Source organism: Phasianus colchicus, unplaced genomic scaffold, assembly GCF_987193195.1.
Source record: "Phasianus colchicus unplaced genomic scaffold, bPhaCol1.hap1.1 HAP1_SCAFFOLD_45, whole genome shotgun sequence".
Taxonomy (NCBI): Eukaryota; Metazoa; Chordata; class Aves; order Galliformes; family Phasianidae; genus Phasianus; species Phasianus colchicus.
Genome location: NW_028325225.1, coordinates 36,986 through 178,309, shown reverse-complemented (window position 1 = coordinate 178,309; position 141,324 = coordinate 36,986). Strand labels below are relative to the sequence as shown.

At 47.6% G+C, this 141,324-nt stretch overlaps 1 long non-coding RNA gene across 3 annotated transcripts in view; it reads left to right on the top strand.

The window, feature by feature from the left end:
* Positions 1 to 138,372: 138,372 nt before the first annotated feature.
* Positions 138,373 to 141,324, top strand: part of LOC149912011 (uncharacterized) — a 6,297-nt gene continuing 3,345 nt past the window's right edge. For all 3 annotated transcript variants that reach the window (XR_016462502.1, XR_016462500.1, XR_016462501.1), the window contains exons 1-2: positions 138,373 to 138,679; positions 139,052 to 139,171. This is a non-coding gene — a long non-coding RNA (uncharacterized LOC149912011). The remainder of the gene's footprint in view (positions 138,680 to 139,051; positions 139,172 to 141,324) is intronic.

The following is a 141,324-nucleotide window of genomic DNA, read 5'->3' as shown; positions in this document are numbered from 1 at the left end:
CCAGAAATACCACTTCTCTCCCAAAGGGATGGCCTTTTCCCTCTCTAGCATCTGTTTCCTCACCAATACCTGGCATTTTCTCCCAGAAACACCAGCTTTCTCACAGATACATCACCTTCCCCCCCCCACATCAGACCTCTTCTCCCAGAAATACCAGGACTCTGCTGAATATTTCCCATTTCCTCCGGAACATACAGCATTACACTCCGCAAGAGGACAGTTTCTTTCAGAAATGTGGCATTTTATCACAGATACACCATTTTTATGCCCAGTAGAGCTCCTTTTCTCCCAGAAATAGCACTGCTCTTAGGAAGAGCTCCCATTTTCTAACCAAAATGCTGCTTTACACTCCTCAAGATCACACTTACCCCCATCAAGATGGCAGTGTCACAGAAATACCAGCTTCTGCCCCCAAAATGGGACTTTGGCTCTCCAAAACAAGACATTTTCTCCCAGAAATACCAGGACTCTTAGAAATACCTCACGTTTCATCTCAAGAATACTGCTTTCCACTCCTCAAGATCACACTGACTCCCATCACAATGGCCTTTTCTCCCACATACACCAGCTTTCTCCCAAATACACGACATTTTCTCCCACATACACCCGTTTTCTCCCAAAGATGGGACATATTCTCCCAGAAATGCCAGCTTATTCTTTAAAAAACGGCCTTTTTTCCCCAAAATACCAGCTTTCTCACAAACACCTGTCATTTTCCAACCAAGTCTGCTACTATCTCCCAGAAACAGCCGGTTTCCGAGAAATACCTGACGTTTGCTCTCCCAAATACTACTTGACACTCCTCCAGAGGACATTGTCTCCCCTATTTACCACGTTGTCTCCCCAAGAGACCACTTGGCACACCAAAAAGACCACCGTTGCTCTCCAGTACAAGATCTTCTTTCCCACCGGTTCCCACTTTTCTCCCCCAGCTATGTCATTTCCTCCCAGAAATGCCACTTTTCCCTTGGAAATTTCACCTTCTCTTCCAAAAAGAGGAGATTTGCTCCCAGAAATACCCCTTCTCTTACAACTGCCACACGCTTTCTCCCCAAAAAGCCTCCATGACAATGCCAAATGGGACACTTGCAGCCAAGAAGAGGACACCTTCTCTCAGAAAGACCACTTTTCTCCCCAAGAGAGGAGATTTTCTCCCAATTGGATGACATTTGCTGTAAGAAAGACCCGTTTTCTTCCCTCAAGAGGACATTGTCTTTCCCACTGAGGACATTTTCTCCCAGAAGTGCCGCTACTCTGTGAAACACCTCCATTTCCTCCCAAATCTACTCCATGACACGCCTCAGGATGACACTTACTCCCCGATTTGGGGCATTTTCTCCCAGAAATACCACTTCTCTCCCAAAGGGATGGCCTTTTCCCTCTCTAGCATCTGTTTCCTCACCAATACCTGGCATTTTCTCCCAGAAACACCAGCTTTCTCACAGATACATCACCTTCCCCCCCCCACATCAGACCTCTTCTCCCAGAAATACCAGGACTCTGCTGAATATTTCCCATTTCCTCCGGAACATACAGCATTACACTCCGCAAGAGGACAGTTTCTTTCAGAAATGTGGCATTTTATCACAGATACACCATTTTTATGCCCAGTAGAGCTCCTTTTCTCCCAGAAATAGCACTGCTCTTAGGAAGAGCTCCCATTTTCTAACCAAAATGCTGCTTTACACTCCTCAAGATCACACTTACCCCCATCAAGATGGCAGTGTCACAGAAATACCAGCTTCTGCCCCCAAAATGGGACTTTGGCTCTCCAAAACAAGACATTTTCTCCCAGAAATACCAGGACTCTTAGAAATACCTCACGTTTCATCTCAAGAATACTGCTTTCCACTCCTCAAGATCACACTGACTCCCATCACAATGGCCTTTTCTCCCACATACACCAGCTTTCTCCCAAATACACGACATTTTCTCCCACATACACCCGTTTTCTCCCAAAGATGGGACATATTCTCCCAGAAATGCCAGCTTATTCTTTAAAAAACGGCCTTTTTTCCCCAAAATACCAGCTTTCTCACAAACACCTGTCATTTTCCAACCAAGTCTGCTACTATCTCCCAGAAACAGCCGGTTTCCGAGAAATACCTGACGTTTGCTCTCCCAAATACTACTTGACACTCCTCCAGAGGACATTGTCTCCCCTATTTACCACGTTGTCTCCCCAAGAGACCACTTGGCACACCAAAAAGACCACCGTTGCTCTCCAGTACAAGTTCTTCTTTCCCACCGGTTCCCACTTTTCTCCCCCAGCTATGTCATTTCCTCCCAGAAATGCCACTTTTCCCTTGGAAATTTCACCTTCTCTTCCAAAAAGAGGAGATTTGCTCCCAGAAATACCCCTTCTCTTACAACTGCCACACGCTTTCTCCCCAAAAAGCCTCCATGACAATGCCAAATGGGACACTTGCAGCCAAGAAGAGGACACCTTCTCTCAGAAAGACCACTTTTCTCCCCAAGAGAGGAGATTTTCTCCCAATTGGATGACATTTGCTGTAAGAAAGACCCGTTTTCTTCCCTCAAGAGGACATTGTCTTTCCCACTGAGGACATTTTCTCCCAGAAGTGCCGCTACTCTGTGAAACACCTCCATTTCCTCCCAAATCTACTCCATGACACGCCTCAGGATGACACTTACTCCCCGATTTGGGGCATTTTCTCCCAGAAATACCACTTCTCTCCCAAAGGGATGGCCTTTTCCCTCTCTAGCATCTGTTTCCTCACCAATACCTGGCATTTTCTCCCAGAAACACCAGCTTTCTCACAGATACATCACCTTCCCCCCCCCACATCAGACCTCTTCTCCCAGAAATACCAGGACTCTGCTGAATATTTCCCATTTCCTCCGGAACATACAGCATTACACTCCGCAAGAGGACAGTTTCTTTCAGAAATGTGGCATTTTATCACAGATACACCATTTTTATGCCCAGTAGAGCTCCTTTTCTCCCAGAAATAGCACTGCTCTTAGGAAGAGCTCCCATTTTCTAACCAAAATGCTGCTTTACACTCCTCAAGATCACACTTACCCCCATCAAGATGGCAGTGTCACAGAAATACCAGCTTCTGCCCCCAAAATGGGACTTTGGCTCTCCAAAACAAGACATTTTCTCCCAGAAATACCAGGACTCTTAGAAATACCTCACGTTTCATCTCAAGAATACTGCTTTCCACTCCTCAAGATCACACTGACTCCCATCACAATGGCCTTTTCTCCCACATACACCAGCTTTCTCCCAAATACACGACATTTTCTCCCACATACACCCGTTTTCTCCCAAAGATGGGACATATTCTCCCAGAAATGCCAGCTTATTCTTTAAAAAACGGCCTTTTTTCCCCAAAATACCAGCTTTCTCACAAACACCTGTCATTTTCCAACCAAGTCTGCTACTATCTCCCAGAAACAGCCGGTTTCCGAGAAATACCTGACGTTTGCTCTCCCAAATACTACTTGACACTCCTCCAGAGGACATTGTCTCCCCTATTTACCACGTTGTCTCCCCAAGAGACCACTTGGCACACCAAAAAGACCACCGTTGCTCTCCAGTACAAGATCTTCTTTCCCACCGGTTCCCACTTTTCTCCCCCAGCTATGTCATTTCCTCCCAGAAATGCCACTTTTCCCTTGGAAATTTCACCTTCTCTTCCAAAAAGAGGAGATTTGCTCCCAGAAATACCCCTTCTCTTACAACTGCCACACGCTTTCTCCCCAAAAAGCCTCCATGACAATGCCAAATGGGACACTTGCAGCCAAGAAGAGGACACCTTCTCTCAGAAAGACCACTTTTCTCCCCAAGAGAGGAGATTTTCTCCCAATTGGATGACATTTGCTGTAAGAAAGACCCGTTTTCTTCCCTCAAGAGGACATTGTCTTTCCCACTGAGGACATTTTCTCCCAGAAGTGCCGCTACTCTGTGAAACACCTCCATTTCCTCCCAAATCTACTCCATGACACACCTCAGGATGACACTTACTCCCCGATTTGGGGCATTTTCTCCCAGAAATACCACTTCTCTCCCAAAGGGATGGCCTTTTCCCTCTCTAGCATCTGTTTCCTCACCAATACCTGGCATTTTCTCCCAGAAACACCAGCTTTCTCACAGATACATCACCTTCCCCCCCCCACATCAGACCTCTTCTCCCAGAAATACCAGGACTCTGCTGAATATTTCCCATTTCCTCCGGAACATACAGCATTACACTCCGCAAGAGGACAGTTTCTTTCAGAAATGTGGCATTTTATCACAGATACACCATTTTTATGCCCAGTAGAGCTCCTTTTCTCCCAGAAATAGCACTGCTCTTAGGAAGAGCTCCCATTTTCTAACCAAAATGCTGCTTTACACTCCTCAAGATCACACTTACCCCCATCAAGATGGCAGTGTCACAGAAATACCAGCTTCTGCCCCCAAAATGGGACTTTGGCTCTCCAAAACAAGACATTTTCTCCCAGAAATACCAGGACTCTTAGAAATACCTCACGTTTCATCTCAAGAATACTGCTTTCCACTCCTCAAGATCACACTGACTCCCATCACAATGGCCTTTTCTCCCACATACACCAGCTTTCTCCCAAATACACGACATTTTCTCCCACATACACCCGTTTTCTCCCAAAGATGGGACATATTCTCCCAGAAATGCCAGCTTATTCTTTAAAAAACGGCCTTTTTTCCCCAAAATACCAGCTTTCTCACAAACACCTGTCATTTTCCAACCAAGTCTGCTACTATCTCCCAGAAACAGCCGGTTTCCGAGAAATACCTGACGTTTGCTCTCCCAAATACTACTTGACACTCCTCCAGAGGACATTGTCTCCCCTATTTACCACGTTGTCTCCCCAAGAGACCACTTGGCACACCAAAAAGACCACCGTTGCTCTCCAGTACAAGATCTTCTTTCCCACCGGTTCCCACTTTTCTCCCCCAGCTATGTCATTTCCTCCCAGAAATGCCACTTTTCCCTTGGAAATTTCACCTTCTCTTCCAAAAAGAGGAGATTTGCTCCCAGAAATACCCCTTCTCTTACAACTGCCACACGCTTTCTCCCCAAAAAGCCTCCATGACAATGCCAAATGGGACACTTGCAGCCAAGAAGAGGACACCTTCTCTCAGAAAGACCACTTTTCTCCCCAAGAGAGGAGATTTTCTCCCAATTGGATGACATTTGCTGTAAGAAAGACCCGTTTTCTTCCCTCAAGAGGACATTGTCTTTCCCACTGAGGACATTTTCTCCCAGAAGTGCCGCTACTCTGTGAAACACCTCCATTTCCTCCCAAATCTACTCCATGACACGCCTCAGGATGACACTTACTCCCCGATTTGGGGCATTTTCTCCCAGAAATACCACTTCTCTCCCAAAGGGATGGCCTTTTCCCTCTCTAGCATCTGTTTCCTCACCAATACCTGGCATTTTCTCCCAGAAACACCAGCTTTCTCACAGATACATCACCTTCCCCCCCCCACATCAGACCTCTTCTCCCAGAAATACCAGGACTCTGCTGAATATTTCCCATTTCCTCCGGAACATACAGCATTACACTCCGCAAGAGGACAGTTTCTTTCAGAAATGTGGCATTTTATCACAGATACACCATTTTTATGCCCAGTAGAGCTCCTTTTCTCCCAGAAATAGCACTGCTCTTAGGAAGAGCTCCCATTTTCTAACCAAAATGCTGCTTCACACTCCTCAAGATCACACTTACCCCCATCAAGATGGCAGTGTCACAGAAATACCAGCTTCTGCCCCCAAAATGGGACTTTGGCTCTCCAAAACAAGACATTTTCTCCCAGAAATACCAGGACTCTTAGAAATACCTCACGTTTCATCTCAAGAATACTGCTTTCCACTCCTCAAGATCACACTGACTCCCATCACAATGGCCTTTTCTCCCACATACACCAGCTTTCTCCCAAATACACGACATTTTCTCCCACATACACCCGTTTTCTCCCAAAGATGGGACATATTCTCCCAGAAATGCCAGCTTATTCTTTAAAAAACGGCCTTTTTTCCCCAAAATACCAGCTTTCTCACAAACACCTGTCATTTTCCAACCAAGTCTGCTACTATCTCCCAGAAACAGCCGGTTTCCGAGAAATACCTGACGTTTGCTCTCCCAAATACTACTTGACACTCCTCCAGAGGACATTGTCTCCCCTATTTACCACGTTGTCTCCCCAAGAGACCACTTGGCACACCAAAAAGACCACCGTTGCTCTCCAGTACAAGATCTTCTTTCCCACCGGTTCCCACTTTTCTCCCCCAGCTATGTCATTTCCTCCCAGAAATGCCACTTTTCCCTTGGAAATTTCACCTTCTCTTCCAAAAAGAGGAGATTTGCTCCCAGAAATACCCCTTCTCTTACAACTGCCACACGCTTTCTCCCCAAAAAGCCTCCATGACAATGCCAAATGGGACACTTGCAGCCAAGAAGAGGACACCTTCTCTCAGAAAGACCACTTTTCTCCCCAAGAGAGGAGATTTTCTCCCAATTGGATGACATTTGCTGTAAGAAAGACCCGTTTTCTTCCCTCAAGAGGACATTGTCTTTCCCACTGAGGACATTTTCTCCCAGAAGTGCCGCTACTCTGTGAAACACCTCCATTTCCTCCCAAATCTACTCCATGACACGCCTCAGGATGACACTTACTCCCCGATTTGGGGCATTTTCTCCCAGAAATACCACTTCTCTCCCAAAGGGATGGCCTTTTCCCTCTCTAGCATCTGTTTCCTCACCAATACCTGGCATTTTCTCCCAGAAACACCAGCTTTCTCACAGATACATCACCTTCCCCCCCCCACATCAGACCTCTTCTCCCAGAAATACCAGGACTCTGCTGAATATTTCCCATTTCCTCCGGAACATACAGCATTACACTCCGCAAGAGGACAGTTTCTTTCAGAAATGTGGCATTTTATCACAGATACACCATTTTTATGCCCAGTAGAGCTCCTTTTCTCCCAGAAATAGCACTGCTCTTAGGAAGAGCTCCCATTTTCTAACCAAAATGCTGCTTCACACTCCTCAAGATCACACTTACCCCCATCAAGATGGCAGTGTCACAGAAATACCAGCTTCTGCCCCCAAAATGGGACTTTGGCTCTCCAAAACAAGACATTTTCTCCCAGAAATACCAGGACTCTTAGAAATACCTCACGTTTCATCTCAAGAATACTGCTTTCCACTCCTCAAGATCACACTGACTCCCATCACAATGGCCTTGTCTCCCACATACACCAGCTTTCTCCCAAATACACGACATTTTCTCCCACATACACCCGTTTTCTCCCAAAGATGGGACATATTCTCCCAGAAATGCCAGCTTATTCTTTAAAAAACGGCCTTTTTTCCCCAAAATACCAGCTTTCTCACAAACACCTGTCATTTTCCAACCAAGTCTGCTACTATCTCCCAGAAACAGCCGGTTTCCGAGAAATACCTGACGTTTGCTCTCCCAAATACTACTTGACACTCCTCCAGAGGACATTGTCTCCCCTATTTACCACGTTGTCTCCCCAAGAGACCACTTGGCACACCAAAAAGACCACCGTTGCTCTCCAGTACAAGATCTTCTTTCCCACCGGTTCCCACTTTTCTCCCCCAGCTATGTCATTTCCTCCCAGAAATGCCACTTTTCCCTTGGAAATTTCACCTTCTCTTCCAAAAAGAGGAGATTTGCTCCCAGAAATACCCCTTCTCTTACAAGTGCCACACGCTTTCTCCCCAAAAAGCCTCCATGACAATGCCAAATGGGACACTTGCAGCCAAGAAGAGGACACCTTCTCTCAGAAAGACCACTTTTCTCCCCAAGAGAGGAGATTTTCTCCCAATTGGATGACATTTGCTGTAAGAAAGACCCGTTTTCTTCCCTCAAGAGGACATTGTCTTTCCCACTGAGGACATTTTCTCCCAGAAGTGCCGCTACTCTGTGAAACACCTCCATTTCCTCCCAAATCTACTCCATGACACGCCTCAGGATGACACTTACTCCCCGATTTGGGGCATTTTCTCCCAGAAATACCACTTCTCTCCCAAAGGGATGGCCTTTTCCCTCTCTAGCATCTGTTTCCTCACCAATACCTGGCATTTTCTCCCAGAAACACCAGCTTTCTCACAGATACATCACCTTCCCCCCCCCACATCAGACCTCTTCTCCCAGAAATACCAGGACTCTGCTGAATATTTCCCATTTCCTCCGGAACATACAGCATTACACTCCGCAAGAGGACAGTTTCTTTCAGAAATGTGGCATTTTATCACAGATACACCATTTTTATGCCCAGTAGAGCTCCTTTTCTCCCAGAAATAGCACTGCTCTTAGGAAGAGCTCCCATTTTCTAACCAAAATGCTGCTTCACACTCCTCAAGATCACACTTACCCCCATCAAGATGGCAGTGTCACAGAAATACCAGCTTCTGCCCCCAAAATGGGACTTTGGCTCTCCAAAACAAGACATTTTCTCCCAGAAATACCAGGACTCTTAGAAATACCTCACGTTTCATCTCAAGAATACTGCTTTCCACTCCTCAAGATCACACTGACTCCCATCACAATGGCCTTTTCTCCCACATACACCAGCTTTCTCCCAAATACACGACATTTTCTCCCACATACACCCGTTTTCTCCCAAAGATGGGACATATTCTCCCAGAAATGCCAGCTTATTCTTTAAAAAACGGCCTTTTTTCCCCAAAATACCAGCTTTCTCACAAACACCTGTCATTTTCCAACCAAGTCTGCTACTATCTCCCAGAAACAGCCGGTTTCCGAGAAATACCTGACGTTTGCTCTCCCAAATACTACTTGACACTCCTCCAGAGGACATTGTCTCCCCTATTTACCACGTTGTCTCCCCAAGAGACCACTTGGCACACCAAAAAGACCACCGTTGCTCTCCAGTACAAGTTCTTCTTTCCCACCGGTTCCCACTTTTCTCCCCCAGCTATGTCATTTCCTCCCAGAAATGCCACTTTTCCCTTGGAAATTTCACCTTCTCTTCCAAAAAGAGGAGATTTGCTCCCAGAAATACCCCTTCTCTTACAACTGCCACACGCTTTCTCCCCAAAAAGCCTCCATGACAATGCCAAATGGGACACTTGCAGCCAAGAAGAGGACACCTTCTCTCAGAAAGACCACTTTTCTCCCCAAGAGAGGAGATTTTCTCCCAATTGGATGACATTTGCTGTAAGAAAGACCTGTTTTCTTCCCTCAAGAGGACATTGTCTTTCCCACTGAGGACATTTTCTCCCAGAAGTGCCGCTACTCTGTGAAACACCTCCATTTCCTCCCAAATCTACTCCATGACACGCCTCAGGATGACACTTACTCCCCGATTTGGGGCATTTTCTCCCAGAAATACCACTTCTCTCCCAAAGGGATGGCCTTTTCCCTCTCTAGCATCTGTTTCCTCACCAATACCTGGCATTTTCTCCCAGAAACACCAGCTTTCTCACAGATACATCACCTTCCCCCCCCCACATCAGACCTCTTCTCCCAGAAATACCAGGACTCTGCTGAATATTTCCCATTTCCTCCGGAACATACAGCATTACACTCCGCAAGAGGACAGTTTCTTTCAGAAATGTGGCATTTTATCACAGATACACCATTTTTATGCCCAGTAGAGCTCCTTTTCTCCCAGAAATAGCACTGCTCTTAGGAAGAGCTCCCATTTTCTAACCAAAATGCTGCTTTACACTCCTCAAGATCACACTTACCCCCATCAAGATGGCAGTGTCACAGAAATACCAGCTTCTGCCCCCAAAATGGGACTTTGGCTCTCCAAAACAAGACATTTTCTCCCAGAAATACCAGGACTCTTAGAAATACCTCACGTTTCATCTCAAGAATACTGCTTTCCACTCCTCAAGATCACACTGACTCCCATCACAATGGCCTTTTCTCCCACATACACCAGCTTTCTCCCAAATACACGACATTTTCTCCCACATACACCCGTTTTCTCCCAAAGATGGGACATATTCTCCCAGAAATGCCAGCTTATTCTTTAAAAAACGGCCTTTTTTTCCCAAAATACCAGCTTTCTCACAAACACCTGTCATTTTCCAACCAAGTCTGCTACTATCTCCCAGAAACAGCCGGTTTCCGAGAAATACCTGACGTTTGCTCTCCCAAATACTACTTGACACTCCTCCCGAGGACATTGTCTCCCCTATTTACCACGTTGTCTCCCCAAGAGACCACTTGGCACACCAAAAAGACCACCGTTGCTCTCCAGTACAAGTTCTTCTTTCCCACCGGTTCCCACTTTTCTCCCCCAGCTATGTCATTTCCTCCCAGAAATGCCACTTTTCCCTTGGAAATTTCACCTTCTCTTCCAAAAAGAGGAGATTTGCTCCCAGAAATACCCCTTCTCTTACAACTGCCACACGCTTTCTCCCCAAAAAGCCTCCATGACAATGCCAAATGGGACACTTGCAGCCAAGAAGAGGACACCTTCTCTCAGAAAGACCACTTTTCTCCCCAAGAGAGGAGATTTTCTCCCAATTGGATGACATTTGCTGTAAGAAAGACCCGTTTTCTTCCCTCAAGAGGACATTGTCTTTCCCACTGAGGACATTTTCTCCCAGAAGTGCCGCTACTCTGTGAAACACCTCCATTTCCTCCCAAATCTACTCCATGACACGCCTCAGGATGACACTTACTCCCCGATTTGGGGCATTTTCTCCCAGAAATACCACTTCTCTCCCAAAGGGATGGCCTTTTCCCTCTCTAGCATCTGTTTCCTCACCAATACCTGGCATTTTCTCCCAGAAACACCAGCTTTCTCACAGATACATCACCTTCCCCCCCCCACATCAGACCTCTTCTCCCAGAAATACCAGGACTCTGCTGAATATTTCCCATTTCCTCCGGAACATACAGCATTACACTCCGCAAGAGGACAGTTTCTTTCAGAAATGTGGCATTTTATCACAGATACACCATTTTTATGCCCAGTAGAGCTCCTTTTCTCCCAGAAATAGCACTGCTCTTAGGAAGAGCTCCCATTTTCTAACCAAAATGCTGCTTTACACTCCTCAAGATCACACTTACCCCCATCAAGATGGCAGTGTCACAGAAATACCAGCTTCTGCCCCCAAAATGGGACTTTGGCTCTCCAAAACAAGACATTTTCTCCCAGAAATACCAGGACTCTTAGAAATACCTCACGTTTCATCTCAAGAATACTGCTTTCCACTCCTCAAGATCACACTGACTCCCATCACAATGGCCTTTTCTCCCACATACACCAGCTTTCTCCCAAATACACGACATTTTCTCCCACATACACCCGTTTTCTCCCAAAGATGGGACATATTCTCCCAGAAATGCCAGCTTATTCTTTAAAAAACGGCCTTTTTTCCCCAAAATACCAGCTTTCTCACAAACACCTGTCATTTTCCAACCAAGTCTGCTACTATCTCCCAGAAACAGCCGGTTTCCGAGAAATACCTGACGTTTGCTCTCCCAAATACTACTTGACACTCCTCCAGAGGACATTGTCTCCCCTATTTACCACGTTGTCTCCCCAAGAGACCACTTGGCACACCAAAAAGACCACCGTTGCTCTCCAGTACAAGATCTTCTTTCCCACCGGTTCCCACTTTTCTCCCCCAGCTATGTCATTTCCTCCCAGAAATGCCACTTTTCCCTTGGAAATTTCACCTTCTCTTCCAAAAAGAGGAGATTTGCTCCCAGAAATACCCCTTCTCTTACAACTGCCACACGCTTTCTCCCCAAAAAGCCTCCATGACAATGCCAAATGGGACACTTGCAGCCAAGAAGAGGACACCTTCTCTCAGAAAGACCACTTTTCTCCCCAAGAGAGGAGATTTTCTCCCAATTGGATGACATTTGCTGTAAGAAAGACCCGTTTTCTTCCCTCAAGAGGACATTGTCTTTCCCACTGAGGACATTTTCTCCCAGAAGTGCCGCTACTCTGTGAAACACCTCCATTTCCTCCCAAATCTACTCCATGACACACCTCAGGATGACACTTACTCCCCGATTTGGGGCATTTTCTCCCAGAAATACCACTTCTCTCCCAAAGGGATGGCCTTTTCCCTCTCTAGCATCTGTTTCCTCACCAATACCTGGCATTTTCTCCCAGAAACACCAGCTTTCTCACAGATACATCACCTTCCCCCCCCCACATCAGACCTCTTCTCCCAGAAATACCAGGACTCTGCTGAATATTTCCCATTTCCTCCGGAACATACAGCATTACACTCCGCAAGAGGACAGTTTCTTTCAGAAATGTGGCATTTTATCACAGATACACCATTTTTATGCCCAGTAGAGCTCCTTTTCTCCCAGAAATAGCACTGCTCTTAGGAAGAGCTCCCATTTTCTAACCAAAATGCTGCTTTACACTCCTCAAGATCACACTTACCCCCATCAAGATGGCAGTGTCACAGAAATACCAGCTTCTGCCCCCAAAATGGGACTTTGGCTCTCCAAAACAAGACATTTTCTCCCAGAAATACCAGGACTCTTAGAAATACCTCACGTTTCATCTCAAGAATACTGCTTTCCACTCCTCAAGATCACACTGACTCCCATCACAATGGCCTTTTCTCCCACATACACCAGCTTTCTCCCAAATACACGACATTTTCTCCCACATACACCCGTTTTCTCCCAAAGATGGGACATATTCTCCCAGAAATGCCAGCTTATTCTTTAAAAAACGGCCTTTTTTCCCCAAAATACCAGCTTTCTCACAAACACCTGTCATTTTCCAACCAAGTCTGCTACTATCTCCCAGAAACAGCCGGTTTCCGAGAAATACCTGACGTTTGCTCTCCCAAATACTACTTGACACTCCTCCAGAGGACATTGTCTCCCCTATTTACCACGTTGTCTCCCCAAGAGACCACTTGGCACACCAAAAAGACCACCGTTGCTCTCCAGTACAAGATCTTCTTTCCCACCGGTTCCCACTTTTCTCCCCCAGCTATGTCATTTCCTCCCAGAAATGCCACTTTTCCCTTGGAAATTTCACCTTCTCTTCCAAAAAGAGGAGATTTGCTCCCAGAAATACCCCTTCTCTTACAACTGCCACACGCTTTCTCCCCAAAAAGCCTCCATGACAATGCCAAATGGGACACTTGCAGCCAAGAAGAGGACACCTTCTCTCAGAAAGACCACTTTTCTCCCCAAGAGAGGAGATTTTCTCCCAATTGGATGACATTTGCTGTAAGAAAGACCCGTTTTCTTCCCTCAAGAGGACATTGTCTTTCCCACTGAGGACATTTTCTCCCAGAAGTGCCGCTACTCTGTGAAACACCTCCATTTCCTCCCAAATCTACTCCATGACACGCCTCAGGATGACACTTACTCCCCGATTTGGGGCATTTTCTCCCAGAAATACCACTTCTCTCCCAAAGGGATGGCCTTTTCCCTCTCTAGCATCTGTTTCCTCACCAATACCTGGCATTTTCTCCCAGAAACACCAGCTTTCTCACAGATACATCACCTTCCCCCCCCCACATCAGACCTCTTCTCCCAGAAATACCAGGACTCTGCTGAATATTTCCCATTTCCTCCGGAACATACAGCATTACACTCCGCAAGAGGACAGTTTCTTTCAGAAATGTGGCATTTTATCACAGATACACCATTTTTATGCCCAGTAGAGCTCCTTTTCTCCCAGAAATAGCACTGCTCTTAGGAAGAGCTCCCATTTTCTAACCAAAATGCTGCTTCACACTCCTCAAGATCACACTTACCCCCATCAAGATGGCAGTGTCACAGAAATACCAGCTTCTGCCCCCAAAATGGGACTTTGGCTCTCCAAAACAAGACATTTTCTCCCAGAAATACCAGGACTCTTAGAAATACCTCACGTTTCATCTCAAGAATACTGCTTTCCACTCCTCAAGATCACACTGACTCCCATCACAATGGCCTTTTCTCCCACATACACCAGCTTTCTCCCAAATACACGACATTTTCTCCCACATACACCCGTTTTCTCCCAAAGATGGGACATATTCTCCCAGAAATGCCAGCTTATTCTTTAAAAAACGGCCTTTTTTCCCCAAAATACCAGCTTTCTCACAAACACCTGTCATTTTCCAACCAAGTCTGCTACTATCTCCCAGAAACAGCCGGTTTCCGAGAAATACCTGACGTTTGCTCTCCCAAATACTACTTGACACTCCTCCAGAGGACATTGTCTCCCCTATTTACCACGTTGTCTCCCCAAGAGACCACTTGGCACACCAAAAAGACCACCGTTGCTCTCCAGTACAAGATCTTCTTTCCCACCGGTTCCCACTTTTCTCCCCCAGCTATGTCATTTCCTCCCAGAAATGCCACTTTTCCCTTGGAAATTTCACCTTCTCTTCCAAAAAGAGGAGATTTGCTCCCAGAAATACCCCTTCTCTTACAACTGCCACACGCTTTCTCCCCAAAAAGCCTCCATGACAATGCCAAATGGGACACTTGCAGCCAAGAAGAGGACACCTTCTCTCAGAAAGACCACTTTTCTCCCCAAGAGAGGAGATTTTCTCCCAATTGGATGACATTTGCTGTAAGAAAGACCCGTTTTCTTCCCTCAAGAGGACATTGTCTTTCCCACTGAGGACATTTTCTCCCAGAAGTGCCGCTACTCTGTGAAACACCTCCATTTCCTCCCAAATCTACTCCATGACACGCCTCAGGATGACACTTACTCCCCGATTTGGGGCATTTTCTCCCAGAAATACCACTTCTCTCCCAAAGGGATGGCCTTTTCCCTCTCTAGCATCTGTTTCCTCACCAATACCTGGCATTTTCTCCCAGAAACACCAGCTTTCTCACAGATACATCACCTTCCCCCCCCCACATCAGACCTCTTCTCCCAGAAATACCAGGACTCTGCTGAATATTTCCCATTTCCTCCGGAACATACAGCATTACACTCCGCAAGAGGACAGTTTCTTTCAGAAATGTGGCATTTTATCACAGATACACCATTTTTATGCCCAGTAGAGCTCCTTTTCTCCCAGAAATAGCACTGCTCTTAGGAAGAGCTCCCATTTTCTAACCAAAATGCTGCTTCACACTCCTCAAGATCACACTTACCCCCATCAAGATGGCAGTGTCACAGAAATACCAGCTTCTGCCCCCAAAATGGGACTTTGGCTCTCCAAAACAAGACATTTTCTCCCAGAAATACCAGGACTCTTAGAAATACCTCACGTTTCATCTCAAGAATACTGCTTTCCACTCCTCAAGATCACACTGACTCCCATCACAATGGCCTTGTCTCCCACATACACCAGCTTTCTCCCAAATACACGACATTTTCTCCCACATACACCCGTTTTCTCCCAAAGATGGGACATATTCTCCCAGAAATGCCAGCTTATTCTTTAAAAAACGGCCTTTTTTCCCCAAAATACCAGCTTTCTCACAAACACCTGTCATTTTCCAACCAAGTCTGCTACTATCTCCCAGAAACAGCCGGTTTCCGAGAAATACCTGACGTTTGCTCTCCCAAATACTACTTGACACTCCTCCAGAGGACATTGTCTCCCCTATTTACCACGTTGTCTCCCCAAGAGACCACTTGGCACACCAAAAAGACCACCGTTGCTCTCCAGTACAAGATCTTCTTTCCCACCGGTTCCCACTTTTCTCCCCCAGCTATGTCATTTCCTCCCAGAAATGCCACTTTTCCCTTGGAAATTTCACCTTCTCTTCCAAAAAGAGGAGATTTGCTCCCAGAAATACCCCTTCTCTTACAAGTGCCACACGCTTTCTCCCCAAAAAGCCTCCATGACAATGCCAAATGGGACACTTGCAGCCAAGAAGAGGACACCTTCTCTCAGAAAGACCACTTTTCTCCCCAAGAGAGGAGATTTTCTCCCAATTGGATGACATTTGCTGTAAGAAAGACCCGTTTTCTTCCCTCAAGAGGACATTGTCTTTCCCACTGAGGACATTTTCTCCCAGAAGTGCCGCTACTCTGTGAAACACCTCCATTTCCTCCCAAATCTACTCCATGACACGCCTCAGGATGACACTTACTCCCCGATTTGGGGCATTTTCTCCCAGAAATACCACTTCTCTCCCAAAGGGATGGCCTTTTCCCTCTCTAGCATCTGTTTCCTCACCAATACCTGGCATTTTCTCCCAGAAACACCAGCTTTCTCACAGATACATCACCTTCCCCCCCCCACATCAGACCTCTTCTCCCAGAAATACCAGGACTCTGCTGAATATTTCCCATTTCCTCCGGAACATACAGCATTACACTCCGCAAGAGGACAGTTTCTTTCAGAAATGTGGCATTTTATCACAGATACACCATTTTTATGCCCAGTAGAGCTCCTTTTCTCCCAGAAATAGCACTGCTCTTAGGAAGAGCTCCCATTTTCTAACCAAAATGCTGCTTCACACTCCTCAAGATCACACTTACCCCCATCAAGATGGCAGTGTCACAGAAATACCAGCTTCTGCCCCCAAAATGGGACTTTGGCTCTCCAAAACAAGACATTTTCTCCCAGAAATACCAGGACTCTTAGAAATACCTCACGTTTCATCTCAAGAATACTGCTTTCCACTCCTCAAGATCACACTGACTCCCATCACAATGGCCTTTTCTCCCACATACACCAGCTTTCTCCCAAATACACGACATTTTCTCCCACATACACCCGTTTTCTCCCAAAGATGGGACATATTCTCCCAGAAATGCCAGCTTATTCTTTAAAAAACGGCCTTTTTTTCCCAAAATACCAGCTTTCTCACAAACACCTGTCATTTTCCAACCAAGTCTGCTACTATCTCCCAGAAACAGCCGGTTTCCGAGAAATACCTGACGTTTGCTCTCCCAAATACTACTTGACACTCCTCCAGAGGACATTGTCTCCCCTATTTACCACGTTGTCTCCCCAAGAGACCACTTGGCACACCAAAAAGACCACCGTTGCTCTCCAGTACAAGTTCTTCTTTCCCACCGGTTCCCACTTTTCTCCCCCAGCTATGTCATTTCCTCCCAGAAATGCCACTTTTCCCTTGGAAATTTCACCTTCTCTTCCAAAAAGAGGAGATTTGCTCCCAGAAATACCCCTTCTCTTACAACTGCCACACGCTTTCTCCCCAAAAAGCCTCCATGACAATGCCAAATGGGACACTTGCAGCCAAGAAGAGGACACCTTCTCTCAGAAAGACCACTTTTCTCCCCAAGAGAGGAGATTTTCTCCCAATTGGATGACATTTGCTGTAAGAAAGACCCGTTTTCTTCCCTCAAGAGGACATTGTCTTTCCCACTGAGGACATTTTCTCCCAGAAGTGCCGCTACTCTGTGAAACACCTCCATTTCCTCCCAAATCTACTCCATGACACGCCTCAGGATGACACTTACTCCCCGATTTGGGGCATTTTCTCCCAGAAATACCACTTCTCTCCCAAAGGGATGGCCTTTTCCCTCTCTAGCATCTGTTTCCTCACCAATACCTGGCATTTTCTCCCAGAAACACCAGCTTTCTCACAGATACATCACCTTCCCCCCCCCACATCAGACCTCTTCTCCCAGAAATACCAGGACTCTGCTGAATATTTCCCATTTCCTCCGGAACATACAGCATTACACTCCGCAAGAGGACAGTTTCTTTCAGAAATGTGGCATTTTATCACAGATACACCATTTTTATGCCCAGTAGAGCTCCTTTTCTCCCAGAAATAGCACTGCTCTTAGGAAGAGCTCCCATTTTCTAACCAAAATGCTGCTTTACACTCCTCAAGATCACACTTACCCCCATCAAGATGGCAGTGTCACAGAAATACCAGCTTCTGCCCCCAAAATGGGACTTTGGCTCTCCAAAACAAGACATTTTCTCCCAGAAATACCAGGACTCTTAGAAATACCTCACGTTTCATCTCAAGAATACTGCTTTCCACTCCTCAAGATCACACTGACTCCCATCACAATGGCCTTTTCTCCCACATACACCAGCTTTCTCCCAAATACACGACATTTTCTCCCACATACACCCGTTTTCTCCCAAAGATGGGACATATTCTCCCAGAAATGCCAGCTTATTCTTTAAAAAACGGCCTTTTTTCCCCAAAATACCAGCTTTCTCACAAACACCTGTCATTTTCCAACCAAGTCTGCTACTATCTCCCAGAAACAGCCGGTTTCCGAGAAATACCTGACGTTTGCTCTCCCAAATACTACTTGACACTCCTCCAGAGGACATTGTCTCCCCTATTTACCACGTTGTCTCCCCAAGAGACCACTTGGCACACCAAAAAGACCACCGTTGCTCTCCAGTACAAGATCTTCTTTCCCACCGGTTCCCACTTTTCTCCCCCAGCTATGTCATTTCCTCCCAGAAATGCCACTTTTCCCTTGGAAATTTCACCTTCTCTTCCAAAAAGAGGAGATTTGCTCCCAGAAATACCCCTTCTCTTACAACTGCCACACGCTTTCTCCCCAAAAAGCCTCCATGACAATGCCAAATGGGACACTTGCAGCCAAGAAGAGGACACCTTCTCTCAGAAAGACCACTTTTCTCCCCAAGAGAGGAGATTTTCTCCCAATTGGATGACATTTGCTGTAAGAAAGACCCGTTTTCTTCCCTCAAGAGGACATTGTCTTTCCCACTGAGGACATTTTCTCCCAGAAGTGCCGCTACTCTGTGAAACACCTCCATTTCCTCCCAAATCTACTCCATGACACGCCTCAGGATGACACTTACTCCCCGATTTGGGGCATTTTCTCCCAGAAATACCACTTCTCTCCCAAAGGGATGGCCTTTTCCCTCTCTAGCATCTGTTTCCTCACCAATACCTGGCATTTTCTCCCAGAAACACCAGCTTTCTCACAGATACATCACCTTCCCCCCCCCACATCAGACCTCTTCTCCCAGAAATACCAGGACTCTGCTGAATATTTCCCATTTCCTCCGGAACATACAGCATTACACTCCGCAAGAGGACAGTTTCTTTCAGAAATGTGGCATTTTATCACAGATACACCATTTTTATGCCCAGTAGAGCTCCTTTTCTCCCAGAAATAGCACTGCTCTTAGGAAGAGCTCCCATTTTCTAACCAAAATGCTGCTTTACACTCCTCAAGATCACACTTACCCCCATCAAGATGGCAGTGTCACAGAAATACCAGCTTCTGCCCCCAAAATGGGACTTTGGCTCTCCAAAACAAGACATTTTCTCCCAGAAATACCAGGACTCTTAGAAATACCTCACGTTTCATCTCAAGAATACTGCTTTCCACTCCTCAAGATCACACTGACTCCCATCACAATGGCCTTTTCTCCCACATACACCAGCTTTCTCCCAAATACACGACATTTTCTCCCACATACACCCGTTTTCTCCCAAAGATGGGACATATTCTCCCAGAAATGCCAGCTTATTCTTTAAAAAACGGCCTTTTTTTCCCAAAATACCAGCTTTCTCACAAACACCTGTCATTTTCCAACCAAGTCTGCTACTATCTCCCAGAAACAGCCGGTTTCCGAGAAATACCTGACGTTTGCTCTCCCAAATACTACTTGACACTCCTCCAGAGGACATTGTCTCCCCTATTTACCACGTTGTCTCCCCAAGAGACCACTTGGCACACCAAAAAGACCACCGTTGCTCTCCAGTACAAGTTCTTCTTTCCCACCGGTTCCCACTTTTCTCCCCCAGCTATGTCATTTCCTCCCAGAAATGCCACTTTTCCCTTGGAAATTTCACCTTCTCTTCCAAAAAGAGGAGATTTGCTCCCAGAAATACCCCTTCTCTTACAACTGCCACACGCTTTCTCCCCAAAAAGCCTCCATGACAATGCCAAATGGGACACTTGCAGCCAAGAAGAGGACACCTTCTCTCAGAAAGACCACTTTTCTCCCCAAGAGAGGAGATTTTCTCCCAATTGGATGACATTTGCTGTAAGAAAGACCCGTTTTCTTCCCTCAAGAGGACATTGTCTTTCCCACTGAGGACATTTTCTCCCAGAAGTGCCGCTACTCTGTGAAACACCTCCATTTCCTCCCAAATCTACTCCATGACACGCCTCAGGATGACACTTACTCCCCGATTTGGGGCATTTTCTCCCAGAAATACCACTTCTCTCCCAAAGGGATGGCCTTTTCCCTCTCTAGCATCTGTTTCCTCACCAATACCTGGCATTTTCTCCCAGAAACACCAGCTTTCTCACAGATACATCACCTTCCCCCCCCCACATCAGACCTCTTCTCCCAGAAATACCAGGACTCTGCTGAATATTTCCCATTTCCTCCGGAACATACAGCATTACACTCCGCAAGAGGACAGTTTCTTTCAGAAATGTGGCATTTTATCACAGATACACCATTTTTATGCCCAGTAGAGCTCCTTTTCTCCCAGAAATAGCACTGCTCTTAGGAAGAGCTCCCATTTTCTAACCAAAATGCTGCTTTACACTCCTCAAGATCACACTTACCCCCATCAAGATGGCAGTGTCACAGAAATACCAGCTTCTGCCCCCAAAATGGGACTTTGGCTCTCCAAAACAAGACATTTTCTCCCAGAAATACCAGGACTCTTAGAAATACCTCACGTTTCATCTCAAGAATACTGCTTTCCACTCCTCAAGATCACACTGACTCCCATCACAATGGCCTTTTCTCCCACATACACCAGCTTTCTCCCAAATACACGACATTTTCTCCCACATACACCCGTTTTCTCCCAAAGATGGGACATATTCTCCCAGAAATGCCAGCTTATTCTTTAAAAAACGGCCTTTTTTCCCCAAAATACCAGCTTTCTCACAAACACCTGTCATTTTCCAACCAAGTCTGCTACTATCTCCCAGAAACAGCCGGTTTCCGAGAAATACCTGACGTTTGCTCTCCCAAATACTACTTGACACTCCTCCAGAGGACATTGTCTCCCCTATTTACCACGTTGTCTCCCCAAGAGACCACTTGGCACACCAAAAAGACCACCGTTGCTCTCCAGTACAAGATCTTCTTTCCCACCGGTTCCCACTTTTCTCCCCCAGCTATGTCATTTCCTCCCAGAAATGCCACTTTTCCCTTGGAAATTTCACCTTCTCTTCCAAAAAGAGGAGATTTGCTCCCAGAAATACCCCTTCTCTTACAACTGCCACACGCTTTCTCCCCAAAAAGCCTCCATGACAATGCCAAATGGGACACTTGCAGCCAAGAAGAGGACACCTTCTCTCAGAAAGACCACTTTTCTCCCCAAGAGAGGAGATTTTCTCCCAATTGGATGACATTTGCTGTAAGAAAGACCCGTTTTCTTCCCTCAAGAGGACATTGTCTTTCCCACTGAGGACATTTTCTCCCAGAAGTGCCGCTACTCTGTGAAACACCTCCATTTCCTCCCAAATCTACTCCATGACACGCCTCAGGATGACACTTACTCCCCGATTTGGGGCATTTTCTCCCAGAAATACCACTTCTCTCCCAAAGGGGAGAAACCACTTCTCTCCCTTTTCCCTCTCTAGCATCTGTTTCCTCACCAATACCTGGCATTTTCTCCCAGAAACACCAGCTTTCTCACACATACATCACCTTCTCCCCCCCACATCAGATGTTCCCTCCCAGAAATATGGCATTTGATCACAGACATACTCTTTCAAGGTAATACCAGGTTTCATAAAAATACCTCATAATTTCTCCATGAAGTTCGTTAGCAAGATGACACTTTCACCCTAAATAGGAGATTTTCTCTCAGAAATGCATGCTTCCCCCTCACAGAACGGCATCTTCTCCACAAATTAGGACATTATCTCCCCGAAATACCACATTTCTCCAATCCAATGACATTATCTCTACGGAGAGTTTGCAGTTGCTGCCCGTTAAATCGCTTTTCTCCCCGAATACCACTTTCAGACATCAACAGCGGTCTTGTCGGATGCCGAGAAAGGGCGACTTCAGCCGGATGCTTTTCTCGGACGAGCGGCTTCTTCTGCGCACATCCCAAAGGAGTGGTTCTGACTTCTCCTTGTGTCCATGCATTCTGCACTACGCTTCTCTCATTCTTATGCCTTTCCGTTTATTCCTAGGGACATTTCGTTTTTCTCTGTTTTTCCGATGCTACACTTCAGCATTCTGTGACGAACATAGTAGAAGGGAAAAGCCCCTCTAATAAGGCAGCTAGAAGTTCCAGGAGAGACACACGTTGTGCTTTCAGAGAGGACGTTACAGAAAGTCAAGAGATGTGGATTCTTTCCTGCGGAGAAAAAAACCCCTGTTTTCAGGAAATGCAGTATTCTGAAATCGCACGTTCTCGGCATAGCAATTTCGCTATTTCGCTCTCGTGGGTGGACAGCGCCACTCTCTGTTAACCGCTTCGGGGAGTTTGCAGTTGCTGGCCGTTAAATCGCTTTTCTCCCCGAATGCCGCTGTGTGCCTTCAGCAGCGGTCTCGTCTCTCTCGCATGCCGAGAAAGAGCGACTTCAGCCGGATGCTTTTCTCGGACGAGCGGCTTCTTCTGCGCACATCGCAAAGGAGCGGTTCTTGTCTTCTCCTTGTGTCCATGCATTCTGCACTACGCTTCTCTCTCATTCTTATGCCTTTCCGTTTATTCCTAGGGACATTTCGTTTTTCTCTGTTTTTCCGATGCTACACTTCAGCATTCTGTGACGAACAGAGTGGAAGGGAAAAGCCCCTCTAATAAGGCAGCTAGAAGTTCCAGGAGCGACACACGTTGTGCTTTCAGAGAGGACGTTACAGAAAGTCGAGAGATGTGGATTCTTTCCTGCGGAGAAAAAAAACCCTGTTTTCAGGAAATGCAGTATTCTGAAATCGCACGTTCTCGGCATAGCAATTTCGCTAGTTCGCTCTCGTGGGTGGACGGCGCCACTCTCTGTTAACCGCTTCGGAGAGTTTGCAGTTGCTGGCCGAGAAATCGCGGTTCTCCCCGAATGCCGCTGTGTGCCTTCAGCAGCGGTCTCGTCTCTCTCGCATGCCGAGAAAGAGCGACTTCAGCCGGATGCTTTTCTCGGACGAGCGGCTTCTTCTGCGCACATCGCAAAGGAGCGGTTCTTGTCTTCTCCTTGTGTCCATGCATTCTGCACTACGCTTCTCTCTCATTCTTATGCCTTTCCGTTTATTCCTAGGGACATTTCGTTTTTCTCTGTTTTTCCGATGCTACACTTCAGCATTCTGTGACGAACAGAGTGGAAGGGAAAAGCCCCTCTAATAAGGCAGCTAGAAGTTCCAGGAGCGACACACGTTGTGCTTTCAGAGAGGACGTTACAGAAAGTCGAGAGATGTGGATTCTTTCCTGCGGAGAAAAAACCCCCTGTTTTCAGGAAATGCAGTATTCTGAAATCGCACGTTCTCGGCATAGCAATTTCGCTAGTTCGCTCTCGTGGGTGGACGGCGCCACTCTCTGTTAACCGCTTCGGAGAGTTTGCAGTTGCTGGCCGAGAAATCGCGGTTCTCCCCGAATGCCGCTGTGTGCCTTCAGCAGCGGTCTCGTCTCTCTCGCATGCCGAGAAAGAGCGACTTCAGCCGGATGCTTTTCTCGGACGAGCGGCTTCTTCTGCGCACATCGCAAAGGAGCGGTTCTTGTCTTCTCCTTGTGTCCATGCATTCTGCACTACGCTTCTCTCTCATTCTTATGCCTTTCCGTTTATTCCTAGGGACATTTCGTTTTTCTCTGTTTTTCCGATGCTACACTTCAGCATTCTGTGACGAACAGAGTGGAAGGGAAAAGCCCCTCTAATAAGGCAGCTAGAAGTTCCAGGAGCGACACACGTTGTGCTTTCAGAGAGGACGTTACAGAAAGTCGAGAGATGTGGATTCTTTCCTGCGGAGAAAAAAACCCTGTTTTCAGGAAATGCAGTATTCTGAAATCGCACGTTCTCGGCATAGCAATTTCGCTAGTTCGCTCTCGTGGGTGGACGGCGCCACTCTCTGTTAACCGCTTCGGAGAGTTTGCAGTTGCTGGCCGAGAAATCGCGGTTCTCCCCGAATGCCGCTGTGTGCCTTCAGCAGCGGTCTCGTCTCTCTCGCATGCCGAGAAAGAGCGACTTCAGCCGGATGCTTTTCTCGGACGAGCGGCTTCTTCTGCGCACATCGCAAAGGAGCGGTTCTTGTCTTCTCCTTGTGTCCATGCATTCTGCACTACGCTTCTCTCTCATTCTTATGCCTTTCCGTTTATTCCTAGGGACATTTCGTTTTTCTCTGTTTTTCCGATGCTACACTTCAGCATTCTGTGACGAACAGAGTGGAAGGGAAAAGCCCCTCTAATAAGGCAGCTAGAAGTTCCAGGAGCGACACACGTTGTGCTTTCAGAGAGGACGTTACAGAAAGTCGAGAGATGTGGATTCTTTCCTGCGGAGAAAAAACCCCCTGTTTTCAGGAAATGCAGTATTCTGAAATCGCACGTTCTCGGCATAGCAATTTCGCTATTTCGCTCTCGTGGGTGGACAGCGCCACTCTCTGTTAACCGCTTCGGGGAGTTTGCAGTTGCTGGCCGTTAAATCGCTTTTCTCCCCGAATGCCGCTGTGTGCCTTCAGCAGCGGTCTCGTCTCTCTCGCATGCCGAGAAAGAGCGACTTCAGCCGGATGCTTTTCTCGGACGAGCGGCTTCTTCTGCGCACATCGCAAAGGAGCGGTTCTTGTCTTCTCCTTGTGTCCATGCATTCTGCACTACGCTTCTCTCTCATTCTTATGCCTTTCCGTTTATTCCTAGGGACATTTCGTTTTTCTCTGTTTTTCCGATGCTACACTTCAGCATTCTGTGACGAACAGAGTGGAAGGGAAAAGCCCCTCTAATAAGGCAGCTAGAAGTTCCAGGAGCGACACACGTTGTGCTTTCAGAGAGGACGTTACAGAAAGTCGAGAGATGTGGATTCTTTCCTGCGGAGAAAAAACCCCCTGTTTTCAGGAAATGCAGTATTCTGAAATCGCACGTTCTCGGCATAGCAATTTCGCTAGTTCGCTCTCGTGGGTGGACGGCGCCACTCTCTGTTAACCGCTTCGGAGAGTTTGCAGTTGCTGGCCGAGAAATCGCGGTTCTCCCCGAATGCCGCTGTGTGCCTTCAGCAGCGGTCTCGTCTCTCTCGCATGCCGAGAAAGAGCGACTTCAGCCGGATGCTTTTCTCGGACGAGCGGCTTCTTCTGCGCACATCGCAAAGGAGTGGTTCTGACTTCTCCTTGTGTCCATGCATTCTGCACTACGCTTCTCTCTCATTCTTATGCCTTTCCGTTTATTCCTAGGGACATTTCGTTTTTCTCTGTTTTTCCGATGCTACACTTCAGCATTCTGTGACGAACATAGTAGAAGGGAAAAGCCCCTCTAATAAGGCAGCTAGAAGTTCCAGGAGAGACACACGTTGTGCTTTCAGAGAGGACGTTACAGAAAGTCGAGAGATGTGGATTCTTTCCTGCGGAGAAAAAAAACCCTGTTTTCAGGAAATGCAGTATTCTGAAATCGCACGTTCTCGGCATAGCAATTTCGCTATTTCGCTCTCGTGGGTGGACAGCGCCACTCTCTGTTAACCGCTTCGGGGAGTTTGCAGTTGCTGGCCGTTAAATCGCTTTTCTCCCCGAATGCCGCTGTGTGCCTTCAGCAGCGGTCTCGTCTCTCTCGCATGCCGAGAAAGAGCGACTTCAGCCGGATGCTTTTCTCGGACGAGCGGCTTCTTCTGCGCACATCGCAAAGGAGCGGTTCTTGTCTTCTCCTTGTGTCCATGCATTCTGCACTACGCTTCTCTCTCATTCTTATGCCTTTCCGTTTATTCCTAGGGACATTTCGTTTTTCTCTGTTTTTCCGATGCTACACTTCAGCATTCTGTGACGAACAGAGTGGAAGGGAAAAGCCCCTCTAATAAGGCAGCTAGAAGTTCCAGGAGCGACACACGTTGTGCTTTCAGAGAGGACGTTACAGAAAGTCGAGAGATGTGGATTCTTTCCTGCGGAGAAAAAAAACCCTGTTTTCAGGAAATGCAGTATTCTGAAATCGCACGTTCTCGGCATAGCAATTTCGCTAGTTCGCTCTCGTGGGTGGACGGCGCCACTCTCTGTTAACCGCTTCGGAGAGTTTGCAGTTGCTGGCCGAGAAATCGCGGTTCTCCCCGAATGCCGCTGTGTGCCTTCAGCAGCGGTCTCGTCTCTCTCGCATGCCGAGAAAGAGCGACTTCAGCCGGATGCTTTTCTCGGACGAGCGGCTTCTTCTGCGCACATCGCAAAGGAGCGGTTCTTGTCTTCTCCTTGTGTCCATGCATTCTGCACTACGCTTCTCTCTCATTCTTATGCCTTTCCGTTTATTCCTAGGGACATTTCGTTTTTCTCTGTTTTTCCGATGCTACACTTCAGCATTCTGTGACGAACAGAGTGGAAGGGAAAAGCCCCTCTAATAAGGCAGCTAGAAGTTCCAGGAGCGACACACGTTGTGCTTTCAGAGAGGACGTTACAGAAAGTCGAGAGATGTGGATTCTTTCCTGCGGAGAAAAAACCCCCTGTTTTCAGGAAATGCAGTATTCTGAAATCGCACGTTCTCGGCATAGCAATTTCGCTAGTTCGCTCTCGTGGGTGGACGGCGCCACTCTCTGTTAACCGCTTCGGAGAGTTTGCAGTTGCTGGCCGAGAAATCGCGGTTCTCCCCGAATGCCGCTGTGTGCCTTCAGCAGCGGTCTCGTCTCTCTCGCATGCCGAGAAAGAGCGACTTCAGCCGGATGCTTTTCTCGGACGAGCGGCTTCTTCTGCGCACATCGCAAAGGAGCGGTTCTTGTCTTCTCCTTGTGTCCATGCATTCTGCACTACGCTTCTCTCTCATTCTTATGCCTTTCCGTTTATTCCTAGGGACATTTCGTTTTTCTCTGTTTTTCCGATGCTACACTTCAGCATTCTGTGACGAACAGAGTGGAAGGGAAAAGCCCCTCTAATAAGGCAGCTAGAAGTTCCAGGAGCGACACACGTTGTGCTTTCAGAGAGGACGTTACAGAAAGTCGAGAGATGTGGATTCTTTCCTGCGGAGAAAAAACCCCCTGTTTTCAGGAAATGCAGTATTCTGAAATCGCACGTTCTCGGCATAGCAATTTCGCTAGTTCGCTCTCGTGGGTGGACGGCGCCACTCTCTGTTAACCGCTTCGGAGAGTTTGCAGTTGCTGGCCGAGAAATCGCGGTTCTCCCCGAATGCCGCTGTGTGCCTTCAGCAGCGGTCTCGTCTCTCTCGCATGCCGAGAAAGAGCGACTTCAGCCGGATGCTTTTCTCGGACGAGTGGCTTCTTCTGCGCACATCGCAAAGGAGCGGTTCTTGTCTTCTCCTTGTGTCCATGCATTCTGCACTACGCTTCTCTCTCATTCTTATGCCTTTCCGTTTATTCCTAGGGACATTTCGTTTTTCTCTGTTTTTCCGATGCTACACTTCAGCATTCTGTGACGAACAGAGTGGAAGGGAAAAGCCCCTCTAATAAGGCAGCTAGAAGTTCCAGGAGCGACACACGTTGTGCTTTCAGAGAGGACGTTACAGAAAGTCGAGAGATGTGGATTCTTTCCTGCGGAGAAAAAAACCCTGTTTTCAGGAAATGCAGTATTCTGAAATCGCACGTTCTCGGCATAGCAATTTCGCTAGTTCGCTCTCGTGGGTGGACGGCGCCACTCTCTGTTAACCGCTTCGGAGAGTTTGCAGTTGCTGGCCGAGAAATCGCGGTTCTCCCCGAATGCCGCTGTGTGCCTTCAGCAGCGGTCTCGTCTCTCTCGCATGCCGAGAAAGAGCGACTTCAGCCGGATGCTTTTCTCGGACGAGCGGCTTCTTCTGCGCACATCGCAAAGGAGCGGTTCTTGTCTTCTCCTTGTGTCCATGCATTCTGCACTACGCTTCTCTCTCATTCTTATGCCTTTCCGTTTATTCCTAGGGACATTTCGTTTTTCTCTGTTTTTCCGATGCTACACTTCAGCATTCTGTGACGAACAGAGTGGAAGGGAAAAGCCCCTCTAATAAGGCAGCTAGAAGTTCCAGGAGCGACACACGTTGTGCTTTCAGAGAGGACGTTACAGAAAGTCGAGAGATGTGGATTCTTTCCTGCGGAGAAAAAACCCCCTGTTTTCAGGAAATGCAGTATTCTGAAATCGCACGTTCTCGGCATAGCAATTTCGCTATTTCGCTCTCGTGGGTGGACAGCGCCACTCTCTGTTAACCGCTTCGGGGAGTTTGCAGTTGCTGGCCGTTAAATCGCTTTTCTCCCCGAATGCCGCTGTGTGCCTTCAGCAGCGGTCTCGTCTCTCTCGCATGCCGAGAAAGAGCGACTTCAGCCGGATGCTTTTCTCGGACGAGCGGCTTCTTCTGCGCACATCGCAAAGGAGCGGTTCTTGTCTTCTCCTTGTGTCCATGCATTCTGCACTACGCTTCTCTCTCATTCTTATGCCTTTCCGTTTATTCCTAGGGACATTTCGTTTTTCTCTGTTTTTCCGATGCTACACTTCAGCATTCTGTGACGAACAGAGTGGAAGGGAAAAGCCCCTCTAATAAGGCAGCTAGAAGTTCCAGGAGCGACACACGTTGTGCTTTCAGAGAGGACGTTACAGAAAGTCGAGAGATGTGGATTCTTTCCTGCGGAGAAAAAACCCCCTGTTTTCAGGAAATGCAGTATTCTGAAATCGCACGTTCTCGGCATAGCAATTTCGCTAGTTCGCTCTCGTGGGTGGACGGCGCCACTCTCTGTTAACCGCTTCGGAGAGTTTGCAGTTGCTGGCCGAGAAATCGCGGTTCTCCCCGAATGCCGCTGTGTGCCTTCAGCAGCGGTCTCGTCTCTCTCGCATGCCGAGAAAGAGCGACTTCAGCCGGATGCTTTTCTCGGACGAGCGGCTTCTTCTGCGCACATCGCAAAGGAGTGGTTCTGACTTCTCCTTGTGTCCATGCATTCTGCACTACGCTTCTCTCTCATTCTTATGCCTTTCCGTTTATTCCTAGGGACATTTCGTTTTTCTCTGTTTTTCCGATGCTACACTTCAGCATTCTGTGACGAACATAGTAGAAGGGAAAAGCCCCTCTAATAAGGCAGCTAGAAGTTCCAGGAGAGACACACGTTGTGCTTTCAGAGAGGACGTTACAGAAAGTCGAGAGATGTGGATTCTTTCCTGCGGAGAAAAAAAACCCTGTTTTCAGGAAATGCAGTATTCTGAAATCGCACGTTCTCGGCATAGCAATTTCGCTAGTTCGCTCTCGTGGGTGGACAGCGCCACTCTCTGTTAACCGCTTCGGGGAGTTTGCAGTTGCTGGCCGTTAAATCGCTTTTCTCCCCGAATGCCGCTGTGTGCCTTCAGCAGCGGTCTCGTCTCTCTCGCATGCCGAGAAAGAGCGACTTCAGCCGGATGCTTTTCTCGGACGAGCGGCTTCTTCTGCGCACATCGCAAAGGAGCGGTTCTTGTCTTCTCCTTGTGTCCATGCATTCTGCACTACGCTTCTCTCTCATTCTTATGCCTTTCCGTTTATTCCTAGGGACATTTCGTTTTTCTCTGTTTTTCCGATGCTACACTTCAGCATTCTGTGACGAACAGAGTGGAAGGGAAAAGCCCCTCTAATAAGGCAGCTAGAAGTTCCAGGAGCGACACACGTTGTGCTTTCAGAGAGGACGTTACAGAAAGTCGAGAGATGTGGATTCTTTCCTGCGGAGAAAAAAAACCCTGTTTTCAGGAAATGCAGTATTCTGAAATCGCACGTTCTCGGCATAGCAATTTCGCTAGTTCGCTCTCGTGGGTGGACGGCGCCACTCTCTGTTAACCGCTTCGGAGAGTTTGCAGTTGCTGGCCGAGAAATCGCGGTTCTCCCCGAATGCCGCTGTGTGCCTTCAGCAGCGGTCTCGTCTCTCTCGCATGCCGAGAAAGAGCGACTTCAGCCGGATGCTTTTCTCGGACGAGCGGCTTCTTCTGCGCACATCGCAAAGGAGCGGTTCTTGTCTTCTCCTTGTGTCCATGCATTCTGCACTACGCTTCTCTCTCATTCTTATGCCTTTCCGTTTATTCCTAGGGACATTTCGTTTTTCTCTGTTTTTCCGATGCTACACTTCAGCATTCTGTGACGAACAGAGTGGAAGGGAAAAGCCCCTCTAATAAGGCAGCTAGAAGTTCCAGGAGCGACACACGTTGTGCTTTCAGAGAGGACGTTACAGAAAGTCGAGAGATGTGGATTCTTTCCTGCGGAGAAAAAACCCCCTGTTTTCAGGAAATGCAGTATTCTGAAATCGCACGTTCTCGGCATAGCAATTTCGCTAGTTCGCTCTCGTGGGTGGACGGCGCCACTCTCTGTTAACCGCTTCGGAGAGTTTGCAGTTGCTGGCCGAGAAATCGCGGTTCTCCCCGAATGCCGCTGTGTGCCTTCAGCAGCGGTCTCGTCTCTCTCGCATGCCGAGAAAGAGCGACTTCAGCCGGATGCTTTTCTCGGACGAGCGGCTTCTTCTGCGCACATCGCAAAGGAGCGGTTCTTGTCTTCTCCTTGTGTCCATGCATTCTGCACTACGCTTCTCTCTCATTCTTATGCCTTTCCGTTTATTCCTAGGGACATTTCGTTTTTCTCTGTTTTTCCGATGCTACACTTCAGCATTCTGTGACGAACAGAGTGGAAGGGAAAAGCCCCTCTAATAAGGCAGCTAGAAGTTCCAGGAGCGACACACGTTGTGCTTTCAGAGAGGACGTTACAGAAAGTCGAGAGATGTGGATTCTTTCCTGCGGAGAAAAAAACCCTGTTTTCAGGAAATGCAGTATTCTGAAATCGCACGTTCTCGGCATAGCAATTTCGCTAGTTCGCTCTCGTGGGTGGACGGCGCCACTCTCTGTTAACCGCTTCGGAGAGTTTGCAGTTGCTGGCCGAGAAATCGCGGTTCTCCCCGAATGCCGCTGTGTGCCTTCAGCAGCGGTCTCGTCTCTCTCGCATGCCGAGAAAGAGCGACTTCAGCCGGATGCTTTTCTCGGACGAGCGGCTTCTTCTGCGCACATCGCAAAGGAGCGGTTCTTGTCTTCTCCTTGTGTCCATGCATTCTGCACTACGCTTCTCTCTCATTCTTATGCCTTTCCGTTTATTCCTAGGGACATTTCGTTTTTCTCTGTTTTTCCGATGCTACACTTCAGCATTCTGTGACGAACAGAGTGGAAGGGAAAAGCCCCTCTAATAAGGCAGCTAGAAGTTCCAGGAGCGACACACGTTGTGCTTTCAGAGAGGACGTTACAGAAAGTCGAGAGATGTGGATTCTTTCCTGCGGAGAAAAAACCCCCTGTTTTCAGGAAATGCAGTATTCTGAAATCGCACGTTCTCGGCATAGCAATTTCGCTATTTCGCTCTCGTGGGTGGACAGCGCCACTCTCTGTTAACCGCTTCGGGGAGTTTGCAGTTGCTGGCCGTTAAATCGCTTTTCTCCCCGAATGCCGCTGTGTGCCTTCAGCAGCGGTCTCGTCTCTCTCGCATGCCGAGAAAGAGCGACTTCAGCCGGATGCTTTTCTCGGACGAGCGGCTTCTTCTGCGCACATCGCAAAGGAGCGGTTCTTGTCTTCTCCTTGTGTCCATGCATTCTGCACTACGCTTCTCTCTCATTCTTATGCCTTTCCGTTTATTCCTAGGGACATTTCGTTTTTCTCTGTTTTTCCGATGCTACACTTCAGCATTCTGTGACGAACAGAGTGGAAGGGAAAAGCCCCTCTAATAAGGCAGCTAGAAGTTCCAGGAGCGACACACGTTGTGCTTTCAGAGAGGACGTTACAGAAAGTCGAGAGATGTGGATTCTTTCCTGCGGAGAAAAAACCCCCTGTTTTCAGGAAATGCAGTATTCTGAAATCGCACGTTCTCGGCATAGCAATTTCGCTAGTTCGCTCTCGTGGGTGGACGGCGCCACTCTCTGTTAACCGCTTCGGAGAGTTTGCAGTTGCTGGCCGAGAAATCGCGGTTCTCCCCGAATGCCGCTGTGTGCCTTCAGCAGCGGTCTCGTCTCTCTCGCATGCCGAGAAAGAGCGACTTCAGCCGGATGCTTTTCTCGGACGAGCGGCTTCTTCTGCGCACATCGCAAAGGAGCGGTTCTTGTCTTCTCCTTGTGTCCATGCATTCTGCACTACGCTTCTCTCTCATTCTTATGCCTTTCCGTTTATTCCTAGGGACATTTCGTTTTTCTCTGTTTTTCCGATGCTACACTTCAGCATTCTGTGACGAACATAGTAGAAGGGAAAAGCCCCTCTAATAAGGCAGCTAGAAGTTCCAGGAGCGACACACGTTGTGCTTTCAGAGAGGACGTTACAGAAAGTCGAGAGATGTGGATTCTTTCCTGCGGAGAAAAAACCCCCTGTTTTCAGGAAATGCAGTATTCTGAAATCGCACGTTCTCGGCATAGCAATTTCGCTATTTCGCTCTCGTGGGTGGACAGCGCCACTCTCTGTTAACCGCTTCGGGGAGTTTGCAGTTGCTGGCCGTTAAATCGCTTTTCTCCCCGAATGCCGCTGTGTGCCTTCAGCAGCGGTCTCGTCTCTCTCGCATGCCGAGAAAGAGCGACTTCAGCCGGATGCTTTTCTCGGACGAGCGGCTTCTTCTGCGCACATCGCAAAGGAGCGGTTCTTGTCTTCTCCTTGTGTCCATGCATTCTGCACTACGCTTCTCTCTCATTCTTATGCCTTTCCGTTTATTCCTAGGGACATTTCGTTTTTCTCTGTTTTTCCGATGCTACACTTCAGCATTCTGTGACGAACAGAGTGGAAGGGAAAAGCCCCTCTAATAAGGCAGCTAGAAGTTCCAGGAGCGACACACGTTGTGCTTTCAGAGAGGACGTTACAGAAAGTCGAGAGATGTGGATTCTTTCCTGCGGAGAAAAAACCCCCTGTTTTCAGGAAATGCAGTATTCTGAAATCGCACGTTCTCGGCATAGCAATTTCGCTAGTTCGCTCTCGTGGGTGGACGGCGCCACTCTCTGTTAACCGCTTCGGAGAGTTTGCAGTTGCTGGCCGAGAAATCGCGGTTCTCCCCGAATGCCGCTGTGTGCCTTCAGCAGCGGTCTCGTCTCTCTCGCATGCCGAGAAAGAGCGACTTCAGCCGGATGCTTTTCTCGGACGAGCGGCTTCTTCTGCGCACATCGCAAAGGAGCGGTTCTTGTCTTCTCCTTGTGTCCATGCATTCTGCACTACGCTTCTCTCTCATTCTTATGCCTTTCCGTTTATTCCTAGGGACATTTCGTTTTTCTCTGTTTTTCCGATGCTACACTTCAGCATTCTGTGACGAACAGAGTGGAAGGGAAAAGCCCCTCTAATAAGGCAGCTAGAAGTTCCAGGAGCGACACACGTTGTGCTTTCAGAGAGGACGTTACAGAAAGTCGAGAGATGTGGATTCTTTCCTGCGGAGAAAAAACCCCCTGTTTTCAGGAAATGCAGTATTCTGAAATCGCACGTTCTCGGCATAGCAATTTCGCTAGTTCGCTCTCGTGGGTGGACGGCGCCACTCTCTGTTAACCGCTTCGGAGAGTTTGCAGTTGCTGGCCGAGAAATCGCTTTTCTCCCCGAATGCCGCTGTGTGCCTTCAGCAGCGGTCTCGTCTCTCTCGCATGCCGAGAAAGAGCGACTTCAGCCGGATGCTTTTCTCGGACGAGCGGCTTCTTCTGCGCACATCGCAAAGGAGCGGTTCTTGTCTTCTCCTTGTGTCCATGCATTCTGCACTACGCTTCTCTCTCATTCTTATGCCTTTCCGTTTATTCCTAGGGACATTTCGTTTTTCTCTGTTTTTCCGATGCTACACTTCAGCATTCTGTGACGAACAGAGTGGAAGGGAAAAGCCCCTCTAATAAGGCAGCTAGAAGTTCCAGGAGCGACACACGTTGTGCTTTCAGAGAGGACGTTACAGAAAGTCGAGAGATGTGGATTCTTTCCTGCGGAGAAAAAAACCCTGTTTTCAGGAAATGCAGTATTCTGAAATCGCACGTTCTCGGCATAGCAATTTCGCTAGTTCGCTCTCGTGGGTGGACGGCGCCACTCTCTGTTAACCGCTTCGGAGAGTTTGCAGTTGCTGGCCGAGAAATCGCGGTTCTCCCCGAATGCCGCTGTGTGCCTTCAGCAGCGGTCTCGTCTCTCTCGCATGCCGAGAAAGAGCGACTTCAGCCGGATGCTTTTCTCGGACGAGCGGCTTCTTCTGCGCACATTGCAAAGGAGCGGTTCTTGTCTTCTCCTTGTGTCCATGCATTCTGCACTACGCTTCTCTCTCATTCTTATGCCTTTCCGTTTATTCCTAGGGACATTTCGTTTTTCTCTGTTTTTCCGATGCTACACTTCAGCATTCTGTGACGAACAGAGTGGAAGGGAAAAGCCCCTCTAATAAGGCAGCTAGAAGTTCCAGGAGCGACACACGTTGTGCTTTCAGAGAGGACGTTACAGAAAGTCGAGAGATGTGGATTCTTTCCTGCGGAGAAAAAACCCCCTGTTTTCAGGAAATGCAGTATTCTGAAATCGCACGTTCTCGGCATAGCAATTTCGCTAGTTCGCTCTCGTGGGTGGACGGCGCCACTCTCTGTTAACCGCTTCGGAGAGTTTGCAGTTGCTGGCCGAGAAATCGCGGTTCTCCCCGAATGCCGCTGTGTGCCTTCAGCAGCGGTCTCGTCTCTCTCGCATGCCGAGAAAGAGCGACTTCAGCCGGATGCTTTTCTCGGACGAGCGGCTTCTTCTGCGCACATCGCAAAGGAGCGGTTCTTTTCTTCTCCTTGTGTCCATGCATTCTGCACTACGCTTCTCTCTCATTCTTATGCCTTTCCGTTTATTCCTAGGGACATTTCGTTTTTCTCTGTTTTTCCGATGCTACACTTCAGCATTCTGTGACGAACAGAGTGGAAGGGAAAAGCCCCTCTAATAAGGCAGCTAGAAGTTCCAGGAGCGACACACGTTGTGCTTTCAGAGAGGACGTTACAGAAAGTCGAGAGATGTGGATTCTTTCCTGCGGAGAAAAAACCCCCTGTTTTCAGGAAATGCAGTATTCTGAAATCGCACGTTCTCGGCATAGCAATTTCGCTAGTTCGCTCTCGTGGGTGGACGGCGCCACTCTCTGTTAACCGCTTCGGAGAGTTTGCAGTTGCTGGCCGAGAAATCGCGGTTCTCCCCGAATGCCGCTGTGTGCCTTCAGCAGCGGTCTCGTCTCTCTCGCATGCCGAGAAAGAGCGACTTCAGCCGGATGCTTTTCTCGGACGAGCGGCTTCTTCTGCGCACATCGCAAAGGAGCGGTTCTTGTCTTCTCCTTGTGTCCATGCATTCTGCACTACGCTTCTCTCTCATTCTTATGCCTTTCCGTTTATTCCTAGGGACATTTCGTTTTTCTCTGTTTTTCCGATGCTACACTTCAGCATTCTGTGACGAACAGAGTGGAAGGGAAAAGCCCCTCTAATAAGGCAGCTAGAAGTTCCAGGAGCGACACACGTTGTGCTTTCAGAGAGGACGTTACAGAAAGTCGAGAGATGTGGATTCTTTCCTGCGGAGAAAAAACCCCCTGTTTTCAGGAAATGCAGTATTCTGAAATCGCACGTTCTCGGCATAGCAATTTCGCTAGTTCGCTCTCGTGGGTGGACGGCGCCACTCTCTGTTAACCGCTTCGGAGAGTTTGCAGTTGCTGGCCGAGAAATCGCGGTTCTCCCCGAATGCCGCTGTGTGCCTTCAGCAGCGGTCTCGTCTCTCTCGCATGCCGAGAAAGAGCGACTTCAGCCGGATGCTTTTCTCGGACGAGCGGCTTCTTCTGCGCACATCGCAAAGGAGTGGTTCTGACTTCTCCTTGTGTCCATGCATTCTGCACTACGCTTCTCTCTCATTCTTATGCCTTTCCGTTTATTCCTAGGGACATTTCGTTTTTCTCTGTTTTTCCGATGCTACACTTCAGCATTCTGTGACGAACATAGTAGAAGGGAAAAGCCCCTCTAATAAGGCAGCTAGAAGTTCCAGGAGAGACACACGTTGTGCTTTCAGAGAGGACGTTACAGAAAGTCGAGAGATGTGGATTCTTTCCTGCGGAGAAAAAAAACCCTGTTTTCAGGAAATGCAGTATTCTGAAATCGCACGTTCTCGGCATAGCAATTTCGCTAGTTCGCTCTCGTGGGTGGACGGCGCCACTCTCTGTTAACCGCTTCGGAGAGTTTGCAGTTGCTGGCCGAGAAATCGCGGTTCTCCCCGAATGCCGCTGTGTGCCTTCAGCAGCGGTCTCGTCTCTCTCGCATGCCGAGAAAGAGCGACTTCAGCCGGATGCTTTTCTCGGACGAGCGGCTTCTTCTGCGCACATCGCAAAGGAGCGGTTCTTGTCTTCTCCTTGTGTCCATGCATTCTGCACTACGCTTCTCTCTCATTCTTATGCCTTTCCGTTTATTCCTAGGTACATTTCGTTTTTCTCTGTTTTTCCGATGCTACACTTCAGCATTCTGTGACGAACATAGTAGAAGGGAAAAGCCCCTCTAATAAGGCAGCTAGAAGTTCCAGGAGAGACACACGTTGTGCTTTCAGAGAGGACGTTACAGAAAGTCGAGAGATGTGGATTCTTTCCTGCGGAGAAAAAAAACCCTGTTTTCAGGAAATGCAGTGTTCTGAAATCGCACGTTCTCGGCATAGCAATTTCGCTATTTCGCTCTCGTGGGTGGACGGCGCCACTCTCTGTTAACCGCTTCGGAGAGTTTGCAGTTGCTGGCCGAGAAATCGCGGTTCTCCCCGAATGCCGCTGTGTGCCTTCAGCAGCGGTCTCGTCTCTCTCGCATGCCGAGAAAGAGCGACTTCAGCCGGATGCTTTTCTCGGACGAGCGGCTTCTTCTGCGCACATCCCAAAGGAGTGGTTCTGACTTCTCCTTGTGTCCATGCATTCTGCACTACGCTTCTCTCTCATTCTTATGCCTTTCCGTTTATTCCTAGGGACATTTCGTTTTTCTCTGTTTTTCCGATGCTACACTTCAGCATTCTGTGACGAACAGAGTGGAAGGGAAAAGCCCCTCTAATAAGGCAGCTAGAAGTTCCAGGAGAGACACACGTTGTGCTTTCAGAGAGGACGTTACAGAAAGTCGAGAGATGTGGATTCTTTCCTGCGGAGAAAAAACCCCCTGTTTTCAGGAAATGCAGTATTCTGAAATCGCACGTTCTCGGCATAGCAATTTCGCTATTTCGCTCTCGTGGGTGGACGGCGCCACTCTCTGTTAACCGCTTCGGGGAGTTTGCAGTTGCTGGCCGAGAAATCGCGGTTCTCCCCGAATGCCGCTGTGTGCCTTCAGCAGCGGTCTCGTCTCTCTCGCATGCCGAGAAAGAGCGACTTCAGCCCGATGCTTTTCTCGGACGAGCGGCTTCTTCTGCGCACATCGCAAAGGAGCGGTTCTTGTCTTCTCCTTGTGTCCATGCATTCTGCACTACGCTTCTCTCTCATTCTTATGCCTTTCCGTTTATTCCTAGGGACATTTCGTTTTTCTCTGTTTTTCCGATGCTACACTTCAGCATTCTGTGACGAACAGAGTGGAAGGGAAAAGCTCCTCTAATAAGGCAGCTAGAAGTTCCAGGAGCGACACACGTTGTGCTTTCAGAGAGGACGTTACAGAAAGTCGAGAGATGTGGATTCTTTCCTGCGGAGAAAAAAACCCTGTTTTCAGGAAATGCAGTATTCTGAAATCGCACGTTCTCGGCATAGCAATTTCGCTAGTTCGCTCTCGTGGGTGGACGGCGCCACTCTCTGTTAACCGCTTCGGAGAGTTTGCAGTTGCTGGCCGAGAAATCGCGGTTCTCCCCGAATGCCGCTGTGTGCCTTCAGCAGCGGTCTCGTCTCTCTCGCATGCCGAGAAAGAGCGACTTCAGCCGGATGCTTTTCTCGGACGAGCGGCTTCTTCTGCGCACATCGCAAAGGAGCGGTTCTTGTCTTCTCCTTGTGTCCATGCATTCTGCACTACGCTTCTCTCTCATTCTTATGCCTTTCCGTTTATTCCTAGGGACATTTCGTTTTTCTCTGTTTTTCCGATGCTACACTTCAGCATTCTGTGACGAACAGAGTGGAAGGGAAAAGCCCCTCTAATAAGGCAGCTAGAAGTTCCAGGAGCAACACACATTGTGCTTTCAGAGAGGACGTTACAGAAAGTCGAGAGATGTGGATTCTTTCCTGCGGAGAAAAAACCCCCTGTTTTCAGGAAATGCAGTATTCTGAAATCGCACGTTCTCGGCATAGCAATTTCGCTATTTCGCTCTCGTGGGTGGACGGCGCCACTCTCTGTTAACCGCTTCGGGGAGTTTGCAGTTGCTGGCCGTTAAATCGCTTTTCTCCCCGAATGCCGCTTTGTGCCTTCAGCAGCGGTCTCGTCTCTCTCGCATGCCGAGAAAGAGCGACTTCAGCCGGATGCTTTTCTCGGACGAGCGGCTTCTTCTGCGCACATCGCAAAGGAGCGGTTCTTGTCTTCTCCTTGTGTCCATGCATTCTGCACTACGCTTCTCTCTCATTCTTATGCCTTTCCGTTTATTCCTAGGGACATTTCGTTTTTCTCTGTTTTTCCGATGCTACACTTCAGCATTCTGTGACGAACAGAGTGGAAGGGAAAAGCCCCTCTAATAAGGCAGCTAGAAGTTCCAGGAGCGACACACGTTGTGCTTTCAGAGAGGACGTTACAGAAAGTCGAGAGATGTGGATTCTTTCCTGCGGAGAAAAAACCCCCTGTTTTCAGGAAATGCAGTATTCTGAAATCGCACGTTCTCGGCATAGCAATTTCGCTAGTTCGCTCTCGTGGGTGGACGGCGCCACTCTCTGTTAACCGCTTCGGAGAGTTTGCAGTTGCTGGCCGAGAAATCGCGGTTCTCCCCGAATGCCGCTGTGTGCCTTCAGCAGCGGTCTCGTCTCTCTCGCATGCCGAGAAAGAGCGACTTCAGCCGGATGCTTTTCTCGGACGAGCGGCTTCTTCTGCGCACATCGCAAAGGAGCGGTTCTTGTCTTCTCCTTGTGTCCATGCATTCTGCACTACGCTTCTCTCTCATTCTTATGCCTTTCCGTTTATTCCTAGGGACATTTCGTTTTTCTCTGTTTTTCCGATGCTACACTTCAGCATTCGGTGACGAACATAGTAGAAGGGAAAAGCCCCTCTAATAAGGCAGCTAGAAGTTCCAGGAGAGACACACGTTGTGCTTTCAGAGAGGACGTTACAGAAAGTCGAGAGATGTGGATTCTTTCCTGCGGAGAAAAAAAACCCTGTTTTCAGGAAATGCAGTATTCTGAAATCGCACGTTCTCGGCATAGCAATTTCGCTAGTTCGCTCTCGTGGGTGGACAGCGCCACTCTCTGTTAACCGCTTCGGGGAGTTTGCAGTTGCTGGCCGTTAAATCGCGGTTCTCCCCGAATGCCGCTGTGTGCCTTCAGCAGCGGTCTCGTCTCTCTCGCATGCCGAGAAAGAGCGACTTCAGCCGGATGCTTTTCTCGGACGAGCGGCTTCTTCTGCGCACATCGCAAAGGAGTGGTTCTGACTTCTCCTTGTGTCCATGCATTCTGCACTACGCTTCTCTCTCATTCTTATGCCTTTCCGTTTATTCCTAGGGACATTTCGTTTTTCTCTGTTTTTCCGATGCTACACTTCAGCATTCTGTGACGAACATAGTAGAAGGGAAAAGCCCCTCTAATAAGGCAGCTAGAAGTTCCAGGAGAGACACACGTTGTGCTTTCAGAGAGGACGTTACAGAAAGTCGAGAGATGTGGATTCTTTCCTGCGGAGAAAAAACCCCCTGTTTTCAGGAAATGCAGTATTCTGAAATCGCACGTTCTCGGCATAGCAATTTCGCTAGTTCGCTCTCGTGGGTGGACGGCGCCACTCTCTGTTAACCGCTTCGGAGAGTTTGCAGTTGCTGGCCGAGAAATCGCGGTTCTCCCCGAATGCCGCTTTGTGCCTTCAGCAGCGGTCTCGTCTCTCTCGCATGCCGAGAAAGAGCGACTTCAGCCGGATGCTTTTCTCGGACGAGCGGCTTCTTCTGCGCACATCGCAAAGGAGCGGTTCTGACTTCTCCTTGTGTCCATGCATTCTGCACTACGCTTCTCTCTCATTCTTATGCCTTTCCGTTTATTCCTAGGGACATTTCGTTTTTCTCTGTTTTTCCGATGCTACACTTCAGCATTCTGTGACGAACATAGTAGAAGGGAAAAGCCCCTCTAATAAGGCAGCTAGAAGTTCCAGGAGAGACACACGTTGTGCTTTCAGAGAGGACGTTACAGAAAGTCGAGAGATGTGGATTCTTTCCTGCGGAGAAAAAAAACCCTGTTTTCAGGAAATGCAGTGTTCTGAAATCGCACGTTCTCGGCATAGCAATTTCGCTAGTTCGCTCTCGTGGGTGGACGGCGCCACTCTCTGTTAACCGCATCGGAGAGTTTGCAGTTGCTGGCCGAGAAATCGCGGTTCTCCCCGAATGCCGCTGTGTGCCTTCAGCAGCGGTCTCGTCTCTCTCGCATGCCGAGAAAGAGCGACTTCAGCCGGATGCTTTTCTCGGACGAGCGGCTTCTTCTGCGCACATCCCAAAGGAGTGGTTCTGACTTCTCCTTGTGTCCATGCATTCTGCACTACGCTTCTCTCTCATTCTTATGCCTTTCCGTTTATTCCTAGGGACATTTCGTTTTTCTCTGTTTTTCCGATGCTACACTTCAGCATTCTGTGACGAACATAGTAGAAGGGAAAAGCCCCTCTAATAAGGCAGCTAGAAGTTCCAGGAGAGACACACGTTGTGCTTTCAGAGAGGACGTTACAGAAAGTCGAGAGATGTGGATTCTTTCCTGCGGAGAAAAAAAACCCTGTTTTCAGGAAATGCAGTGTTCTGAAATCGCACGTTCTCGGCATAGCAATTTCGCTAGTTCGCTCTCGTGGGTGGACGGCGCCACTCTCTGTTAACCGCATCGGAGAGTTTGCAGTTGCTGGCCGAGAAATCGCGGTTCTCCCCGAATGCCGCTGTGTGCCTTCAGCAGCGGTCTCGTCTCTCTCGAATGCCGAGAAAGAGCGACTTCAGCCGGATGCTTTTCTCGGACGAGCGGCTTCTTCTGCGCACATCGCAAAGGAGCGGTTCTTGTCTTCTCCTTGTGTCCATGCATTCTGCACTACGCTTCTCTCTCATTCTTATGCCTTTCCGTTTATTCCTAGGGACATTTCGTTTTTCTCTGTTTTTCCGATGCTACACTTCAGCATTCTGTGACGAACAGAGTGGAAGGGAAAAGCCCCTCTAATAAGGCAGCTAGAAGTTCCAGGAGCGACACACGTTGTGCTTTCAGAGAGGACGTTACAGAAAGTCGAGAGATGTGGATTCTTTCCTGCGGAGAAAAAAACCCCTGTTTTCAGGAAATGCAGTATTCTGAAATCGCACGTTCTCGGCATAGCAATTTCGCTAGTTCGCTCTCGTGGGTGGACGGCGCCACTCTCTGTTAACCGCTTCGGAGAGTTTGCAGTTGCTGGCCGAGAAATCGCGGTTCTCCCCGAATGCCGCTGTGTGCCTTCAGCAGCGGTCTCGTCTCTCTCGCATGCCGAGAAAGAGCGACTTCAGCCGGATGCTTTTCTCGGACGAGCGGCTTCTTCTGCGCACATCGCAAAGGAGCGGTTCTTGTCTTCTCCTTGTGTCCATGCATTCTGCACTACGCTTCTCTCTCATTCTTATGCCTTTCCGTTTATTCCTAGGGACATTTCGTTTTTCTCTGTTTTTCCGATGCTACACTTCAGCATTCTGTGACGAACAGAGTGGAAGGGAAAAGCCCCTCTAATAAGGCAGCTAGAAGTTCCAGGAGCGACACACGTTGTGCTTTCAGAGAGGACGTTACAGAAAGTCGAGAGATGTGGATTCTTTCCTGCGGAGAAAATACCCCCTGTTTTCAGGAAATGCAGTATTCTGAAATCGCACGTTCTCGGCATAGCAATTTCGCTAGTTCGCTCTCGTGGGTGGACAGCGCCACTCTCTGTTAACCGCTTCGGGGAGTTTGCAGTTGCTGGCCGTTAAATCGCTTTTCTCCCCGAATGCCGCTTTGTGCCTTCAGCAGCGGTCTCGTCTCTCTCGCATGCCGAGAAAGAGCGACTTCAGCCGGATGCTTTTCTCGGACGAGCGGCTTCTTCTGCGCACATCGCAAAGGAGCGGTTCTTGTCTTCTCCTTGTGTCCATGCATTCTGCACTACGCTTCTCTCTCATTCTTATGCCTTTCCGTTTATTCCTAGGGACAATTCGTTTTTCTCTGTTTTTCCGATGCTACACTTCAGCATTCTGTGACGAACAGAGTGGAAGGGAAAAGCCCCTCTAATAAGGCAGCTAGAAGTTCCAGGAGCGACACACGTTGTGCTTTCAGAGAGGACGTTACAGAAAGTCGAGAGATGTGGATTCTTTCCTGCGGAGAAAAAACCCCCTGTTTTCAGGAAATGCAGTATTCTGAAATCGCACGTTCTCGGCATAGCAATTTCGCTAGTTCGCTCTCGTGGGTGGACGGCGCCACTCTCTGTTAACCGCTTCGGAGAGTTTGCAGTTGCTGGCCGAGAAATCGCGGTTCTCCCCGAATGCCGCTGTGTGCCTTCAGCAGCGGTCTCGTCTCTCTCGCATGCCGAGAAAGAGCGACTTCAGCCGGATGCTTTTCTCGGACGAGCGGCTTCTTCTGCGCACATCGCAAAGGAGCGGTTCTTGTCTTCTCCTTGTGTCCATGCATTCTGCACTACGCTTCTCTCTCATTCTTATGCCTTTCCGTTTATTCCTAGGGACATTTCGTTTTTCTCTGTTTTTCCGATGCTACACTTCAGCATTCTGTGACGAACAGAGTGGAAGGGAAAAGCCCCTCTAATAAGGCAGCTAGAAGTTCCAGGAGCGACACACGTTGTGCTTTCAGAGAGGACGTTACAGAAAGTCGAGAGATGTGGATTCTTTCCTGCGGAGAAAAAACCCCCTGTTTTCAGGAAATGCAGTATTCTGAAATCGCACGTTCTCGGCATAGCAATTTCGCTAGTTCGCTCTCGTGGGTGGACGGCGCCACTCTCTGTTAACCGCTTCGGAGAGTTTGCAGTTGCTGGCCGAGAAATCGCGGTTCTCCCCGAATGCCGCTGTGTGCCTTCAGCAGCGGTCTCGTCTCTCTCGCATGCCGAGAAAGAGCGACTTCAGCCGGATGCTTTTCTCGGACGAGCGGCTTCTTCTGCGCACATCGCAAAGGAGTGGTTCTGACTTCTCCTTGTGTCCATGCATTCTGCACTACGCTTCTCTCTCATTCTTATGCCTTTCCGTTTATTCCTAGGGACATTTCGTTTTTCTCTGTTTTTCCGATGCTACACTTCAGCATTCTGTGACGAACATAGTAGAAGGGAAAAGCCCCTCTAATAAGGCAGCTAGAAGTTCCAGGAGAGACACACGTTGTGCTTTCAGAGAGGACGTTACAGAAAGTCGAGAGATGTGGATTCTTTCCTGCGGAGAAAAAAAACCCTGTTTTCAGGAAATGCAGTATTCTGAAATCGCACGTTCTCGGCATAGCAATTTCGCTAGTTCGCTCTCGTGGGTGGACGGCGCCACTCTCTGTTAACCGCTTCGGAGAGTTTGCAGTTGCTGGCCGAGAAATCGCGGTTCTCCCCGAATGCCGCTGTGTGCCTTCAGCAGCGGTCTCGTCTCTCTCGCATGCCGAGAAAGAGCGACTTCAGCCGGATGCTTTTCTCGGACGAGCGGCTTCTTCTGCGCACATCGCAAAGGAGTGGTTCTGACTTCTCCTTGTGTCCATGCATTCTGCACTACGCTTCTCTCTCATTCTTATGCCTTTCCGTTTATTCCTAGGGACATTTCGTTTTTCTCTGTTTTTCCGATGCTACACTTCAGCATTCTGTGACGAACAGAGTAGAAGGGAAAAGCCCCTCTAATAAGGCAGCTAGAAGTTCCAGGAGAGACACACGTTGTGCTTTCAGAGAGGACGTTACAGAAAGTCGAGAGATGTGGATTCTTTCCTGCGGAGAAAAAAAACCCTGTTTTCAGGAAATGCAGTGTTCTGAAATCGCACGTTCTCGGCATAGCAATTTCGCTAGTTCGCTCTCGTGGGTGGACGGCGCCACTCTCTGTTAACCGCTTCGGAGAGTTTGCAGTTGCTGGCCGAGAAATCGCGGTTCTCCCCGAATGCCGCTGTGTGCCTTCAGCAGCGGTCTCGTCTCTCTCGCATGCCGAGAAAGAGCGACTTCAGCCGGATGCTTTTCTCGGACGAGCGGCTTCTTCTGCGCACATCGCAAAGGAGCGGTTCTTGTCTTCTCCTTGTGTCCATGCATTCTGCACTACGCTTCTCTCTCATTCTTATGCCTTTCCGTTTATTCCTAGGGACATTTCGTTTTTCTCTGTTTTTCCGATGCTACACTTCAGCATTCTGTGACGAACAGAGTGGAAGGGAAAAGCTCCTCTAATAAGGCAGCTAGAAGTTCCAGGAGCGACACACGTTGTGCTTTCAGAGAGGACGTTACAGAAAGTCGAGAGATGTGGATTCTTTCCTGCGGAGAAAAAAACCCTGTTTTCAGGAAATGCAGTATTCTGAAATCGCACGTTCTCGGCATAGCAATTTCGCTAGTTCGCTCTCGTGGGTGGACGGCGCCACTCTCTGTTAACCGCTTCGGAGAGTTTGCAGTTGCTGGCCGAGAAATCGCGGTTCTCCCCGAATGCCGCTGTGTGCCTTCAGCAGCGGTCTCGTCTCTCTCGCATGCCGAGAAAGAGCGACTTCAGCCGGATGCTTTTCTCGGACGAGCGGCTTCTTCTGCGCACATCGCAAAGGAGCGGTTCTTGTCTTCTCCTTGTGTCCATGCATTCTGCACTACGCTTCTCTCTCATTCTTATGCCTTTCCGTTTATTCCTAGGGACATTTCGTTTTTCTCTGTTTTTCCGATGCTACACTTCAGCATTCTGTGACGAACAGAGTGGAAGGGAAAAGCTCCTCTAATAAGGCAGCTAGAAGTTCCAGGAGCGACACACGTTGTGCTTTCAGAGAGGACGTTACAGAAAGTCGAGAGATGTGGATTCTTTCCTGCGGAGAAAAAAACCCTGTTTTCAGGAAATGCAGTATTCTGAAATCGCACGTTCTCGGCATAGCAATTTCGCTAGTTCGCTCTCGTGGGTGGACGGCGCCACTCTCTGTTAACCGCTTCGGAGAGTTTGCAGTTGCTGGCCGAGAAATCGCGGTTCTCCCCGAATGCCGCTGTGTGCCTTCAGCAGCGGTCTCGTCTCTCTCGCATGCCGAGAAAGAGCGACTTCAGCCGGATGCTTTTCTCGGACGAGCGGCTTCTTCTGCGCACATCGCAAAGGAGCGGTTCTTGTCTTCTCCTTGTGTCCATGCATTCTGCACTACGCTTCTCTCTCATTCTTATGCCTTTCCGTTTATTCCTAGGGACATTTCGTTTTTCTCTGTTTTTCCGATGCTACACTTCAGCATTCTGTGACGAACAGAGTGGAAGGGAAAAGCCCCTCTAATAAGGCAGCTAGAAGTTCCAGGAGCGACACACGTTGTGCTTTCAGAGAGGACGTTACAGAAAGTCGAGAGATGTGGATTCTTTCCTGCGGAGAAAAAACCCCCTGTTTTCAGGAAATGCAGTATTCTGAAATCGCACGTTCTCGGCATAGCAATTTCGCTATTTCGCTCTCGTGGGTGGACAGCGCCACTCTCTGTTAACCGCTTCGGGGAGTTTGCAGTTGCTGGCCGTTAAATCGCTTTTCACCCCGAATGCCGCTTTGTGCCTTCAGCAGCGGTCTCGTCTCTCTCGCATGCCGAGAAAGAGCGACTTCAGCCGGATGCTTTTCTCGGACGAGCGGCTTCTTCTGCGCACATCGCAAAGGAGCGGTTCTTGTCTTCTCCTTGTGTCCATGCATTCTGCACTACGCTTCTCTCTCATTCTTATGCCTTTCCGTTTATTCCTAAGGACAATTCGTTTTTCTCTGTTTTTCCGATGCTACACTTCAGCATTCTGTGACGAACAGAGTGGAAGGGAAAAGCCCCTCTAATAAGGCAGCTAGAAGTTCCAGGAGCGACACACGTTGTGCTTTCAGAGAGGACGTTACAGAAAGTCGAGAGATGTGGATTCTTTCCTGCGGAGAAAAAACCCCCTGTTTTCAGGAAATGCAGTATTCTGAAATCGCACGTTCTCGGCATAGCAATTTCGCTAGTTCGCTCTCGTGGGTGGACGGCGCCACTCTCTGTTAACCGCTTCGGAGAGTTTGCAGTTGCTGGCCGAGAAATCGCGGTTCTCCCCGAATGCCGCTGTGTGCCTTCAGCAGCGGTCTCGTCTCTCTCGCATGCCGAGAAAGAGCGACTTCAGCCGGATGCTTTTCTCGGACGAGCGGCTTCTTCTGCGCACATCGCAAAGGAGCGGTTCTTGTCTTCTCCTTGTGTCCATGCATTCTGCACTACGCTTCTCTCTCATTCTTATGCCTTTCCGTTTATTCCTAGGGACATTTCGTTTTTCTCTGTTTTTCCGATGCTACACTTCAGCATTCTGTGACGAACAGAGTGGAAGGGAAAAGCCCCTCTAATAAGGCAGCTAGAAGTTCCAGGAGCGACACACGTTGTGCTTTCAGAGAGGACGTTACAGAAAGTCGAGAGATGTGGATTCTTTCCTGCGGAGAAAAAACCCCCTGTTTTCAGGAAATGCAGTATTCTGAAATCGCACGTTCTCGGCATAGCAATTTCGCTAGTTCGCTCTCGTGGGTGGACGGCGCCACTCTCTGTTAACCGCTTCGGAGAGTTTGCAGTTGCTGGCCGAGAAATCGCGGTTCTCCCCGAATGCCGCTGTGTGCCTTCAGCAGCGGTCTCGTCTCTCTCGCATGCCGAGAAAGAGCGACTTCAGCCGGATGCTTTTCTCGGACGAGCGGCTTCTTCTGCGCACATCGCAAAGGAGTGGTTCTGACTTCTCCTTGTGTCCATGCATTCTGCACTACGCTTCTCTCTCATTCTTATGCCTTTCCGTTTATTCCTAGGGACATTTCGTTTTTCTCTGTTTTTCCGATGCTACACTTCAGCATTCTGTGACGAACATAGTAGAAGGGAAAAGCCCCTCTAATAAGGCAGCTAGAAGTTCCAGGAGAGACACACGTTGTGCTTTCAGAGAGGACGTTACAGAAAGTCGAGAGATGTGGATTCTTTCCTGCGGAGAAAAAAAACCCTGTTTTCAGGAAATGCAGTATTCTGAAATCGCACGTTCTCGGCATAGCAATTTCGCTAGTTCGCTCTCGTGGGTGGACGGCGCCACTCTCTGTTAACCGCTTCGGAGAGTTTGCAGTTGCTGGCCGAGAAATCGCGGTTCTCCCCGAATGCCGCTGTGTGCCTTCAGCAGCGGTCTCGTCTCTCTCGCATGCCGAGAAAGAGCGACTTCAGCCGGATGCTTTTCTCGGACGAGCGGCTTCTTCTGCGCACATCGCAAAGGAGTGGTTCTGACTTCTCCTTGTGTCCATGCATTCTGCACTACGCTTCTCTCTCATTCTTATGCCTTTCCGTTTATTCCTAGGGACATTTCGTTTTTCTCTGTTTTTCCGATGCTACACTTCAGCATTCTGTGACGAACATAGTAGAAGGGAAAAGCCCCTCTAATAAGGCAGCTAGAAGTTCCAGGAGAGACACACGTTGTGCTTTCAGAGAGGACGTTACAGAAAGTCGAGAGATGTGGACTCTTTCCTGCGGAGAAAAAAAACCCTGTTTTCAGGAAATGCAGTATTCTGAAATCGCACGTTCTCGGCATAGCAATTTCGCTAGTTCGCTCTCGTGGGTGGACGGCGCCACTCTCTGTTAACCGCTTCGGAGAGTTTGCAGTTGCTGGCCGAGAAATCGCGGTTCTCCCCGAATGCCGCTGTGTGCCTTCAGCAGCGGTCTCGTCTCTCTCGCATGCCGAGAAAGAGCGACTTCAGCCGGATGCTTTTCTCGGACGAGCGGCTTCTTCTGCGCACATCGCAAAGGAGTGGTTCTGACTTCTCCTTGTGTCCATGCATTCTGCACTACGCTTCTCTCTCATTCTTATGCCTTTCCGTTTATTCCTAGGGACATTTCGTTTTTCTCTGTTTTTCCGATGCTACACTTCAGCATTCTGTGACGAACATAGTAGAAGGGAAAAGCCCCTCTAATAAGGCAGCTAGAAGTTCCAGGAGAGACACACGTTGTGCTTTCAGAGAGGACGTTACAGAAAGTCGAGAGATGTGGATTCTTTCCTGCGGAGAAAAAAAACCCTGTTTTCAGGAAATGCAGTGTTCTGAAATCGCACGTTCTCGGCATAGCAATTTCGCTAGTTCGCTCTCGTGGGTGGACGGCGCCACTCTCTGTTAACCGCATCGGAGAGTTTGCAGTTGCTGGCCGAGAAATCGCGGTTCTCCCCGAATGCCGCTGTGTGCCTTCAGCAGCGGTCTCGTCTCTCTCGCATGCCGAGAAAGAGCGACTTCAGCCGGATGCTTTTCTCGGACGAGCGGCTTCTTCTGCGCACATCCCAAAGGAGTGGTTCTGACTTCTCCTTGTGTCCATGCATTCTGCACTACGCTTCTCTCTCATTCTTATGCCTTTCCGTTTATTCCTAGGGACATTTCGTTTTTCTCTGTTTTTCCGATGCTACACGTCAGCATTCTGTGACGAACATAGTAGAAGGGAAAAGCCCCTCTAATAAGGCAGCTAGAAGTTCCAGGAGAGACACACGTTGTGCTTTCAGAGAGGACGTTACAGAAAGTCGAGAGATGTGGATTCTTTCCTGCGGAGAAAAAAAACCCTGTTTTCAGGAAATGCAGTGTTCTGAAATCGCACGTTCTCGGCATAGCAATTTCGCTAGTTCGCTCTCGTGGGTGGACGGCGCCACTCTCTGTTAACCGCATCGGAGAGTTTGCAGTTGCTGGCCGAGAAATCGCGGTTCTCCCCGAATGCCGCTGTGTGCCTTCAGCAGCGGTCTCGTCTCTCTCGCATGCCGAGAAAGAGCGACTTCAGCCGGATGCTTTTCTCGGACGAGCGGCTTCTTCTGCGCACATCGCAAAGGAGCGGTTCTTGTCTTCTCCTTGTGTCCATGCATTCTGCACTACGCTTCTCTCTCATTCTTATGCCTTTCCGTTTATTCCTAGGGACATTTCGTTTTTCTCTGTTTTTCCGATGCTACACTTCAGCATTCTGTGACGAACAGAGTGGAAGGGAAAAGCCCCTCTAATAAGGCAGCTAGAAGTTCCAGGAGCGACACACGTTGTGCTTTCAGAGAGGACGTTACAGAAAGTCGAGAGATGTGGATTCTTTCCTGCGGAGAAAAAAACCCCTGTTTTCAGGAAATGCAGTATTCTGAAATCGCACGTTCTCGGCATAGCAATTTCGCTAGTTCGCTCTCGTGGGTGGACGGCGCCACTCTCTGTTAACCGCTTCGGAGAGTTTGCAGTTGCTGGCCGAGAAATCGCGGTTCTCCCCGAATGCCGCTGTGTGCCTTCAGCAGCGGTCTCGTCTCTCTCGCATGCCGAGAAAGAGCGACTTCAGCCGGATGCTTTTCTCGGACGAGCGGCTTCTTCTGCGCACATCCCAAAGGAGTGGTTCTGACTTCTCCTTGTGTCCATGCATTCTGCACTACGCTTCTCTCTCATTCTTATGCCTTTCCGTTTATTCCTAGGGACATTTCGTTTTTCTCTGTTTTTCCGATGCTACACTTCAGCATTCTGTGACGAACATAGTAGAAGGGAAAAGCCCCTCTAATAAGGCAGCTAGAAGTTCCAGGAGAGACACACGTTGTGCTTTCAGAGAGGACGTTACAGAAAGTCGAGAGATGTGGATTCTTTCCTGCGGAGAAAAAAAACCCTGTTTTCAGGAAATGCAGTGTTCTGAAATCGCACGTTCTCGGCATAGCAATTTCGCTAGTTCGCTCTCGTGGGTGGACGGCGCCACTCTCTGTTAACCGCTTCGGAGAGTTTGCAGTTGCTGGCCGAGAAATCGCGGTTCTCCCCGAATGCCGCTGTGTGCCTTCAGCAGCGGTCTCGTCTCTCTCGCATGCCGAGAAAGAGCGACTTCAGCCGGATGCTTTTCTCGGACGAGCGGCTTCTTCTGCGCACATCGCAAAGGAGCGGTTCTTGTCTTCTCCTTGTGTCCATGCATTCTGCACTACGCTTCTCTCTCATTCTTATGCCTTTCCGTTTATTCCTAGGGACATTTCGTTTTTCTCTGTTTTTCCGATGCTACACTTCAGCATTCTGTGACGAACAGAGTGGAAGGGAAAAGCCCCTCTAATAAGGCAGCTAGAAGTTCCAGGAGCGACACACGTTGTGCTTTCAGAGAGGACGTTACAGAAAGTCGAGAGATGTGGATTCTTTCCTGCGGAGAAAAAACCCCCTGTTTTCAGGAAATGCAGTATTCTGAAATCGCACGTTCTCGGCATAGCAATTTCGCTAGTTCGCTCTCGTGGGTGGACGGCGCCACTCTCTGTTAACCGCTTCGGAGAGTTTGCAGTTGCTGGCCGAGAAATCGCGGTTCTCCCCGAATGCCGCTGTGTGCCTTCAGCAGCGGTCTCGTCTCTCTCGCATGCCGAGAAAGAGCGACTTCAGCCGGATGCTTTTCTCGGACGAGCGGCTTCTTCTGCGCACATCGCAAAGGAGCGGTTCTTGTCTTCTCCTTGTGTCCATGCATTCTGCACTACGCTTCTCTCTCATTCTTATGCCTTTCCGTTTATTCCTAGGGACATTTCGTTTTTCTCTGTTTTTCCGATGCTACACTTCAGCATTCTGTGACGAACAGAGTGGAAGGGAAAAGCCCCTCTAATAAGGCAGCTAGAAGTTCCAGGAGCGACACACGTTGTGCTTTCAGAGAGGACGTTACAGAAAGTCGAGAGATGTGGATTCTTTCCTGCGGTGAAAAAAACCCTGTTTTCAGGAAATGCAGTATTCTGAAATCGCACGTTCTCGGCATAGCAATTTCGCTAGTTCGCTCTCGTGGGTGGACGGCGCCACTCTCTGTTAACCGCTTCGGAGAGTTTGCAGTTGCTGGCCGAGAAATCGCGGTTCTCCCCGAATGCCGCTGTGTGCCTTCAGCAGCGGTCTCGTCTCTCTCGCATGCCGAGAAAGAGCGACTTCAGCCGGATGCTTTTCTCGGACGAGCGGCTTCTTCTGCGCACATCGCAAAGGAGCGGTTCTTGTCTTCTCCTTGTGTCCATGCATTCTGCACTACGCTTCTCTCTCATTCTTATGCCTTTCCGTTTATTCCTAGGGACATTTCGTTTTTCTCTGTTTTTCCGATGCTACACTTCAGCATTCTGTGACGAACAGAGTGGAAGGGAAAAGCCCCTCTAATAAGGCAGCTAGAAGTTCCAGGAGCGACACACGTTGTGCTTTCAGAGAGGACGTTACAGAAAGTCGAGAGATGTGGATTCTTTCCTGCGGAGAAAAAACCCCCTGTTTTCAGGCAATGCAGTATTCTGAAATCGCACGTTCTCGGCATAGCAATTTCGCTATTTCGCTCTCGTGGGTGGACGGCGCCACTCTCTGTTAACCGCTTCGGAGAGTTTGCAGTTGCTGGCCGAGAAATCGCGGTTCTCCCCGAATGCCGCTGTGTGCCTTCAGCAGCGGTCTCGTCTCTCTCGCATGCCGAGAAAGAGCGACTTCAGCCGGATGCTTTTCTCGGACGAGCGGCTTCTTCTGCGCACATCGCAAAGGAGTGGTTCTGACTTCTCCTTGTGTCCATGCATTCTGCACTACGCTTCTCTCTCATTCTTATGCCTTTCCGTTTATTCCTAGGGACATTTCGTTTTTCTCTGTTTTTCCGATGCTACACTTCAGCATTCTGTGACGAACATAGTAGAAGGGAAAAGCCCCTCTAATAAGGCAGCTAGAAGTTCCAGGAGAGACACACGTTGTGCTTTCAGAGAGGACGTTACAGAAAGTCGAGAGATGTGGATTCTTTCCTGCGGAGAAAAAAAACCCTGTTTTCAGGAAATGCAGTATTCTGAAATCGCACGTTCTCGGCATAGCAATTTCGCTAGTTCGCTCTCGTGGGTGGACGGCGCCACTCTCTGTTAACCGCTTCGGAGAGTTTGCAGTTGCTGGCCGAGAAATCGCGGTTCTCCCCGAATGCCGCTGTGTGCCTTCAGCAGCGGTCTCGTCTCTCTCGCATGCCGAGAAAGAGCGACTTCAGCCGGATGCTTTTCTCGGACGAGCGGCTTCTTCTGCGCACATCGCAAAGGAGTGGTTCTGACTTCTCCTTGTGTCCATGCATTCTGCACTACGCTTCTCTCTCATTCTTATGCCTTTCCGTTTATTCCTAGGGACATTTCGTTTTTCTCTGTTTTTCCGATGCTACACTTCAGCATTCTGTGACGAACATAGTAGAAGGGAAAAGCCCCTCTAATAAGGCAGCTAGAAGTTCCAGGAGAGACACACGTTGTGCTTTCAGAGAGGACGTTACAGAAAGTCGAGAGATGTGGATTCTTTCCTGCGGAGAAAAAAAACCCTGTTTTCAGGAAATGCAGTATTCTGAAATCGCACGTTCTCGGCATAGCAATTTCGCTAGTTCGCTCTCGTGGGTGGACGGCGCCACTCTCTGTTAACCGCTTCGGAGAGTTTGCAGTTGCTGGCCGAGAAATCGCGGTTCTCCCCGAATGCCGCTGTGTGCCTTCAGCAGCGGTCTCGTCTCTCTCGCATGCCGAGAAAGAGCGACTTCAGCCGGATGCTTTTCTCGGACGAGCGGCTTCTTCTGCGCACATCGCAAAGGAGTGGTTCTGACTTCTCCTTGTGTCCATGCATTCTGCACTACGCTTCTCTCTCATTCTTATGCCTTTCCGTTTATTCCTAGGGACATTTCGTTTTTCTCTGTTTTTCCGATGCTACACTTCAGCATTCTGTGACGAACAGAGTGGAAGGGAAAAGCCCCTCTAATAAGGCAGCTAGAAGTTCCAGGAGCGACACACGTTGTGCTTTCAGAGAGGACGTTACAGAAAGTCGAGAGATGTGGATTCTTTCCTGCGGAGAAAAAAACCCCTGTTTTCAGGAAATGCAGTATTCTGAAATCGCACGTTCTCGGCATAGCAATTTCGCTAGTTCGCTCTCGTGGGTGGACGGCGCCACTCTCTGTTAACCGCATCGGAGAGTTTGCAGTTGCTGGCCGAGAAATCGCGGTTCTCCCCGAATGCCGCTGTGTGCCTTCAGCAGCGGTCTCGTCTCTCTCGCATGCCGAGAAAGAGCGACTTCAGCCGGATGCTTTTCTCGGACGAGCGGCTTCTTCTGCGCACATCCCAAAGGAGTGGTTCTGACTTCTCCTTGTGTCCATGCATTCTGCACTACGCTTCTCTCTCATTCTTATGCCTTTCCGTTTATTCCTAGGGACATTTCGTTTTTCTCTGTTTTTCCGATGCTACACTTCAGCATTCTGTGACGAACAGAGTGGAAGGGAAAAGCCCCTCTAATAAGGCAGCTAGAAGTTCCAGGAGCGACACACGTTGTGCTTTCAGAGAGGACGTTACAGAAAGTCGAGAGATGTGGATTCTTTCCTGCGGAGAAAAAAACCCCTGTTTTCAGGAAATGCAGTATTCTGAAATCGCACGTTCTCGGCATAGCAATTTCGCTAGTTCGCTCTCGTGGGTGGACGGCGCCACTCTCTGTTAACCGCTTCGGAGAGTTTGCAGTTGCTGGCCGAGAAATCGCGGTTCTCCCCGAATGCCGCTGTGTGCCTTCAGCAGCGGTCTCGTCTCTCTCGCATGCCGAGAAAGAGCGACTTCAGCCGGATGCTTTTCTCGGACGAGCGGCTTCTTCTGCGCACATCGCAAAGGAGTGGTTCTGACTTCTCCTTGTGTCCATGCATTCTGCACTACGCTTCTCTCTCATTCTTATGCCTTTCCGTTTATTCCTAGGGACATTTCGTTTTTCTCTGTTTTTCCGATGCTACACTTCAGCATTCTGTGACGAACATAGTAGAAGGGAAAAGCCCCTCTAATAAGGCAGCTAGAAGTTCCAGGAGAGACACACGTTGTGCTTTCAGAGAGGACGTTACAGAAAGTCGAGAGATGTGGATTCTTTCCTGCGGAGAAAAAAAACCCTGTTTTCAGGAAATGCAGTATTCTGAAATCGCACGTTCTCGGCATAGCAATTTCGCTAGTTCGCTCTCGTGGGTGGACGGCGCCACTCTCTGTTAACCGCTTCGGAGAGTTTGCAGTTGCTGGCCGAGAAATCGCGGTTCTCCCCGAATGCCGCTGTGTGCCTTCAGCAGCGGTCTCGTCTCTCTCGCATGCCGAGAAAGAGCGACTTCAGCCGGATGCTTTTCTCGGACGAGCGGCTTCTTCTGCGCACATCGCAAAGGAGTGGTTCTGACTTCTCCTTGTGTCCATGCATTCTGCACTACGCTTCTCTCTCATTCTTATGCCTTTCCGTTTATTCCTAGGGACATTTCGTTTTTCTCTGTTTTTCCGATGCTACACTTCAGCATTCTGTGACGAACATAGTAGAAGGGAAAAGCCCCTCTAATAAGGCAGCTAGAAGTTCCAGGAGAGACACACGTTGTGCTTTCAGAGAGGACGTTACAGAAAGTCGAGAGATGTGGATTCTTTCCTGCGGAGAAAAAAAACCCTGTTTTCAGGAAATGCAGTATTCTGAAATCGCACGTTCTCGGCATAGCAATTTCGCTAGTTCGCTCTCGTGGGTGGACGGCGCCACTCTCTGTTAACCGCTTCGGAGAGTTTGCAGTTGCTGGCCGAGAAATCGCGGTTCTCCCCGAATGCCGCTGTGTGCCTTCAGCAGCGGTCTCGTCTCTCTCGCATGCCGAGAAAGAGCGACTTCAGCCGGATGCTTTTCTCGGACGAGCGGCTTCTTCTGCGCACATCGCAAAGGAGTGGTTCTGACTTCTCCTTGTGTCCATGCATTCTGCACTACGCTTCTCTCTCATTCTTATGCCTTTCCGTTTATTCCTAGGGACATTTCGTTTTTCTCTGTTTTTCCGATGCTACACTTCAGCATTCTGTGACGAACATAGTAGAAGGGAAAAGCCCCTCTAATAAGGCAGCTAGAAGTTCCAGGAGCGACACACGTTGTGCTTTCAGAGAGGACGTTACAGAAAGTCGAGAGATGTGGATTCTTTCCTGCGGAGAAAAAAAACCCTGTTTTCAGGAAATGCAGTGTTCTGAAATCGCACGTTCTCGGCATAGCAATTTCGCTAGTTCGCTCTCGTGGGTGGACGGCGCCACTCTCTGTTAACCGCATCGGAGAGTTTGCAGTTGCTGGCCGAGAAATCGCGGTTCTCCCCGAATGCCGCTGTGTGCCTTCAGCAGCGGTCTCGTCTCTCTCGCATGCCGAGAAAGAGCGACTTCAGCCGGATGCTTTTCTCGGACGAGCGGCTTCTTCTGCGCACATCCCAAAGGAGTGGTTCTGACTTCTCCTTGTGTCCATGCATTCTGCACTACGCTTCTCTCTCATTCTTATGCCTTTCCGTTTATTCCTAGGGACATTTCGTTTTTCTCTGTTTTTCCGATGCTACACGTCAGCATTCTGTGACGAACATAGTAGAAGGGAAAAGCCCCTCTAATAAGGCAGCTAGAAGTTCCAGGAGAGACACACGTTGTGCTTTCAGAGAGGACGTTACAGAAAGTCGAGAGATGTGGATTCTTTCCTGCGGAGAAAAAAAACCCTGTTTTCAGGAAATGCAGTGTTCTGAAATCGCACGTTCTCGGCATAGCAATTTCGCTAGTTCGCTCTCGTGGGTGGACGGCGCCACTCTCTGTTAACCGCATCGGAGAGTTTGCAGTTGCTGGCCGAGAAATCGCGGTTCTCCCCGAATGCCGCTGTGTGCCTTCAGCAGCGGTCTCGTCTCTCTCGCATGCCGAGAAAGAGCGACTTCAGCCGGATGCTTTTCTCGGACGAGCGGCTTCTTCTGCGCACATCGCAAAGGAGCGGTTCTTGTCTTCTCCTTGTGTCCATGCATTCTGCACTACGCTTCTCTCTCATTCTTATGCCTTTCCGTTTATTCCTAGGGACATTTCGTTTTTCTCTGTTTTTCCGATGCTACACTTCAGCATTCTGTGACGAACAGAGTGGAAGGGAAAAGCCCCTCTAATAAGGCAGCTAGAAGTTCCAGGAGCGACACACGTTGTGCTTTCAGAGAGGACGTTACAGAAAGTCGAGAGATGTGGATTCTTTCCTGCGGAGAAAAAACCCCCTGTTTTCAGGAAATGCAGTATTCTGAAATCGCACGTTCTCGGCATAGCAATTTCGCTAGTTCGCTCTCGTGGGTGGACGGCGCCACTCTCTGTTAACCGCTTCGGAGAGTTTGCAGTTGCTGGCCGAGAAATCGCGGTTCTCCCCGAATGCCGCTGTGTGCCTTCAGCAGCGGTCTCGTCTCTCTCGCATGCCGAGAAAGAGCGACTTCAGCCGGATGCTTTTCTCGGACGAGCGGCTTCTTCTGCGCACATCGCAAAGGAGTGGTTCTGACTTCTCCTTGTGTCCATGCATTCTGCACTACGCTTCTCTCTCATTCTTATGCCTTTCCGTTTATTCCTAGGGACATTTCGTTTTTCTCTGTTTTTCCGATGCTACACTTCAGCATTCTGTGACGAACATAGTAGAAGGGAAAAGCCCCTCTAATAAGGCAGCTAGAAGTTCCAGGAGAGACACACGTTGTGCTTTCAGAGAGGACGTTACAGAAAGTCGAGAGATGTGGATTCTTTCCTGCGGAGAAAAAAAACCCTGTTTTCAGGAAATGCAGTATTCTGAAATCGCACGTTCTCGGCATAGCAATTTCGCTAGTTCGCTCTCGTGGGTGGACGGCGCCACTCTCTGTTAACCGCTTCGGAGAGTTTGCAGTTGCTGGCCGAGAAATCGCGGTTCTCCCCGAATGCCGCTGTGTGCCTTCAGCAGCGGTCTCGTCTCTCTCGCATGCCGAGAAAGAGCGACTTCAGCCGGATGCTTTTCTCGGACGAGCGGCTTCTTCTGCGCACATCGCAAAGGAGTGGTTCTGACTTCTCCTTGTGTCCATGCATTCTGCACTACGCTTCTCTCTCATTCTTATGCCTTTCCGTTTATTCCTAGGGACATTTCGTTTTTCTCTGTTTTTCCGATGCTACACTTCAGCATTCTGTGACGAACATAGTAGAAGGGAAAAGCCCCTCTAATAAGGCAGCTAGAAGTTCCAGGAGAGACACACGTTGTGCTTTCAGAGAGGACGTTACAGAAAGTCGAGAGATGTGGATTCTTTCCTGCGGAGAAAAAAAACCCTGTTTTCAGGAAATGCAGTATTCTGAAATCGCACGTTCTCGGCATAGCAATTTCGCTAGTTCGCTCTCGTGGGTGGACGGCGCCACTCTCTGTTAACCGCTTCGGAGAGTTTGCAGTTGCTGGCCGAGAAATCGCGGTTCTCCCCGAATGCCGCTGTGTGCCTTCAGCAGCGGTCTCGTCTCTCTCGCATGCCGAGAAAGAGCGACTTCAGCCGGATGCTTTTCTCGGACGAGCGGCTTCTTCTGCGCACATCGCAAAGGAGTGGTTCTGACTTCTCCTTGTGTCCATGCATTCTGCACTACGCTTCTCTCTCATTCTTATGCCTTTCCGTTTATTCCTAGGGACATTTCGTTTTTCTCTGTTTTTCCGATGCTACACTTCAGCATTCTGTGACGAACATAGTAGAAGGGAAAAGCCCCTCTAATAAGGCAGCTAGAAGTTCCAGGAGCGACACACGTTGTGCTTTCAGAGAGGACGTTACAGAAAGTCGAGAGATGTGGATTCTTTCCTGCGGAGAAAAAAAACCCTGTTTTCAGGAAATGCAGTGTTCTGAAATCGCACGTTCTCGGCATAGCAATTTCGCTAGTTCGCTCTCGTGGGTGGACGGCGCCACTCTCTGTTAACCGCATCGGAGAGTTTGCAGTTGCTGGCCGAGAAATCGCGGTTCTCCCCGAATGCCGCTGTGTGCCTTCAGCAGCGGTCTCGTCTCTCTCGCATGCCGAGAAAGAGCGACTTCAGCCGGATGCTTTTCTCGGACGAGCGGCTTCTTCTGCGCACATCCCAAAGGAGTGGTTCTGACTTCTCCTTGTGTCCATGCATTCTGCACTACGCTTCTCTCTCATTCTTATGCCTTTCCGTTTATTCCTAGGGACATTTCGTTTTTCTCTGTTTTTCCGATGCTACACGTCAGCATTCTGTGACGAACATAGTAGAAGGGAAAAGCCCCTCTAATAAGGCAGCTAGAAGTTCCAGGAGAGACACACGTTGTGCTTTCAGAGAGGACGTTACAGAAAGTCGAGAGATGTGGATTCTTTCCTGCGGAGAAAAAAAACCCTGTTTTCAGGAAATGCAGTGTTCTGAAATCGCACGTTCTCGGCATAGCAATTTCGCTAGTTCGCTCTCGTGGGTGGACGGCGCCACTCTCTGTTAACCGCATCGGAGAGTTTGCAGTTGCTGGCCGAGAAATCGCGGTTCTCCCCGAATGCCGCTGTGTGCCTTCAGCAGCGGTCTCGTCTCTCTCGCATGCCGAGAAAGAGCGACTTCAGCCGGATGCTTTTCTCGGACGAGCGGCTTCTTCTGCGCACATCGCAAAGGAGCGGTTCTTGTCTTCTCCTTGTGTCCATGCATTCTGCACTACGCTTCTCTCTCATTCTTATGCCTTTCCGTTTATTCCTAGGGACATTTCGTTTTTCTCTGTTTTTCCGATGCTACACTTCAGCATTCTGTGACGAACAGAGTGGAAGGGAAAAGCCCCTCTAATAAGGCAGCTAGAAGTTCCAGGAGCGACACACGTTGTGCTTTCAGAGAGGACGTTACAGAAAGTCGAGAGATGTGGATTCTTTCCTGCGGAGAAAAAACCCCCTGTTTTCAGGAAATGCAGTATTCTGAAATCGCACGTTCTCGGCATAGCAATTTCGCTAGTTCGCTCTCGTGGGTGGACGGCGCCACTCTCTGTTAACCGCTTCGGAGAGTTTGCAGTTGCTGGCCGAGAAATCGCGGTTCTCCCCGAATGCCGCTGTGTGCCTTCAGCAGCGGTCTCGTCTCTCTCGCATGCCGAGAAAGAGCGACTTCAGCCGGATGCTTTTCTCGGACGAGCGGCTTCTTCTGCGCACATCCCAAAGGAGTGGTTCTGACTTCTCCTTGTGTCCATGCATTCTGCACTACGCTTCTCTCTCATTCTTATGCCTTTCCGTTTATTCCTAGGGACATTTCGTTTTTCTCTGTTTTTCCGATGCTACACTTCAGCATTCTGTGACGAACATAGTAGAAGGGAAAAGCCCCTCTAATAAGGCAGCTAGAAGTTCCAGGAGAGACACACGTTGTGCTTTCAGAGAGGACGTTACAGAAAGTCGAGAGATGTGGATTCTTTCCTGCGGAGAAAAAAAACCCTGTTTTCAGGAAATGCAGTGTTCTGAAATCGCACGTTCTCGGCATAGCAATTTCGCTAGTTCGCTCTCGTGGGTGGACGGCGCCACTCTCTGTTAACCGCTTCGGAGAGTTTGCAGTTGCTGGCCGAGAAACCGCGGTTCTCCCCGAATGCCGCTGTGTGCCTTCAGCAGCGGTCTCGTCTCTCTCGCATGCCGAGAAAGAGCGACTTCAGCCGGATGCTTTTCTCGGACGAGCGGCTTCTTCTGCGCACATCGCAAAGGAGCGGTTCTTGTCTTCTCCTTGTGTCCATGCATTCTGCACTACGCTTCTCTCTCATTCTTATGCCTTTCCGTTTATTCCTAGGGACATTTCGTTTTTCTCTGTTTTTCCGATGCTACACTTCAGCATTCTGTGACGAACAGAGTGGAAGGGAAAAGCCCCTCTAATAAGGCAGCTAGAAGTTCCAGGAGCGACACACGTTGTGCTTTCAGAGAGGACGTTACAGAAAGTCGAGAGATGTGGATTCTTTCCTGCGGAGAAAAAACCCCCTGTTTTCAGGAAATGCAGTATTCTGAAATCGCACGTTCTCGGCATAGCAATTTCGCTAGTTCGCTCTCGTGGGTGGACGGCGCCACTCTCTGTTAACCGCTTCGGAGAGTTTGCAGTTGCTGGCCGAGAAATCGCGGTTCTCCCCGAATGCCGCTGTGTGCCTTCAGCAGCGGTCTCGTCTCTCTCGCATGCCGAGAAAGAGCGACTTCAGCCGGATGCTTTTCTCGGACGAGCGGCTTCTTCTGCGCACATCGCAAAGGAGCGGTTCTTGTCTTCTCCTTGTGTCCATGCATTCTGCACTACGCTTCTCTCTCATTCTTATGCCTTTCCGTTTATTCCTAGGGACATTTCGTTTTTCTCTGTTTTTCCGATGCTACACTTCAGCATTCTGTGACGAACAGAGTGGAAGGGAAAAGCCCCTCTAATAAGGCAGCTAGAAGTTCCAGGAGCGACACACGTTGTGCTTTCAGAGAGGACGTTACAGAAAGTCGAGAGATGTGGATTCTTTCCTGCGGTGAAAAAAACCCTGTTTTCAGGAAATGCAGTATTCTGAAATCGCACGTTCTCGGCATAGCAATTTCGCTAGTTCGCTCTCGTGGGTGGACGGCGCCACTCTCTGTTAACCGCTTCGGAGAGTTTGCAGTTGCTGGCCGAGAAATCGCGGTTCTCCCCGAATGCCGCTGTGTGCCTTCAGCAGCGGTCTCGTCTCTCTCGCATGCCGAGAAAGAGCGACTTCAGCCGGATGCTTTTCTCGGACGAGCGGCTTCTTCTGCGCACATCGCAAAGGAGCGGTTCTTGTCTTCTCCTTGTGTCCATGCATTCTGCACTACGCTTCTCTCTCATTCTTATGCCTTTCCGTTTATTCCTAGGGACATTTCGTTTTTCTCTGTTTTTCCGATGCTACACTTCAGCATTCTGTGACGAACATAGTAGAAGGGAAAAGCCCCTCTAATAAGGCAGCTAGAAGTTCCAGGAGCGACACACGTTGTGCTTTCAGAGAGGACGTTACAGAAAGTCGAGAGATGTGGATTCTTTCCTGCGGAGAAAAAAACCCTGTTTTCAGGAAATGCAGTATTCTGAAATCGCACGTTCTCGGCATAGCAATTTCGCTATTTCGCTCTCGTGGGTGGACGGCGCCACTCTCTGTTAACCGCTTCGGAGAGTTTGCAGTTGCTGGCCGAGAAATCGCGGTTCTCCCCGAATGCCGCTGTGTGCCTTCAGCAGCGGTCTCGTCTCTCTCGCATGCCGAGAAAGAGCGACTTCAGCCGGATGCTTTTCTCGGACGAGCGGCTTCTTCTGCGCACATCGCAAAGGAGCGGTTCTTGTCTTCTCCTTGTGTCCATGCATTCTGCACTACGCTTCTCTCTCATTCTTATGCCTTTCCGTTTATTCCTAGGGACATTTCGTTTTTCTCTGTTTTTCCGATGCTACACTTCAGCATTCTGTGACGAACAGAGTGGAAGGGAAAAGCCCCTCTAATAAGGCAGCTAGAAGTTCCAGGAGCGACACACGTTGTGCTTTCAGAGAGGACGTTACAGAAAGTCGAGAGATGTGGATTCTTTCCTGCGGAGAAAAAACCCCCTGTTTTCAGGAAATGCAGTATTCTGAAATCGCACGTTCTCGGCATAGCAATTTCGCTAGTTCGCTCTCGTGGGTGGACGGCGCCACTCTCTGTTAACCGCTTCGGAGAGTTTGCAGTTGCTGGCCGAGAAATCGCGGTTCTCCCCGAATGCCGCTGTGTGCCTTCAGCAGCGGTCTCGTCTCTCTCGCATGCCGAGAAAGAGCGACTTCAGCCGGATGCTTTTCTCGGACGAGCGGCTTCTTCTGCGCACATCGCAAAGGAGCGGTTCTTGTCTTCTCCTTGTGTCCATGCATTCTGCACTACGCTTCTCTCTCATTCTTATGCCTTTCCGTTTATTCCTAGGGACATTTCGTTTTTCTCTGTTTTTCCGATGCTACACTTCAGCATTCTGTGACGAACAGAGTGGAAGGGAAAAGCCCCTCTAATAAGGCAGCTAGAAGTTCCAGGAGCGACACACGTTGTGCTTTCAGAGAGGACGTTACAGAAAGTCGAGAGATGTGGATTCTTTCCTGCGGAGAAAAAACCCCCTGTTTTCAGGCAATGCAGTATTCTGAAATCGCACGTTCTCGGCATAGCAATTTCGCTATTTCGCTCTCGTGGGTGGACGGCGCCACTCTCTGTTAACCGCTTCGGAGAGTTTGCAGTTGCTGGCCGAGAAATCGCGGTTCTCCCCGAATGCCGCTGTGTGCCTTCAGCAGTGGTCTCGTCTCTCTCGCATGCCGAGAAAGAGCGACTTCAGCCGGATGCTTTTCTCGGACGAGCGGCTTCTTCTGCGCACATCCCAAAGGAGTGGTTCTGACTTCTCCTTGTGTCCATGCATTCTGCACTACGCTTCTCTCTCATTCTTATGCCTTTCCGTTTATTCCTAGGGACATTTCGTTTTTCTCTGTTTTTCCGATGCTACACTTCAGCATTCTGTGACGAACATAGTAGAAGGGAAAAGCCCCTCTAATAAGGCAGCTAGAAGTTCCAGGAGCGACACACGTTGTGCTTTCAGAGAGGACGTTACAGAAAGTCGAGAGATGTGGATTCTTTCCTGCGGAGAAAAAAACCCTGTTTTCAGGAAATGCAGTATTCTGAAATCGCACGTTCTCGGCATAGCAATTTCGCTAGTTCGCTCTCGTGGGTGGACGGCGCCACTCTCTGTTAACCGCTTCGGAGAGTTTGCAGTTGCTGGCCGAGAAATCGCGGTTCTCCCCGAATGCCGCTGTGTGCCTTCAGCAGCGGTCTCGTCTCTCTCGCATGCCGAGAAAGAGCGACTTCAGCCGGATGCTTTTCTCGGACGAGCGGCTTCTTCTGCGCACATCGCAAAGGAGCGGTTCTTGTCTTCTCCTTGTGTCCATGCATTCTGCACTACGCTTCTCTCTCATTCTTATGCCTTTCCGTTTATTCCTAGGGACATTTCGTTTTTCTCTGTTTTTCCGATGCTACACTTCAGCATTCTGTGACGAACAGAGTGGAAGGGAAAAGCCCCTCTAATAAGGCAGCTAGAAGTTCCAGGAGCGACACACGTTGTGCTTTCAGAGAGGACGTTACAGAAAGTCGAGAGATGTGGATTCTTTCCTGCGGAGAAAAAACCCCCTGTTTTCAGGAAATGCAGTATTCTGAAATCGCACGTTCTCGGCATAGCAATTTCGCTAGTTCGCTCTCGTGGGTGGACGGCGCCACTCTCTGTTAACCGCTTCGGAGAGTTTGCAGTTGCTGGCCGAGAAATCGCGGTTCTCCCCGAATGCCGCTGTGTGCCTTCAGCAGCGGTCTCGTCTCTCTCGCATGCCGAGAAAGAGCGACTTCAGCCGGATGCTTTTCTCGGACGAGCGGCTTCTTCTGCGCACATCCCAAAGGAGCGGTTCTGACTTCTCCTTGTGTCCATGCATTCTGCACTACGCTTCTCTCTCATTCTTATGCCTTTCCGTTTATTCCTAGGGACATTTCGTTTTTCTCTGTTTTTCCGATGCTACACTTCAGCATTCTGTGACGAACATAGTATAAGGGAAAAGCCCCTCTAATAAGGCAGCTAGAAGTTCCAGGAGAGACACACGTTGTGCTTTCAGAGAGGACGTTACAGAAAGTCGAGAGATGTGGATTCTTTCCTGCGGAGAAAAAAAACCCTGTTTTCAGGAAATGCAGTGTTCTGAAATCGCACGTTCTCGGCATAGCAATTTCGCTAGTTCGCTCTCGTGGGTGGACGGCGCCACTCTCTGTTAACCGCTTCGGAGAGTTTGCAGTTGCTGGCCGAGAAATCGCGGTTCTCCCCGAATGCCGCTGTGTGCCTTCAGCAGCGGTCTCGTCTCTCTCGCATGCCGAGAAAGAGCGACTTCAGCCGGATGCTTTTCTCGGACGAGCGGCTTCTTCTGCGCACATCGCAAAGGAGCGGTTCTTGTCTTCTCCTTGTGTCCATGCATTCTGCACTACGCTTCTCTCTCATTCTTATGCCTTTCCGTTTATTCCTAGGGACATTTCGTTTTTCTCTGTTTTTCCGATGCTACACTTCAGCATTCTGTGACGAACAGAGTGGAAGGGAAAAGCCCCTCTAATAAGGCAGCTAGAAGTTCCAGGAGCGACACACGTTGTGCTTTCAGAGAGGACGTTACAGAAAGTCGAGAGATGTGGATTCTTTCCTGCGGAGAAAAAACCCCCTGTTTTCAGGAAATGCAGTATTCTGAAATCGCACGTTCTCGGCATAGCAATTTCGCTATTTCGCTCTCGTGGGTGGACAGCGCCACTCTCTGTTAACCGCTTCGGGGAGTTTGCAGTTGCTGGCCGTTAAATCGCTTTTCTCCCCGAATGCCGCTTTGTGCCTTCAGCAGCGGTCTCGTCTCTCTCGCATGCCGAGAAAGAGCGACTTCAGCCGGATGCTTTTCTCGGACGAGCGGCTTCTTCTGCGCACATCGCAAAGGAGCGGTTCTTGTCTTCTCCTTGTGTCCATGCATTCTGCACTACGCTTCACTCTCATTCTTATGCCTTTCCGTTTATTCCTAGGGACATTTCGTTTTTCTCTGTTTTTCCGATGCTACACTTCAGCATTCTGTGACGAACATAGTAGAAGGGAAAAGCCCCTCTAATAAGGCAGCTAGAAGTTCCAGGAGCGACACACGTTGTGCTTTCAGAGAGGACGTTACAGAAAGTCGAGAGATGTGGATTCTTTCCTGCGGAGAAAAAAAACCCTGTTTTCAGGAAATGCAGTGTTCTGAAATCGCACGTTCTCGGCATAGCAATTTCGCTATTTCGCTCTCGTGGGTGGACGGCGCCACTCTCTGTTAACCGCTTCGGAGAGTTTGCAGTTGCTGGCCGAGAAATCGCGGTTCTCCCCGAATGCCGCTGTGTGCCTTCAGCAGCGGTCTCGTCTCTCTCGCATGCCGAGAAAGAGCGACTTCAGCCGGATGCTTTTCTCGGACGAGCGGCTTCTTCTGCGCACATCGCAAAGGAGCGGTTCTTGTCTTCTCCTTGTGTCCATGCATTCTGCACTACGCTTCTCTCTCATTCTTATGCCTTTCCGTTTATTCCTAGGGACATTTCGTTTTTCTCTGTTTTTCCGATGCTACACTTCAGCATTCTGTGACGAACAGAGTGGAAGGGAAAAGCCCCTCTAATAAGGCAGCTAGAAGTTCCAGGAGCGACACACGTTGTGCTTTCAGAGAGGACGTTACAGAAAGTCGAGAGATGTGGATTCTTTCCTGCGGAGAAAAAACCCCCTGTTTTCAGGAAATGCAGTATTCTGAAATCGCACGTTCTCGGCATAGCAATTTCGCTAGTTCGCTCTCGTGGGTGGACGGCGCCACTCTCTGTTAACCGCTTCGGAGAGTTTGCAGTTGCTGGCCGAGAAATCGCGGTTCTCCCCGAATGCCGCTGTGTGCCTTCAGCAGCGGTCTCGTCTCTCTCGCATGCCGAGAAAGAGCGACTTCAGCCGGATGCTTTTCTCGGACGAGCGGCTTCTTCTGCGCACATCGCAAAGGAGCGGTTCTTGTCTTCTCCTTGTGTCCATGCATTCTGCACTACGCTTCTCTCTCATTCTTATGCCTTTCCGTTTATTCCTAGGGACATTTCGTTTTTCTCTGTTTTTCCGATGCTACACTTCAGCATTCTGTGACGAACAGAGTGGAAGGGAAAAGCCCCTCTAATAAGGCAGCTAGAAGTTCCAGGAGCGACACACGTTGTGCTTTCAGAGAGGACGTTACAGAAAGTCGAGAGATGTGGATTCTTTCCTGCGGAGAAAAAACCCCCTGTTTTCAGGCAATGCAGTATTCTGAAATCGCACGTTCTCGGCATAGCAATTTCGCTATTTCGCTCTCGTGGGTGGACGGCGCCACTCTCTGTTAACCGCTTCGGAGAGTTTGCAGTTGCTGGCCGAGAAATCGCGGTTCTCCCCGAATGCCGCTGTGTGCCTTCAGCAGCGGTCTCGTCTCTCTCGCATGCCGAGAAAGAGCGACTTCAGCCGGATGCTTTTCTCGGACGAGCGGCTTCTTCTGCGCACATCCCAAAGGAGTGGTTCTGACTTCTCCTTGTGTCCATGCATTCTGCACTACGCTTCTCTCTCATTCTTATGCCTTTCCGTTTATTCCTAGGGACATTTCGTTTTTCTCTGTTTTTCCGATGCTACACTTCAGCATTCTGTGACGAACATAGTAGAAGGGAAAAGCCCCTCTAATAAGGCAGCTAGAAGTTCCAGGAGCGACACACGTTGTGCTTTCAGAGAGGACGTTACAGAAAGTCGAGAGATGTGGATTCTTTCCTGCGGAGAAAAAAACCCTGTTTTCAGGAAATGCAGTATTCTGAAATCGCACGTTCTCGGCATAGCAATTTCGCTAGTTCGCTCTCGTGGGTGGACGGCGCCACTCTCTGTTAACCGCTTCGGAGAGTTTGCAGTTGCTGGCCGAGAAATCGCGGTTCTCCCCGAATGCCGCTGTGTGCCTTCAGCAGCGGTCTCGTCTCTCTCGCATGCCGAGAAAGAGCGACTTCAGCCGGATGCTTTTCTCGGACGAGCGGCTTCTTCTGCGCACATCGCAAAGGAGCGGTTCTTGTCTTCTCCTTGTGTCCATGCATTCTGCACTACGCTTCTCTCTCATTCTTATGCCTTTCCGTTTATTCCTAGGGACATTTCGTTTTTCTCTGTTTTTCCGATGCTACACTTCAGCATTCTGTGACGAACAGAGTGGAAGGGAAAAGCCCCTCTAATAAGGCAGCTAGAAGTTCCAGGAGCGACACACGTTGTGCTTTCAGAGAGGACGTTACAGAAAGTCGAGAGATGTGGATTCTTTCCTGCGGAGAAAAAACCCCCTGTTTTCAGGAAATGCAGTATTCTGAAATCGCACGTTCTCGGCATAGCAATTTCGCTAGTTCGCTCTCGTGGGTGGACGGCGCCACTCTCTGTTAACCGCTTCGGAGAGTTTGCAGTTGCTGGCCGAGAAATCGCGGTTCTCCCCGAATGCCGCTGTGTGCCTTCAGCAGCGGTCTCGTCTCTCTCGCATGCCGAGAAAGAGCGACTTCAGCCGGATGCTTTTCTCGGACGAGCGGCTTCTTCTGCGCACATCCCAAAGGAGCGGTTCTGACTTCTCCTTGTGTCCATGCATTCTGCACTACGCTTCTCTCTCATTCTTATGCCTTTCCGTTTATTCCTAGGGACATTTCGTTTTTCTCTGTTTTTCCGATGCTACACTTCAGCATTCTGTGACGAACATAGTAGAAGGGAAAAGCCCCTCTAATAAGGCAGCTAGAAGTTCCAGGAGAGACACACGTTGTGCTTTCAGAGAGGACGTTACAGAAAGTCGAGAGATGTGGATTCTTTCCTGCGGAGAAAAAAAACCCTGTTTTCAGGAAATGCAGTGTTCTGAAATCGCACGTTCTCGGCATAGCAATTTCGCTAGTTCGCTCTCGTGGGTGGACGGCGCCACTCTCTGTTAACCGCTTCGGAGAGTTTGCAGTTGCTGGCCGAGAAATCGCGGTTCTCCCCGAATGCCGCTGTGTGCCTTCAGCAGCGGTCTCGTCTCTCTCGCATGCCGAGAAAGAGCGACTTCAGCCGGATGCTTTTCTCGGACGAGCGGCTTCTTCTGCGCACATCGCAAAGGAGCGGTTCTTGTCTTCTCCTTGTGTCCATGCATTCTGCACTACGCTTCTCTCTCATTCTTATGCCTTTCCGTTTATTCCTAGGGACATTTCGTTTTTCTCTGTTTTTCCGATGCTACACTTCAGCATTCTGTGACGAACAGAGTGGAAGGGAAAAGCCCCTCTAATAAGGCAGCTAGAAGTTCCAGGAGCGACACACGTTGTGCTTTCAGAGAGGACGTTACAGAAAGTCGAGAGATGTGGATTCTTTCCTGCGGAGAAAAAACCCCCTGTTTTCAGGAAATGCAGTATTCTGAAATCGCACGTTCTCGGCATAGCAATTTCGCTATTTCGCTCTCGTGGGTGGACAGCGCCACTCTCTGTTAACCGCTTCGGAGAGTTTGCAGTTGCTGGCCGAGAAATCGCGGTTCTCCCCGAATGCCGCTGTGTGCCTTCAGCAGCGGTCTCGTCTCTCTCGCATGCCGAGAAAGAGCGACTTCAGCCGGATGCTTTTCTCGGACGAGCGGCTTCTTCTGCGCACATCGCAAAGGAGCGGTTCTTGTCTTCTCCTTGTGTCCATGCATTCTGCACTACGCTTCACTCTCATTCTTATGCCTTTCCGTTTATTCCTAGGGACATTTCGTTTTTCTCTGTTTTTCCGATGCTACACTTCAGCATTCTGTGACGAACATAGTAGAAGGGAAAAGCCCCTCTAATAAGGCAGCTAGAAGTTCCAGGAGCGACACACGTTGTGCTTTCAGAGAGGACGTTACAGAAAGTCGAGAGATGTGGATTCTTTCCTGCGGAGAAAAAAAACCCTGTTTTCAGGAAATGCAGTGTTCTGAAATCGCACGTTCTCGGCATAGCAATTTCGCTAGTTCGCTCTCGTGGGTGGACGGCGCCACTCTCTGTTAACCGCTTCGGAGAGTTTGCAGTTGCTGGCCGAGAAATCGCGGTTCTCCCCGAATGCCGCTGTGTGCCTTCAGCAGCGGTCTCGTCTCTCTCGCATGCCGAGAAAGAGCGACTTCAGCCGGATGCTTTTCTCGGACGAGCGGCTTCTTCTGCGCACATCGCAAAGGAGCGGTTCTTGTCTTCTCCTTGTGTCCATGCATTCTGCACTACGCTTCTCTCTCATTCTTATGCCTTTCCGTTTATTCCTAGGGACATTTCGTTTTTCTCTGTTTTTCCGATGCTACACTTCAGCATTCTGTGACGAACAGAGTGGAAGGGAAAAGCCCCTCTAATAAGGCAGCTAGAAGTTCCAGGAGCGACACACGTTGTGCTTTCAGAGAGGACGTTACAGAAAGTCGAGAGATGTGGATTCTTTCCTGCGGAGAAAAAACCCCCTGTTTTCAGGAAATGCAGTATTCTGAAATCGCACTTTCTCGGCATAGCAATTTCGCTATTTCGCTCTCGTGGGTGGACGGCGCCACTCTCTGTTAACCGCTTCGGAGAGTTTGCAGTTGCTGGCCGAGAAATCGCGGTTCTCCCCGGATGCCGCTGTGTGCCTTCAGCAGCGGTCTCGTCTCTCTCGCATGCCGAGAAAGAGCGACTTCAGCCGGATGCTTTTCTCGGACGAGCGGCTTCTTCTGCGCACATCGCAAAGGAGCGGTTCTTGTCTTCTCCTTGTGTCCATGCATTCTGCACTACGCTTCTCTCTCATTCTTATGCCTTTCCGTTTATTCCTAGGGACATTTCGTTTTTCTCTGTTTTTCCGATGCTACACTTCAGCATTCTGTGACGAACAGAGTGGAAGGGAAAAGCCCCTCTAATAAGGCAGCTAGAAGTTCCAGGAGCGACACACGTTGTGCTTTCAGAGAGGACGTTACAGAAAGTCGAGAGATGTGGATTCTTTCCTGCGGAGAAAAAACCCCCTGTTTTCAGGAAATGCAGTATTCTGAAATCGCACGTTCTCGGCATAGCAATTTCGCTAGTTCGCTCTCGTGGGTGGACGGCGCCACTCTCTGTTAACCGCTTCGGAGAGTTTGCAGTTGCTGGCCGAGAAATCGCGGTTCTCCCCGAATGCCGCTGTGTGCCTTCAGCAGCGGTCTCGTCTCTCTCGCATGCCGAGAAAGAGCGACTTCAGCCGGATGCTTTTCTCGGACGAGCGGCTTCTTCTGCGCACATCGCAAAGGAGCGGTTCTTGTCTTCTCCTTGTGTCCATGCATTCTGCACTACGCTTCTCTCTCATTCTTATGCCTTTCCGTTTATTCCTAGGGACATTTCGTTTTTCTCTGTTTTTCCGATGCTACACTTCAGCATTCTGTGACGAACAGAGTGGAAGGGAAAAGCCCCTCTAATAAGGCAGCTAGAAGTTCCAGGAGCGACACACGTTGTGCTTTCAGAGAGGACGTTACAGAAAGTCGAGAGATGTGGATTCTTTCCTGCGGAGAAAAAACCCCCTGTTTTCAGGAAATGCAGTATTCTGAAATCGCACGTTCTCGGCATAGCAATTTCGCTAGTTCGCTCTCGTGGGTGGACGGCGCCACTCTCTGTTAACCGCTTCGGAGAGTTTGCAGTTGCTGGCCGAGAAATCGCGGTTCTCCCCGAATGCCGCTGTGTGCCTTCAGCAGCGGTCTCGTCTCTCTCGCATGCCGAGAAAGAGCGACTTCAGCCGGATGCTTTTCTCGGACGAGCGGCTTCTTCTGCGCACATCCCAAAGGAGTGGTTCTGACTTCTCCTTGTGTCCATGCATTCTGCACTACGCTTCTCTCTCATTCTTATGCCTTTCCGTTTATTCCTAGGGACATTTCGTTTTTCTCTGTTTTTCCGATGCTACACTTCAGCATTCTGTGACGAACAGAGTGGAAGGGAAAAGCCCCTCTAATAAGGCAGCTAGAAGTTCCAGGAGCGACACACGTTGTGCTTTCAGAGAGGACGTTACAGAAAGTCGAGAGATGTGGATTCTTTCCTGCGGAGAAAAAAAACCCTGTTTTCAGGAAATGCAGTATTCTGAAATCGCACGTTCTCGGCATAGCAATTTCGCTAGTTCGCTCTCGTGGGTGGACAGCGCCACTCTCTGTTAACCGCCTCGGAGAGTTTGCAGTTGCTGGCCGAGAAATCGCGGTTCTCCCCGAATGCCGCTGTGTGCCTTCAGCAGCGGTCTCGTCTCTCTCGCATGCCGAGAAAGAGCGACTTCAGCCGGATGCTTTTCTCGGACGAGCGGCTTCTTCTGCGCACATCGCAAAGGAGCGGTTCTTGTCTTCTCCTTGTGTCCATGCATTCTGCACTACGCTTCTCTCTCATTCTTATGCCTTTCCGTTTATTCCTAGGGACATTTCGTTTTTCTCTGTTTTTCCGATGCTACACTTCAGCATTCTGTGACGAACAGAGTGGAAGGGAAAAGCCCCTCTAATAAGGCAGCTAGAAGTTCCAGGAGCGACACACGTTGTGCTTTCAGAGAGGACGTTACAGAAAGTCGAGAGATGTGGATTCTTTCCTGCGGAGAAAAAACCCCCTGTTTTCAGGAAATGCAGTATTCTGAAATCGCACGTTCTCGGCATAGCAATTTCGCTAGTTCGCTCTCGTGGGTGGACGGCGCCACTCTCTGTTAACCGCTTCGGAGAGTTTGCAGTTGCTGGCCGAGAAATCGCGGTTCTCCCCGAATGCCGCTGTGTGCCTTCAGCAGCGGTCTCGTCTCTCTCGCATGCCGAGAAAGAGCGACTTCAGCCGGATGCTTTTCTCGGACGAGCGGCTTCTTCTGCGCACATCGCAAAGGAGCGGTTCTTGTCTTCTCCTTGTGTCCATGCATTCTGCACTACGCTTCTCTCTCATTCTTATGCCTTTCCGTTTATTCCTAGGGACATTTCGTTTTTCTCTGTTTTTCCGATGCTACACTTCAGCATTCTGTGACGAACAGAGTGGAAGGGAAAAGCCCCTCTAATAAGGCAGCTAGAAGTTCCAGGACGACACACGTTGTGCTTTCAGAGAGGACGTTACAGAAAGTCGAGAGATGTGGATTCTTTCCTGCGGAGAAAAAAACCCCTGTTTTCTGGCAATGCAGTATGCAGAATTCACACGTTGCCTGAAGAAGAAGCCGCTCGTCCGAGAAAAGCATCCGGCTGAAGTCGTTCTTTGTCGTCATGCGAGAGAGACGAGACCGCTGCTGAAGGCACAAAGCAGCATTCGGGGAGAACCGCGATTTCTCGGCCAGCAACTGCAAACTCTCCGAAGCGGTTCAACGCGAGAGCCGATTTAGACGTGCGTGAGCGAAATAACGGAACTGTGATGCCAAGAACGTGTGAATTCTGCATACTGCATTGCCTGAAAACAGGGGTTTTTTTCTCCGCAGGAAAGAATCCACATCTCTCGACTTTCTGTAACGTCCTCTCTGAAAGCACAACGTGTGTCGCTCCTGGAACTTCTAGCTGCCTTATTAGTGGGGCTTTTCCCTTCCACTCTGTTCGTCACAGAATGCTGAAGTGTAGCATCGGAAAAACAGAGAAAAACGAAATGTCCCTAGGAATAAACGGAAAGGCATAAGAATGAGAGAGAAGCGTAGTGCAGAATGCATGGACACAAGGAGAAGACAAGAACCGCTCCTTTGCGATGTGCGCAGAAGAAGCCGCTCGTCCGAGAAAAGCATCCGGCTGAAGTCGCTCTTTCTCGGCATGCGAGAGAGACGAGACCGCTGCTGAAGGCACAAAGCGGCATTCGGGGAGAAAAGCGATTTAACGGCCAGCAACTGCAAACTCCCCGAAGCGGTTAACAGAGAGTGGCGCTGTCCACCCACGAGAGCGAAATAGCGAAATTGCTATGCCGAGAACGTGCGATTTCAGAATACTGCATTTCCTGAAAACAGGGGGTTTTTTCTCCGCAGGAAAGAATCCACATCTCTCGACTTTCTGTAACGTCCTCTCTGAAAGCACAACGTGTGTCGCTCCTGGAACTTCTAGCTGCCTTATTAGAGGGGCTTTTCCCTTCTACTATGTTCGTCACAGAATGCTGAAGTGTAGCATCGGAAAAACAGAGAAAAACGAAATGTCCCTAGGAATCAAGGGTTAAGAATGAGAGAGAAGCGTAGTGCAGAATGCATGGACACAAGGAGAAGTCAGAACCACTCCTTTGGGATGTGCGCAGAAGAAGCCGCTCGTCCGAGAAAAGCATCCGGCTGAAGTCGCCCTTTCTCGGCATCCGACAAGACCGCTGTTGAAGTCTGAAAGTGGTATTCGGGGAGAAAAGCGATTTAACGGGCAGCAACTGCAAACTCTCCGTAGAGATAATGTCATTGGATTGGAGAAATGTGGTATTTCGGGGAGATAATGTCCTAATTTGTGGAGAAGATGCCGTTCTGTGAGGGGGAAGCATGCATTTCTGAGAGAAAATCTCCTATTTAGGGTGAAAGTGTCATCTTGCTAACGAACTTCATGGAGAAATTATGAGGTATTTTTATGAAACCTGGTATTACCTTGTAAGAGTATGTCTGTGATCAAATGCCATATTTCTGGGAGGGAACATCTGATGTGGGGGGGAGAAGGTGATGTATGTGTGAGAAAGCTGGTGTTTCTGGGAGAAAATGCCAGGTATTGGTGAGGAAACAGATGCTAGAGAGGGAAAAGGCCATCCCTTTGGGAGAGAAGTGGTATTTCTGGGAGAAAATGCCCCAAATCGGGGAGTAAGTGTCATCCTGAGGCGTGTCATGGAGTAGATTTGGGAGGAAATGGAGGTGTTTCACAGAGTAGCGGCACTTCTGGGAGAAAATGTCCTCAGTGGGAAAGACAATGTCCTCTTGAGGGAAGAAAACAGGTCTTTCTTACAGCAAATGTCATCCAATTGGGAGAAAATCTCCTCTCTTGGGGAGAAAAGTGGTCTTTCTGAGAGAAGGTGTCCTCTTCTTGGCTGCAAGTGTCCCATTTGGCATTGTCATGGAGGCTTTTTGGGGAGAAAGCGTGTGGCAGTTGTAAGAGAAGGGGTATTTCTGGGAGCAAATCTCCTCTTTTTGGAAGAGAAGGTGAAATTTCCAAGGGAAAAGTGGCATTTCTGGGAGGAAATGACATAGCTGGGGGAGAAAAGTGGGAACCGGTGGGAAAGAAGATCTTGTACTGGAGAGCAACGGTGGTCTTTTTGGTGTGCCAAGTGGTCTCTTGGGGAGACAACGTGGTAAATAGGGGAGACAATGTCCTCTGGAGGAGTGTCAAGTAGTATTTGGGAGAGCAAACGTCAGGTATTTCTCGGAAACCGGCTGTTTCTGGGAGATAGTAGCAGACTTGGTTGGAAAATGACAGGTGTTTGTGAGAAAGCTGGTATTTTGGGAAAAAAAGGCCGTTTTTTAAAGAATAAGCTGGCATTTCTGGGAGAATATGTCCCATCTTTGGGAGAAAACGGGTGTATGTGGGAGAAAATGTCGTGTATTTGGGAGAAAGCTGGTGTATGTGGGAGACAAGGCCATTGTGATGGGAGTCAGTGTGATCTTGAGGAGTGGAAAGCAGTATTCTTGAGATGAAACGTGAGGTATTTCTAAGAGTCCTGGTATTTCTGGGAGAAAATGTCTTGTTTTGGAGAGCCAAAGTCCCATTTTGGGGGCAGAAGCTGGTATTTCTGTGACACTGCCATCTTGATGGGGGTAAGTGTGATCTTGAGGAGTGTAAAGCAGCATTTTGGTTAGAAAATGGGAGCTCTTCCTAAGAGCAGTGCTATTTCTGGGAGAAAAGGAGCTCTACTGGGCATAAAAACGGTGTATCTGTGATAAAATGCCACATTTCTGAAAGAAACTGTCCTCTTGCGGAGTGTAATGCTGTATGTTCCGGAGGAAATGGGAAATATTCAGCAGAGTCCTGGTATTTCTGGGAGAAGAGGTCTGATGTGGGGGGGGGAAGGTGATGTATCTGTGAGAAAGCTGGTGTTTCTGGGAGAAAATGCCAGGTATTGGTGAGGAAACAGATGCTAGAGAGGGAAAAGGCCATCCCTTTGGGAGAGAAGTGGTATTTCTGGGAGAAAATGCCCCAAATCGGGGAGTAAGTGTCATCCTGAGGCGTGTCATGGAGTAGATTTGGGAGGAAATGGAGGTGTTTCACAGAGTAGCGGCACTTCTGGGAGAAAATGTCCTCAGTGGGAAAGACAATGTCCTCTTGAGGGAAGAAAACGGGTCTTTCTTACAGCAAATGTCATCCAATTGGGAGAAAATCTCCTCTCTTGGGGAGAAAAGTGGTCTTTCTGAGAGAAGGTGTCCTCTTCTTGGCTGCAAGTGTCCCATTTGGCATTGTCATGGAGGCTTTTTGGGGAGAAAGCGTGTGGCAGTTGTAAGAGAAGGGGTATTTCTGGGAGCAAATCTCCTCTTTTTGGAAGAGAAGGTGAAATTTCCAAGGGAAAAGTGGCATTTCTGGGAGGAAATGACATAGCTGGGGGAGAAAAGTGGGAACCGGTGGGAAAGAAGATCTTGTACTGGAGAGCAACGGTGGTCTTTTTGGTGTGCCAAGTGGTCTCTTGGGGAGACAACGTGGTAAAAAGGGGAGACAATGTCCTCTGGAGGAGTGTCAAGTAGTATTTGGGAGAGCAAACGTCAGGTATTTCTCGGAAACCGGCTGTTTCTGGGAGATAGTAGCAGACTTGGTTGGAAAATGACAGGTGTTTGTGAGAAAGCTGGTATTTTGGGGAAAAAAGGCCGTTTTTTAAAGAATAAGCTGGCATTTCTGGGAGAATATGTCCCATCTTTGGGAGAAAACGGGTGTATGTGGGAGAAAATGTCGTGTATTTGGGAGAAAGCTGGTGTATGTGGGAGACAAGGCCATTGTGATGGGAGTCAGTGTGATCTTGAGGAGTGGAAAGCAGTATTCTTGAGATGAAACGTGAGGTATTTCTAAGAGTCCTGGTATTTCTGGGAGAAAATGTCTTGTTTTGGAGAGCCAAAGTCCCATTTTGGGGGCAGAAGCTGGTATTTCTGTGACACTGCCATCTTGATGGGGGTAAGTGTGATCTTGAGGAGTGTAAAGCAGCATTTTGGTTAGAAAATGGGAGCTCTTCCTAAGAGCAGTGCTATTTCTGGGAGAAAAGGAGCTCTACTGGGCATAAAAATGGTGTATCTGTGATAAAATGGCACATTTCTGAAAGAAACTGTCCTCTTGCGGAGTGTAATGCTGTATGTTCCGGAGGAAATGGGAAATATTCAGCAGAGTCCTGGTATTTCTGGGAGAAGAGGTCTGATGTGGGGGGGGGAAGGTGATGTATCTGTGAGAAAGCTGGTGTTTCTGGGAGAAAATGCCAGGTATTGGTGAGGAAACAGATGCTAGAGAGGGAAAAGGCCATCCCTTTGGGAGAGAAGTGGTATTTCTGGGAGAAAATGCCCCAAATCGGGGAGTAAGTGTCATCCTGAGGCGTGTCATGGAGTAGATTTGGGAGGAAATGGAGGTGTTTCACAGAGTAGCGGCACTTCTGGGAGAAAATGTCCTCAGTGGGAAAGACAATGTCCTCTTGAGGGAAGAAAACGGGTCTTTCTTACAGCAAATGTCATCCAATTGGGAGAAAATCTCCTCTCTTGGGGAGAAAAGTGGTCTTTCTGAGAGAAGGTGTCCTCTTCTTGGCTGCAAGTGTCCCATTTGGCATTGTCATGGAGGCTTTTTGGGGAGAAAGCGTGTGGCAGTTGTAAGAGAAGGGGTATTTCTGGGAGCAAATCTCCTCTTTTTGGAAGAGAAGGTGAAATTTCCAAGGGAAAAGTGGCATTTCTGGGAGGAAATGACATAGCTGGGGGAGAAAAGTGGGAACCGGTGGGAAAGAAGATCTTGTACTGGAGAGCAACGGTGGTCTTTTTGGTGTGCCAAGTGGTCTCTTGGGGAGACAACGTGGTAAATAGGGGAGACAATGTCCTCGGGAGGAGTGTCAAGTAGTATTTGGGAGAGCAAACGTCAGGTATTTCTCGGAAACCGGCTGTTTCTGGGAGATAGTAGCAGACTTGGTTGGAAAATGACAGGTGTTTGTGAGAAAGCTGGTATTTTGGGGAAAAAAGGCCGTTTTTTAAAGAATAAGCTGGCATTTCTGGGAGAATATGTCCCATCTTTGGGAGAAAACGGGTGTATGTGGGAGAAAATGTCGTGTATTTGGGAGAAAGCTGGTGTATGTGGGAGAAAAGGCCATTGTGATGGGAGTCAGTGTGATCTTGAGGAGTGGAAAGCAGTATTCTTGAGATGAAACGTGAGGTATTTCTAAGAGTCCTGGTATTTCTGGGAGAAAATGTCTTGTTTTGGAGAGCCAAAGTCCCATTCTGGGGGCAGAAGCTGGTATTTCTGTGACACTGCCATCTTGATGGGGGTAAGTGTGATCTTGAGGAGTGTAAAGCAGCATTTTGGTTAGAAAATGGGAGCTCTTCCTAAGAGCAGTGCTATTTCTGGGAGAAAAGGAGCTCTACTGGGCATAAAAACGGTGTATCTGTGATAAAATGCCACATTTCTGAAAGAAACTGTCCTCTTGCGGAGTGTAATGCTGTATGTTCCGGAGGAAATGGGAAATATTCAGCAGAGTCCTGGTATTTCTGGGAGAAGAGGTCTGATGTGGGGGGGGGAAGGTGATGTATCTGTGAGAAAGCTGGTGTTTCTGGGAGAAAATGCCAGGTATTGGTGAGGAAACAGATGCTAGAGAGGGAAAAGGCCATCCCTTTGGGAGAGAAGTGGTATTTCTGGGAGAAAATGCCCCAAATCGGGGAGTAAGTGTCATCCTGAGGCGTGTCATGGAGTAGATTTGGGAGGAAATGGAGGTGTTTCACAGAGTAGCGGCACTTCTGGGAGAAAATGTCCTCAGTGGGAAAGACAGTGTCCTCTTGAGGGAAGAAAACAGGTCTTTCTTACAGCAAATGTCATCCAATTGGGAGAAAATCTCCTCTCTTGGGGAGAAAAGTGGTCTTTCTGAGAGAAGGTGTCCTCTTCTTGGCTGCAAGTGTCCCATTTGGCATTGTCATGGAGGCTTTTTGGGGAGAAAGCGTGTGGCAGTTGTAAGAGAAGGGGTATTTCTGGGAGCAAATCTCCTCTTTTTGGAAGAGAAGGTGAAATTTCCAAGGGAAAAGTGGCATTTCTGGGAGGAAATGACATAGCTGGGGGAGAAAAGTGGGAACCGGTGGGAAAGAAGATCTTGTACTGGAGAGCAACGGTGGTCTTTTTGGTGTGCCAACTGGTCTCTTGGGGAGACAACGTGGTAAATAGGGGAGACAATGTCCTCTGGAGGAGTGTCAAGTAGTATTTGGGAGAGCAAACGTCAGGTATTTCTCGGAAACCGGCTGTTTCTGGGAGATAGTAGCAGACTTGGTTGGAAAATGACAGGTGTTTGTGAGAAAGCTGGTATTTTGGGGAAAAAAGGCCGTTTTTTAAAGAATAAGCTGGCATTTCTGGGAGAATATGTCCCATCTTTGGGAGAAAACGGGTGTATGTGGGAGAAAATGTCGTGTATTTGGGAGAAAGCTGGTGTATGTGGGAGACAAGGCCATTGTGATGGGAGTCAGTGTGATCTTGAGGAGTGGAAAGCAGTATTCTTGAGATGAAACGTGAGGTATTTCTAAGAGTCCTGGTATTTCTGGGAGAAAATGTCTTGTTTTGGAGAGCCAAAGTCCCATTTTGGGGGCAGAAGCTGGTATTTCTGTGACACTGCCATCTTGATGGGGGTAAGTGTGATCTTGAGGAGTGTGAAGCAGCATTTTGGTTAGAAAATGGGAGCTCTTGCTAAGAGCAGTGCTATTTCTGGGAGAAAAGGAGCTCTACTGGGCATAAAAATGGTGTATCTGTGATAAAATGCCACATTTCTGAAAGAAACTGTCCTCTTGCGGAGTGTAATGCTGTATGTTCCGGAGGAAATGGGAAATATTCAGCAGAGTCCTGGTATTTCTGGGAGAAGAGGTCTGATGTGGGGGGGGGAAGGTGATGTATCTGTGAGAAAGCTGGTGTTTCTGGGAGAAAATGCCAGGTATTGGTGAGGAAACAGATGCTAGAGAGGGAAAAGGCCATCCCTTTGGGAGAGAAGTGGTATTTCTGGGAGAAAATGCCCCAAATCGGGGAGTAAGTGTCATCCTGAGGCGTGTCATGGAGTAGATTTGGGAGGAAATGGAGGTGTTTCACAGAGTAGCGGCACTTCTGGGAGAAAATGTCCTCAGTGGGAAAGACAATGTCCTCTTGAGGGAAGAAAACGGGTCTTTCTTACAGCAAATGTCATCCAATTGGGAGAAAATCTCCTCTCTTGGGGAGAAAAGTGGTCTTTCTGAGAGAAGGTGTCCTCTTCTTGGCTGCAAGTGTCCCATTTGGCATTGTCATGGAGGCTTTTTGGGGAGAAAGCGTGTGGCAGTTGTAAGAGAAGGGGTATTTCTGGGAGCAAATCTCCTCTTTTTGGAAGAGAAGGTGAAATTTCCAAGGGAAAAGTGGCATTTCTGGGAGGAAATGACATAGCTGGGGGAGAAAAGTGGGAACCGGTGGGAAAGAAGATCTTGTACTGGAGAGCAACGGTGGTCTTTTTGGTGTGCCAAGTGGTCTCTTGGGGAGACAACGTGGTAAATAGGGGAGACAATGTCCTCTGGAGGAGTGTCAAGTAGTATTTGGGAGAGCAAACGTCAGGTATTTCTCGGAAACCGGCTGTTTCTGGGAGATAGTAGCAGACTTGGTTGGAAAATGACAGGTGTTTGTGAGAAAGCTGGTATTTTGGGGAAAAAAGGCCGTTTTTTAAAGAATAAGCTGGCATTTCTGGGAGAATATGTCCCATCTTTGGGAGAAAACGGGTGTATGTGGGAGAAAATGTCGTGTATTTGGGAGAAAGCTGGTGTATGTGGGAGAAAAGGCCATTGTGATGGGAGTCAGTGTGATCTTGAGGAGTGGAAAGCAGTATTCTTGAGATGAAACGTGAGGTATTTCTAAGAGTCCTGGTATTTCTGGGAGAAAATGTCTTGTTTTGGAGAGCCAAAGTCCCATTTTGGGGGCAGAAGCTGGTATTTCTGTGACACTGCCATCTTGATGGGGGTAAGTGTGATCTTGAGGAGTGTAAAGCAGCATTTTGGTTAGAAAATGGGAGCTCTTCCTAAGAGCAGTGCTATTTCTGGGAGAAAAGGAGCTCTACTGGGCATAAAAATGGTGTATCTGTGATAAAATGCCACATTTCTGAAAGAAACTGTCCTCTTGCGGAGTGTAATGCTGTATGTTCCGGAGGAAATGGGAAATATTCAGCAGAGTCCTGGTATTTCTGGGAGAAGAGGTCTGATGTGGGGGGGGGGAAGGTGATGTATCTGTGAGAAAGCTGGTGTTTCTGGGAGAAAATGCCAGGTATTGGTGAGGAAACAGATGCTAGAGAGGGAAAAGGCCATCCCTTTGGGAGAGAAGTGGTATTTCTGGGAGAAAATGCCCCAAATCGGGGAGTAAGTGTCATCCTGAGGCGTGTCATGGAGTAGATTTGGGAGGAAATGGAGGTGTTTCACAGAGTAGCGGCACTTCTGGGAGAAAATGTCCTCAGTGGGAAAGACAATGTCCTCTTGAGGGAAGAAAACGGGTCTTTCTTACAGCAAATGTCATCCAATTGGGAGAAAATCTCCTCTCTTGGGGAGAAAAGTGGTCTTTCTGAGAGAAGGTGTCCTCTTCTTGGCTGCAAGTGTCCCATTTGGCATTGTCATGGAGGCTTTTTGGGGAGAAAGCGTGTGGCAGTTGTAAGAGAAGGGGTATTTCTGGGAGCAAATCTCCTCTTTTTGGAAGAGAAGGTGAAATTTCCAAGGGAAAAGTGGCATTTCTGGGAGGAAATGACATAGCTGGGGGAGAAAAGTGGGAACCGGTGGGGAAGAAGAACTTGTACTGGAGAGCAACGGTGGTCTTTTTGGTGTGCCAAGTGGTCTCTTGGGGAGACAACGTGGTAAATAGGGGAGACAATGTCCTCTGGAGGAGTGTCAAGTAGTATTTGGGAGAGCAAACGTCAGGTATTTCTCGGAAACCGGCTGTTTCTGGGAGATAGTAGCAGACTTGGTTGGAAAATGACAGGTGTTTGTGAGAAAGCTGGTATTTTGGGGAAAAAAGGCCGTTTTTTAAAGAATAAGCTGGCATTTCTGGGAGAATATGTCCCATCTTTGGGAGAAAACGGGTGTATGTGGGAGAAAATGTCGTGTATTTGGGAGAAAGCTGGTGTATGTGGGAGACAAGGCCATTGTGATGGGAGTCAGTGTGATCTTGAGGAGTGGAAAGCAGTATTCTTGAGATGAAACGTGAGGTATTTCTAAGAGTCCTGGTATTTCTGGGAGAAAATGTCTTGTTTTGGAGAGCCAAAGTCCCATTTTGGGGGCAGAAGCTGGTATTTCTGTGACACTGCCATCTTGATGGGGGTAAGTGTGATCTTGAGGAGTGTAAAGCAGCATTTTGGTTAGAAAATGGGAGCTCTTCCTAAGAGCAGTGCTATTTCTGGGAGAAAAGGAGCTCTACTGGGCATAAAAATGGTGTATCTGTGATAAAATGCCACATTTCTGAAAGAAACTGTCCTCTTGCGGAGTGTAATGCTGTATGTTCCGGAGGAAATGGGAAATATTCAGCAGAGTCCTGGTATTTCTGGGAGAAGAGGTCTGATGTGGGGGGGGGAAGGTGATGTATCTGTGAGAAAGCTGGTGTTTCTGGGAGAAAATGCCAGGTATTGGTGAGGAAACAGATGCTAGAGAGGGAAAAGGCCATCCCTTTGGGAGAGAAGTGGTATTTCTGGGAGAAAATGCCCCAAATCGGGGAGTAAGTGTCATCCTGAGGCGTGTCATGGAGTAGATTTGGGAGGAAATGGAGGTGTTTCACAGAGTAGCGGCACTTCTGGGAGAAAATGTCCTCAGTGGGAAAGACAATGTCCTCTTGAGGGAAGAAAACGGGTCTTTCTTACAGCAAATGTCATCCAATTGGGAGAAAATCTCCTCTCTTGGGGAGAAAAGTGGTCTTTCTGAGAGAAGGTGTCCTCTTCTTGGCTGCAAGTGTCCCATTTGGCATTGTCATGGAGGCTTTTTGGGGAGAAAGCGTGTGGCAGTTGTAAGAGAAGGGGTATTTCTGGGAGCAAATCTCCTCTTTTTGGAAGAGAAGGTGAAATTTCCAAGGGAAAAGTGGCATTTCTGGGAGGAAATGACATAGCTGGGGGAGAAAAGTGGGAACTGGTGGGGAAGAAGAACTTGTACTGGAGAGCAACGGTGGTCTTTTTGGTGTGCCAAGTGGTCTCTTGGGGAGACAACGTGGTAAAAAGGGGAGACAATGTCCTCTGGAGGAGTGTCAAGTAGTATTTGGGAGAGCAAACGTCAGGTATTTCTCGGAAACCGGCTGTTTCTGGGAGATAGTAGCAGACTTGGTTGGAAAATGACAGGTGTTTGTGAGAAAGCTGGTATTTTGGGAAAAAAAGGCCGTTTTTTAAAGAATAAGCTGGCATTTCTGGGAGAATATGTCCCATCTTTGGGAGAAAACGGGTGTATGTGGGAGAAAATGTCGTGTATTTGGGAGAAAGCTGGTGTATGTGGGAGAAAAGGCCATTGTGATGGGAGTCAGTGTGATCTTGAGGAGTGGAAAGCAGTATTCTTGAGATGAAACGTGAGGTATTTCTAAGAGTCCTGGTATTTCTGGGAGAAAATGTCTTGTTTTGGAGAGCCAAAGTCCCATTTTGGGGGCAGAAGCTGGTATTTCTGTGACACTGCCATCTTGATGGGGGTAAGTGTGATCTTGAGGAGTGTAAAGCAGCATTTTGGTTAGAAAATGGGAGCTTTTCCTAAGAGCAGTGCTATTTCTGGGAGAAAAGGAGCTCTACTGGGCATAAAAATGGTGTATCTGTGATAAAATGCCACATTTCTGAAAGAAACTGTCCTCTTGCGGAGTGTAATGCTGTATGTTCCGGAGGAAATGGGAAATATTCAGCAGAGTCCTGGTATTTCTGGGAGAAGAGGTCTGATGTGGGGGGGGGGAAGGTGATGTATCTGTGAGAAAGCTGGTGTTTCTGGGAGAAAATGCCAGGTATTGGTGAGGAAACAGATGCTAGAGAGGGAAAAGGCCATCCCTTTGGGAGAGAAGTGGTATTTCTGGGAGAAAATGCCCCAAATCGGGGAGTAAGTGTCATCCTGAGGCGTGTCATGGAGTAGATTTGGGAGGAAATGGAGGTGTTTCACAGAGTAGCGGCACTTCTGGGAGAAAATGTCCTCAGTGGGAAAGACAATGTCCTCTTGAGGGAAGAAAACAGGTCTTTCTTACAGCAAATGTCATCCAATTGGGAGAAAATCTCCTCTCTTGGGGAGAAAAGTGGTCTTTCTGAGAGAAGGTGTCCTCTTCTTGGCTGCAAGTGTCCCATTTGGCATTGTCATGGAGGCTTTTTGGGGAGAAAGCGTGTGGCAGTTGTAAGAGAAGGGGTATTTCTGGGAGCAAATCTCCTCTTTTTGGAAGAGAAGGTGAAATTTCCAAGGGAAAAGTGGCATTTCTGGGAGGAAATGACATAGCTGGGGGAGAAAAGTGGGAACCGGTGGGGAAGAAGATCTTGTACTGGAGAGCAACGGTGGTCTTTTTGGTGTGCCAAGTGGTCTCTTGGGGAGACAACGTGGTAAAAAGGGGAGACAATGTCCTCTGGAGGAGTGTCAAGTAGTATTTGGGAGAGCAAACGTCAGGTATTTCTCGGAAACCGGCTGTTTCTGGGAGATAGTAGCAGACTTGGTTGGAAAATGACAGGTGTTTGTGAGAAAGCTGGTATTTTGGGAAAAAAAGGCCGTTTTTTAAAGAATAAGCTGGCATTTCTGGGAGAATATGTCCCATCTTTGGGAGAAAACGGGTGTATGTGGGAGAAAATGTCGTGTATTTGGGAGAAAGCTGGTGTATGTGGGAGAAAAGGCCATTGTGATGGGAGTCAGTGTGATCTTGAGGAGTGGAAAGCAGTATTCTTGAGATGAAACGTGAGGTATTTCTAAGAGTCCTGGTATTTCTGGGAGAAAATGTCTTGTTTTGGAGAGCCAAAGTCCCATTTTGGGGGCAGAAGCTGGTATTTCTGTGACACTGCCATCTTGATGGGGGTAAGTGTGATCTTGAGGAGTGTAAAGCAGCATTTTGGTTAGAAAATGGGAGCTCTTCCTAAGAGCAGTGCTATTTCTGGGAGAAAAGGAGCTCTACTGGGCATAAAAACGGTGTATCTGTGATAAAATGCCACATTTCTGAAAGAAACTGTCCTCTTGCGGAGTGTAATGCTGTATGTTCCGGAGGAAATGGGAAATATTCAGCAGAGTCCTGGTATTTCTGGGAGAAGAGGTCTGATGTGGGGGGGGGAAGGTGATGTATCTGTGAGAAAGCTGGTGTTTCTGGGAGAAAATGCCAGGTATTGGTGAGGAAACAGATGCTAGAGAGGGAAAAGGCCATCCCTTTGGGAGAGAAGTGGTATTTCTGGGAGAAAATGCCCCAAATCGGGGAGTAAGTGTCATCCTGAGGCGTGTCATGGAGTAGATTTGGGAGGAAATGGAGGTGTTTCACAGAGTAGCGGCACTTCTGGGAGAAAATGTCCTCAGTGGGAAAGACAATGTCCTCTTGAGGGAAGAAAACAGGTCTTTCTTACAGCAAATGTCATCCAATTGGGAGAAAATCTCCTCTCTTGGGGAGAAAAGTGGTCTTTCTGAGAGAAGGTGTCCTCTTCTTGGCTGCAAGTGTCCCATTTGGCATTGTCATGGAGGCTTTTTGGGGAGAAAGCGTGTGGCAGTTGTAAGAGAAGGGGTATTTCTGGGAGCAAATCTCCTCTTTTTGGAAGAGAAGGTGAAATTTCCAAGGGAAAAGTGGCATTTCTGGGAGGAAATGACATAGCTGGGGGAGAAAAGTGGGAACCGGTGGGAAAGAAGATCTTGTACTGGAGAGCAACGGTGGTCTTTTTGGTGTGCCAAGTGGTCTCTTGGGGAGACAACGTGGTAAATAGGGGAGACAATGTCCTCGGGAGGAGTGTCAAGTAGTATTTGGGAGAGCAAACGTCAGGTATTTCTCGGAAACCGGCTGTTTCTGGGAGATAGTAGCAGACTTGGTTGGAAAATGACAGGTGTTTGTGAGAAAGCTGGTATTTTGGGGAAAAAAGGCCGTTTTTTAAAGAATAAGCTGGCATTTCTGGGAGAATATGTCCCATCTTTGGGAGAAAACGGGTGTATGTGGGAGAAAATGTCGTGTATTTGGGAGAAAGCTGGTGTATGTGGGAGAACAGGCCATTGTGATGGGAGTCAGTGTGATCTTGAGGAGTGGAAAGCAGTATTCTTGAGATGAAACGTGAGGTATTTCTAAGAGTCCTGGTATTTCTGGGAGAAAATGTCTTGTTTTGGAGAGCCAAAGTCCCATTTTGGGGGCAGAAGCTGGTATTTCTGTGACACTGCCATCTTGATGGGGGTAAGTGTGATCTTGAGGAGTGTGAAGCAGCATTTTGGTTAGAAAATGGGAGCTCTTCCTAAGAGCAGTGCTATTTCTGGGAGAAAAGGAGCTCTACTGGGCATAAAAACGGTGTATCTGTGATAAAATGCCACATTTCTGAAAGAAACTGTCCTCTTGCGGAGTGTAATGCTGTATGTTCCGGAGGAAATGGGAAATATTCAGCAGAGTCCTGGTATTTCTGGGAGAAGAGGTCTGATGTGGGGGGGGGAAGGTGATGTATCTGTGAGAAAGCTGGTGTTTCTGGGAGAAAATGCCAGGTATTGGTGAGGAAACAGATGCTAGAGAGGGAAAAGGCCATCCCTTTGGGAGAGAAGTGGTATTTCTGGGAGAAAATGCCCCAAATCGGGGAGTAAGTGTCATCCTGAGGCGTGTCATGGAGTAGATTTGGGAGGAAATGGAGGTGTTTCACAGAGTAGCGGCACTTCTGGGAGAAAATGTCCTCAGTGGGAAAGACAATGTCCTCTTGAGGGAAGAAAACGGGTCTTTCTTACAGCAAATGTCATCCAATTGGGAGAAAATCTCCTCTCTTGGGGAGAAAAGTGGTCTTTCTGAGAGAAGGTGTCCTCTTCTTGGCTGCAAGTGTCCCATTTGGCATTGTCATGGAGGCTTTTTGGGGAGAAAGCGTGTGGCAGTTGTAAGAGAAGGGGTATTTCTGGGAGCAAATCTCCTCTTTTTGGAAGAGAAGGTGAAATTTCCAAGGGAAAAGTGGCATTTCTGGGAGGAAATGACATAGCTGGGGGAGAAAAGTGGGAACCGGTGGGAAAGAAGATCTTGTACTGGAGAGCAACGGTGGTCTTTTTGGTGTGCCAAGTGGTCTCTTGGGGAGACAACGTGGTAAATAGGGGAGACAATGTCCTCGGGAGGAGTGTCAAGTAGTATTTGGGAGAGCAAACGTCAGGTATTTCTCGGAAACCGGCTGTTTCTGGGAGATAGTAGCAGACTTGGTTGGAAAATGACAGGTGTTTGTGAGAAAGCTGGTATTTTGGGGAAAAAAGGCCGTTTTTTAAAGAATAAGCTGGCATTTCTGGGAGAATATGTCCCATCTTTGGGAGAAAACGGGTGTATGTGGGAGAAAATGTCGTGTATTTGGGAGAAAGCTGGTGTATGTGGGAGAAAAGGCCATTGTGATGGGAGTCAGTGTGATCTTGAGGAGTGGAAAGCAGTATTCTTGAGATGAAACGTGAGGTATTTCTAAGAGTCCTGGTATTTCTGGGAGAAAATGTCTTGTTTTGGAGAGCCAAAGTCCCATTTTGGGGGCAGAAGCTGGTATTTCTGTGACACTGCCATCTTGATGGGGGTAAGTGTGATCTTGAGGAGTGTAAAGCAGCATTTTGGTTAGAAAATGGGAGCTCTTCCTAAGAGCAGTGCTATTTCTGGGAGAAAAGGAGCTCTACTGGGCATAAAAATGGTGTATCTGTGATAAAATGGCACATTTCTGAAAGAAACTGTCCTCTTGCGGAGTGTAATGCTGTATGTTCCGGAGGAAATGGGAAATATTCAGCAGAGTCCTGGTATTTCTGGGAGAAGAGGTCTGATGTGGGGGGGGGAAGGTGATGTATCTGTGAGAAAGCTGGTGTTTCTGGGAGAAAATGCCAGGTATTGGTGAGGAAACAGATGCTAGAGAGGGAAAAGGCCATCCCTTTGGGAGAGAAGTGGTATTTCTGGGAGAAAATGCCCCAAATCGGGGAGTAAGTGTCATCCTGAGGCGTGTCATGGAGTAGATTTGGGAGGAAATGGAGGTGTTTCACAGAGTAGCGGCACTTCTGGGAGAAAATGTCCTCAGTGGGAAAGACAATGTCCTCTTGAGGGAAGAAAACGGGTCTTTCTTACAGCAAATGTCATCCAATTGGGAGAAAATCTCCTCTCTTGGGGAGAAAAGTGGTCTTTCTGAGAGAAGGTGTCCTCTTCTTGGCTGCAAGTGTCCCATTTGGCATTGTCATGGAGGCTTTTTGGGGAGAAAGCGTGTGGCAGTTGTAAGAGAAGGGGTATTTCTGGGAGCAAATCTCCTCTTTTTGGAAGAGAAGGTGAAATTTCCAAGGGAAAAGTGGCATTTCTGGGAGGAAATGACATAGCTGGGGGAGAAAAGTGGGAACCGGTGGGAAAGAAGATCTTGTACTGGAGAGCAACGGTGGTCTTTTTGGTGTGCCAAGTGGTCTCTTGGGGAGACAACGTGGTAAATAGGGGAGACAATGTCCTCGGGAGGAGTGTCAAGTAGTATTTGGGAGAGCAAACGTCAGGTATTTCTCGGAAACCGGCTGTTTCTGGGAGATAGTAGCAGACTTGGTTGGAAAATGACAGGTGTTTGTGAGAAAGCTGGTATTTTGGGGAAAAAAGGCCGTTTTTTAAAGAATAAGCTGGCATTTCTGGGAGAATATGTCCCATCTTTGGGAGAAAACGGGTGTATGTGGGAGAAAATGTCGTGTATTTGGGAGAAAGCTGGTGTATGTGGGAGAAAAGGCCATTGTGATGGGAGTCAGTGTGATCTTGAGGAGTGGAAAGCAGTATTCTTGAGATGAAACGTGAGGTATTTCTAAGAGTCCTGGTATTTCTGGGAGAAAATGTCTTGTTTTGGAGAGCCAAAGTCCCATTTTGGGGGCAGAAGCTGGTATTTCTGTGACACTGCCATCTTGATGGGGGTAAGTGTGATCTTGAGGAGTGTAAAGCAGCATTTTGGTTAGAAAATGGGAGCTCTTCCTAAGAGCAGTGCTATTTCTGGGAGAAAAGGAGCTCTACTGGGCATAAAAATGGTGTATCTGTGATAAAATGCCACATTTCTGAAAGAAACTGTCCTCTTGCGGAGTGTAATGCTGTATGTTCCGGAGGAAATGGGAAATATTCAGCAGAGTCCTGGTATTTCTGGGAGAAGAGGTCTGATGTGGGGGGGGGAAGGTGATGTATCTGTGAGAAAGCTGGTGTTTCTGGGAGAAAATGCCAGGTATTGGTGAGGAAACAGATGCTAGAGAGGGAAAAGGCCATCCCTTTGGGAGAGAAGTGGTATTTCTGGGAGAAAATGCCCCAAATCGGGGAGTAAGTGTCATCCTGAGGCGTGTCATGGAGTAGATTTGGGAGGAAATGGAGGTGTTTCACAGAGTAGCGGCACTTCTGGGAGAAAATGTCCTCAGTGGGAAAGACAATGTCCTCTTGAGGGAAGAAAACGGGTCTTTCTTACAGCAAATGTCATCCAATTGGGAGAAAATCTCCTCTCTTGGGGAGAAAAGTGGTCTTTCTGAGAGAAGGTGTCCTCTTCTTGGCTGCAAGTGTCCCATTTGGCATTGTCATGGAGGCTTTTTGGGGAGAAAGCGTGTGGCAGTTGTAAGAGAAGGGGTATTTCTGGGAGCAAATCTCCTCTTTTTGGAAGAGAAGGTGAAATTTCCAAGGGAAAAGTGGCATTTCTGGGAGGAAATGACATAGCTGGGGGAGAAAAGTGGGAACCGGTGGGAAAGAAGATCTTGTACTGGAGAGCAACGGTGGTCTTTTTGGTGTGCCAAGTGGTCTCTTGGGGAGACAACGTGGTAAATAGGGGAGACAATGTCCTCGGGAGGAGTGTCAAGTAGTATTTGGGAGAGCAAACGTCAGGTATTTCTCGGAAACCGGCTGTTTCTGGGAGATAGTAGCAGACTTGGTTGGAAAATGACAGGTGTTTGTGAGAAAGCTGGTATTTTGGGGAAAAAAGGCCGTTTTTTAAAGAATAAGCTGGCATTTCTGGGAGAATATGTCCCATCTTTGGGAGAAAACGGGTGTATGTGGGAGAAAATGTCGTGTATTTGGGAGAAAGCTGGTGTATGTGGGAGAAAAGGCCATTGTGATGGGAGTCAGTGTGATCTTGAGGAGTGGAAAGCAGTATTCTTGAGATGAAACGTGAGGTATTTCTAAGAGTCCTGGTATTTCTGGGAGAAAATGTCTTGTTTTGGAGAGCCAAAGTCCCATTTTGGGGGCAGAAGCTGGTATTTCTGTGACACTGCCATCTTGATGGGGGTAAGTGTGATCTTGAGGAGTGTAAAGCAGCATTTTGGTTAGAAAATGGGAGCTCTTCCTAAGAGCAGTGCTATTTCTGGGAGAAAAGGAGCTCTACTGGGCATAAAAATGGTGTATCTGTGATAAAATGGCACATTTCTGAAAGAAACTGTCCTCTTGCGGAGTGTAATGCTGTATGTTCCGGAGGAAATGGGAAATATTCAGCAGAGTCCTGGTATTTCTGGGAGAAGAGGTCTGATGTGGGGGGGGGAAGGTGATGTATCTGTGAGAAAGCTGGTGTTTCTGGGAGAAAATGCCAGGTATTGGTGAGGAAACAGATGCTAGAGAGGGAAAAGGCCATCCCTTTGGGAGAGAAGTGGTATTTCTGGGAGAAAATGCCCCAAATCGGGGAGTAAGTGTCATCCTGAGGCGTGTCATGGAGTAGATTTGGGAGGAAATGGAGGTGTTTCACAGAGTAGCGGCACTTCTGGGAGAAAATGTCCTCAGTGGGAAAGACAATGTCCTCTTGAGGGAAGAAAACGGGTCTTTCTTACAGCAAATGTCATCCAATTGGGAGAAAATCTCCTCTCTTGGGGAGAAAAGTGGTCTTTCTGAGAGAAGGTGTCCTCTTCTTGGCTGCAAGTGTCCCATTTGGCATTGTCATGGAGGCTTTTTGGGGAGAAAGCGTGTGGCAGTTGTAAGAGAAGGGGTATTTCTGGGAGCAAATCTCCTCTTTTTGGAAGAGAAGGTGAAATTTCCAAGGGAAAAGTGGCATTTCTGGGAGGAAATGACATAGCTGGGGGAGAAAAGTGGGAACCGGTGGGAAAGAAGAACTTGTACTGGAGAGCAACGGTGGTCTTTTTGGTGTGCCAAGTGGTCTCTTGGGGAGACAACGTGGTAAATAGGGGAGACAATGTCCTCGGGAGGAGTGTCAAGTAGTATTTGGGAGAGCAAACGTCAGGTATTTCTCGGAAACCGGCTGTTTCTGGGAGATAGTAGCAGACTTGGTTGGAAAATGACAGGTGTTTGTGAGAAAGCTGGTATTTTGGGGAAAAAAGGCCGTTTTTTAAAGAATAAGCTGGCATTTCTGGGAGAATATGTCCCATCTTTGGGAGAAAACGGGTGTATGTGGGAGAAAATGTCGTGTATTTGGGAGAAAGCTGGTGTATGTGGGAGAAAAGGCCATTGTGATGGGAGTCAGTGTGATCTTGAGGAGTGGAAAGCAGTATTCTTGAGATGAAACGTGAGGTATTTCTAAGAGTCCTGGTATTTCTGGGAGAAAATGTCTTGTTTTGGAGAGCCAAAGTCCCATTTTGGGGGCAGAAGCTGGTATTTCTGTGACACTGCCATCTTGATGGGGGTAAGTGTGATCTTGAGGAGTGTAAAGCAGCATTTTGGTTAGAAAATGGGAGCTCTTGCTAAGAGCAGTGCTATTTCTGGGAGAAAAGGAGCTCTACTGGGCATAAAAATGGTGTATCTGTGATAAAATGCCACATTTCTGAAAGAAACTGTCCTCTTGCGGAGTGTAATGCTGTATGTTCCGGAGGAAATGGGAAATATTCAGCAGAGTCCTGGTATTTCTGGGAGAAGAGGTCTGATGTGGGGGGGAAGGTGATGTATCTGTGAGAAAGCTGGTGTTTCTGGGAGAAAATGCCAGGTATTGGTGAGGAAACAGATGCTAGAGAGGGAAAAGGCCATCCCTTTGGGAGAGAAGTGGTATTTCTGGGAGAAAATGCCCCAAATCGGGGAGTAAGTGTCATCCTGAGGCGTGTCATGGAGTAGATTTGGGAGGAAATGGAGGTGTTTCACAGAGTAGCGGCACTTCTGGGAGAAAATGTCCTCAGTGGGAAAGACAGTGTCCTCTTGAGGGAAGAAAACAGGTCTTTCTTACAGCAAATGTCATCCAATTGGGAGAAAATCTCCTCTCTTGGGGAGAAAAGTGGTCTTTCTGAGAGAAGGTGTCCTCTTCTTGGCTGCAAGTGTCCCATTTGGCATTGTCATGGAGGCTTTTTGGGGAGAAAGCGTGTGGCAGTTGTAAGAGAAGGGGTATTTCTGGGAGCAAATCTCCTCTTTTTGGAAGAGAAGGTGAAATTTCCAAGGGAAAAGTGGCATTTCTGGGAGGAAATGACATAGCTGGGGGAGAAAAGTGGGAACCGGTGGGAAAGAAGATCTTGTACTGGAGAGCAACGGTGGTCTTTTTGGTGTGCCAAGTGGTCTCTTGGGGAGACAACGTGGTAAATAGGGGAGACAATGTCCTCTGGAGGAGTGTCAAGTAGTATTTGGGAGAGCAAACGTCAGGTATTTCTCGGAAACCGGCTGTTTCTGGGAGATAGTAGCAGACTTGGTTGGAAAATGACAGGTGTTTGTGAGAAAGCTGGTATTTTGGGAAAAAGAGGCCGTTTTTTAAAGAATAAGCTGGCATTTCTGGGAGAATATGTCCCATCTTTGGGAGAAAACGGGTGTATGTGGGAGAAAAGGCCATTGTGATGGGAGTCAGTGTGATCTTGAGGAGTGGAAAGCAGTATTCTTGAGATGAAACGTGAGGTATTTCTAAGAGTCCTGGTATTTCTGGGAGAAAATGTCTTGTTTTGGAGAGCCAAAGTCCCATTTTGGGGGCAGAAGCTGGTATTTCTGTGACACTGCCATCTTGATGGGGGTAAGTGTGATCTTGAGGAGTGTGAAGCAGCATTTTGGTTAGAAAATGGGAGCTCTTCCTAAGAGCAGTGCTATTTCTGGGAGAAAAGGAGCTCTACTGGGCATAAAAATGGTGTATCTGTGATAAAATGCCACATTTCTGAAAGAAACTGTCCTCTTGCGGAGTGTAATGCTGTATGTTCCGGAGGAAATGGGAAATATTCAGCAGAGTCCTGGTATTTCTGGGAGAAGAGGTCTGATGTGGGGGGGGGAAGGTGATGTATGTGTGAGAAAGCTGGTGTTTCTGGGAGAAAATGCCAGGTATTGGTGAGGAAACAGATGCTAGAGAGGGAAAAGGCCATCCCTTTGGGAGAGAAGTGGTATTTCTGGGAGAAAATGCCCCAAATCGGGGAGTAAGTGTCATCCTGAGGCGTGTCATGGAGTAGATTTGGGAGGAAATGGAGGTGTTTCACAGAGTAGCGGCACTTCTGGGAGAAAATGTCCTCAGTGGGAAAGACAATGTCCTCTTGAGGGAAGAAAACAGGTCTTTCTTACAGCAAATGTCATCCAATTGGGAGAAAATCTCCTCTCTTGGGGAGAAAAGTGGTCTTTCTGAGAGAAGGTGTCCTCTTCTTGGCTGCAAGTGTCCCATTTGGCATTGTCATGGAGGCTTTTTGGGGAGAAAGCGTGTGGCAGTTGTAAGAGAAGGGGTATTTCTGGGAGCAAATCTCCTCTTTTTGGAAGAGAAGGTGAAATTTCCAAGGGAAAAGTGGCATTTCTGGGAGGAAATGACATAGCTGGGGGAGAAAAGTGGGAACCGGTGGGAAAGAAGATCTTGTACTGGAGAGCAACGGTGGTCTTTTTGGTGTGCCAAGTGGTCTCTTGGGGAGACAACGTGGTAAATAGGGGAGACAATGTCCTCTGGAGGAGTGTCAAGTAGTATTTGGGAGAGCAAACGTCAGGTATTTCTCGGAAACCGGCTGTTTCTGGGAGATAGTAGCAGACTTGGTTGGAAAATGACAGGTGTTTGTGAGAAAGCTGGTATTTTGGGGAAAAAAGGCCGTTTTTTAAAGAATAAGCTGGCATTTCTGGGAGAATATGTCCCATCTTTGGGAGAAAACGGGTGTATGTGGGAGAAAATGTCGTGTATTTGGGAGAAAGCTGGTGTATGTGGGAGAAAAGGCCATTGTGATGGGAGTCAGTGTGATCTTGAGGAGTGGAAAGCAGTATTCTTGAGATGAAACGTGAGGTATTTCTAAGAGTCCTGGTATTTCTGGGAGAAAATGTCTTGTTTTGGAGAGCCAAAGTCCCATTTTGGGGGCAGAAGCTGGTATTTCTGTGACACTGCCATCTTGATGGGGGTAAGTGTGATCTTGAGGAGTGTGAAGCAGCATTTTGGTTAGAAAATGGGAGCTCTTCCTAAGAGCAGTGCTATTTCTGGGAGAAAAGGAGCTCTACTGGGCATAAAAATGGTGTATCTGTGATAAAATGCCACATTTCTGAAAGAAACTGTCCTCTTGCGGAGTGTAATGCTGTATGTTCCGGAGGAAATGGGAAATATTCAGCAGAGTCCTGGTATTTCTGGGAGAAGAGGTCTGATGTGGGGGGGAAGGTGATGTATGTGTGAGAAAGCTGGTGTTTCTGGGAGAAAATGCCAGGTATTGGTGAGGAAACAGATGCTAGAGAGGGAAAAGGCCATCCCTTTGGGAGAGAAGTGGTATTTCTGGGAGAAAATGCCCCAAATCGGGGAGTAAGTGTCATCCTGAGGCGTGTCATGGAGTAGATTTGGGAGGAAATGGAGGTGTTTCACAGAGTAGCGGCACTTCTGGGAGAAAATGTCCTCAGTGGGAAAGACAATGTCCTCTTGAGGGAAGAAAACAGGTCTTTCTTACAGCAAATGTCATCCAATTGGGAGAAAATCTCCTCTCTTGGGGAGAAAAGTGGTCTTTCTGAGAGAAGGTGTCCTCTTCTTGGCTGCAAGTGTCCCATTTGGCATTGTCATGGAGGCTTTTTGGGGAGAAAGCGTGTGGCAGTTGTAAGAGAAGGGGTATTTCTGGGAGCAAATCTCCTCTTTTTGGAAGAGAAGGTGAAATTTCCAAGGGAAAAGTGGCATTTCTGGGAGGAAATGACATAGCTGGGGGAGAAAAGTGGGAACCGGTGGGAAAGAAGATCTTGTACTGGAGAGCAACGGTGGTCTTTTTGGTGTGCCAAGTGGTCTCTTGGGGAGACAACGTGGTAAATAGGGGAGACAATGTCCTCTGGAGGAGTGTCAAGTAGTATTTGGGAGAGCAAACGTCAGGTATTTCTCGGAAACCGGCTGTTTCTGGGAGATAGTAGCAGACTTGGTTGGAAAATGACAGGTGTTTGTGAGAAAGCTGGTATTTTGGGGAAAAAAGGCCGTTTTTTAAAGAATAAGCTGGCATTTCTGGGAGAATATGTCCCATCTTTGGGAGAAAACGGGTGTATGTGGGAGAAAATGTCGTGTATTTGGGAGAAAGCTGGTGTATGTGGGAGAAAAGGCCATTGTGATGGGAGTCAGTGTGATCTTGAGGAGTGGAAAGCAGTATTCTTGAGATGAAACGTGAGGTATTTCTAAGAGTCCTGGTATTTCTGGGAGAAAATGTCTTGTTTTGGAGAGCCAAAGTCCCATTCTGGGGGCAGAAGCTGGTATTTCTGTGACACTGCCATCTTGATGGGGGTAAGTGTGATCTTGAGGAGTGTAAAGCAGCATTTTGGTTAGAAAATGGGAGCTCTTGCTAAGAGCAGTGCTATTTCTGGGAGAAAAGGAGCTCTACTGGGAATAAAAATGGTGTATCTGTGATAAAATGGCACATTTCTGAAAGAAACTGTCCTCTTGCGGAGTGTAATGCTGTATGTTCCGGAGGAAATGGGAAATATTCAGCAGAGTCCTGGTATTTCTGGGAGAAGAGGTCTGATGTGGGGGGGGAAGGTGATGTATCTGTGAGAAAGCTGGTGTTTCTGGGAGAAAATGCCAGGTATTGGTGAGGAAACAGATGCTAGAGAGGGAAAAGGCCATCCCTTTGGGAGAGAAGTGGTATTTCTGGGAGAAAATGCCCCAAATCGGGGAGTAAGTGTCATCCTGAGGCGTGTCATGGAGTAGATTTGGGAGGAAATGGAGGTGTTTCACAGAGTAGCGGCACTTCTGGGAGAAAATGTCCTCAGTGGGAAAGACAATGTCCTCTTGAGGGAAGAAAACGGGTCTTTCTTACAGCAAATGTCATCCAATTGGGAGAAAATCTCCTCTCTTGGGGAGAAAAGTGGTCTTTCTGAGAGAAGGTGTCCTCTTCTTGGCTGCAAGTGTCCCATTTGGCATTGTCATGGAGGCTTTTTGGGGAGAAAGCGTGTGGCAGTTGTAAGAGAAGGGGTATTTCTGGGAGCAAATCTCCTCTTTTTGGAAGAGAAGGTGAAATTTCCAAGGGAAAAGTGGCATTTCTGGGAGGAAATGACATAGCTGGGGGAGAAAAGTGGGAACCGGTGGGAAAGAAGATCTTGTACTGGAGAGCAACGGTGGTCTTTTTGGTGTGCCAAGTGGTCTCTTGGGGAGACAACGTGGTAAATAGGGGAGACAATGTCCTCGGGAGGAGTGTCAAGTAGTATTTGGGAGAGCAAACGTCAGGTATTTCTCGGAAACCGGCTGTTTCTGGGAGATAGTAGCAGACTTGGTTGGAAAATGACAGGTGTTTGTGAGAAAGCTGGTATTTTGGGGAAAAAAGGCCGTTTTTTAAAGAATAAGCTGGCATTTCTGGGAGAATATGTCCCATCTTTGGGAGAAAACGGGTGTATGTGGGAGAAAATGTCGTGTATTTGGGAGAAAGCTGGTGTATGTGGGAGAAAAGGCCATTGTGATGGGAGTCAGTGTGATCTTGAGGAGTGGAAAGCAGTATTCTTGAGATGAAACGTGAGGTATTTCTAAGAGTCCTGGTATTTCTGGGAGAAAATGTCTTGTTTTGGAGAGCCAAAGTCCCATTTTGGGGGCAGAAGCTGGTATTTCTGTGACACTGCCATCTTGATGGGGGTAAGTGTGATCTTGAGGAGTGTAAAGCAGCATTTTGGTTAGAAAATGGGAGCTCTTCCTAAGAGCAGTGCTATTTCTGGGAGAAAAGGAGCTCTACTGGGCATAAAAATGGTGTATCTGTGATAAAATGCCACATTTCTGAAAGAAACTGTCCTCTTGCGGAGTGTAATGCTGTATGTTCCGGAGGAAATGGGAAATATTCAGCAGAGTCCTGGTATTTCTGGGAGAAGAGGTCTGATGTGGGGGGGGGAAGGTGATGTATCTGTGAGAAAGCTGGTGTTTCTGGGAGAAAATGCCAGGTATTGGTGAGGAAACAGATGCTAGAGAGGGAAAAGGCCATCCCTTTGGGAGAGAAGTGGTATTTCTGGGAGAAAATGCCCCAAATCGGGGAGTAAGTGTCATCCTGAGGCGTGTCATGGAGTAGATTTGGGAGGAAATGGAGGTGTTTCACAGAGTAGCGGCACTTCTGGGAGAAAATGTCCTCAGTGGGAAAGACAATGTCCTCTTGAGGGAAGAAAACGGGTCTTTCTTACAGCAAATGTCATCCAATTGGGAGAAAATCTCCTCTCTTGGGGAGAAAAGTGGTCTTTCTGAGAGAAGGTGTCCTCTTCTTGGCTGCAAGTGTCCCATTTGGCATTGTCATGGAGGCTTTTTGGGGAGAAAGCGTGTGGCAGTTGTAAGAGAAGGGGTATTTCTGGGAGCAAATCTCCTCTTTTTGGAAGAGAAGGTGAAATTTCCAAGGGAAAAGTGGCATTTCTGGGAGGAAATGACATAGCTGGGGGAGAAAAGTGGGAACCGGTGGGAAAGAAGATCTTGTACTGGAGAGCAACGGTGGTCTTTTTGGTGTGCCAAGTGGTCTCTTGGGGAGACAACGTGGTAAATAGGGGAGACAATGTCCTCGGGAGGAGTGTCAAGTAGTATTTGGGAGAGCAAACGTCAGGTATTTCTCGGAAACCGGCTGTTTCTGGGAGATAGTAGCAGACTTGGTTGGAAAATGACAGGTGTTTGTGAGAAAGCTGGTATTTTGGGGAAAAAAGGCCGTTTTTTAAAGAATAAGCTGGCATTTCTGGGAGAATATGTCCCATCTTTGGGAGAAAACGGGTGTATGTGGGAGAAAATGTCGTGTATTTGGGAGAAAGCTGGTGTATGTGGGAGAAAAGGCCATTGTGATGGGAGTCAGTGTGATCTTGAGGAGTGGAAAGCAGTATTCTTGAGATGAAACGTGAGGTATTTCTAAGAGTCCTGGTATTTCTGGGAGAAAATGTCTTGTTTTGGAGAGCCAAAGTCCCATTTTGGGGGCAGAAGCTGGTATTTCTGTGACACTGCCATCTTGATGGGGGTAAGTGTGATCTTGAGGAGTGTAAAGCAGCATTTTGGTTAGAAAATGGGAGCTCTTCCTAAGAGCAGTGCTATTTCTGGGAGAAAAGGAGCTCTACTGGGCATAAAAATGGTGTATCTGTGATAAAATGCCACATTTCTGAAAGAAACTGTCCTCTTGCGGAGTGTAATGCTGTATGTTCCGGAGGAAATGGGAAATATTCAGCAGAGTCCTGGTATTTCTGGGAGAAGAGGTCTGATGTGGGGGGGGGAAGGTGATGTATCTGTGAGAAAGCTGGTGTTTCTGGGAGAAAATGCCAGGTATTGGTGAGGAAACAGATGCTAGAGAGGGAAAAGGCCATCCCTTTGGGAGAGAAGTGGTATTTCTGGGAGAAAATGCCCCAAATCGGGGAGTAAGTGTCATCCTGAGGCGTGTCATGGAGTAGATTTGGGAGGAAATGGAGGTGTTTCACAGAGTAGCGGCACTTCTGGGAGAAAATGTCCTCAGTGGGAAAGACAATGTCCTCTTGAGGGAAGAAAACGGGTCTTTCTTACAGCAAATGTCATCCAATTGGGAGAAAATCTCCTCTCTTGGGGAGAAAAGTGGTCTTTCTGAGAGAAGGTGTCCTCTTCTTGGCTGCAAGTGTCCCATTTGGCATTGTCATGGAGGCTTTTTGGGGAGAAAGCGTGTGGCAGTTGTAAGAGAAGGGGTATTTCTGGGAGCAAATCTCCTCTTTTTGGAAGAGAAGGTGAAATTTCCAAGGGAAAAGTGGCATTTCTGGGAGGAAATGACATAGCTGGGGGAGAAAAGTGGGAACCGGTGGGAAAGAAGATCTTGTACTGGAGAGCAACGGTGGTCTTTTTGGTGTGCCAAGTGGTCTCTTGGGGAGACAACGTGGTAAATAGGGGAGACAATGTCCTCGGGAGGAGTGTCAAGTAGTATTTGGGAGAGCAAACGTCAGGTATTTCTCGGAAACCGGCTGTTTCTGGGAGATAGTAGCAGACTTGGTTGGAAAATGACAGGTGTTTGTGAGAAAGCTGGTATTTTGGGGAAAAAAGGCCGTTTTTTAAAGAATAAGCTGGCATTTCTGGGAGAATATGTCCCATCTTTGGGAGAAAACGGGTGTATGTGGGAGAAAATGTCGTGTATTTGGGAGAAAGCTGGTGTATGTGGGAGAAAAGGCCATTGTGATGGGAGTCAGTGTGATCTTGAGGAGTGGAAAGCAGTATTCTTGAGATGAAACGTGAGGTATTTCTAAGAGTCCTGGTATTTCTGGGAGAAAATGTCTTGTTTTGGAGAGCCAAAGTCCCATTTTGGGGGCAGAAGCTGGTATTTCTGTGACACTGCCATCTTGATGGGGGTAAGTGTGATCTTGAGGAGTGTAAAGCAGCATTTTGGTTAGAAAATGGGAGCTCTTCCTAAGAGCAGTGCTATTTCTGGGAGAAAAGGAGCTCTACTGGGCATAAAAATGGTGTATCTGTGATAAAATGGCACATTTCTGAAAGAAACTGTCCTCTTGCGGAGTGTAATGCTGTATGTTCCGGAGGAAATGGGAAATATTCAGCAGAGTCCTGGTATTTCTGGGAGAAGAGGTCTGATGTGGGGGGGGGAAGGTGATGTATCTGTGAGAAAGCTGGTGTTTCTGGGAGAAAATGCCAGGTATTGGTGAGGAAACAGATGCTAGAGAGGGAAAAGGCCATCCCTTTGGGAGAGAAGTGGTATTTCTGGGAGAAAATGCCCCAAATCGGGGAGTAAGTGTCATCCTGAGGCGTGTCATGGAGTAGATTTGGGAGGAAATGGAGGTGTTTCACAGAGTAGCGGCACTTCTGGGAGAAAATGTCCTCAGTGGGAAAGACAATGTCCTCTTGAGGGAAGAAAACGGGTCTTTCTTACAGCAAATGTCATCCAATTGGGAGAAAATCTCCTCTCTTGGGGAGAAAAGTGGTCTTTCTGAGAGAAGGTGTCCTCTTCTTGGCTGCAAGTGTCCCATTTGGCATTGTCATGGAGGCTTTTTGGGGAGAAAGCGTGTGGCAGTTGTAAGAGAAGGGGTATTTCTGGGAGCAAATCTCCTCTTTTTGGAAGAGAAGGTGAAATTTCCAAGGGAAAAGTGGCATTTCTGGGAGGAAATGACATAGCTGGGGGAGAAAAGTGGGAACCGGTGGGAAAGAAGAACTTGTACTGGAGAGCAACGGTGGTCTTTTTGGTGTGCCAAGTGGTCTCTTGGGGAGACAACGTGGTAAATAGGGGAGACAATGTCCTCGGGAGGAGTGTCAAGTAGTATTTGGGAGAGCAAACGTCAGGTATTTCTCGGAAACCGGCTGTTTCTGGGAGATAGTAGCAGACTTGGTTGGAAAATGACAGGTGTTTGTGAGAAAGCTGGTATTTTGGGGAAAAAAGGCCGTTTTTTAAAGAATAAGCTGGCATTTCTGGGAGAATATGTCCCATCTTTGGGAGAAAACGGGTGTATGTGGGAGAAAATGTCGTGTATTTGGGAGAAAGCTGGTGTATGTGGGAGAAAAGGCCATTGTGATGGGAGTCAGTGTGATCTTGAGGAGTGGAAAGCAGTATTCTTGAGATGAAACGTGAGGTATTTCTAAGAGTCCTGGTATTTCTGGGAGAAAATGTCTTGTTTTGGAGAGCCAAAGTCCCATTTTGGGGGCAGAAGCTGGTATTTCTGTGACACTGCCATCTTGATGGGGGTAAGTGTGATCTTGAGGAGTGTAAAGCAGCATTTTGGTTAGAAAATGGGAGCTCTTGCTAAGAGCAGTGCTATTTCTGGGAGAAAAGGAGCTCTACTGGGCATAAAAATGGTGTATCTGTGATAAAATGCCACATTTCTGAAAGAAACTGTCCTCTTGCGGAGTGTAATGCTGTATGTTCCGGAGGAAATGGGAAATATTCAGCAGAGTCCTGGTATTTCTGGGAGAAGAGGTCTGATGTGGGGGGGGGAAGGTGATGTATCTGTGAGAAAGCTGGTGTTTCTGGGAGAAAATGCCAGGTATTGGTGAGGAAACAGATGCTAGAGAGGGAAAAGGCCATCCCTTTGGGAGAGAAGTGGTATTTCTGGGAGAAAATGCCCCAAATCGGGGAGTAAGTGTCATCCTGAGGCGTGTCATGGAGTAGATTTGGGAGGAAATGGAGGTGTTTCACAGAGTAGCGGCACTTCTGGGAGAAAATGTCCTCAGTGGGAAAGACAGTGTCCTCTTGAGGGAAGAAAACAGGTCTTTCTTACAGCAAATGTCATCCAATTGGGAGAAAATCTCCTCTCTTGGGGAGAAAAGTGGTCTTTCTGAGAGAAGGTGTCCTCTTCTTGGCTGCAAGTGTCCCATTTGGCATTGTCATGGAGGCTTTTTGGGGAGAAAGCGTGTGGCAGTTGTAAGAGAAGGGGTATTTCTGGGAGCAAATCTCCTCTTTTTGGAAGAGAAGGTGAAATTTCCAAGGGAAAAGTGGCATTTCTGGGAGGAAATGACATAGCTGGGGGAGAAAAGTGGGAACCGGTGGGAAAGAAGATCTTGTACTGGAGAGCAACGGTGGTCTTTTTGGTGTGCCAAGTGGTCTCTTGGGGAGACAACGTGGTAAATAGGGGAGACAATGTCCTCTGGAGGAGTGTCAAGTAGTATTTGGGAGAGCAAACGTCAGGTATTTCTCGGAAACCGGCTGTTTCTGGGAGATAGTAGCAGACTTGGTTGGAAAATGACAGGTGTTTGTGAGAAAGCTGGTATTTTGGGAAAAAGAGGCCGTTTTTTAAAGAATAAGCTGGCATTTCTGGGAGAATATGTCCCATCTTTGGGAGAAAACGGGTGTATGTGGGAGAAAAGGCCATTGTGATGGGAGTCAGTGTGATCTTGAGGAGTGGAAAGCAGTATTCTTGAGATGAAACGTGAGGTATTTCTAAGAGTCCTGGTATTTCTGGGAGAAAATGTCTTGTTTTGGAGAGCCAAAGTCCCATTTTGGGGGCAGAAGCTGGTATTTCTGTGACACTGCCATCTTGATGGGGGTAAGTGTGATCTTGAGGAGTGTGAAGCAGCATTTTGGTTAGAAAATGGGAGCTCTTCCTAAGAGCAGTGCTATTTCTGGGAGAAAAGGAGCTCTACTGGGCATAAAAATGGTGTATCTGTGATAAAATGCCACATTTCTGAAAGAAACTGTCCTCTTGCGGAGTGTAATGCTGTATGTTCCGGAGGAAATGGGAAATATTCAGCAGAGTCCTGGTATTTCTGGGAGAAGAGGTCTGATGTGGGGGGGGGAAGGTGATGTATGTGTGAGAAAGCTGGTGTTTCTGGGAGAAAATGCCAGGTATTGGTGAGGAAACAGATGCTAGAGAGGGAAAAGGCCATCCCTTTGGGAGAGAAGTGGTATTTCTGGGAGAAAATGCCCCAAATCGGGGAGTAAGTGTCATCCTGAGGCGTGTCATGGAGTAGATTTGGGAGGAAATGGAGGTGTTTCACAGAGTAGCGGCACTTCTGGGAGAAAATGTCCTCAGTGGGAAAGACAATGTCCTCTTGAGGGAAGAAAACAGGTCTTTCTTACAGCAAATGTCATCCAATTGGGAGAAAATCTCCTCTCTTGGGGAGAAAAGTGGTCTTTCTGAGAGAAGGTGTCCTCTTCTTGGCTGCAAGTGTCCCATTTGGCATTGTCATGGAGGCTTTTTGGGGAGAAAGCGTGTGGCAGTTGTAAGAGAAGGGGTATTTCTGGGAGCAAATCTCCTCTTTTTGGAAGAGAAGGTGAAATTTCCAAGGGAAAAGTGGCATTTCTGGGAGGAAATGACATAGCTGGGGGAGAAAAGTGGGAACCGGTGGGAAAGAAGATCTTGTACTGGAGAGCAACGGTGGTCTTTTTGGTGTGCCAAGTGGTCTCTTGGGGAGACAACGTGGTAAATAGGGGAGACAATGTCCTCTGGAGGAGTGTCAAGTAGTATTTGGGAGAGCAAACGTCAGGTATTTCTCGGAAACCGGCTGTTTCTGGGAGATAGTAGCAGACTTGGTTGGAAAATGACAGGTGTTTGTGAGAAAGCTGGTATTTTGGGGAAAAAAGGCCGTTTTTTAAAGAATAAGCTGGCATTTCTGGGAGAATATGTCCCATCTTTGGGAGAAAACGGGTGTATGTGGGAGAAAATGTCGTGTATTTGGGAGAAAGCTGGTGTATGTGGGAGAAAAGGCCATTGTGATGGGAGTCAGTGTGATCTTGAGGAGTGGAAAGCAGTATTCTTGAGATGAAACGTGAGGTATTTCTAAGAGTCCTGGTATTTCTGGGAGAAAATGTCTTGTTTTGGAGAGCCAAAGTCCCATTTTGGGGGCAGAAGCTGGTATTTCTGTGACACTGCCATCTTGATGGGGGTAAGTGTGAACTTGAGGAGTGTGAAGCAGCATTTTGGTTAGAAAATGGGAGCTCTTCCTAAGAGCAGTGCTATTTCTGGGAGAAAAGGAGCTCTACTGGGCATAAAAATGGTGTATCTGTGATAAAATGCCACATTTCTGAAAGAAACTGTCCTCTTGCGGAGTGTAATGCTGTATGTTCCGGAGGAAATGGGAAATATTCAGCAGAGTCCTGGTATTTCTGGGAGAAGAGGTCTGATGTGGGGGGGGGAAGGTGATGTATCTGTGAGAAAGCTGGTGTTTCTGGGAGAAAATGCCAGGTATTGGTGAGGAAACAGATGCTAGAGAGGGAAAAGGCCATCCCTTTGGGAGAGAAGTGGTATTTCTGGGAGAAAATGCCCCAAATCGGGGAGTAAGTGTCATCCTGAGGCGTGTCATGGAGTAGATTTGGGAGGAAATGGAGGTGTTTCACAGAGTAGCGGCACTTCTGGGAGAAAATGTCCTCAGTGGGAAAGACAATGTCCTCTTGAGGGAAGAAAACAGGTCTTTCTTACAGCAAATGTCATCCAATTGGGAGAAAATCTCCTCTCTTGGGGAGAAAAGTGGTCTTTCTGAGAGAAGGTGTCCTCTTCTTGGCTGCAAGTGTCCCATTTGGCATTGTCATGGAGGCTTTTTGGGGAGAAAGCGTGTGGCAGTTGTAAGAGAAGGGGTATTTCTGGGAGCAAATCTCCTCTTTTTGGAAGAGAAGGTGAAATTTCCAAGGGAAAAGTGGCATTTCTGGGAGGAAATGACATAGCTGGGGGAGAAAAGTGGGAACCGGTGGGAAAGAAGATCTTGTACTGGAGAGCAACGGTGGTCTTTTTGGTGTGCCAAGTGGTCTCTTGGGGAGACAACGTGGTAAATAGGGGAGACAATGTCCTCTGGAGGAGTGTCAAGTAGTATTTGGGAGAGCAAACGTCAGGTATTTCTCGGAAACCGGCTGTTTCTGGGAGATAGTAGCAGACTTGGTTGGAAAATGACAGGTGTTTGTGAGAAAGCTGGTATTTTGGGGAAAAAAGGCCGTTTTTTAAAGAATAAGCTGGCATTTCTGGGAGAATATGTCCCATCTTTGGGAGAAAACGGGTGTATGTGGGAGAAAATGTCGTGTATTTGGGAGAAAGCTGGTGTATGTGGGAGAAAAGGCCATTGTGATGGGAGTCAGTGTGATCTTGAGGAGTGGAAAGCAGTATTCTTGAGATGAAACGTGAGGTATTTCTAAGAGTCCTGGTATTTCTGGGAGAAAATGTCTTGTTTTGGAGAGCCAAAGTCCCATTCTGGGGGCAGAAGCTGGTATTTCTGTGACACTGCCATCTTGATGGGGGTAAGTGTGATCTTGAGGAGTGTAAAGCAGCATTTTGGTTAGAAAATGGGAGCTCTTGCTAAGAGCAGTGCTATTTCTGGGAGAAAAGGAGCTCTACTGGGCATAAAAATGGTGTATCTGTGATAAAATGCCACATTTCTGAAAGAAACTGTCCTCTTGCGGAGTGTAATGCTGTATGTTCCGGAGGAAATGGGAAATATTCAGCAGAGTCCTGGTATTTCTGGGAGAAGAGGTCTGATGTGGGGGGGGGAAGGTGATGTATCTGTGAGAAAGCTGGTGTTTCTGGGAGAAAATGCCAGGTATTGGTGAGGAAACAGATGCTAGAGAGGGAAAAGGCCATCCCTTTGGGAGAGAAGTGGTATTTCTGGGAGAAAATGCCCCAAATCGGGGAGTAAGTGTCATCCTGAGGCGTGTCATGGAGTAGATTTGGGAGGAAATGGAGGTGTTTCACAGAGTAGCGGCACTTCTGGGAGAAAATGTCCTCAGTGGGAAAGACAGTGTCCTCTTGAGGGAAGAAAACAGGTCTTTCTTACAGCAAATGTCATCCAATTGGGAGAAAATCTCCTCTCTTGGGGAGAAAAGTGGTCTTTCTGAGAGAAGGTGTCCTCTTCTTGGCTGCAAGTGTCCCATTTGGCATTGTCATGGAGGCTTTTTGGGGAGAAAGCGTGTGGCAGTTGTAAGAGAAGGGGTATTTCTGGGAGCAAATCTCCTCTTTTTGGAAGAGAAGGTGAAATTTCCAAGGGAAAAGTGGCATTTCTGGGAGGAAATGACATAGCTGGGGGAGAAAAGTGGGAACCGGTGGGAAAGAAGATCTTGTACTGGAGAGCAACGGTGGTCTTTTTGGTGTGCCAAGTGGTCTCTTGGGGAGACAACGTGGTAAATAGGGGAGACAATGTCCTCTGGAGGAGTGTCAAGTAGTATTTGGGAGAGCAAACGTCAGGTATTTCTCGGAAACCGGCTGTTTCTGGGAGATAGTAGCAGACTTGGTTGGAAAATGACAGGTGTTTGTGAGAAAGCTGGTATTTTGGGAAAAAGAGGCCGTTTTTTAAAGAATAAGCTGGCATTTCTGGGAGAATATGTCCCATCTTTGGGAGAAAACGGGTGTATGTGGGAGAAAAGGCCATTGTGATGGGAGTCAGTGTGATCTTGAGGAGTGGAAAGCAGTATTCTTGAGATGAAACGTGAGGTATTTCTAAGAGTCCTGGTATTTCTGGGAGAAAATGTCTTGTTTTGGAGAGCCAAAGTCCCATTTTGGGGGCAGAAGCTGGTATTTCTGTGACACTGCCATCTTGATGGGGGTAAGTGTGATCTTGAGGAGTGTGAAGCAGCATTTTGGTTAGAAAATGGGAGCTCTTCCTAAGAGCAGTGCTATTTCTGGGAGAAAAGGAGCTCTACTGGGCATAAAAATGGTGTATCTGTGATAAAATGCCACATTTCTGAAAGAAACTGTCCTCTTGCGGAGTGTAATGCTGTATGTTCCGGAGGAAATGGGAAATATTCAGCAGAGTCCTGGTATTTCTGGGAGAAGAGGTCTGATGTGGGGGGGGGAAGGTGATGTATGTGTGAGAAAGCTGGTGTTTCTGGGAGAAAATGCCAGGTATTGGTGAGGAAACAGATGCTAGAGAGGGAAAAGGCCATCCCTTTGGGAGAGAAGTGGTATTTCTGGGAGAAAATGCCCCAAATCGGGGAGTAAGTGTCATCCTGAGGCGTGTCATGGAGTAGATTTGGGAGGAAATGGAGGTGTTTCACAGAGTAGCGGCACTTCTGGGAGAAAATGTCCTCAGTGGGAAAGACAATGTCCTCTTGAGGGAAGAAAACAGGTCTTTCTTACAGCAAATGTCATCCAATTGGGAGAAAATCTCCTCTCTTGGGGAGAAAAGTGGTCTTTCTGAGAGAAGGTGTCCTCTTCTTGGCTGCAAGTGTCCCATTTGGCATTGTCATGGAGGCTTTTTGGGGAGAAAGCGTGTGGCAGTTGTAAGAGAAGGGGTATTTCTGGGAGCAAATCTCCTCTTTTTGGAAGAGAAGGTGAAATTTCCAAGGGAAAAGTGGCATTTCTGGGAGGAAATGACATAGCTGGGGGAGAAAAGTGGGAACCGGTGGGAAAGAAGATCTTGTACTGGAGAGCAACGGTGGTCTTTTTGGTGTGCCAAGTGGTCTCTTGGGGAGACAACGTGGTAAATAGGGGAGACAATGTCCTCTGGAGGAGTGTCAAGTAGTATTTGGGAGAGCAAACGTCAGGTATTTCTCGGAAACCGGCTGTTTCTGGGAGATAGTAGCAGACTTGGTTGGAAAATGACAGGTGTTTGTGAGAAAGCTGGTATTTTGGGGAAAAAAGGCCGTTTTTTAAAGAATAAGCTGGCATTTCTGGGAGAATATGTCCCATCTTTGGGAGAAAACGGGTGTATGTGGGAGAAAATGTCGTGTATTTGGGAGAAAGCTGGTGTATGTGGGAGAAAAGGCCATTGTGATGGGAGTCAGTGTGATCTTGAGGAGTGGAAAGCAGTATTCTTGAGATGAAACGTGAGGTATTTCTAAGAGTCCTGGTATTTCTGGGAGAAAATGTCTTGTTTTGGAGAGCCAAAGTCCCATTTTGGGGGCAGAAGCTGGTATTTCTGTGACACTGCCATCTTGATGGGGGTAAGTGTGATCTTGAGGAGTGTGAAGCAGCATTTTGGTTAGAAAATGGGAGCTCTTCCTAAGAGCAGTGCTATTTCTGGGAGAAAAGGAGCTCTACTGGGCATAAAAATGGTGTATCTGTGATAAAATGCCACATTTCTGAAAGAAACTGTCCTCTTGCGGAGTGTAATGCTGTATGTTCCGGAGGAAATGGGAAATATTCAGCAGAGTCCTGGTATTTCTGGGAGAAGAGGTCTGATGTGGGGGGGGGAAGGTGATGTATGTGTGAGAAAGCTGGTGTTTCTGGGAGAAAATGCCAGGTATTGGTGAGGAAACAGATGCTAGAGAGGGAAAAGGCCATCCCTTTGGGAGAGAAGTGGTATTTCTGGGAGAAAATGCCCCAAATCGGGGAGTAAGTGTCATCCTGAGGCGTGTCATGGAGTAGATTTGGGAGGAAATGGAGGTGTTTCACAGAGTAGCGGCACTTCTGGGAGAAAATGTCCTCAGTGGGAAAGACAATGTCCTCTTGAGGGAAGAAAACAGGTCTTTCTTACAGCAAATGTCATCCAATTGGGAGAAAATCTCCTCTCTTGGGGAGAAAAGTGGTCTTTCTGAGAGAAGGTGTCCTCTTCTTGGCTGCAAGTGTCCCATTTGGCATTGTCATGGAGGCTTTTTGGGGAGAAAGCGTGTGGCAGTTGTAAGAGAAGGGGTATTTCTGGGAGCAAATCTCCTCTTTTTGGAAGAGAAGGTGAAATTTCCAAGGGAAAAGTGGCATTTCTGGGAGGAAATGACATAGCTGGGGGAGAAAAGTGGGAACCGGTGGGAAAGAAGATCTTGTACTGGAGAGCAACGGTGGTCTTTTTGGTGTGCCAAGTGGTCTCTTGGGGAGACAACGTGGTAAATAGGGGAGACAATGTCCTCTGGAGGAGTGTCAAGTAGTATTTGGGAGAGCAAACGTCAGGTATTTCTCGGAAACCGGCTGTTTCTGGGAGATAGTAGCAGACTTGGTTGGAAAATGACAGGTGTTTGTGAGAAAGCTGGTATTTTGGGGAAAAAAGGCCGTTTTTTAAAGAATAAGCTGGCATTTCTGGGAGAATATGTCCCATCTTTGGGAGAAAACGGGTGTATGTGGGAGAAAATGTCGTGTATTTGGGAGAAAGCTGGTGTATGTGGGAGAAAAGGCCATTGTGATGGGAGTCAGTGTGATCTTGAGGAGTGGAAAGCAGTATTCTTGAGATGAAACGTGAGGTATTTCTAAGAGTCCTGGTATTTCTGGGAGAAAATGTCTTGTTTTGGAGAGCCAAAGTCCCATTTTGGGGGCAGAAGCTGGTATTTCTGTGACACTGCCATCTTGATGGGGGTAAGTGTGATCTTGAGGAGTGTAAAGCAGCATTTTGGTTAGAAAATGGGAGCTCTTCCTAAGAGCAGTGCTATTTCTGGGAGAAAAGGAGCTCTACTGGGCATAAAAATGGTGTATCTGTGATAAAATGCCACATTTCTGAAAGAAACTGTCCTCTTGCGGAGTGTAATGCTGTATGTTCCGGAGGAAATGGGAAATATTCAGCAGAGTCCTGGTATTTCTGGGAGAAGAGGTCTGATGTGGGGGGGGAAGGTGATGTATCTGTGAGAAAGCTGGTGTTTCTGGGAGAAAATGCCAGGTATTGGTGAGGAAACAGATGCTAGAGAGGGAAAAGGCCATCCCTTTGGGAGAGAAGTGGTATTTCTGGGAGAAAATGCCCCAAATCGGGGAGTAAGTGTCATCCTGAGGCGTGTCATGGAGTAGATTTGGGAGGAAATGGAGGTGTTTCACAGAGTAGCGGCACTTCTGGGAGAAAATGTCCTCAGTGGGAAAGACAGTGTCCTCTTGAGGGAAGAAAACAGGTCTTTCTTACAGCAAATGTCATCCAATTGGGAGAAAATCTCCTCTCTTGGGGAGAAAAGTGGTCTTTCTGAGAGAAGGTGTCCTCTTCTTGGCTGCAAGTGTCCCATTTGGCATTGTCATGGAGGCTTTTTGGGGAGAAAGCGTGTGGCAGTTGTAAGAGAAGGGGTATTTCTGGGAGCAAATCTCCTCTTTTTGGAAGAGAAGGTGAAATTTCCAAGGGAAAAGTGGCATTTCTGGGAGGAAATGACATAGCTGGGGGAGAAAAGTGGGAACCGGTGGGAAAGAAGATCTTGTACTGGAGAGCAACGGTGGTCTTTTTGGTGTGCCAAGTGGTCTCTTGGGGAGACAACGTGGTAAATAGGGGAGACAATGTCCTCTGGAGGAGTGTCAAGTAGTATTTGGGAGAGCAAACGTCAGGTATTTCTCGGAAACCGGCTGTTTCTGGGAGATAGTAGCAGACTTGGTTGGAAAATGACAGGTGTTTGTGAGAAAGCTGGTATTTTGGGGAAAAAAGGCCGTTTTTTAAAGAATAAGCTGGCATTTCTGGGAGAATATGTCCCATCTTTGGGAGAAAACGGGTGTATGTGGGAGAAAATGTCGTGTATTTGGGAGAAAGCTGGTGTATGTGGGAGAAAAGGCCATTGTGATGGGAGTCAGTGTGATCTTGAGGAGTGGAAAGCAGTATTCTTGAGATGAAACGTGAGGTATTTCTAAGAGTCCTGGTATTTCTGGGAGAAAATGTCTTGTTTTGGAGAGCCAAAGTCCCATTTTGGGGGCAGAAGCTGGTATTTCTGTGACACTGCCATCTTGATGGGGGTAAGTGTGATCTTGAGGAGTGTGAAGCAGCATTTTGGTTAGAAAATGGGAGCTCTTCCTAAGAGCAGTGCTATTTCTGGGAGAAAAGGAGCTCTACTGGGCATAAAAATGGTGTATCTGTGATAAAATGCCACATTTCTGAAAGAAACTGTCCTCTTGCGGAGTGTAATGCTGTATGTTCCGGAGGAAATGGGAAATATTCAGCAGAGTCCTGGTATTTCTGGGAGAAGAGGTCTGATGTGGGGGGGGGAAGGTGATGTATCTGTGAGAAAGCTGGTGTTTCTGGGAGAAAATGCCAGGTATTGGTGAGGAAACAGATGCTAGAGAGGGAAAAGGCCATCCCTTTGGGAGAGAAGTGGTATTTCTGGGAGAAAATGCCCCAAATCGGGGAGTAAGTGTCATCCTGAGGCGTGTCATGGAGTAGATTTGGGAGGAAATGGAGGTGTTTCACAGAGTAGCGGCACTTCTGGGAGAAAATGTCCTCAGTGGGAAAGACAATGTCCTCTTGAGGGAAGAAAACAGGTCTTTCTTACAGCAAATGTCATCCAATTGGGAGAAAATCTCCTCTCTTGGGGAGAAAAGTGGTCTTTCTGAGAGAAGGTGTCCTCTTCTTGGCTGCAAGTGTCCCATTTGGCATTGTCATGGAGGCTTTTTGGGGAGAAAGCGTGTGGCAGTTGTAAGAGAAGGGGTATTTCTGGGAGCAAATCTCCTCTTTTTGGAAGAGAAGGTGAAATTTCCAAGGGAAAAGTGGCATTTCTGGGAGGAAATGACATAGCTGGGGGAGAAAAGTGGGAACCGGTGGGAAAGAAGATCTTGTACTGGAGAGCAACGGTGGTCTTTTTGGTGTGCCAAGTGGTCTCTTGGGGAGACAACGTGGTAAATAGGGGAGACAATGTCCTCTGGAGGAGTGTCAAGTAGTATTTGGGAGAGCAAACGTCAGGTATTTCTCGGAAACCGGCTGTTTCTGGGAGATAGTAGCAGACTTGGTTGGAAAATGACAGGTGTTTGTGAGAAAGCTGGTATTTTGGGAAAAAGGCCGTTTTTTAAAGAATAAGCTGGCATTTCTGGGAGAATATGTCCCATCTTTGGGAGAAAACGGGTGTATGTGGGAGAAAATGTCGTGTATTTGGGAGAAAGCTGGTGTATGTGGGAGAAAAGGCCATTGTGATGGGAGTCAGTGTGATCTTGAGGAGTGGAAAGCAGTATTCTTGAGATGAAACGTGAGGTATTTCTAAGAGTCCTGGTATTTCTGGGAGAAAATGTCTTGTTTTGGAGAGCCAAAGTCCCATTTTGGGGGCAGAAGCTGGTATTTCTGTGACACTGCCATCTTGATGGGGGTAAGTGTGATCTTGAGGAGTGTGAAGCAGCATTTTGGTTAGAAAATGGGAGCTCTTCCTAAGAGCAGTGCTATTTCTGGGAGAAAAGGAGCTCTACTGGGCATAAAAACGGTGTATCTGTGATAAAATGCCACATTTCTGAAAGAAACTGTCCTCTTGCGGAGTGTAATGCTGTATGTTCCGGAGGAAATGGGAAATATTCAGCAGAGTCCTGGTATTTCTGGGAGAAGAGGTCTGATGTGGGGGGGGGAAGGTGATGTATCTGTGAGAAAGCTGGTGTTTCTGGGAGAAAATGCCAGGTATTGGTGAGGAAACAGATGCTAGAGAGGGAAAAGGCCATCCCTTTGGGAGAGAAGTGGTATTTCTGGGAGAAAATGCCCCAAATTGGGGAGTAAGTGTCATCCTGAGGCGTGTCATGGAGTAGATTTGGGAGGAAATGGAGGTGTTTCACAGAGTAGCGGCACTTCTGGGAGAAAATGTCCTCAGTGGGAAAGACAATGTCCTCTTGAGGGAAGAAAACAGGTCTTTCTTACAGCAAATGTCATCCAATTGGGAGAAAATCTCCTCTCTTGGGGAGAAAAGTGGTCTTTCTGAGAGAAGGTGTCCTCTTCTTGGCTGCAAGTGTCCCATTTGGCATTGTCATGGAGGCTTTTTGGGGAGAAAGCGTGTGGCAGTTGTAAGAGAAGGGGTATTTCTGGGAGCAAATCTCCTCTTTTTGGAAGAGAAGGTGAAATTTCCAAGGGAAAAGTGGCATTTCTGGGAGGAAATGACATAGCTGGGGGAGAAAAGTGGGAACCGGTGGGAAAGAAGATCTTGTACTGGAGAGCAACGGTGGTCTTTTTGGTGTGCCAAGTGGTCTCTTGGGGAGACAACGTGGTAAATAGGGGAGACAATGTCCTCTGGAGGAGTGTCAAGTAGTATTTGGGAGAGCAAACGTCAGGTATTTCTCGGAAACCGGCTGTTTCTGGGAGATAGTAGCAGACTTGGTTGGAAAATGACAGGTGTTTGTGAGAAAGCTGGTATTTTGGGAAAAAGAGGCCGTTTTTTAAAGAATAAGCTGGCATTTCTGGGAGAATATGTCCCATCTTTGGGAGAAAACGGGTGTATGTGGGAGAAAATGTCGTGTATTTGGGAGAAAGCTGGTGTATGTGGGAGAAAAGGCCATTGTGATGGGAGTCAGTGTGATCTTGAGGAGTGGAAAGCAGTATTCTTGAGATGAAACGTGAGGTATTTCTAAGAGTCCTGGTATTTCTGGGAGAAAATGTCTTGTTTTGGAGAGCCAAAGTCCCATTTTGGGGGCAGAAGCTGGTATTTCTGTGACACTGCCATCTTGATGGGGGTAAGTGTGATCTTGAGGAGTGTAAAGCAGCATTTTGGTTAGAAAATGGGAGCTCTTGCTAAGAGCAGTGCTATTTCTGGGAGAAAAGGAGCTCTACTGGGCATAAAAATGGTGTATCTGTGATAAAATGCCACATTTCTGAAAGAAACTGTCCTCTTGCGGAGTGTAATGCTGTATGTTCCGGAGGAAATGGGAAATATTCAGCAGAGTCCTGGTATTTCTGGGAGAAGAGGTCTGATGTGGGGGGGGGAAGGTGATGTATCTGTGAGAAAGCTGGTGTTTCTGGGAGAAAATGCCAGGTATTGGTGAGGAAACAGATGCTAGAGAGGGAAAAGGCCATCCCTTTGGGAGAGAAGTGGTATTTCTGGGAGAAAATGCCCCAAATCGGGGAGTAAGTGTCATCCTGAGGCGTGTCATGGAGTAGATTTGGGAGGAAATGGAGGTGTTTCACAGAGTAGCGGCACTTCTGGGAGAAAATGTCCTCAGTGGGAAAGACAATGTCCTCTTGAGGGAAGAAAACAGGTCTTTCTTACAGCAAATGTCATCCAATTGGGAGAAAATCTCCTCTCTTGGGGAGAAAAGTGGTCTTTCTGAGAGAAGGTGTCCTCTTCTTGGCTGCAAGTGTCCCATTTGGCATTGTCATGGAGGCTTTTTGGGGAGAAAGCGTGTGGCAGTTGTAAGAGAAGGGGTATTTCTGGGAGCAAATCTCCTCTTTTTGGAAGAGAAGGTGAAATTTCCAAGGGAAAAGTGGCATTTCTGGGAGGAAATGACATAGCTGGGGGAGAAAAGTGGGAACCGGTGGGAAAGAAGATCTTGTACTGGAGAGCAACGGTGGTCTTTTTGGTGTGCCAAGTGGTCTCTTGGGGAGACAACGTGGTAAATAGGGGAGACAATGTCCTCTGGAGGAGTGTCAAGTAGTATTTGGGAGAGCAAACGTCAGGTATTTCTCGGAAACCGGCTGTTTCTGGGAGATAGTAGCAGACTTGGTTGGAAAATGACAGGTGTTTGTGAGAAAGCTGGTATTTTGGGAAAAAGAGGCCGTTTTTTAAAGAATAAGCTGGCATTTCTGGGAGAATATGTCCCATCTTTGGGAGAAAACGGGTGTATGTGGGAGAAAATGTCGTGTATTTGGGAGAAAGCTGGTGTATGTGGGAGAAAAGGCCATTGTGATGGGAGTCAGTGTGATCTTGAGGAGTGGAAAGCAGTATTCTTGAGATGAAACGTGAGGTATTTCTAAGAGTCCTGGTATTTCTGGGAGAAAATGTCTTGTTTTGGAGAGCCAAAGTCCCATTTTGGGGGCAGAAGCTGGTATTTCTGTGACACTGCCATCTTGATGGGGGTAAGTGTGATCTTGAGGAGTGTAAAGCAGCATTTTGGTTAGAAAATGGGAGCTCTTCCTAAGAGCAGTGCTATTTCTGGGAGAAAAGGAGCTCTACTGGGCATAAAAACGGTGTATCTGTGATAAAATGCCACATTTCTGAAAGAAACTGTCCTCTTGCGGAGTGTAATGCTGTATGTTCCGGAGGAAATGGGAAATATTCAGCAGAGTCCTGGTATTTCTGGGAGAAGAGGTCTGATGTGGGGGGGGGAAGGTGATGTATCTGTGAGAAAGCTGGTGTTTCTGGGAGAAAATGCCAGGTATTGGTGAGGAAACAGATGCTAGAGAGGGAAAAGGCCATCCCTTTGGGAGAGAAGTGGTATTTCTGGGAGAAAATGCCCCAAATCGGGGAGTAAGTGTCATCCTGAGGCGTGTCATGGAGTAGATTTGGGAGGAAATGGAGGTGTTTCACAGAGTAGCGGCACTTCTGGGAGAAAATGTCCTCAGTGGGAAAGACAGTGTCCTCTTGAGGGAAGAAAACAGGTCTTTCTTACAGCAAATGTCATCCAATTGGGAGAAAATCTCCTCTCTTGGGGAGAAAAGTGGTCTTTCTGAGAGAAGGTGTCCTCTTCTTGGCTGCAAGTGTCCCATTTGGCATTGTCATGGAGGCTTTTTGGGGAGAAAGCGTGTGGCAGTTGTAAGAGAAGGGGTATTTCTGGGAGCAAATCTCCTCTTTTTGGAAGAGAAGGTGAAATTTCCAAGGGAAAAGTGGCATTTCTGGGAGGAAATGACATAGCTGGGGGAGAAAAGTGGGAACCGGTGGGGAAGAAGATCTTGTACTGGAGAGCAACGGTGGTCTTTTTGGTGTGCCAAGTGGTCTCTTGGGGAGACAACGTGGTAAATAGGGGAGACAATGTCCTCGGGAGGAGTGTCAAGTAGTATTTGGGAGAGCAAACGTCAGGTATTTCTCGGAAACCGGCTGTTTCTGGGAGATAGTAGCAGACTTGGTTGGAAAATGACAGGTGTTTGTGAGAAAGCTGGTATTTTGGGGAAAAAAGGCCGTTTTTTAAAGAATAAGCTGGCATTTCTGGGAGAATATGTCCCATCTTTGGGAGAAAACGGGTGTATGTGGGAGAAAATGTCGTGTATTTGGGAGAAAGCTGGTGTATGTGGGAGAAAAGGCCATTGTGATGGGAGTCAGTGTGATCTTGAGGAGTGGAAAGCAGTATTCTTGAGATGAAACGTGAGGTATTTCTAAGAGTCCTGGTATTTCTGGGAGAAAATGTCTTGTTTTGGAGAGCCAAAGTCCCATTTTGGGGGCAGAAGCTGGAATTTCTGTGACACTGCCATCTTGATGGGGGTAAGTGTGATCTTGAGGAGTGTAAAGCAGCATTTTGGTTAGAAAATGGGAGCTCTTGCTAAGAGCAGTGCTATTTCTGGGAGAAAAGGAGCTCTACTGGGCATAAAAATGGTGTATCTGTGATAAAATGCCACATTTCTGAAAGAAACTGTCCTCTTGCGGAGTGTAATGCTGTATGTTCCGGAGGAAATGGGAAATATTCAGCAGAGTCCTGGTATTTCTGGGAGAAGAGGTCTGATGTGGGGGGGGGAAGGTGATGTATCTGTGAGAAAGCTGGTGTTTCTGGGAGAAAATGCCAGGTATTGGTGAGGAAACAGATGCTAGAGAGGGAAAAGGCCATCCCTTTGGGAGAGAAGTGGTATTTCTGGGAGAAAATGCCCCAAATCGGGGAGTAAGTGTCATCCTGAGGCGTGTCATGGAGTAGATTTGGGAGGAAATGGAGGTGTTTCACAGAGTAGCGGCACTTCTGGGAGAAAATGTCCTCAGTGGGAAAGACAGTGTCCTCTTGAGGGAAGAAAACAGGTCTTTCTTACAGCAAATGTCATCCAATTGGGAGAAAATCTCCTCTCTTGGGGAGAAAAGTGGTCTTTCTGAGAGAAGGTGTCCTCTTCTTGGCTGCAAGTGTCCCATTTGGCATTGTCATGGAGGCTTTTTGGGGAGAAAGCGTGTGGCAGTTGTAAGAGAAGGGGTATTTCTGGGAGCAAATCTCCTCTTTTTGGAAGAGAAGGTGAAATTTCCAAGGGAAAAGTGGCATTTCTGGGAGGAAATGACATAGCTGGGGGAGAAAAGTGGGAACCGGTGGGAAAGAAGATCTTGTACTGGAGAGCAACGGTGGTCTTTTTGGTGTGCCAAGTGGTCTCTTGGGGAGACAACGTGGTAAATAGGGGAGACAATGTCCTCTGGAGGAGTGTCAAGTAGTATTTGGGAGAGCAAACGTCAGGTATTTCTCGGAAACCGGCTGTTTCTGGGAGATAGTAGCAGACTTGGTTGGAAAATGACAGGTGTTTGTGAGAAAGCTGGTATTTTGGGAAAAAGAGGCCGTTTTTTAAAGAATAAGCTGGCATTTCTGGGAGAATATGTCCCATCTTTGGGAGAAAACGGGTGTATGTGGGAGAAAATGTCGTGTATTTGGGAGAAAGCTGGTGTATGTGGGAGAAAAGGCCATTGTGATGGGAGTCAGTGTGATCTTGAGGAGTGGAAAGCAGTATTCTTGAGATGAAACGTGAGGTATTTCTAAGAGTCCTGGTATTTCTGGGAGAAAATGTCTTGTTTTGGAGAGCCAAAGTCCCATTTTGGGGGCAGAAGCTGGTATTTCTGTGACACTGCCATCTTGATGGGGGTAAGTGTGATCTTGAGGAGTGTAAAGCAGCATTTTGGTTAGAAAATGGGAGCTCTTCCTAAGAGCAGTGCTATTTCTGGGAGAAAAGGAGCTCTACTGGGCATAAAAATGGTGTATCTGTGATAAAATGGCACATTTCTGAAAGAAACTGTCCTCTTGCGGAGTGTAATGCTGTATGTTCCGGAGGAAATGGGAAATATTCAGCAGAGTCCTGGTATTTCTGGGAGAAGAGGTCTGATGTGGGGGGGGGAAGGTGATGTATCTGTGAGAAAGCTGGTGTTTCTGGGAGAAAATGCCAGGTATTGGTGAGGAAACAGATGCTAGAGAGGGAAAAGGCCATCCCTTTGGGAGAGAAGTGGTATTTCTGGGAGAAAATGCCCCAAATCGGGGAGTAAGTGTCATCCTGAGGCGTGTCATGGAGTAGATTTGGGAGGAAATGGAGGTGTTTCACAGAGTAGCGGCACTTCTGGGAGAAAATGTCCTCAGTGGGAAAGACAGTGTCCTCTTGAGGGAAGAAAACAGGTCTTTCTTACAGCAAATGTCATCCAATTGGGAGAAAATCTCCTCTCTTGGGGAGAAAAGTGGTCTTTCTGAGAGAAGGTGTCCTCTTCTTGGCTGCAAGTGTCCCATTTGGCATTGTCATGGAGGCTTTTTGGGGAGAAAGCGTGTGGCAGTTGTAAGAGAAGGGGTATTTCTGGGAGCAAATCTCCTCTTTTTGGAAGAGAAGGTGAAATTTCCAAGGGAAAAGTGGCATTTCTGGGAGGAAATGACATAGCTGGGGGAGAAAAGTGGGAACCGGTGGGAAAGAAGATCTTGTACTGGAGAGCAACGGTGGTCTTTTTGGTGTGCCAAGTGGTCTCTTGGGGAGACAACGTGGTAAATAGGGGAGACAATGTCCTCGGGAGGAGTGTCAAGTAGTATTTGGGAGAGCAAACGTCAGGTATTTCTCGGAAACCGGCTGTTTCTGGGAGATAGTAGCAGACTTGGTTGGAAAATGACAGGTGTTTGTGAGAAAGCTGGTATTTTGGGAAAAAAAGGCCGTTTTTTAAAGAATAAGCTGGCATTTCTGGGAGAATATGTCCCATCTTTGGGAGAAAACGGGTGTATGTGGGAGAAAATGTCGTGTATTTGGGAGAAAGCTGGTGTATGTGGGAGAAAAGGCCATTGTGATGGGAGTCAGTGTGATCTTGAGGAGTGGAAAGCAGTATTCTTGAGATGAAACGTGAGGTATTTCTAAGAGTCCTGGTATTTCTGGGAGAAAATGTCTTGTTTTGGAGAGCCAAAGTCCCATTTTGGGGGCAGAAGCTGGAATTTCTGTGACACTGCCATCTTGATGGGGGTAAGTGTGATCTTGAGGAGTGTAAAGCAGCATTTTGGTTAGAAAATGGGAGCTCTTCCTAAGAGCAGTGCTATTTCTGGGAGAAAAGGAGCTCTACTGGGCATAAAAATGGTGTATCTGTGATAAAATGCCACATTTCTGAAAGAAACTGTCCTCTTGCGGAGTGTAATGCTGTATGTTCCGGAGGAAATGGGAAATATTCAGCAGAGTCCTGGTATTTCTGGGAGAAGAGGTCTGATGTGGGGGGGGGAAGGTGATGTATCTGTGAGAAAGCTGGTGTTTCTGGGAGAAAATGCCAGGTATTGGTGAGGAAACAGATGCTAGAGAGGGAAAAGGCCATCCCTTTGGGAGAGAAGTGGTATTTCTGGGAGAAAATGCCCCAAATCGGGGAGTAAGTGTCATCCTGAGGCGTGTCATGGAGTAGATTTGGGAGGAAATGGAGGTGTTTCACAGAGTAGCGGCACTTCTGGGAGAAAATGTCCTCAGTGGGAAAGACAATGTCCTCTTGAGGGAAGAAAACAGGTCTTTCTTACAGCAAATGTCATCCAATTGGGAGAAAATCTCCTCTCTTGGGGAGAAAAGTGGTCTTTCTGAGAGAAGGTGTCCTCTTCTTGGCTGCAAGTGTCCCATTTGGCATTGTCATGGAGGCTTTTTGGGGAGAAAGCGTGTGGCAGTTGTAAGAGAAGGGGTATTTCTGGGAGCAAATCTCCTCTTTTTGGAAGAGAAGGTGAAATTTCCAAGGGAAAAGTGGCATTTCTGGGAGGAAATGACATAGCTGGGGGAGAAAAGTGGGAACCGGTGGGAAAGAAGATCTTGTACTGGAGAGCAACGGTGGTCTTTTTGGTGTGCCAAGTGGTCTCTTGGGGAGACAACGTGGTAAATAGGGGAGACAATGTCCTCGGGAGGAGTGTCAAGTAGTATTTGGGAGAGCAAACGTCAGGTATTTCTCGGAAACCGGCTGTTTCTGGGAGATAGTAGCAGACTTGGTTGGAAAATGACAGGTGTTTGTGAGAAAGCTGGTATTTTGGGGAAAAAAGGCCGTTTTTTAAAGAATAAGCTGGCATTTCTGGGAGAATATGTCCCATCTTTGGGAGAAAACGGGTGTATGTGGGAGAAAATGTCGTGTATTTGGGAGAAAGCTGGTGTATGTGGGAGACAAGGCCATTGTGATGGGAGTCAGTGTGATCTTGAGGAGTGGAAAGCAGTATTCTTGAGATGAAACGTGAGGTATTTCTAAGAGTCCTGGTATTTCTGGGAGAAAATGTCTTGTTTTGGAGAGCCAAAGTCCCATTTTGGGGGCAGAAGCTGGTATTTCTGTGACACTGCCATCTTGATGGGGGTAAGTGTGATCTTGAGGAGTGTAAAGCAGCATTTTGGTTAGAAAATGGGAGCTCTTCCTAAGAGCAGTGCTATTTCTGGGAGAAAAGGAGCTCTACTGGGCATAAAAACGGTGTATCTGTGATAAAATGCCACATTTCTGAAAGAAACTGTCCTCTTGCGGAGTGTAATGCTGTATGTTCCGGAGGAAATGGGAAATATTCAGCAGAGTCCTGGTATTTCTGGGAGAAGAGGTCTGATGTGGGGGGGGGAAGGTGATGTATCTGTGAGAAAGCTGGTGTTTCTGGGAGAAAATGCCAGGTATTGGTGAGGAAACAGATGCTAGAGAGGGAAAAGGCCATCCCTTTGGGAGAGAAGTGGTATTTCTGGGAGAAAATGCCCCAAATCGGGGAGTAAGTGTCATCCTGAGGCGTGTCATGGAGTAGATTTGGGAGGAAATGGAGGTGTTTCACAGAGTAGCGGCACTTCTGGGAGAAAATGTCCTCAGTGGGAAAGACAATGTCCTCTTGAGGGAAGAAAACAGGTCTTTCTTACAGCAAATGTCATCCAATTGGGAGAAAATCTCCTCTCTTGGGGAGAAAAGTGGTCTTTCTGAGAGAAGGTGTCCTCTTCTTGGCTGCAAGTGTCCCATTTGGCATTGTCATGGAGGCTTTTTGGGGAGAAAGCGTGTGGCAGTTGTAAGAGAAGGGGTATTTCTGGGAGCAAATCTCCTCTTTTTGGAAGAGAAGGTGAAATTTCCAAGGGAAAAGTGGCATTTCTGGGAGGAAATGACATAGCTGGGGGAGAAAAGTGGGAACCGGTGGGAAAGAAGATCTTGTACTGGAGAGCAACGGTGGTCTTTTTGGTGTGCCAAGTGGTCTCTTGGGGAGACAACGTGGTAAATAGGGGAGACAATGTCCTCTGGAGGAGTGTCAAGTAGTATTTGGGAGAGCAAACGTCAGGTATTTCTCGGAAACCGGCTGTTTCTGGGAGATAGTAGCAGACTTGGTTGGAAAATGACAGGTGTTTGTGAGAAAGCTGGTATTTTGGGGAAAAAAGGCCGTTTTTTAAAGAATAAGCTGGCATTTCTGGGAGAATATGTCCCATCTTTGGGAGAAAACGGGTGTATGTGGGAGAAAATGTCGTGTATTTGGGAGAAAGCTGGTGTATGTGGGAGACAAGGCCATTGTGATGGGAGTCAGTGTGATCTTGAGGAGTGGAAAGCAGTATTCTTGAGATGAAACGTGAGGTATTTCTAAGAGTCCTGGTATTTCTGGGAGAAAATGTCTTGTTTTGGAGAGCCAAAGTCCCATTTTGGGGGCAGAAGCTGGTATTTCTGTGACACTGCCATCTTGATGGGGGTAAGTGTGATCTTGAGGAGTGTAAAGCAGCATTTTGGTTAGAAAATGGGAGCTCTTCCTAAGAGCAGTGCTATTTCTGGGAGAAAAGGAGCTCTACTGGGCATAAAAACGGTGTATCTGTGATAAAATGCCACATTTCTGAAAGAAACTGTCCTCTTGCGGAGTGTAATGCTGTATGTTCCGGAGGAAATGGGAAATATTCAGCAGAGTCCTGGTATTTCTGGGAGAAGAGGTCTGATGTGGGGGGGGGAAGGTGATGTATCTGTGAGAAAGCTGGTGTTTCTGGGAGAAAATGCCAGGTATTGGTGAGGAAACAGATGCTAGAGAGGGAAAAGGCCATCCCTTTGGGAGAGAAGTGGTATTTCTGGGAGAAAATGCCCCAAATCGGGGAGTAAGTGTCATCCTGAGGCGTGTCATGGAGTAGATTTGGGAGGAAATGGAGGTGTTTCACAGAGTAGCGGCACTTCTGGGAGAAAATGTCCTCAGTGGGAAAGACAATGTCCTCTTGAGGGAAGAAAACGGGTCTTTCTTACAGCAAATGTCATCCAATTGGGAGAAAATCTCCTCTCTTGGGGAGAAAAGTGGTCTTTCTGAGAGAAGGTGTCCTCTTCTTGGCTGCAAGTGTCCCATTTGGCATTGTCATGGAGGCTTTTTGGGGAGAAAGCGTGTGGCAGTTGTAAGAGAAGGGGTATTTCTGGGAGCAAATCTCCTCTTTTTGGAAGAGAAGGTGAAATTTCCAAGGGAAAAGTGGCATTTCTGGGAGGAAATGACATAGCTGGGGGAGAAAAGTGGGAACCGGTGGGAAAGAAGATCTTGTACTGGAGAGCAACGGTGGTCTTTTTGGTGTGCCAAGTGGTCTCTTGGGGAGACAACGTGGTAAATAGGGGAGACAATGTCCTCTGGAGGAGTGTCAAGTAGTATTTGGGAGAGCAAACGTCAGGTATTTCTCGGAAACCGGCTGTTTCTGGGAGATAGTAGCAGACTTGGTTGGAAAATGACAGGTGTTTGTGAGAAAGCTGGTATTTTGGGGAAAAAAGGCCGTTTTTTAAAGAATAAGCTGGCATTTCTGGGAGAATATGTCCCATCTTTGGGAGAAAACGGGTGTATGTGGGAGAAAATGTCGTGTATTTGGGAGAAAGCTGGTGTATGTGGGAGAAAAGGCCATTGTGATGGGAGTCAGTGTGATCTTGAGGAGTGGAAAGCAGTATTCTTGAGATGAAACGTGAGGTATTTCTAAGAGTCCTGGTATTTCTGGGAGAAAATGTCTTGTTTTGGAGAGCCAAAGTCCCATTTTGGGGGCAGAAGCTGGTATTTCTGTGACACTGCCATCTTGATGGGGGTAAGTGTGATCTTGAGGAGTGTAAAGCAGCATTTTGGTTAGAAAATGGGAGCTCTTCCTAAGAGCAGTGCTATTTCTGGGAGAAAAGGAGCTCTACTGGGCATAAAAACGGTGTATCTGTGATAAAATGCCACATTTCTGAAAGAAACTGTCCTCTTGCGGAGTGTAATGCTGTATGTTCCGGAGGAAATGGGAAATATTCAGCAGAGTCCTGGTATTTCTGGGAGAAGAGGTCTGATGTGGGGGGGGGAAGGTGATGTATCTGTGAGAAAGCTGGTGTTTCTGGGAGAAAATGCCAGGTATTGGTGAGGAAACAGATGCTAGAGAGGGAAAAGGCCATCCCTTTGGGAGAGAAGTGGTATTTCTGGGAGAAAATGCCCCAAATCGGGGAGTAAGTGTCATCCTGAGGCGTGTCATGGAGTAGATTTGGGAGGAAATGGAGGTGTTTCACAGAGTAGCGGCACTTCTGGGAGAAAATGTCCTCAGTGGGAAAGACAATGTCCTCTTGAGGGAAGAAAACGGGTCTTTCTTACAGCAAATGTCATCCAATTGGGAGAAAATCTCCTCTCTTGGGGAGAAAAGTGGTCTTTCTGAGAGAAGGTGTCCTCTTCTTGGCTGCAAGTGTCCCATTTGGCATTGTCATGGAGGCTTTTTGGGGAGAAAGCGTGTGGCAGTTGTAAGAGAAGGGGTATTTCTGGGAGCAAATCTCCTCTTTTTGGAAGAGAAGGTGAAATTTCCAAGGGAAAAGTGGCATTTCTGGGAGGAAATGACATAGCTGGGGGAGAAAAGTGGGAACCGGTGGGAAAGAAGATCTTGTACTGGAGAGCAACGGTGGTCTTTTTGGTGTGCCAAGTGGTCTCTTGGGGAGACAACGTGGTAAATAGGGGAGACAATGTCCTCGGGAGGAGTGTCAAGTAGTATTTGGGAGAGCAAACGTCAGGTATTTCTCGGAAACCGGCTGTTTCTGGGAGATAGTAGCAGACTTGGTTGGAAAATGACAGGTGTTTGTGAGAAAGCTGGTATTTTGGGGAAAAAAGGCCGTTTTTTAAAGAATAAGCTGGCATTTCTGGGAGAATATGTCCCATCTTTGGGAGAAAACGGGTGTATGTGGGAGAAAATGTCGTGTATTTGGGAGAAAGCTGGTGTATGTGGGAGACAAGGCCATTGTGATGGGAGTCAGTGTGATCTTGAGGAGTGGAAAGCAGTATTCTTGAGATGAAACGTGAGGTATTTCTAAGAGTCCTGGTATTTCTGGGAGAAAATGTCTTGTTTTGGAGAGCCAAAGTCCCATTTTGGGGGCAGAAGCTGGTATTTCTGTGACACTGCCATCTTGATGGGGGTAAGTGTGATCTTGAGGAGTGTAAAGCAGCATTTTGGTTAGAAAATGGGAGCTCTTCCTAAGAGCAGTGCTATTTCTGGGAGAAAAGGAGCTCTACTGGGCATAAAAACGGTGTATCTGTGATAAAATGCCACATTTCTGAAAGAAACTGTCCTCTTGCGGAGTGTAATGCTGTATGTTCCGGAGGAAATGGGAAATATTCAGCAGAGTCCTGGTATTTCTGGGAGAAGAGGTCTGATGTGGGGGGGGGAAGGTGATGTATCTGTGAGAAAGCTGGTGTTTCTGGGAGAAAATGCCAGGTATTGGTGAGGAAACAGATGCTAGAGAGGGAAAAGGCCATCCCTTTGGGAGAGAAGTGGTATTTCTGGGAGAAAATGCCCCAAATCGGGGAGTAAGTGTCATCCTGAGGCGTGTCATGGAGTAGATTTGGGAGGAAATGGAGGTGTTTCACAGAGTAGCGGCACTTCTGGGAGAAAATGTCCTCAGTGGGAAAGACAATGTCCTCTTGAGGGAAGAAAACGGGTCTTTCTTACAGCAAATGTCATCCAATTGGGAGAAAATCTCCTCTCTTGGGGAGAAAAGTGGTCTTTCTGAGAGAAGGTGTCCTCTTCTTGGCTGCAAGTGTCCCATTTGGCATTGTCATGGAGGCTTTTTGGGGAGAAAGCGTGTGGCAGTTGTAAGAGAAGGGGTATTTCTGGGAGCAAATCTCCTCTTTTTGGAAGAGAAGGTGAAATTTCCAAGGGAAAAGTGGCATTTCTGGGAGGAAATGACATAGCTGGGGGAGAAAAGTGGGAACCGGTGGGAAAGAAGATCTTGTACTGGAGAGCAACGGTGGTCTTTTTGGTGTGCCAAGTGGTCTCTTGGGGAGACAACGTGGTAAATAGGGGAGACAATGTCCTCTGGAGGAGTGTCAAGTAGTATTTGGGAGAGCAAACGTCAGGTATTTCTCGGAAACCGGCTGTTTCTGGGAGATAGTAGCAGACTTGGTTGGAAAATGACAGGTGTTTGTGAGAAAGCTGGTATTTTGGGGAAAAAAGGCCGTTTTTTAAAGAATAAGCTGGCATTTCTGGGAGAATATGTCCCATCTTTGGGAGAAAACGGGTGTATGTGGGAGAAAATGTCGTGTATTTGGGAGAAAGCTGGTGTATGTGGGAGAAAAGGCCATTGTGATGGGAGTCAGTGTGATCTTGAGGAGTGGAAAGCAGTATTCTTGAGATGAAACGTGAGGTATTTCTAAGAGTCCTGGTATTTCTGGGAGAAAATGTCTTGTTTTGGAGAGCCAAAGTCCCATTTTGGGGGCAGAAGCTGGTATTTCTGTGACACTGCCATCTTGATGGGGGTAAGTGTGATCTTGAGGAGTGTAAAGCAGCATTTTGGTTAGAAAATGGGAGCTCTTCCTAAGAGCAGTGCTATTTCTGGGAGAAAAGGAGCTCTACTGGGCATAAAAACGGTGTATCTGTGATAAAATGCCACATTTCTGAAAGAAACTGTCCTCTTGCGGAGTGTAATGCTGTATGTTCCGGAGGAAATGGGAAATATTCAGCAGAGTCCTGGTATTTCTGGGAGAAGAGGTCTGATGTGGGGGGGGGAAGGTGATGTATCTGTGAGAAAGCTGGTGTTTCTGGGAGAAAATGCCAGGTATTGGTGAGGAAACAGATGCTAGAGAGGGAAAAGGCCATCCCTTTGGGAGAGAAGTGGTATTTCTGGGAGAAAATGCCCCAAATCGGGGAGTAAGTGTCATCCTGAGGCGTGTCATGGAGTAGATTTGGGAGGAAATGGAGGTGTTTCACAGAGTAGCGGCACTTCTGGGAGAAAATGTCCTCAGTGGGAAAGACAATGTCCTCTTGAGGGAAGAAAACGGGTCTTTCTTACAGCAAATGTCATCCAATTGGGAGAAAATCTCCTCTCTTGGGGAGAAAAGTGGTCTTTCTGAGAGAAGGTGTCCTCTTCTTGGCTGCAAGTGTCCCATTTGGCATTGTCATGGAGGCTTTTTGGGGAGAAAGCGTGTGGCAGTTGTAAGAGAAGGGGTATTTCTGGGAGCAAATCTCCTCTTTTTGGAAGAGAAGGTGAAATTTCCAAGGGAAAAGTGGCATTTCTGGGAGGAAATGACATAGCTGGGGGAGAAAAGTGGGAACCGGTGGGAAAGAAGATCTTGTACTGGAGAGCAACGGTGGTCTTTTTGGTGTGCCAAGTGGTCTCTTGGGGAGACAACGTGGTAAATAGGGGAGACAATGTCCTCGGGAGGAGTGTCAAGTAGTATTTGGGAGAGCAAACGTCAGGTATTTCTCGGAAACCGGCTGTTTCTGGGAGATAGTAGCAGACTTGGTTGGAAAATGACAGGTGTTTGTGAGAAAGCTGGTATTTTGGGGAAAAAAAGGCCGTTTTTTAAAGAATAAGCTGGCATTTCTGGGAGAATATGTCCCATCTTTGGGAGAAAACGGGTGTATGTGGGAGAAAATGTCGTGTATTTGGGAGAAAGCTGGTGTATGTGGGAGAAAAGGCCATTGTGATGGGAGTCAGTGTGATCTTGAGGAGTGGAAAGCAGTATTCTTGAGATGAAACGTGAGGTATTTCTAAGAGTCCTGGTATTTCTGGGAGAAAATGTCTTGTTTTGGAGAGCCAAAGTCCCATTTTGGGGGCAGAAGCTGGTATTTCTGTGACACTGCCATCTTGATGGGGGTAAGTGTGATCTTGAGGAGTGTAAAGCAGCATTTTGGTTAGAAAATGGGAGCTCTTCCTAAGAGCAGTGCTATTTCTGGGAGAAAAGGAGCTCTACTGGGCATAAAAACGGTGTATCTGTGATAAAATGCCACATTTCTGAAAGAAACTGTCCTCTTGCGGAGTGTAATGCTGTATGTTCCGGAGGAAATGGGAAATATTCAGCAGAGTCCTGGTATTTCTGGGAGAAGAGGTCTGATGTGGGGGGGGGGAAGGTGATGTATCTGTGAGAAAGCTGGTGTTTCTGGGAGAAAATGCCAGGTATTGGTGAGGAAACAGATGCTAGAGAGGGAAAAGGCCATCCCTTTGGGAGAGAAGTGGTATTTCTGGGAGAAAATGCCCCAAATCGGGGAGTAAGTGTCATCCTGAGGCGTGTCATGGAGTAGATTTGGGAGGAAATGGAGGTGTTTCACAGAGTAGCGGCACTTCTGGGAGAAAATGTCCTCAGTGGGAAAGACAATGTCCTCTTGAGGGAAGAAAACGGGTCTTTCTTACAGCAAATGTCATCCAATTGGGAGAAAATCTCCTCTCTTGGGGAGAAAAGTGGTCTTTCTGAGAGAAGGTGTCCTCTTCTTGGCTGCAAGTGTCCCATTTGGCATTGTCATGGAGGCTTTTTGGGGAGAAAGCGTGTGGCAGTTGTAAGAGAAGGGGTATTTCTGGGAGCAAATCTCCTCTTTTTGGAAGAGAAGGTGAAATTTCCAAGGGAAAAGTGGCATTTCTGGGAGGAAATGACATAGCTGGGGGAGAAAAGTGGGAACCGGTGGGGAAGAAGAACTTGTACTGGAGAGCAACGGTGGTCTTTTTGGTGTGCCAAGTGGTCTCTTGGGGAGACAACGTGGTAAAAAGGGGAGACAATGTCCTCTGGAGGAGTGTCAAGTAGTATTTGGGAGAGCAAACGTCAGGTATTTCTCGGAAACCGGCTGTTTCTGGGAGATAGTAGCAGACTTGGTTGGAAAATGACAGGTGTTTGTGAGAAAGCTGGTATTTTGGGAAAAAAAGGCTGTTTTTTAAAGAATAAGCTGGCATTTCTGGGAGAATATGTCCCATCTTTGGGAGAAAACGGGTGTATGTGGGAGAAAATGTCGTGTATTTGGGAGAAAGCTGGTGTATGTGGGAGAAAAGGCCATTGTGATGGGAGTCAGTGTGATCTTGAGGAGTGGAAAGCAGTATTCTTGAGATGAAACGTGAGGTATTTCTAAGAGTCCTGGTATTTCTGGGAGAAAATGTCTTGTTTTGGAGAGCCAAAGTCCCATTTTGGGGGCAGAAGCTGGTATTTCTGTGACACTGCCATCTTGATGGGGGTAAGTGTGATCTTGAGGAGTGTAAAGCAGCATTTTGGTTAGAAAATGGGAGCTCTTCCTAAGAGCAGTGCTATTTCTGGGAGAAAAGGAGCTCTACTGGGCATAAAAATGGTGTATCTGTGATAAAATGGCACATTTCTGAAAGAAACTGTCCTCTTGCGGAGTGTAATGCTGTATGTTCCGGAGGAAATGGGAAATATTCAGCAGAGTCCTGGTATTTCTGGGAGAAGAGGTCTGATGTGGGGGGGGGAAGGTGATGTATCTGTGAGAAAGCTGGTGTTTCTGGGAGAAAATGCCAGGTATTGGTGAGGAAACAGATGCTAGAGAGGGAAAAGGCCATCCCTTTGGGAGAGAAGTGGTATTTCTGGGAGAAAATGCCCCAAATCGGGGAGTAAGTGTCATCCTGAGGCGTGTCATGGAGTAGATTTGGGAGGAAATGGAGGTGTTTCACAGAGTAGCGGCACTTCTGGGAGAAAATGTCCTCAGTGGGAAAGACAATGTCCTCTTGAGGGAAGAAAACGGGTCTTTCTTACAGCAAATGTCATCCAATTGGGAGAAAATCTCCTCTCTTGGGGAGAAAAGTGGTCTTTCTGAGAGAAGGTGTCCTCTTCTTGGCTGCAAGTGTCCCATTTGGCATTGTCATGGAGGCTTTTTGGGGAGAAAGCGTGTGGCAGTTGTAAGAGAAGGGGTATTTCTGGGAGCAAATCTCCTCTTTTTGGAAGAGAAGGTGAAATTTCCAAGGGAAAAGTGGCATTTCTGGGAGGAAATGACATAGCTGGGGGAGAAAAGTGGGAACCGGTGGGGAAGAAGATCTTGTACTGGAGAGCAACGGTGGTCTTTTTGGTGTGCCAAGTGGTCTCTTGGGGAGACAACGTGGTAAATAGGGGAGACAATGTCCTCTGGAGGAGTGTCAAGTAGTATTTGGGAGAGCAAACGTCAGGTATTTCTCGGAAACCGGCTGTTTCTGGGAGATAGTAGCAGACTTGGTTGGAAAATGACAGGTGTTTGTGAGAAAGCTGGTATTTTGGGAAAAAAAGGCCGTTTTTTAAAGAATAAGCTGGCATTTCTGGGAGAATATGTCCCATCTTTGGGAGAAAACGGGTGTATGTGGGAGAAAATGTCGTGTATTTGGGAGAAAGCTGGTGTATGTGGGAGAAAAGGCCATTGTGATGGGAGTCAGTGTGATCTTGAGGAGTGGAAAGCAGTATTCTTGAGATGAAACGTGAGGTATTTCTAAGAGTCCTGGTATTTCTGGGAGAAAATGTCTTGTTTTGGAGAGCCAAAGTCCCATTTTGGGGGCAGAAGCTGGTATTTCTGTGACACTGCCATCTTGATGGGGGTAAGTGTGATCTTGAGGAGTGTAAAGCAGCATTTTGGTTAGAAAATGGGAGCTCTTCCTAAGAGCAGTGCTATTTCTGGGAGAAAAGGAGCTCTACTGGGCATAAAAACGGTGTATCTGTGATAAAATGCCACATTTCTGAAAGAAACTGTCCTCTTGCGGAGTGTAATGCTGTATGTTCCGGAGGAAATGGGAAATATTCAGCAGAGTCCTGGTATTTCTGGGAGAAGAGGTCTGATGTGGGGGGGGGGAAGGTGATGTATCTGTGAGAAAGCTGGTGTTTCTGGGAGAAAATGCCAGGTATTGGTGAGGAAACAGATGCTAGAGAGGGAAAAGGCCATCCCTTTGGGAGAGAAGTGGTATTTCTGGGAGAAAATGCCCCAAATCGGGGAGTAAGTGTCATCCTGAGGCGTGTCATGGAGTAGATTTGGGAGGAAATGGAGGTGTTTCACAGAGTAGCGGCACTTCTGGGAGAAAATGTCCTCAGTGGGAAAGACAATGTCCTCTTGAGGGAAGAAAACGGGTCTTTCTTACAGCAAATGTCATCCAATTGGGAGAAAATCTCCTCTCTTGGGGAGAAAAGTGGTCTTTCTGAGAGAAGGTGTCCTCTTCTTGGCTGCAAGTGTCCCATTTGGCATTGTCATGGAGGCTTTTTGGGGAGAAAGCGTGTGGCAGTTGTAAGAGAAGGGGTATTTCTGGGAGCAAATCTCCTCTTTTTGGAAGAGAAGGTGAAATTTCCAAGGGAAAAGTGGCATTTCTGGGAGGAAATGACATAGCTGGGGGAGAAAAGTGGGAACCGGTGGGAAAGAAGATCTTGTACTGGAGAGCAACGGTGGTCTTTTTGGTGTGCCAAGTGGTCTCTTGGGGAGACAACGTGGTAAATAGGGGAGACAATGTCCTCGGGAGGAGTGTCAAGTAGTATTTGGGAGAGCAAACGTCAGGTATTTCTCGGAAACCGGCTGTTTCTGGGAGATAGTAGCAGACTTGGTTGGAAAATGACAGGTGTTTGTGAGAAAGCTGGTATTTTGGGGAAAAAAGGCCGTTTTTTAAAGAATAAGCTGGCATTTCTGGGAGAATATGTCCCATCTTTGGGAGAAAACGGGTGTATGTGGGAGAAAATGTCGTGTATTTGGGAGAAAGCTGGTGTATGTGGGAGAAAAGGCCATTGTGATGGGAGTCAGTGTGATCTTGAGGAGTGGAAAGCAGTATTCTTGAGATGAAACGTGAGGTATTTCTAAGAGTCCTGGTATTTCTGGGAGAAAATGTCTTGTTTTGGAGAGCCAAAGTCCCATTTTGGGGGCAGAAGCTGGTATTTCTGTGACACTGCCATCTTGATGGGGGTAAGTGTGATCTTGAGGAGTGTAAAGCAGCATTTTGGTTAGAAAATGGGAGCTCTTCCTAAGAGCAGTGCTATTTCTGGGAGAAAAGGAGCTCTACTGGGCATAAAAACGGTGTATCTGTGATAAAATGCCACATTTCTGAAAGAAACTGTCCTCTTGCGGAGTGTAATGCTGTATGTTCCGGAGGAAATGGGAAATATTCAGCAGAGTCCTGGTATTTCTGGGAGAAGAGGTCTGATGTGGGGGGGGGGAAGGTGATGTATCTGTGAGAAAGCTGGTGTTTCTGGGAGAAAATGCCAGGTATTGGTGAGGAAACAGATGCTAGAGAGGGAAAAGGCCATCCCTTTGGGAGAGAAGTGGTATTTCTGGGAGAAAATGCCCCAAATCGGGGAGTAAGTGTCATCCTGAGGCGTGTCATGGAGTAGATTTGGGAGGAAATGGAGGTGTTTCACAGAGTAGCGGCACTTCTGGGAGAAAATGTCCTCAGTGGGAAAGACAATGTCCTCTTGAGGGAAGAAAACGGGTCTTTCTTACAGCAAATGTCATCCAATTGGGAGAAAATCTCCTCTCTTGGGGAGAAAAGTGGTCTTTCTGAGAGAAGGTGTCCTCTTCTTGGCTGCAAGTGTCCCATTTGGCATTGTCATGGAGGCTTTTTGGGGAGAAAGCGTGTGGCAGTTGTAAGAGAAGGGGTATTTCTGGGAGCAAATCTCCTCTTTTTGGAAGAGAAGGTGAAATTTCCAAGGGAAAAGTGGCATTTCTGGGAGGAAATGACATAGCTGGGGGAGAAAAGTGGGAACCGGTGGGAAAGAAGATCTTGTACTGGAGAGCAACGGTGGTCTTTTTGGTGTGCCAAGTGGTCTCTTGGGGAGACAACGTGGTAAATAGGGGAGACAATGTCCTCGGGAGGAGTGTCAAGTAGTATTTGGGAGAGCAAACGTCAGGTATTTCTCGGAAACCGGCTGTTTCTGGGAGATAGTAGCAGACTTGGTTGGAAAATGACAGGTGTTTGTGAGAAAGCTGGTATTTTGGGGAAAAAAGGCCGTTTTTTAAAGAATAAGCTGGCATTTCTGGGAGAATATGTCCCATCTTTGGGAGAAAACGGGTGTATGTGGGAGAAAATGTCGTGTATTTGGGAGAAAGCTGGTGTATGTGGGAGAAAAGGCCATTGTGATGGGAGTCAGTGTGATCTTGAGGAGTGGAAAGCAGTATTCTTGAGATGAAACGTGAGGTATTTCTAAGAGTCCTGGTATTTCTGGGAGAAAATGTCTTGTTTTGGAGAGCCAAAGTCCCATTTTGGGGGCAGAAGCTGGTATTTCTGTGACACTGCCATCTTGATGGGGGTAAGTGTGATCTTGAGGAGTGTGAAGCAGCATTTTGGTTAGAAAATGGGAGCTCTTCCTAAGAGCAGTGCTATTTCTGGGAGAAAAGGAGCTCTACTGGGCATAAAAATGGTGTATCTGTGATAAAATGCCACATTTCTGAAAGAAACTGTCCTCTTGCGGAGTGTAATGCTGTATGTTCCGGAGGAAATGGGAAATATTCAGCAGAGTCCTGGTATTTCTGGGAGAAGAGGTCTGATGTGGGGGGGGGAAGGTGATGTATCTGTGAGAAAGCTGGTGTTTCTGGGAGAAAATGCCAGGTATTGGTGAGGAAACAGATGCTAGAGAGGGAAAAGGCCATCCCTTTGGGAGAGAAGTGGTATTTCTGGGAGAAAATGCCCCAAATCGGGGAGTAAGTGTCATCCTGAGGCGTGTCATGGAGTAGATTTGGGAGGAAATGGAGGTGTTTCACAGAGTAGCGGCACTTCTGGGAGAAAATGTCCTCAGTGGGAAAGACAATGTCCTCTTGAGGGAAGAAAACAGGTCTTTCTTACAGCAAATGTCATCCAATTGGGAGAAAATCTCCTCTCTTGGGGAGAAAAGTGGTCTTTCTGAGAGAAGGTGTCCTCTTCTTGGCTGCAAGTGTCCCATTTGGCATTGTCATGGAGGCTTTTTGGGGAGAAAGCGTGTGGCAGTTGTAAGAGAAGGGGTATTTCTGGGAGCAAATCTCCTCTTTTTGGAAGAGAAGGTGAAATTTCCAAGGGAAAAGTGGCATTTCTGGGAGGAAATGACATAGCTGGGGGAGAAAAGTGGGAACCGGTGGGGAAGAAGATCTTGTACTGGAGAGCAACGGTGGTCTTTTTGGTGTGCCAAGTGGTCTCTTGGGGAGACAACGTGGTAAAAAGGGGAGACAATGTCCTCTGGAGGAGTGTCAAGTAGTATTTGGGAGAGCAAACGTCAGGTATTTCTCGGAAACCGGCTGTTTCTGGGAGATAGTAGCAGACTTGGTTGGAAAATGACAGGTGTTTGTGAGAAAGCTGGTATTTTGGGGAAAAAAGGCCGTTTTTTAAAGAATAAGCTGGCATTTCTGGGAGAATATGTCCCATCTTTGGGAGAAAACGGGTGTATGTGGGAGAAAATGTCGTGTATTTGGGAGAAAGCTGGTGTATGTGGGAGAAAAGGCCATTGTGATGGGAGTCAGTGTGATCTTGAGGAGTGGAAAGCAGTATTCTTGAGATGAAACGTGAGGTATTTCTAAGAGTCCTGGTATTTCTGGGAGAAAATGTCTTGTTTTGGAGAGCCAAAGTCCCATTTTGGGGGCAGAAGCTGGTATTTCTGTGACACTGCCATCTTGATGGGGGTAAGTGTGATCTTGAGGAGTGTAAAGCAGCATTTTGGTTAGAAAATGGGAGCTCTTCCTAAGAGCAGTGCTATTTCTGGGAGAAAAGGAGCTCTACTGGGCATAAAAATGGTGTATCTGTGATAAAATGGCACATTTCTGAAAGAAACTGTCCTCTTGCGGAGTGTAATGCTGTATGTTCCGGAGGAAATGGGAAATATTCAGCAGAGTCCTGGTATTTCTGGGAGAAGAGGTCTGATGTGGGGGGGGGGAAGGTGATGTATCTGTGAGAAAGCTGGTGTTTCTGGGAGAAAATGCCAGGTATTGGTGAGGAAACAGATGCTAGAGAGGGAAAAGGCCATCCCTTTGGGAGAGAAGTGGTATTTCTGGGAGAAAATGCCCCAAATCGGGGAGTAAGTGTCATCCTGAGGCGTGTCATGGAGTAGATTTGGGAGGAAATGGAGGTGTTTCACAGAGTAGCGGCACTTCTGGGAGAAAATGTCCTCAGTGGGAAAGACAATGTCCTCTTGAGGGAAGAAAACGGGTCTTTCTTACAGCAAATGTCATCCAATTGGGAGAAAATCTCCTCTCTTGGGGAGAAAAGTGGTCTTTCTGAGAGAAGGTGTCCTCTTCTTGGCTGCAAGTGTCCCATTTGGCATTGTCATGGAGGCTTTTTGGGGAGAAAGCGTGTGGCAGTTGTAAGAGAAGGGGTATTTCTGGGAGCAAATCTCCTCTTTTTGGAAGAGAAGGTGAAATTTCCAAGGGAAAAGTGGCATTTCTGGGAGGAAATGACATAGCTGGGGGAGAAAAGTGGGAACCGGTGGGAAAGAAGATCTTGTACTGGAGAGCAACGGTGGTCTTTTTGGTGTGCCAAGTGGTCTCTTGGGGAGACAACGTGGTAAATAGGGGAGACAATGTCCTCGGGAGGAGTGTCAAGTAGTATTTGGGAGAGCAAACGTCAGGTATTTCTCGGAAACCGGCTGTTTCTGGGAGATAGTAGCAGACTTGGTTGGAAAATGACAGGTGTTTGTGAGAAAGCTGGTATTTTGGGGAAAAAAGGCCGTTTTTTAAAGAATAAGCTGGCATTTCTGGGAGAATATGTCCCATCTTTGGGAGAAAACGGGTGTATGTGGGAGAAAATGTCGTGTATTTGGGAGAAAGCTGGTGTATGTGGGAGAAAAGGCCATTGTGATGGGAGTCAGTGTGATCTTGAGGAGTGGAAAGCAGTATTCTTGAGATGAAACGTGAGGTATTTCTAAGAGTCCTGGTATTTCTGGGAGAAAATGTCTTGTTTTGGAGAGCCAAAGTCCCATTTTGGGGGCAGAAGCTGGTATTTCTGTGACACTGCCATCTTGATGGGGGTAAGTGTGATCTTGAGGAGTGTAAAGCAGCATTTTGGTTAGAAAATGGGAGCTCTTCCTAAGAGCAGTGCTATTTCTGGGAGAAAAGGAGCTCTACTGGGCATAAAAATGGTGTATCTGTGATAAAATGGCACATTTCTGAAAGAAACTGTCCTCTTGCGGAGTGTAATGCTGTATGTTCCGGAGGAAATGGGAAATATTCAGCAGAGTCCTGGTATTTCTGGGAGAAGAGGTCTGATGTGGGGGGGGGAAGGTGATGTATCTGTGAGAAAGCTGGTGTTTCTGGGAGAAAATGCCAGGTATTGGTGAGGAAACAGATGCTAGAGAGGGAAAAGGCCATCCCTTTGGGAGAGAAGTGGTATTTCTGGGAGAAAATGCCCCAAATCGGGGAGTAAGTGTCATCCTGAGGCGTGTCATGGAGTAGATTTGGGAGGAAATGGAGGTGTTTCACAGAGTAGCGGCACTTCTGGGAGAAAATGTCCTCAGTGGGAAAGACAATGTCCTCTTGAGGGAAGAAAACGGGTCTTTCTTACAGCAAATGTCATCCAATTGGGAGAAAATCTCCTCTCTTGGGGAGAAAAGTGGTCTTTCTGAGAGAAGGTGTCCTCTTCTTGGCTGCAAGTGTCCCATTTGGCATTGTCATGGAGGCTTTTTGGGGAGAAAGCGTGTGGCAGTTGTAAGAGAAGGGGTATTTCTGGGAGCAAATCTCCTCTTTTTGGAAGAGAAGGTGAAATTTCCAAGGGAAAAGTGGCATTTCTGGGAGGAAATGACATAGCTGGGGGAGAAAAGTGGGAACCGGTGGGAAAGAAGATCTTGTACTGGAGAGCAACGGTGGTCTTTTTGGTGTGCCAAGTGGTCTCTTGGGGAGACAACGTGGTAAATAGGGGAGACAATGTCCTCGGGAGGAGTGTCAAGTAGTATTTGGGAGAGCAAACGTCAGGTATTTCTCGGAAACCGGCTGTTTCTGGGAGATAGTAGCAGACTTGGTTGGAAAATGACAGGTGTTTGTGAGAAAGCTGGTATTTTGGGGAAAAAAGGCCGTTTTTTAAAGAATAAGCTGGCATTTCTGGGAGAATATGTCCCATCTTTGGGAGAAAACGGGTGTATGTGGGAGAAAATGTCGTGTATTTGGGAGAAAGCTGGTGTATGTGGGAGAAAAGGCCATTGTGATGGGAGTCAGTGTGATCTTGAGGAGTGGAAAGCAGTATTCTTGAGATGAAACGTGAGGTATTTCTAAGAGTCCTGGTATTTCTGGGAGAAAATGTCTTGTTTTGGAGAGCCAAAGTCCCATTTTGGGGGCAGAAGCTGGTATTTCTGTGACACTGCCATCTTGATGGGGGTAAGTGTGATCTTGAGGAGTGTAAAGCAGCATTTTGGTTAGAAAATGGGAGCTCTTCCTAAGAGCAGTGCTATTTCTGGGAGAAAAGGAGCTCTACTGGGCATAAAAATGGTGTATCTGTGATAAAATGGCACATTTCTGAAAGAAACTGTCCTCTTGCGGAGTGTAATGCTGTATGTTCCGGAGGAAATGGGAAATATTCAGCAGAGTCCTGGTATTTCTGGGAGAAGAGGTCTGATGTGGGGGGGGGAAGGTGATGTATCTGTGAGAAAGCTGGTGTTTCTGGGAGAAAATGCCAGGTATTGGTGAGGAAACAGATGCTAGAGAGGGAAAAGGCCATCCCTTTGGGAGAGAAGTGGTATTTCTGGGAGAAAATGCCCCAAATCGGGGAGTAAGTGTCATCCTGAGGCGTGTCATGGAGTAGATTTGGGAGGAAATGGAGGTGTTTCACAGAGTAGCGGCACTTCTGGGAGAAAATGTCCTCAGTGGGAAAGACAATGTCCTCTTGAGGGAAGAAAACGGGTCTTTCTTACAGCAAATGTCATCCAATTGGGAGAAAATCTCCTCTCTTGGGGAGAAAAGTGGTCTTTCTGAGAGAAGGTGTCCTCTTCTTGGCTGCAAGTGTCCCATTTGGCATTGTCATGGAGGCTTTTTGGGGAGAAAGCGTGTGGCAGTTGTAAGAGAAGGGGTATTTCTGGGAGCAAATCTCCTCTTTTTGGAAGAGAAGGTGAAATTTCCAAGGGAAAAGTGGCATTTCTGGGAGGAAATGACATAGCTGGGGGAGAAAAGTGGGAACCGGTGGGAAAGAAGAACTTGTACTGGAGAGCAACGGTGGTCTTTTTGGTGTGCCAAGTGGTCTCTTGGGGAGACAACGTGGTAAATAGGGGAGACAATGTCCTCTGGAGGAGTGTCAAGTAGCATTTGGGAGAGCAAACGTCAGGTATTTCTCGGAAACCGGCTGTTTCTGGGAGATAGTAGCAGACTTGGTTGGAAAATGACAGGTGTTTGTGAGAAAGCTGGTATTTTGGGGAAAAAAGGCCGTTTTTTAAAGAATAAGCTGGCATTTCTGGGAGAATATGTCCCATCTTTGGGAGAAAACGGGTGTATGTGGGAGAAAATGTCGTGTATTTGGGAGAAAGCTGGTGTATGTGGGAGAAAAGGCCATTGTGATGGGAGTCAGTGTGATCTTGAGGAGTGGAAAGCAGTATTCTTGAGATGAAACGTGAGGTATTTCTAAGAGTCCTGGTATTTCTGGGAGAAAATGTCTTGTTTTGGAGAGCCAAAGTCCCATTTTGGGGGCAGAAGCTGGTATTTCTGTGACACTGCCATCTTGATGGGGGTAAGTGTGATCTTGAGGAGTGTAAAGCAGCATTTTGGTTAGAAAATGGGAGCTCTTCCTAAGAGCAGTGCTATTTCTGGGAGAAAAGGAGCTCTACTGGGCATAAAAATGGTGTATCTGTGATAAAATGCCACATTTCTGAAAGAAACTGTCCTCTTGCGGAGTGTAATGCTGTATGTTCCGGAGGAAATGGGAAATATTCAGCAGAGTCCTGGTATTTCTGGGAGAAGAGGTCTGATGTGGGGGGGGGAAGGTGATGTATCTGTGAGAAAGCTGGCTATTGCTTTCCTTTTAGCAAGTTGCTGCAGCTACTTCAAGCCGACAAATAAAAGTTTGCTTTCTCCAAAAACCTCAGTAGCCACTGCTTTGCTTTTTTGATACAGATCAAACTAGAAAGTTTATCATTATTGTCTTGAGGATTGTGTACTTGAAAGAGAAGGGCTTGTGGACTTAAAAGCTTCTTTTTGCCACAAGTGTTGTGTTTAATAGAAGATGTTATGGTGGATTGCATGTCTTGCTTTACTGAATTCACTAAGTAGGGAACCGGTTCTCTGGGTGTCTTTGTTCCACTTTGGGATAATGTTGCCTGAAGATCATAACTGTGAAATACACCTCAAGTTCTTCACTAAACTCCAGTTTTATACAGACTTCAGGAGAGAGAACGTAATTGCTAATAGAACAAGTTAAACGTGCTTAAAAAGCTCTCTGTGTGTTTTTTGTTGCTGTTGTTTGTTTGTTTGTGGAAAATACTCTTCCTTTATTTAATTCTGGAATTTTCCCAAGAAATTATTGGAAGTTGTCATATAAGAAGAGTAATAAAGACCATATTCTAGGAACTTGTTTCACAGATTGTACCAGTTACCCCCAAGAATATGCTGCTCCACTAGCATATGTTTTATAACTTTCATAGAGTAATTTTCAAGATGGTAATGTGGAGTTTACACTTCTGTGAACCTGTTAGCTATATTTTCCAGCTCTTAACTCTCTTGCCAAAGCAGCATTTGTTTCATGCAGATTTTTGCATCAGGCTTCCAACTTCTTCCTCAGGCTAGATGTTGGCCTAGTGCAAGTGGAGCTGAGAACATACAATGATGAGAGAATGGAGTGGTGTTCCCACTGATGTTTAACGACTCGTAGTTGCAGCATTGTGATCAGACTGTATTGTGTTAGTGTGCATGTGAGTCTAGGATTTACAGCCTTCTGCAGCTCTGCATGTAGTCTCTTCAGTTTTTTGTGATGGCTATTGTCTCCGAACATATGGAGATCTACAGATGATAATTGTCCTCTTGCATATGAAGTTAGAGACTCCCTCTACTGTGTAGAACAAATTAAACATTTGCTAGTTAACATGAGAGGCTTTTTTATGTTAAAAAATTCTTTTTATATTTATAAAAAATAGAAACATAATGCACTCCTAAACAAATTCTCAGAAGATAACCATTAAGAAAGATAATGAAAATGCTTGACTGAGATTGCATATGTGTTAATGCTAATATCAGACAATGAAAAAAAAAAATCAAACCTTATGTCCACATCCTGCTCATAATATTTAACATATACAGCTGAGATGATTTATGGAAGACTGTCTCAAACTTGTCTATTAGACATTTTACTGGAAATTTTTTAATGTAGTAAAGGACCAGTGATTACTTGAGAATGACTATTCTTCAGTAAGTCTTGTCTCACAGGAGACTTGTTAACAGGCTTGGAGCTTGTTATTATCTTCAAGAGAACATAGCAAGGAATTAAATAACAAAGCTACAAAGCCCATCGTTTTGAACATCGTTTTGAACAGATTGATGCTTTTGTTTTGTTCATAACTCACGGACTTTGCATGTTCATAAAAGCTGTTACATACTTTGGAAAGTTCAGGCATACCTTCAATCCTCCTCTGTATTCGATTCCTACTGACTTCATAGTAACTGCTGTTCCCAGCAGAGCTCAATGACAGCCGGCGCAGGATCGGGGCTGAATTTGAGGTAGCAGTCACTGGCTGAAAGGAATTCCTGTAATATGCTGCACTCCCCGAAGTACGATATTCAGTGGAATTTTGACGGGCTGGGCTTGACAGATTTACTGAATTAAGTGCAGAATCCATAGAGTCCTCAGAAAAGCAATGCTCTTTGGAAGTGCTGTTTTCTTCTATACGTAACGTTTCTGCTACAGAAAACAAAAGCATCAATCTGTTCTCTTGAAGATAATAACAAGCTTGTACAAAAGGGCTGATCTGAAATAATAAACACATTTTCCTTACTCTGTCTTGTATCTGAACAGGTATTAACCAGACCCAGTTGTACCACAGCACTGGTAAAATACTGAAAGCAGAAGGCACTGCCATGTGATCTTATGCTGTAAGGCAGGCCCTGTAAGTAATAGACTCTGATTTAAGAACTGTTCAGAAAATCCTGGACTCCCAGTGATATAAAGTATACTCCACCAGGACTATCTTAATAAAGTAGTTCACAAACATACATTCTTGACTATGCTTAAGGAGTTACAAAAGTGATAGAATCTCACTGCAGGTTACTTCAGTTCTTTCTCCCTACCCTAGGTTCACAAACAAGTGAAGAAACAAAAAAATTAGAAACATCTTCACATACCAGTTATCATTTCTGCAAGCCGAGATTACAGCTTTGAGAGTGCGGGAGATATTTCCATCCTCCTGATGGCTGAGCCAAGAGGGAAAAAGGGGAGGGGAACAAAAAACGTCCATCTATGAGGCGAAAGCTCCCGAACGAGAAGCCCCGGGCACAATCCCGCGGCACCAACCCCGGCCCGCAGCGGGGGCCCGGCCACCGCCCTCAGCGGCCCCACCCGCAGCCCCGCGCCCGTTGCTCGGCAGCTGCGAGCCAACCGAGCCTGCCGGGAAGGCGGAGGGGCAGCACCACGGATAGCTCCTATTGGTCGAAGGAGGTGAGGGCGGAGCTCGAGGACGGCCGTCTTCTTCGCTATTGGCGGAGAGAGCCGTCAGTGCGGGGCGGGGGGCGGGGCCTCGCGGCTAGCGGGGTCGCGTTGAACTCCGCGTTAGGGCGGGGGAACGGAGCGAGGGGGCGGCGGCGGTCGAGGGTAAGCGAGCCGCCGGCTGCGAGGAGAGCGGCGCGAGGTAGGGAGCGGCGCGGGGGCCGTCCTCACCTGTCACCGGGCGCTCAGCCCTCCCTCCTCGCGGCCCCCGGGCTCCGGCCGCGGGCGCGGTCCCTCGCGGTAGCGGCCGGGCTGGGGCTGTGCTTTCGTCTAAGGGGACCCTCGTCCGAGGGAGGGCGGCAGGCAGGCAGGCAGGCAGGCTGTGCGCGCGGTGCCACCGGCTGTGCGCCGCTGCGCGGACGGATGCCGGCTGCCCTCAGGTAGGTGGGAGGGGGGCGGAGAGGGCAGACCCCGGGAAGGCCGCCTCTGGGCGCGAGGGCTCCCCGCCGCCGTCGCTGCGGCAGGCGGCACCTCGGAGTGGCGCTGCGCGAGGGGGGGAGCGGCTGGGGGCTGCGGCTGGGGGCTGCGGCTGGGGGCCGCCTCCGTGCGCGGGGCGGGGGGAGTTGCGAGGGCAGAGCCGCGCGATTTCTTATTTGTATAGCCGCGCTTCTTTTCGCAGCAACGTGAATAGCTGTAAAACACATAATTCTACCTAAATTAAGTTGTTTAAATTGGAGATAAACAGATGTCTTAGACCTGCTTCTCTTTTTTTGCTGGAAGAAGTGAAGTCAATCACATTCTCTTACAAACAGGGCCTGGGTGTCCCTGTAGACAGCAGGGTGACCACAAACCAGCAATGTGGCCTTGTGGTCAAGAAGGCCAATGGTATCCTGGGATGCATTAAAAAGAATGTGGCCAGCAGGTTGAGTGAGGTGAGTGAGCAAAGTATTATTTACTAACCAGCTAACTGCAGGAGAAGACTCTTAACAGAATAGAAATTTATGTTCTTCACATGCTCCTTTTTGAAGAAAATGGTAGAAAAGACAGAAGTGAGGAATAGAGGATACTTAAACCAACCTGGATCCACTAGAAAACTTCAAAGTAGGGACAGTTACAAAAGCTCAGCTATTCCATTGAGGGAGTAAGCACAAAAAGAAAGACTGAAGCCTTTAGCTAGCAGTTTGTCAGAAAACAGTCTTAAATATGCGCAAGGGTGGAAAGAGACTTCCTATTTCCTTAAATGCAAGCAGATTGAAACAGTTTCTTTTGATTTCTGTATCTATGATTTTCATAAGCAGGTACAAGAACGGTGTTCTCAGATTGGATATTATGAGTAAATGCTTGTGTTGCATTTAAGGAAATAATAAACAGCAACTATTTCTCATCCAAGAAAAAGACAAACACGTAAACTGAATGAGCAGCTTATATACATATATCCCCTAGATATCTGTAGCACTCCCATGGTGTTAGCTTATTAACATTACAGGGATTATTAACATTACATTCTATTTTTTTCTCTCCAAAGCATTCATAGTTGCTTTCATGTTTAAACTTGTGTCTTTCTGTAAGGGTTGATCAGGAAATCACTTTAATTTCTGTATTTTTAAGAATCTAGGCGTTCCTAAAATAGTTGGTGGATTACATGAGCAATGTGGGTAGGAAATAAATGTATTATTACCCTGAATTTGAGATAGATCTGTTCAAGGCTTTCTTCTGTACAGTACTGCAGCCTTCACAAAGCCCTGCTCACAGTATGTATAGTTTGATTACCGCTTTTTTTCTTTATGTATTTTGCATAGTACATAACAGTAATGAAGAATAAGATATAAGATAAACATGTACAGTAGAAATAAAGTGCAATGATTCTTCTTGGACAGATGTGCAACTTCTGAGATGTCTGTAGGACAAATTCCAGCTTTTGAAAAGCATAGCACAGCTAACAGTTCTGTAGAGTGTCTATAAACTCCTCTTTCTGGTTTATTTGGATGTGAATTTTCTGTTTGCTTGTTTTGTTTGTTAGTTGATTACATTCTGTTGCCTGTGACATTAAAGCAAAATCTACATATGTAGATTTGGTAGTGTTAGAGGTTTACCACTAAACTGTGGCATGCTAGTTTAATCTGATGATTCACTTCTGAGAATATAGAAACAGAAGTGAACTTTGCTTTCAGATGAATTATTTAAATTTCTTCCGCTCTTCAAAAACAGAATCAGTTTCACTTATGAAATCAACATGGATGTTTATGTTTCTTACAAAAAAACTTTTATTCTTCTAGTTTTGAACCTGATTTAGCATGAAAAATACTAAGCTGAAACTACTATTTTTGTTAACCACGTTTATGTTAATGGCACTTAAGCAATCCAACCAGGATCAAAGCTCCATTGTAGGAACTGTGCAGATGCATAGCAGTAGACATATCCTGCCCTAAAGAAAAAGCAAAAATAAATAACGTAATGAAATGGAACACAAAGTAATTGGTAAAGTTATAAGAAGCATCATAGGGGGAAAAAAAAAATAGATGGACAAAGAATAAAAAAGAGGTTTGAGACAAAAATAAAAATGTTCTTACTGTCAGATTTCAGAAGTTGTACAAGGAAAAGGAGTAAAAAATTAAATTTATACAACGAGGATGTCCAGAAAATCTAAGAAGTTAATCTTGATTTTACATTGAACAAAAATAGAATGAATAAAAATCCTTAGGTCTCACAAATACGTATGTTATGATCATAAATGCACCATTAAGAGTCTTTCAACATCTTCTTCAGCAATTTATTCATTTTATCTTTAGAGGGTAACAATGTGGAGCAAAAAAGTTTTGCAGTCCTCTGTGATAGAACAAGTGGCAGCAAACCTTTGAGGAGAAAGAGTAAGATGGATGGCCTTAAACAGTTTTTGCTTTTATTAATGGAGCCTGATTTGTTTTCACAGAAATGAGGCAAATAATAAACATACACAGAAAGGAGAGTAGGAGATAGAAGGACAACAAGAAAAAAAAAATGGAGTGTCAAATTTTCTCCCAAATGGACTTGCAAGAGTTGACAGTGACTTACTAGAGCATTAATTTCTTCTTTACAGCTTTATTCA